General features: G+C 38.8%; 2 protein-coding genes across 3 annotated transcripts in view; both read right to left on the bottom strand.

Annotated features, from left to right (window-relative positions):
* Positions 1 to 3,307, bottom strand: part of LOC101481852 (LIM/homeobox protein Lhx1-like) — a 5,330-nt gene extending 2,023 nt beyond the window's left edge. The window contains exons 1-5 of the mRNA XM_004557360.3: positions 2,630 to 3,307; positions 1,860 to 2,080; positions 1,391 to 1,665; positions 636 to 792; positions 1 to 366 (exon numbers count right to left, since the gene is read on the bottom strand). The exon at positions 1 to 366 is cut by the window's left edge and continues 2,023 nt beyond it. Coding sequence (XP_004557417.1) covers positions 1 to 366; positions 636 to 792; positions 1,391 to 1,665; positions 1,860 to 2,080; positions 2,630 to 2,799 — 1,189 coding nt within the window. The 5' untranslated portion in view covers positions 2,800 to 3,307. The remainder of the gene's footprint in view (positions 367 to 635; positions 793 to 1,390; positions 1,666 to 1,859; positions 2,081 to 2,629) is intronic.
* A 28,231-nt stretch (positions 3,308 to 31,538) lies between these two features.
* Positions 31,539 to 124,387, bottom strand: LOC101482153 (seizure protein 6 homolog). 2 transcript variants are annotated; one of them, XM_004557362.3, is made up of 17 exons: positions 124,037 to 124,387; positions 74,559 to 75,317; positions 74,028 to 74,149; positions 58,081 to 58,273; positions 49,469 to 49,654; positions 48,361 to 48,529; positions 47,718 to 47,884; positions 47,433 to 47,627; positions 46,500 to 46,638; positions 37,503 to 37,699; positions 36,497 to 36,691; positions 35,821 to 36,012; positions 35,439 to 35,633; positions 35,207 to 35,245; positions 34,994 to 35,102; positions 34,813 to 34,909; positions 31,539 to 33,675 (listed from the first exon to the last, which is right to left on the bottom strand). In XM_004557362.3, the coding sequence occupies exons 1-17, from the start codon at positions 124,119 to 124,121 to the stop codon at positions 33,649 to 33,651; spliced, it is 3,066 nt and encodes a 1,021-aa protein (XP_004557419.1). In that variant the 5' UTR covers positions 124,122 to 124,387; the 3' UTR covers positions 31,539 to 33,648. The 2 variants fall into 2 exon arrangements, with proteins under 2 accessions (XP_004557419.1, XP_004557418.1); XM_004557361.3 differs by having other exon boundaries at positions 31,539 to 34,909.
* Positions 124,388 to 144,179: the final 19,792 nt, after the last annotated feature.

Here is a 144,179-nt window from a genome sequence, read left to right as displayed (position 1 = left end):
TGCCTTCACTCATTTCTGAAGAGGGCTGTGACAGCTGGTTGGTGTATCCGTTGTCACTGAGAGAAACAGTGGTGAAGGGCGTGCTGGGGCCACACATTTCACTGGAGATGCTGTGAATTGAACTTGGTCCATTGGGCTCCGGACTTGGTGAGTCCACGGGATGATGAGATAATGTATCAGAGAAACACTGAACCTCTCCGGGACAGTGGTGCCCAGGATGATGGTGGTCTATGGCTCCTAGTGGAGTGCCAGCCGGGACTGTGGAGGGCACAAAGCCCAGGTCTGCTGGAGTCTGTGCTTGCGATAATGGTGGGCCTTGAAAGTACTCATAATTCCCTCCTGAGCCATAGTATTCACCAGGATATTCTGCACTCATATGAACATAAGGATTAGTGCATTGTGTCAGAATTTAAAGAAAGAATAGTAGTGGCTTTTTTATGTATCTTGAATTTTTACAATTTGGTCAAAAACAGCATTGATTATAAGATTGTATAAGGTTCATTTTATTGATTACAGCTAATGCATCAACCTGAAGAAGCATAGATACTTTGTACCATATTTGCTTATTTATCTGTTTGTTTATGATGTGACAGTCTTAAAACACTAAATCTTAATCATTATTTTATATAGCTCACCTCCATAATAAGAAAAGTGTCCAAGCTCTCCTGGTTCCACTCTCTCTCCCAGGCCTCTCATTCTCCTCGGGTTGCGGAAAAACACGTGTCTCCGAGCGCTTAGAGCGCTCAGCTGTTTCATACGTCTCTCTTTGGACCTCCGATTTTGGAACCAAACCTTTAAGACAGCAGTTCAAAAACAAAGAGCATGAATTATGAAGTGTGGCCAACAGCTTTTTGAAATAAGGGCGACAAATTGCAGTTGGATGATTTGGAAGACGATGATTAGAAATAAATCAACCCAAAATAATGACGAGGTCTTTGTAAATTGGGGTAAGGTTTTAGTTGATGAGAAAAGACACAAAAATTTACTTTTTAGGTCACTAAAAATATAATTTATAGCATTTTTAAATTAGCATTCAAGATGTATCCGTGCGACACGATTTTTTTTATTATTATTAGGGGGCCTTTTAAAATGCCCATGGGCATCATGAGTTCTCTGTGATGTTAGGGACGCACTGGGCGCACAGATTAAGGAAAACCCCAAATGAGAGGCGGGGGGAAAAAATGAAAATCAGCAGAGCATATATTGTACGTGGGTGCTTGCAAGCGCCACCAGCCACATTGCTTTGTTGAGTTGCCTACATCAAAGGCTTTATTCTCTGTAACACTAGTGCCTTGGTGATTGTGTTACTGTCACTTTGTGTGAGTCTGTGTATGAATAAAAAAACAGTAAACTTATAGTTATCTGGGTTTTCTATATTTGTTGCTTTTACCTGGATGACTCTCATGTTAAGACCCGTCTCCCTTGACAGCTGCTCTCTGATGTGCCTGGTGGGCTTCGGTGTGGCCGCAAAAGCCGCTTTCAGGGTCTCCAGCTGCTTGGCTTTTATAGTGGTCCGAGGCCCGCGTCGTTTTCCGACGGCGCTCTGCTCGTCGTTCTCGTTGCTGCACGTGTCTTTATCCGATAAATGCCCGTTTTCTGACTCCTTCCCGTCGTCCTGCGGGTCCTGAGAGTCCGGAGACAGACTTGGATCGCTGCACGTCGTTACTGTAATCAGAATAAGACAATCAGAAAATGCCACTACTCTAGGCTAAATATTTATGAAAGGTGCACCTCAGGAATCTTTTTAAAAAAATAAATAAAATAGCCTACACTAAATAATAATAATAATAATAATAATAATAATAATAATAATAATAATAATAATAATAATAATAATAATAATAATAATAATAAATCACCTGAAAGGAGGATTGTGTCTTTCCCAGAGTTGTTTTCATAGTCCTCTTTGCAAACGAACTTGAATTCGTCCAGGATATACAGTTCCTCTCCGGTGGACAGCTGTTTGTTACACATCACACAGGTGAAACAGTTCAGGTGAAACACTTTGCTCTTGGCTCTGCGGACTAGATCACTGGGTAAAATCCCCTGCGCGCATCCAGCGCACTTGGTTCCAAATTTCCTGTTCAAGAGGGAGAACCAAAGTCAGGGAAAAGTTTCGGCACAGACGTGATATGTTGGTCTTAATCTAGGAGAACACCTTTACACCTGCTATGACTTTAGGCCCAGTTTTGACAAGTTTGTGTTGTTTTTACAAAACAACCCCCCATTCAAACTACCGGAAACTTAGTGTGTTGTAGTCAGTGAAATTACCACAGTCAGTTTTTCACAACTGTAAGATTTGAGCAGAAAGTAAAAATGCAGTTGTCTAACTAAACAGGCTAAACACAAATATTAGGTACAATTGTAAGATACTTTCCATCATAATAATCACACGAGCAGTTAGGGTTAGCTTCACTTTCAAAGAAGACAGAAAACTGAGAATTAAACGAAAAGAGAGAAGAGAAAGATAAGACGAGGAAATAAAATAACAGCAGACAGGCGTGTCCATTGTATAAAAACAGATGGTTAGTTGCAACCACTGGAATGCATTTTTAACCTGTTTTTAGCTGACTAAAAAAACCCAAACCTTTACTATAAATACTAAACCACAAACACTGTCAATTCTTACCTAAAGAAATCATTCTTGCAATACAGTTTCCCTTCTCGAGAAAAACACTTCTCTGTCAAACTACATTTGCAGTCGCAGCACTGGACGCATTTGATGTGCCACGGTCTGTCCAAAACTTTGAGCAAGAACCTATCGAGAATAGGTTTTTCACAGCTGGCACACTGAAGCATTGTCTAGACTTATTCCCGCTCCAGTGTGCGAGTGCGAAATCAACTCTTCCTCTTCTCTTCCGTCCCGCTCACCTAGATATGGATTCGCTTTAGTGCATATAATCCAAAAGATCCAGCTCATCCGAATTATTCGCATCGATTAGGTCGCCATCAGTGAGAGTAAAAGTAGTTGTTTTTGTTTGATTTTTTTGTTCCACAGGGCAACAATCCAAATTCAGTCTTTTGCTCCAAATGAAAGATCAGCAGTTGAAGACAAACTGGTATTTAAAAAAAATATGTATATATAATAATCACTGACTGGAGATCATAGCGGGCCGTGAAGATGATCCGAGGTGTGCGATTTCAGGACATAAAAAAAAAGAAAGCTATTCATAAATATTAAAATCATTCACTGCGAAAAATCCGCAGTTGGCTAAAGTGGAGAAGAAGAACGAACAACAATAAAATGCTGTCTGTGCGCTTAGTGTGGTCATATGTGTCCCATTTTGCCTCTGACGAGCTCTCTCTGAGAGAGACGCTGTAATGAGCTCACCTAGCGGAGCTCAGCCTATTGCCTATTAACAAACCTGTGACGTCAGCTTCAGGGGTGGAGGATGAGGGGATTTCATTTCAGTCCGCCACAAATAACTATTTAAGTTACAGAGGTGAAGCATCATGGTTACAAAATAAAATAAAAGGAAATAGAAATGTGGCGGTAAAAACTACAGGAAACCTCAATATGTTTTAAAGCCTTTTTATTTCTTGGAAAATTGTTAAAAATAAATTTTCTAAAAGCAGATTTTAGTGACGGATGTCTAATGTTAACACCGCAAACTAAAAAGAAAAGCTCAAACTAATATTTAAAAGAAATTATAGTTACGAATAAATAATATAAAATAATAAGGAAAGTGGTTCACTTTACAATAATAGTCTTTTTTATGACTGATATACATTTCCTCTGTAGAATAGAGTGCTGAGAGGCCATGATAATGTCACGTGAATAAATGATTTCCTTTGGAAAAGGCCGGAGAATAAGTCTGACTGAAGCAGTGGCAGGTGACAAATGATCAGCAGGTCTATCCCAGCAGAAGGCTGTGGGGAGAGGACGTGCTCAACACAGTCTTTTCACACAGACCGACGCTGTGGCCCTGCATTATTCTTCATTGCATTGAAATGACTGGGAACACTAATGGTTATAATCTGTGGCGATAGGCTGCCTCTTATAGATGCTATCTCACCATGTTGGTACACTGGGGACGAAGATAGCGCATTTTCTCATACAAGCTTCGGGTTCTGCTGGGCCCTGATATCCGATGTCCCGATATGTAGGTATATATATATATATATATATATATATATATATATATATATATATATATATATATATATATATATATTGTTTGAAGATTAAAAAAACAACTTCTTCTTTTTAAAAAAAAACATTTCGTTTTTAAAGCCACACTTCGGATTTTCTCTTGACTTTTTTCTTCTTTTTGAGCAAGGTCACATCACGCCTGACGTTTTACAACTCGTAATTTTATCAGTCATTTTTATCAGAGTCCACTGTATTGATTTACAACGTTACCGTCTCCACATTTTCTTTGACACTTAAAGTCATTACTTTAAAATTCTGCTTTTAGAACAACTAATGTGGATCTCAGTTATTGACAACCAGTCAATCAAGCAGAATTGTGATGGGGAGTAGGGGGTTATTATTGATTCAGTGAACAAACTATGTACACATTTACTTAGTGTACGGAATTAAAATCAAGGGATTAAAGGGCCTATCTAATGCTAGAATTGTGTGCATAAAGCAGATTTGTAGCATATCGTGAATCGTTATCACTATTTTCAGGCTGTGGTCTTATTGATAAACTGTAAATGCTGATTAATTAAGAGGATGTGTTTTAAATTATGAATTTATCAGCTGATTCACTCATCAGGCCTTACACTTTACACAAAACCATATACGAAGATGGCCTCAAAACATTGCAAGTAAGACGTAGTCACAGTGCAGAAAGGACAGTCTCTCAGTGGCACTGTAAGTATGTGATTTATTATTATTACTTTTATTATTATTTTAAAAGCAAAAATAAGCACCCACTCAACAATAAATTAGTTTTCACAAGTTTTGAACTGTTAAACTAAATAAAGATTTCTCATAAGTTTATTCTGTTAGTAAGTTTGCTCCCAGAAGCTTTGGTGTAATAGTGGCTGACAACAAAAAGACCAGAGGGAAGCTGGAAGCTGGATACATGTTTCCTTAGTGAGTTTGGTTTCTCCAGGGAAGGTGTTGATTAGAGGCCTGGCCCATCATTTGGCCCCAGCACCACTTATACACACAAGAGGTCTCTGTGCAGTGTTGGAATCTGCCAGGGTGTGCACTGTTTGTTTTGGAATGAAAAAAGCAAGTCATTAGTGGTTGTTAATTGCAGCTAATTGGCCCTAACGAGATGAACAAGGCCACCCACTGGGACCACTCATACAAATAATTTGTAGAAAACAAAATTAATTACTAGATGCTAATTAAAGTCAATTAAAACTGACTAGGCAGTGGCAGAATGGGAAGTGACAGACATAAAGAAAATACTATGCAGCACACAATAAGGCATGACAAGCATATCTGCAGATTAAAGAGATTCCTAATGTGAAGCGGGATAACTTTACCATTTTGGTACCTATGGTGAATGGTGCTTAATGGTCTGCTTTGTTCAGTCAGAACAGCTCATAAGTGACATCATGATAACTGCCTGGCCTTAGCACTAGAACAGGGATTATATGTAGAGTTCAGTTAAGAAGAGATGGACTCTAGCCAACCGTCCATCTGTCAATGAATTCAATAAATCACAGCAAGAAGGTCCTGAGTTCCACTCCACCACCTTTGCAGGACCTATCTGTGTGGAGCGGGCATGTTCTCTTCGTGTCTGTGTGAGTTCTATGGGGGATATCGTCTCCTCCCACAGTCCAAAGACATGCAGTCAGTGGGATTAGGTTATTTGGTGGTTCTAAATTGCCCGTAGGTGTGAATGTGAGTGCGATTGTGCATCTGTCTATGTTAGCCATGCGTCAGGCTGGCGATCTGGACAGGCTATACCCTGCCACTTGCCCTATGGTAGCTGGGATAGGCTTCAGCCCCACCCCTGTGACCCTGACAAGGATAAGCAGAAGAGAATATGGATGGACAGGCTTAGTTTAAAAGAACAATTCCAAAGTTGTGAAACTTAGCTCAACAGCCTAACTGAACATTTACACTACTCAGCTGACATTTATTAGAACAACAAAGAGAAGCTGTCTCAGTCTACATAATTGTCAGTGTCAATGTCAGTTCTATTTTATATAGAACATTTCATTACATGTAGAGTCAATATACTTAATATAATAGATAGAAACATAAAAACCTATATAGGTCTGCAACGCTTTAAGGTAATAAAAACTACAAGCACACCACACACACACACACACACACACACACACACACACACACACACACACACACACACACACACACACACACACACACTAGTAGCAGATGAAATCCCTCTCCTAATGCCCTTCTTGTCTTCTGTGGACAATTTAAGTTTAATCCAATCACGATACTGCAGTCTGTTACTAAAAAGGCATCTCTATTTGTTAGTTCACCTTGATAGGTTAGGGTACTGCAGCAAAACACTTGGACTTAGAAAAAGTAAATAAGACATGTACAACACATTGCAAGCACTATATAAGAACTTTTCCATCAGCCATGCATGTATATTAGTAAACCACGTAAGAAATCCCGATCTGAGCCAACACTTCTTTGAATCATTTGCACCCAAACTGAACATTGTGTAGGAGGAGGTATTATTAGGTTTTTGTATCAGGCTCTATCCCTAACATGCCTAACAAGCCAGGTTTCATGAAGCACTGATCTTTAAACAGTTTAAAAAATGTTTATTATCAGTTTCTGTTAAAGTACCTTCTCTAGTTTTAACCAACTAACCTCAAATACTTAAAAGAAAAACAAAAACCCCCAAAACAAACCCAGAGAAGTGTGTTTTACCCTGGCACTGTCTTGATATATCATTTTCCACCATGGGGGTAATTTCACAAGCCAAATCTTGAAGCCTTATAGAAAAAATAGTCTATATATATATTAATGTAATGTAAATATTCTCTTTTGTTTTGTTTTTTTTGGAAAAAGAGAAATTTGATAGATTTTTTTAAAGTAAAAACCAGTGAAAACTAACCAATGAAATCTCATGCTCAAGCCAGTGTCATTTGTATTTAGATTTTTTCCTCTCATGCACAACACTGGAGTATCAAAGGCTGGTCAAAATTTGAGTGATGTCGAGTGGAGCAAATGTTAGGGTTCAAACAGCATCACATTGTTTGCATGATTGTGAGGTAGTGCAAGCAATCGCACAGATTGGGAAACCTAGCCTGTATGAGGGAAGACAGAGTGATCTGCCTTGGGGGCCGTTCAGTGAGAGGGCCCAAGGGACGGAGTGCCTACGGCCCTGGTGATGATGGTGATTGATGCTGGCACAATTCAGACACCCCAGACGCTGCAGCAAATTAAAAGGCTATTTTGTAAAGTTGTAAAGGAGCACAATGGTGGAGGGGAAGCGATGAGCACGCCCTCCCCAGCTCTTCTGTCATACCATCAGCTTCTGTTTGGTTTCCTTGGTGTCATCAGTCCCCTAGGGAGGTGAGCTATTACAAGCCTTTCATGCTCACTCGTACTGGATACACTGCTGATGCTCCTTGTGCGCATATGGAAGTATGTATGAGTATATGGCAAGAAGTGTACATAACAACTCCTTGAAACTATGGTTTTATTCTTTTTTATTCAAAATCTTTGTTTATTTTCTCAATGCTTCACCAGTTATGCAACTTTTGGTATTATATTTTATGTTCACCTGTGAAGCACAGTGTGACTTGGTTTTTCAAAGGCAGTAATGAAATAAAGATTGCTTGAGAATTACTTCCTTACTATGGGTCATTGGAAGAAACACCTACGGATGCTTGCTGTGAGTACTTTTTTACGTGAAAATGAAAGCAGCCCTGCTGCTAACTCTATTGTCCATTAATTCCTTATCTGTACATGATTTACAAATCATTTATCCTTGGTTTGAATTTAATTGACCCAGCTAACCTCAGGATGCACCCGTTTCTGGGTGTGTGTCGTGCTTCTGTCTGTGTGAGTGTGGGTAAAGGAGATAGACAGACTGTGTCAGGCTATAGGAAGAGCATCTTTCGGGGAGGAAGACTCACATGCCAGAGGTCAAACCAGTGTCAAGTGGGGAGTGAGGCCAGCTGAGCTGCCTTGGCCCGTGCATTGTGCTCATCAATGCAGCTGCTGTCAGTTATCAAGAGCGTGCGCCGGGGGTGGGGGTGCAGCCTGCTTTGATAGAGAGAAGCATGCTTGTGTGTAAGTCTAAGGGGGAAGCGGACGGAGGATTGTTGGAGCTTGAGGGCATATGGACCTACAGGACCAAAAGCTTTCTTTTCCATGCAACACATGGCAAGTCTCTCACAAGCAGGTCACCTGCCCCACATCTCCAGGCTGCTCGGGAAAAATGGTTTGTGTGTGTGTTTTCCATTAATATTTTGCTCTTCTGTTTGTAAAGGTGGAAGGTTATCAAAAACTCTCTGTGCACTCATCATGTGAAATTGTACAATTATAAATAAAATAGTTAAATTAGCTTAAAAATAGGCCAAAGAAGCCGATTAAAGCTATGTTTAATCTAAAGTTTACAGAAACATTTCTAAATGTGACAGGAGTCTGGCTTAGCCATGAAGATGCAGGAATGTACAGTTTTAAATATAACTCATCAAAAGCACATTTTAAAGGATGAACAGAATTTTGAAAACAACGCTGTTGCCATTCCCACTGTTTGCTCACTGGCTATTATTATCTCGAACATGGCTGCTGTGATCTCAGTCTGGGGTGATATGTTTCAGGCTGTAGTGTAGGCTCGATTGCCAGACCTAGCAGCCCTGGGAAAGATATAATCAGTCCTGCTGAAGTAGGGTCACAACTCTTGCTGGAATGGTTTCACTGGCCTATAGCAGCTTATCACCTGCTCCCACCCTGCTCAGCCAAACTGCTGAATACTAACAACAAGGATGGGGGAGCCCACTGTATGAATCGATCTACTCTCACACACATACATGTCCTGCTAAGAGGTCACCAAGGCAGGGTAATATGTACACTGTCAAGTCAATAGGCAAATATTAGCTAAACAGCTTAACAGAGAGTGAGAGAACACAGACACCGCATGCATGAAAGGATGGACGCATGCATGCATCAGACATCCCAGTCTGCTTCCCATGGTGCATCTGTCAGTCTCTGATCTCTGAGTTGTATGCAAGCAGGGGACTCGTATACGCTGCATTAGAATAAGACAGAACTGCAGGAGTGCCTTAGACAGACTGTGCCCTGATGCAGCCGCCCACCCTTGTCTTTTCAGCTGGGCTTTCTCATACTCACCCCTTTCATTTCAGCAGCTCTGTGGGACTGGGCTTGTCCCAATACACTAAGCAGATGGGCATCTCACAAAGGCCCGTGCTTCTCAGCAAACTGGTGTCCTACATGGCTGATTACACCTAAATACCAAACCCAGAATTGATACAGTGGTTCATGGTCACATTATGCAATGGGTTTAGAGGGCAGCCAAAAAAAAAAAAAAAATGGGTTGAAACCTGTGTCTGTTATTCAGATTTCATAAATACTGCTACTGGTACAAAAGAAGATGTAGAAGTGAAGAAATGAAAAGCTGGGGGATGCTAAGAGGCATAAAAGATGTTATGGGAAAAAATGAAAATAAAATAATAATAATGATGTTGGTTCAATTCAACAATTTAACAAACATTTTTCCTTTTATAACTGGACAGAATTTGAGAATTTGGGGATTTCACGATTCAGATTTCATCATGTTTCTATTTGGATGACAATTCTAAATCAGTATCAGTTGGACTGAGGCTCACTTGAAGTTGACAGTGAAGCTAAAACTCTACCAAGCTGCATTCTCTTGTCCCAAACTCATACAAGATGGATAGAGAAGTGATAACTGTATAAATGTAATAGTATGTATAAATAATAATATCTAAAATAAAATGATCAATACACAGCTGACAAGCATCTGTGGTAGTATGAATGGAAATGCATGACTAATTTTATCAGTAAAGGAGCCATTACTACCATTTTTCAATACATATAGATTTGAGCGATGATATCATTTTCACAGAAGACCTTACATATTTTAGCAAGACCATTATAAACCATATTCTGCACATATGAAAACAACAAGTCTTCATGAGAAATGATAGTGGCATGTTTGTTTGCATAAAAAATACAGGTTAAACAACAACAAACATGCCCCTGTTTAAAGTTTTTGAACCATGCTGCTGGCATAAACTGTAAGCTGGATTTATAAAACTATAAACCGAAGTGCAAAATAGACACACTGTAAGTGTCTGAGAGCATTTGTTTCCCAGATATCCAGCATTTCCACTTCTTTATTTTACCAGCATTCGCTATGATAGGTGCATTGTCAGTCTGTGAGTGCTTGTGTACATCCAACTGTTCAGATTTTCATCTGATGTTGTATATGCGTATATATGATAGAGAGAAACACAAAGGGGAGAATGAGTCACTGCCTGTAGCCAGACCATCAACATAGAAAAAAGAAATCTGGGCTTCTTATCAGCAGCTGTGTCCTTTCCTTCCTCTCAGACTGCCCTCCCATCCATGTCTGGCCTCCCAGATATGCTAATCGCTACGCAAGAATATCCTGTTGGATAATTACCATACATTACCCTGTGCTCATCTCGGGATTAATTCTTCACGTGCATAATCGCATTTGGGCTTCTTTTGCAGCCCAGTGTTAAAGGTGAACTGTGGGTAAATACAATTTACACTTGTCGGACAGTATTGTTTGGAATGTGTTAGCAGTTCTTACCTTCAGGATAGTGTCTGCAGACCGAGATGGCTGAATGAAGAGGATTATCTCTTCAGTCATAAAATGTCTAGGCTGGTGCATCTTAGAGAGTCATAATACCACCACCCAAGGCTGTCTTCAGCGGTGGATTTCCCTGCATTATCTTTTGTGTTTTGATGGTTTTATATTCATTTGTATATTAATATCTTTGTATTGATCTCTTCTACCGCGACGGCACAAAATCTCCTAATTACAGCCCGACTTAAGCTTTCTTCGATAATTTCTGTTTCGGGAGTCGTCATTCAACTTCACAAGGTAGAGTTACAAAAAGCAGAAAGATCACAGACTACATGACTTACATAAAAATAGAGTTATAGGTTAAGACTAACAGATATTTCAGGAAACCTTTTACAGATGGTATGTTATGCCAGTAAGTAAGTATTTTCATGGTATTGCCATTGAAAAGTTTTAATGACACACAAATGAAAACTTTTCAATTCTTTAAACTGTTATTGTTGAATAATATTTATATTTATATTTAAAAAAAAAAAAGAACATGGTAATATAACAACTTACATCGCACTGATCAAGGTGAGTATCAGTGCATTCAGGGTAGAAATAAATGAGTAGCTCATAGTAAAATACTGTTTCTCGTGACTGGAATGGGATTGTGATGTTATGTACACTGTATACATACATCATGACATCAGTGTAATTGGAGAAATGCATTTGTTTATTATCATTAATGTTAAATTTTAATAATGTGTCAAGTCAATTGATTATCTCTCAGATTTGCTTTTCTCTGCTGTCTGCACTATTGGTTAACTTGTGTCAGTTTCACTCCTTTTAATCTGATAAACACCCCCATGAGGAGTCATGAGACATTAGTAAATCAAATTGGTAGGACAATGATGAAAACATTACATGTTTGACGACAAGTGTGTCTGTCATGTTGCCATAGCAATACTTTGCCTCTCCTCTACAGTGTAATAGAGGACAAAACTGAGTATTTTTACTGTTGTTACCCTATAGCTAATCCCAAAAACAAAGGAGATGAATGGAAAGTATTGGATTTAGTTCAGACATTAAATTGAAACAGACAGGGGATTTACAACTTCAATAACAAATATATTATCCATTATGTTGGTGTACATTTATGTTGTAACAGTTTACCGTTTTCTTATTAATGCATTACACTTTTATATCAAATAAAAATCCTGTTTATAGAGATATCTTAGTGTTGAGATTTTTATTTAGTAATTTCTGTTTGTTTAAAATACTTTTGATGACATCATTACAAACGTTTTTATGATCTTTAAGGGCACTTATCAAATCATATAAACATTTGAATTATAGCAGTGAAAACGTGTCTGCTTGGTAGGCTAATCAATGTATTCCAGTCACCCCCTCCCTGATTTTTATATCTCATTTAAATATATTGAGTGGGCCATCTGTACGCCATTTATCTACATCAAAAAGCCGTTAGAATTGCTTTTCCCTCCTCCTGGTCCTGCCTCTAGTTGAGTTGACACTTACAAATCAATTCAGACGTACATATGTTGTAGCATGCATACATCCAAAATTAGACAGATAGATGGATGGATGGATGGATAGATAGATAGATAGATAGATAGATAGATAGATAGATAGATAGATAGATAGATAGATAGATAGATAGATAGATAGATAGATAGATAGATAGATAGATAGATAGATAGATAGATAGATAGATAGATAGATAGATAGATCTTTCAGTTCTGCAACAGGCTGTTTAGATGTCTGCTTTATAGTCATGGTGCTTCATACGTGGACACAGGAAGCTATTTTAATTTGAGCTTCTTGAGAAATGATGCCTTCGTCTCTGTCTGCAGACCTTACAGCAAAGCTCTGCTGAGGCGGTTGTGCACATGGCCCATGTGAACAAACCATAAAAGCACTATTACAAGAGTAATGACCAAATTTAACAGTTTGCCTGAGCACACCTGGGTTCCAGCCAAGGACTGTATATTTCCTCTGACAGACCCAACATCGGCGCAGAATGCAGCCAACCAGAACGTAACTGGCAAGGTCAATATCCCTAGAGAGAGAGAGGAGTAGTTTAAAGATTTTGTGCGTTTGTGGGTTCATGTTTGTGGCTGCATAAAGGCCACACGGCAGAGAAGGACAATTAACAGAGATTCTTACAAAATTGGAATGAGAGTACACAGCAGTGTGAGCGCATGTCTGATAAGGGACTTTTTATCAATTGATCACGCGTGGCGTGTGGTGCTTCTCTTTAGTACACTTGCACATTATCATGCAAATAAATCTGAGGAGAAAGAAGTAGAAGAGCTTACAAATCAAATCAATTGAGTGACGTATACCTTCAAGCGCTGCAATGTTAGTGTGCTGCTTTGATTTCCCCCAGCTCTTGGGTTTTCACTTAGCATCAAGGTCACAAAAAAGACCTCTCTTCATATTAGTTAACTAGTCACACATCATGAGGCGATAAGGAATATTCACTATAATACCAAACACCAGTGGTAGCACTAGTATAATATAATAGCTTAGATATATTACATATATATTATCTATATATTACGCAACTTATATCAGAGTTGTTCATGCTCTGGCCTGCCCGAGTGCCGGAGTGACAGTGGGCGGTTAGATTCGGGACAATGCATGGAGAAAAGTGTTAATGGACTGACCAAGTGGAACAGCTGATCACAGCTCAGAGTTCACAGCCCAGTGCATCATGCCGCTTGACTAATGCTGATAATAAAATACAGTACAGCTGAATGCAGGACTTGGATCTATTGCTCCCTCCCTGCCCGACCAGCCTGAAATAACACAGAGTTGGCATCTAATTTTGTCAATTCAAATTGCTGAGTGCCGGGCCTGACAGAAGACTGCCAATCCCCTTTTACACATAATTTAATCCTTTTGCAGACTGAATAATGTGTAATATGTATAAAATTTGCATTATTAAAAATGTATTAATAAAACTGGAGAAGCTGTTAGCGTGTGTATTTAATAATTTCCTCACTGTTTTGGTCAATTTTTGAAACATTGTCCCAATCTACTCATTTGCTTAAGGTTCCACAGTTATTCATTAATATTTTACTACAGATTAGAGCTGAGTCTGAGACTACTTCACTTGCTTGAGTGTTATGTGACCATGCCAACTGTTTGTCCAAACAGCCTCATCAATGCAGATGTTACATATGCTGTGTCAATAAAGCTATTTGCAGGTGATTGATCAGTCAAAACCTTTCAGTTCCCGTGAGGAATGAGTGAGAATTAAAGAGAGTGACAGGAAGAAGGTGTGAGAATCACTGATTCTTCACATCTGACCTCAGTTAATAACACAGGACCTGTGGTGATCGGTGCCTTGGCGCAGTACGCCTATTGGTTCTACTCTCTGGAGAGAATGAGAGATAAAAGAAGCATGACACTGTACCCCAACCACAATCAGGAATTGTCAGAGATCACCATCAAATTCACCGCAAAGAAAAGGAAGGGGCACAGTAGGGAAACCTCTTTCTGAATTTTACAGACCTGATATGGTAGATTTAGTCTTTGGCATTTTTCCAAAGAGCAGCAGTACTTTGTGTTCCTGCTGAAACACTGAATGTAATCAAGCAGCCCACTGATTTCCTGCACCATAAAGCTTTGGGGTATCCTGACCATGAGAGAAAAGACAGATGTCAGCTAAACAAAGCGTTTTTTCTTTCTTTTTTAATTTAAAAAAAAAAAGAATAAGATCAATGACCATCTCCATGTTGTGGAGATACAATCAATTCTGTGTGGCTCTTAGCCCCTCAGTGAAGATGAAGCAACAATAACAGAACATGGTCATTTCAGGGTCAGGGGAAATTTTGAAAGAAAACCTTTAGTTAAGGTGTTAGTGTTGGATTCTGAGTGTTGTGTAGTGTATCGATTATTTTTCTTCCTTCATGTCTCCAAGAACTCTTTCACACAGAAATGAGGCATACGGACTAAGAAAGCCCCCCCTTTTTAAACATTGTTCTGATTGGTGTTCAAGAATAAACCCCATTAATTTAGGAACACTGTGTGGATGAAGCTCTACATCAAATTGATTGATGCTGCATAAAGAACTAAAGAGGAAAATACCTTAATACAAATGAGGCATAAGAAAAGAAAAGTAAGAAAAAGAAACAGTGCGTTTCATGGTTATCTAAATTCGGTGGCTTTTATATGTTAGAAGATTTCCATTTTTATTAATCTCCTAAAATAATTATTAATTCTATTTCTCACCTAAAGGATTAGACTGCTTTATTCCACTACATCTGTTGTTTACCTCCTCCTTGATACACTTCTTCATGCATGCAACCAAAAACTAAGAAGCCTCTCTTTTTGAACCCTATAATCCGTGATTGGCATGAAATGATTCTCTAAAGTGTTAATGTAATCTGAACAGAGCTTCAAAAGTTTTTCTTGCAGTGTTCTTACAGATTCCAGCTTCCCCCCCATGCATACAGTAATACAAATTATGTGGCTGATTTTTGCTATACAGTCAGGTTTTGCTTTGTGATGTAAATATGACAGGCAGTGTAGATCATACAGGTTCTGTCTTTAACCTTTACCTCCAAATCAGAGCCCATGGACTTGTCCGGTCCAGTATCGGATACGACAAATGTGTGAACAGATGAAATGTTGTTGGAAGGAAAAATCAATTTTCCATCTGTGGCCGACACCCTGGAAAGTGCTAGCCGATATCATCCAGTAACTGCTTTTTTGTACCCCAGAAATAAAGATGTTTGACAGCATAGCATGCTGTGGTCAAACACGCAGACAAGCCTTTTACACCAAAGAGTGTTACAAAGTCAAACACCCTGCCTGCACCTCGTAGCCTTCACCATTACTTCCTGGAAGGTTTTTCCACCTATAATGTGCCTCTGTGCCAGCAACAGGTGGGTCAGGAAGCATTAGCATTTTCGGATGTCATTCTGTCCCATTCACAGGATACAGTATATAAAGGGTGGGGGGAGGGTATTGTTTTTTTTTCTGAAATATTCACATGGAAGTCTGCTGGATGTCTAGAGGTCACTGTGATCACATAAAACATGTCTTTGAACATAACTCAATTTTTTTTAAAAATTACAGAGATATGATGGGATAAAATAAGTAAAAACCATTTTATATCAAAAAGGTTAAGTTGTTTTCTTTCCCTTCTGCCTAAGAGGAAATGTTCTGGGCACAAAATGTTCCATCTGAGGCAGAAGGCAAAGAAAAGGAACACAGACATGCAAAGAAAGCTCTTAAAACATGTGGTTATCCAAACCAGGCCTTCATGAAATCAGCAAAGATACACAGGAAAGAACGTCGGGCAACAACTAGGGAGAAACAGAATGACAAACTGAAAACCATTTCACATTTTAAGGGGAAATAAACAGGCTTTGCCATTGTGTAAGAATCTATTGCCAAGAACGATTGTTACAACAAAGAAATAATCACCTAAATACAAATTTCCCTCGTTTTTGTGCTGAGTTCATAAAATAAATCTGGACAGAGTTCGATATAAATTACAATTGGATGGTTTGCTCCAGTTCCCTTTAAATGACCCGGCGGGGCGGAAAATGAAGACTTGTGTTCTACAAATATTGATTGTTTGCATTATGTAGTATAGCACTCTAATTCCAGCTGCATTTTAAAACCGCTCCGACACCTTTAAATGCACAGGTTGTTTTCTCAAGTGGTGGTAAGCACTGCATTCAAGTAGAGAATAAATCAACCTGTGGAGGATGTAGAACATTAATGAGCTGAGGGACTTGGAACAGAAAGATGGAAAATGAGAACTGGGACCATCTGTCAGTACTTGTGATGAATGGAAATGGACCTCTCTTCTCCATCCACAGTGCTCTAGTGTTCACCACTACCTCGGATGACATTTTTCTCATCAGTCGTGTTTTGTACATTTGTTGCAAATTACTCCATCAGACATCGCTAGCAGCTGTCTGTCAGACAAAGGCATTGCTTGATGTCTTACAGACAGGTGAGTGACAAGGAAGAGAAAACCAACTGAAGGCAGCAGAGAGAAAGAAAGGAGAAGAGAAAAAAGTAAAGGATGAGAGCATGAACTCTCTGGGGAGGAGCCGTATCGGTTAGTCTGAGGCTAATTCTTGTCAGAATGTATACGCTATCTCCACGAAAGAGGCCAGCAGAAGGCTGATAAAATTCAAGTGGAACTGAAGTTGTACAAATGAACAGATATAACTCCAGGGAAGGAAGAAGGTAGGCTGATACTGTGACTTTCTTTAAAGGATGAAACAGATTCTGGCCATTTTTCACTTACACTTGTAGAAAGAAACATGTAGCAAGGCTGGATGTACACTGCGTTATTAAACAGTGGAAAAACGAAGCAGGTGTTTGCAATTTTCAAATAAGATCCCTTCTAGTTTTACCAACATATGCAATCAAAGAAAATGTATCAGTTAAGTGGATCTGTGGAGTTTTTAAATTAGCTAAGGGATAACATAGTGTCTGCGGTTTTGTAAAAGATGTTGAAGAAGCTCAGCAATATTTAATAAACAATATGTTTTTAAGTTAATCTTTTAATTTAACAGAACCGCAAGAGAAATATTCACTGAGAGTAAAAACATAAATAATGTGTTCAAGTGTTCATCAGATCAAGTGTGCCACATATTCTCATATCCTTTGAACATACTTGTAAACCTTTTTCTAAGATGGTTTAAATCCTTTGCCAGAGCCAGTGACAAAGTCATTTTCTCTTTTGATATATCAAAAGAAATTCAACTTTTCACAAAAGTTTTTGATTAACTGGTAGGAGCAATCCGCAGAATCAAATATTTGTATAATTACGTCCTGATCATCAATCATGTCTCCACATTATCTAGTTTCCATTACTTATCAGAGTGTTACTGAAAAGAACTAAATCTAAAGGATTAAAGTCAGATGGAGGAAAAAGGCAAGAAGTTGAGTGGAGGAGCACTCGGTTGTCACTCAGTGGCAGGTGACAGAGTAGAGCAGATGGTGATACTGGGGGTCTGTGTCGAGTGAATAATGTGCTCTTGAGCCTGGGGAAGTAATGTCTAAATTAATATGATTTGTCCACCTTTGATATTTAAGAGGATTATACCTTATGTTCAAACACACAGTTGTGAAAGACCTCATATGAAAAGTGACACAGGGCAGAATAGAATTAGAGGCTCCTGAAAGACTTCTTCATTCATTGTTAACTTCTAGCCTAATCCTTATTAGGATGTACAGGTCTGAGGGAGCTGGCCGTGGCTGTGGGGGACATGTGCCCCTATTGTGTGTCTGATGGTTAATTGTGCCGTCATGGCAGGAGGAAGGGAGAGCAAATGGGAAGAGAATAAGGGATCAAGAAATGTATAAAGGCCCCCTGCCTGTTATGGGTGTTACTCAGGCTTACTGAGCTCTGATTCTCTGTGGCTTGCTGTATGAAGTGCAGAGCGCAGTCAGCGTGTCTCCCAGCAGGCTCACATATAAGGTATATCACATATATATATATATATATATATATATATATATATATATATATATATATATATATATATATATATATATATATATATATATAAAACTATATATACATATATAGTATTTTTTTTAAATTGTAGTCTGTTTTAATGTTGAAATTGGGCTTGTAGTTTATTGTATGTATCCCTACATTTGCAAATGTAGTAAATTGTGTGTATGTGGGAAACTTATTGAGAAAGTACTTTTCAGAGTTTTTGGTTATTTTATATGAACTGTTCAACAACTGGACTCATCCACAAAACGTTTTTAGCTGCTGAAAAGGTGAACCACTGTGATGAATTTCTCTCTCACTGTTCAATGCACGCATTTATCTTTTGGTCTAATATAATGCTGTCCAGACAAGAGCACTGCCTTTGTTCAGCACTCTCAGATAAAAAGTTTGGGTAACATGAATGTTTAATGTTATTTTGTATTCATCAGCTTTCCTCTACTAGCCCCACTCCCCCAAAACACCATCATCACCACCATGTCCCTCTGTCTCATGCCACAGTGTGCTGGTTTCACTTTGGTATTCTCACAGAAACATTCAGACAATACTATCATGCAAATAAGGCGGGCTCATTTCAAGTGCCTTTGGGAGAGCAGTGGCTGATGAAAGATGTTCAGTAATCAGTTGTGAAGGCAATGTGGTTTCCATTCACATTGAAGCGTGTGGGAGTCATGTTTAGAACTCAAAGGTCAACATCAGCAATAATGCTACAATCACAGTGACAGTGGATGGACACTGTGGCACAAGAGAAATTATTGCAACTGTGTGCAATGAACTTGCAATCTTGTTGCCTTTGAAATGCTTCTTTGGTGTGTCAAGACAGCAATAAAATGTCAACAAGACAGAGAAAGTCAACTATCAGTCTGTAATTAGATGAGATCAAGTTGAGGTTGTTATAGGATCACAATTTTAGTGCAGAATGACATAGGTGCTTTTATATTGGAATATAAACAGTATACAACCAGTTGGATTAAGGAGTCCCCTACTGCAAAGAGGGCACCTGTGCTGTCTTCTTGCAATCAGAAATTGTTGCCCAGAAGTTGAGGATTTTGAGCAGTCAACCTCTGAATGACCAGTTTCATCCCGCAACTACTTCCATTTGATCCCAAATGTTTCCCTGCAAAATAAGTCCATGCATTTTACTCCTTAGACTTCCACATACACACAATATGTTTAATTTTGTTAATGTAATAGGGGGTTAAAACGGTAACAATTGTTGCCAGTGGGATTAAATGGGTTAAAATCATTCTTTAGTACCAAAAGAATTAAACACAACCACCTATTTTTCTAAGACAGAATGAGGGTGCTGTCATAGTTTTATTTATTTTTTAACAGATAGAGCCATGAGTCATCTACCAATCAAAAGGTCAGTAGTTTTCTGGTTCCCCTGCTTTACATGTCAAAGCGTCCTTTGCCAAGATGCTGAAACCTGAGTTACTACTCATGCATTCATTGGAGTGTGAATGTTAGGCAAGATGCTTCGGCATAGAAAAAGCACTAATGGGGTGACCGTGGCTCAGGGGGTTGGGAAGCGTATCTGTACCCGGAAGGTCGCCAGTTCGATCCCTGGGCTCTCTGTCCTGGTCGTTGTGTCCCTGGGCAAGACACTTTACCCTACTTGCCTACTGGTGTTGGCCAGAGGGGCCGATGGCGCGATATGGCAGCCTCGCTTCTGTCAGTCTGCCCCAGGGCAGCTGTGGCTACAACTGCAGCTTGCCTCCACCAGTGTGTGAATGTGAGAGTGAATGAATAGTGGTATTGTAAAGCGCTTTGGGTGCCTTGAAAAGTGCTATATAAATCCAATCCATTATTATTATTATGCGAATGGGTGAATGAGCCTTGTAGTAAGAAAGTACTTTAAGTGTTCAAATAGAGTAGAAAAGTGCTATATAAGTACCAGTCCATTTACCATTTACTCTAGTGTGTTGTGAGAACTGTGAGTTATACGCAGAGCTGTTGTAGAAGACCCACCCTGAAGGCTAATTTCATGTGTTAATGATTACCAGAGCACATCATATTTTATGAAATATTTTATATACTTTTTTCTGGTTAAAGGAACAATCATAAATTTTGTCTTAATACTCTTTTGCTCTTTTTTTTTGTCTTTAACAAGAGCAAAAAAATTTAGTGTTGATGGAAGACAATAGTTTATATGGGTAATGATACACAATCAGAATGATTTGGGAAAGAGTCTACAAATCCTATCCATCCATCCATCCATTCATCCATCCATCCATTTTCACTGAATACACCCTCTTGGTTATTTTTACAGTCAAACTATATTTATGAACTGATATATTTCATGCTTGTTGTCATCATGTTTATTTTTCCACTAAATGAAGCAAAGCCAGGATGGCTGACTAAGTGCTCTATAAGCCACACAAGAGGAGAAGAAATAATTTGCAAACTTGCTGTCTGAATTTTAACACCCAAATAATTGGAAAGGTGTGTAGTTTGCAGAGAGTACCTTATGTATCAGCCAGCCTGAGAATATGTGTACAAACATTAACACATCGTCCTTTAAGTGAAACAAAGGTTGATGATATAACTCTGATTTTCTTTCTTGGAAAATTAAAGAATCAAGACTATTTCCTCAAGGTAAATTAGATTAAAATAGCAACGTCTGACCTTTTTCAAAGAGCATTCAAGTGAGTCTTTAACCCTTAAATTGCTTTAAAAATGACCTTTTGTAAGACTGTAGACAACACACTTACAATGTTGCAGCTTTTGTTCCCTTGATTGTCTACAGCTTTTGTCAGAAGTGAAATATTTGTCCTTGTTTTCGTTTACACTCGCAAAATTGGAGGCATCTTATACTTTGAGGGTGAAATTTACTGTAGTTGAGCAACAATTCAAACACAGCTATTGTGCAACAACCATTACAAGTTATAATTAGAGATACTGTTGTTGTTGTTTGTTATGTCTAAAAAAAAATAAATGGCATAATTATGGTGGTTAGAGCAAATTATGACACTTTTGGTTGTGGGCAAACATTCTGTAAACTGCCATTAGAGGTGAGGAGGCTTTCTGTGCACTATAAAAAAAAGCACAGAGAGCAGGTGGAGAGGCAACAAGGCTTAGGCCCCACAATCTGCCATAATAACCCTTCCATTTACTGCTCCAACACCTCCTGCCTCCAATTCCTTTGTGTGATTGAAGTACTTTGACAGTTACAGCATTTAGTTGGTCTTCTTATCTTCTTCTCAACACATTATTGTTATTTGAACTTTCCTGTATATTAATGCTTTTATAACTATTTACCCTAACTTGAGACATAAAATATAAATGCCAGCACCAGCTTTTAAAAATTTGTTCCCCTTTTATTCAGTAAAAGACAAAAAGTCCATAACATTTACAATGTAAAAGGAAGCATAAGTAAGAAAGTGAAAAAGGCAACTTGTTCAAAGTCTAAAGATGAATTGATTCTTAATTAATAAGAGCTTCAATTAAGAGCTTTTCAAAAAGTCTCATGGTTATTTTTTTGTGGTCACTCTGTTTAGGTATGTTCTAATTAAAAGACAATCAAAATGGTCGTGTTATCAGCCGATTAGCATTTTCACTAAACACTGTAGTCATTATGAGACTGCAGTACGGGGCTTGTTGAGGTTGTGAACTGTTGCTGGACCTCTGATGTAGTGCCCTTCATTACTCTGTTGATGTTTCTCTGGTTTGATAATGATCCACTTATGTCTGCCACAGAAGCCCTTCTTCTTAATCATCATATGAATAAATGAATGTACATGTAGTGCATTGACTAGTTCAAATGTAATAAAGATGTTTTAGTACTATAAGAGGAATAATCAGTCAATATATCAATCAATCATAATATATGTATACAGTATCTATCTATCTATCTATCTATCTATCTATCTATCTATCTATCTATCTATCTATCTATCTATCGATAGATAGATAGATAGATAATTTTAGTATATGACAATTTTCATATATATTTTCATATATATTTTCATATACTAAAACATTATATACTAAAATTATATACAGTTATATATAGAAATTCTCTGTGATATCATTTGCAGTAAAATGCATCATATTTTTATTTATTTTGCTGAATGGATTGATTCAGCTATAATCCTGACTGAATAGCTTAATGTTAGTGTTCTCTGTCTAATGACTTGTGAACAGGTGAAAAACGCCCCCCCAGGTCTCAAAAACAAGACTGCACAATCAAAAAGAAAGAAAGAAAGAAAGAAAGAAAGAAAGAAAGAAAGAAAGAAAGAAAAATATCTCCCTTTTTTGTTGTTGTTTTTTGTTGCTTTTTCCACAGTAGATACAGTAGTCATGATGACTTTCTGTAGCACGGGAATAGTGCCACAGCGGGGTTTTTCAAAAGATTTGGATGCACTACCCCGTTACCATAATATTCATTGGAAGATATGTAATAACTATTAGTAGGCTAATTATCAAAAGAGTGAATTTTCTTCTTAATTAGGTTATCTTGGAAAGAGCTGTGACAGAGAAGCATGGAAATCTGGGATGCAAAAACCAAAAGCTTTGGAGCTCATGCTTTATCATTAGTTCAATACAGTCCATTACCCAAAGGCACAGAACAATGCAATTAACCCTGCAATCATTTATGTAGGCGCTATATGTATGGGCCTCATACTTAATCCCCTCTTAGACAGTTAAGCTCAGGCATCATCAAATGATCCAGCCAAGAATCTATTCTGGCTCATCTACACTCCCATTTCTCTAGTCTTTCTAGTTGAAGTTAATCACCACCTCACTAGCTACTGATATATTTTTAAACAAACTGCCTTAATAAATGCATCATTGTTAATGCTGTTTAAATTCACAATTTCAAATCATATGTTTGAGGTGTAAAATGGACACAAGACAAATCTGACTACACAAATATAAAAATTATTTATTTTATTTTAGAATTTATAGTGCTTTATATTCCAGTATATTTTGTATATGCTGCATTTGTATATATTAGACAAAGATAACCTGAGTAAATACAAGGGTTATTAATGTTGAAGATAGTTTTTAAAGGTGGATATCATTTATTAAGAGAAAAAGTTAGCCAACCCTTTTTGGCCCTGTGTGAAACGTGTGAGAATATGATAGAAGTTATATAATTTTCTATACAGTGCAAGCTAGAGAAAAGTGTGAGACAGCTACACTCAACTGCTACTATGTCACATACACTTGTTCAAATGTTTGTTCATGTAAATATCTAATCAGCCAATCACATGACACCAATTCAGTGCATTTAGAAATGCAGACCTGGTCAGGTAACTACTTGATACAACCAAAATATGCAGAAAAGCATCTCTAAATTCACAACATCAAACCTTGAAGCAGATGGGCTGTAGCAGCAGAAAACCCCACTCCTGTCAACTAAGAACGGGAAACTGGAGAGGGGAAGACCAGAAAATCATTGCCTGGTCTGATACGTCTTAGTTTCTGCAACATTTAGATGATGGAGTCAGAATTTGTTAAAAAAAAGAAGGAAAAAAAAGATGAAAGCATGGATCTATCCTGCCTTGCGTCAATGGTTCAGGCCGCAGCTGGTGGTGTAATGCTATGGGGGATCATTTTGTGGCACACTTTGGGCTTTTTATTACCAACTGCACATCATTTTAAGGTATTGTTGCTAACCGTGTTCATTCCTTTAGAACCACAGTGTACCCATCTTCCGATCACTGCTTCCAGCAGGATAATGCAAAATTCCACAAAGTTCAGTTTCAAACTGGTTTCCTAAACATGACAACAAGTTCACTGTGTCCAAGTGCCCCTCACAGTCACCAGATCCAGCAGAGCATCTCTGGGAGGTAATGGAACTGAAAATTCACATCATGGATGTGCAGGTGACAAATTTGCAGCAACAGCATGATGCTGTCATGTCAGCATGACCAAAATGTTCTTAATAACAAAGTGGCCAATGAGTGTTTATTAAAAGGGGTAAAAAAGTGAATAGCTTGGAAATTACTTTACCTACTAAGTCAGAAATAACACAGTTCATAAAGAAGTAAAGGAAAATCAATACCTAAAGTTAATTAATATTTAAACATTGCCTCCAAAATAGGCGCTTCAGCCTAACATGCTGGCACACTTTACTCTCTTACATGACTGGTCTTCAAATGACTCTGGATTGGCATACAAGGCGTGAAACTGCTGGAGGGTACGAATGAGTATTCACAAATCAAGCCTCTGTTAAGTTCTGCAGGCATTCTGAATGTTCTATTAACCAGATGTCTTGTAACACACATCAAGCATGAGATAACAGCACTTGGCTGATTCGATAGCACAGAGAGTCAATGTCTGTATAACAGAAACAAAGGAGCTCCGTCATCCTTTGTGAGTTATGTGCAGTATTTTTAATTAAAGACTTTTTGTTAATAAAATCACATTCCTTGAGTGGAAATTTCTTTCCACTCTTATTCATATATTTTCAGCTACAACTGAAACAAAATGACTAAATGATTAATTATAGTATAATTTGAAAATACATTTGCCCCTAAGTGATTAATCACCACTTGTAAAATATAGTCTTGTAGTCCCTCCTGGTTAACATATTAAAGAATGTATTAAATTTTAATGTTTAATTATAAAAACGATCTCAAATGAAATATTTATGACTTTTAATGATTTAAGTGCTGATTTTGATTCAGAGCTACCATTGAAAAACAAAGAGTATACTTCCTCCCTGCTAATATAAGCATCCCGAAATACTGAGTTAAAATGCAGCTCTGTCAAACAACTATATCTCTTAATACATGGACAGGTAATGGATATTAGCAAAGAAAAGGATAGCTGTACAAGTTTTCCAAACTAAGCACTGTTTACTCCCCTTAGTACCTCATTCATCCAAATTAGGTCATATACTGTAAAAGTAAACTTTACCTACCAAAACAAATGGCTGATAATGGATATGCATCATTATTGTGAGCTGATGTGTGGGAAGAAGGAGAAACAGAGGCTAAAATCGATGGGAACTGCACATTCTTCCCCACATGGCAGAAAGGAGACCTATTATGGAAAAATCATGATTTATGTCAACGGCAGGAGGGATATCAGGTTGGGCAAGGGATGGAGGTGTGAGCCAATAATGATAAATGCCTCAAAGCACACCCAACCCCCATACACTCTTCTCAAGTAGAAGGCTCCATACGCTATGACCAGTGGTGATGATCTTCAGCGGCTCTCGTTTTCCTCTTCTCTCCATTCCATCACTGCTCTAGCGCTTCTCAGTATTTGCAGCACAAAACTCTCCTGCAGTCTTCCATGCTTCCCCTTTATCTTCCTGTTTCTTGCCAACAAATTCTAGCCCCCCACCCCCTCCCCCCTGCCTTTTTTGTTGTTGTCTCTTTCATGTGCTCTGTCTATATAGAGACCAGAGCTGCTGCCCATGATGGATTCAAATGATCCATCGCTTTTGGGAACACAGAGCAAGGCAGTCACCTTTAAGCTGTGACTGAGTAATCTGTCTCTGTCAGACATCTCCTGTACATGCAACACGGCCAGACAGTGAGCAAGTAGAAGACAGGCAATGAATAAGAGGAATGTCCAGGATGGTGTATGGTAAGAGATCAAATATAAAGAAAGAAAGAAAGATTCAGTGGAGTTAGCTGAATTATTACTTGGTTTGGCATCAGCTACCAAAGACAGACTTGTTCATAACAGAAACACACTGAGCTGGTTATCAGTGAGAATTAGCAACAAACGAAAAAGTTGTTAACACACACCATTAATTATGATTGCGCATTGCATTGTAAATCTTTTACAGGAGTTATTTAACATTTATTAAGAAAATACTGCTCAGTTATTACCCAGCTCAGTTGACCCGTGTTTGCCTATTCTTTATGTTTGTGCTTCCTCCAACAGTCCAAAGCTGGTCAGGAAAGCCAATAACTTGTTTGACTGACTGACTATAGTGTGAGTGAGCGATTGTCAATCTGTGTTTGCAGTGTGAGTGACCCAAACCCACACATACACATATACCATCCACCACCACCCACTAGAACCACTTCTATCAAAGTCAGCTCCACCTCCCTGCCCTTCTGCTCCCAGATCGTCATTACTAGAGGCACTCTATAGGAATAAGCAGGTAAAGTCAAATCAGCAAGAGTCTCTTGTAGCATTGTACGGCCTCTTTCACAGCACTGAAGCAGAAGAGCTTGAGGCGCCTAGTATGTAATTGATGGAGACAGATAGCAGTCAGATGTGATTAGTTCAGGGTTGGTCAGCAGTCTAAGAAGACAAGAAAACTGAGAAGTGCAAGTGCAGCAGCGAAAAGAGTCCAGCAGTTTGGACATGAGGCACACAGTCTATTACATACAGGATAGTCTACCTACAGCACCAATCCAACTTTGCTATACACTCTACCTGACATTTATGCAATTCAGTAATTCAGACATAATGGAATATTGCTTCCAAATAGCTGTGACATTTGCTGTGCTTTACTTTACATTACTCAGCAACTGCAATGTGTTCTGAAAAAATGTCATCGCTATACTTTATATTGACTTTGGTAATATGACCTTTTGTACACTCCACTGGATACACAAAAAGCCAAATTACTATATACATGTTTTTTTCCTTTTCTCTGTGATGCAACGATATGTAAAGATGCCCCAGCTGACTGTCAAATAGATCAAATAAAATCTATTTTACATGTTGACGTACATAAATAAATGCTGCAAATTTACATGTAGGCTGGAAAAGCTATGATATGACAATGCACAGACATGCTGCTTTGAAAACATTCAAAGAAGTACATATGTGGTTAATAATTACATTTCTGATGGGTGAATGACAAGGCTAAAGAATGAAAGAAATAGAATTCCTGGTTCCGTATTCAGCAACATGTTTAATAGTTTTAATAGAAACTACTGAATTTATCTCTCCAAAAATCTCACTCTGAAAGCAAAAACATCCAAGACCATGTGAATAAAGAATAAAAAAAGATTTTCTTAAACAACAAACATCTATTCAAACCATGCTACATATCACTGAATCAAAAGGGATCACTAATAGTAACTACAAAACTGGAGGTACTTGTGCACAAACAGCTGACAAAATGCTTCTGCTGAACAGGAACATGATCTAAATACTAATCAAATATCATTTAGAGCTGGCTTTATTTGAGGCTCCTGAGAGACTGTCCCATCTTTTCTTCTTCTTCTTTTTTTTTTTTTGCCATGGTAACCAGGGATTCATTTCAGAGGTGTCATGCTGCATTATCATCTCACCGGCTCATCCACTCGCCTCCGCCCTCTGGCTCTCTCGCTTTTGTACCTTCTCTGTTCAGACCCCTCAATCTCAAGCCTGCCCAGCATCCTGGAAGACATGTCCTATCTTGCTCTACCTCAGATAATACATTGATGTGATTTCTCTGCCTTACACACATACACCTACACATTAACACTTTAAGGCTATCTGCTTGCACAAAAGTAACACACTTGGGAAGCTGCACACATAGTCAGCGATTGAAACTGACCAGCATGTACCATTGCTTGAATATACCGAGAAGGTGCTGACCCAATGGTTTCATAGTCTTTGGGAAATCAAATATCACTTCCTACGTTTACACCACAGTATCATTAAAAACTCTAATCATAAATTATTTTTCTCAGCTTGTATAAATACATTTTGATTTTACAAAATACGAAACATTTGCACCTCTAAAGGTAGCAGAGCTTACAAAGCTCACATTAACTAAAGTTAGCCACTCTTTGTTGTTTGCCTCAGCTTCTCAGCGTATCCCCACCATTGTTATCATCATCATCTATCCTTTTTACATAGTCTTCAAAACATCCACTCAACCATGCATCTTCTTATTCCTTTCAACATTAATTTCCATGCATAACTCTGCCTTGTCACCTTCATGGTTCGGGTACACCATATGGATTCACAAGACAACTAGTTTCAAAGGAGGCTCCCAGCATCCTTATATTCATTTTAGAAAATAATTAAAGTTCTCATTAAAACACCATATATATGTTTCATGTATATATATATATGTATATATATGTATGTATGTATTTCACAAGATCATAATATGTGAAAGGTCAAGATATTTGGTTACAAGTGCTACAGAACTAGAAGTGCTAAAGGAAGAGGTGAAGACAAACTCTATAAGCAGCATGTAAGGCTACATCCTTGTACTGTACTGAAACGATGCAACAATAAAGCTGTGTGTTTTCTAATACTCAACATACAGAGTACAATCTTTTCTAAAGAGTACCGGTGAATCCCACTTGCAAATAAGGTTTTAATTAAAGAACCGTCCTGTTACTTGGTTGTAATCATCTGGTTCTATGATAAGAAGTATAAAAATACTGCATACTATTAAGCTCTTCCTTATAAGTCAAAATAAATCAAGATAATCACAGAAGAAGGTGTTTTTCCTGCACATTTTCACCTTTGACTTTACATTAGTTTATAGTTTCTGCTAGGAAAATCATTTGTGGCTCTGGAGATTGAAGATGATATCTAATTCAGGCAGTTCTTTGTTTACACGACTCTCAGTGATCAACGTGTGCTAGGGAAGCCCAGACCCCCTGCATATGCTGGAGAGTGAGATTTGGCATCTTGCCACATCAAGCAATACCAGAGGCTTGGAGGGTTTTACCCTTTGTTTTGCGCAAAATGGCTTCCTGAGGCTGCAGTTTGTAATAACAACCGTGAGTCCTGTCTGAGCGATATGACATGGCTGCCTGCCTCATCAGCTACTGGTCCCCAGGGACTGTAACAAATGCAGCACTGTAGCAGATTAAAGATAGTTTTACATGAAAACTAGAACTGAGGGGATAAAGAAAAAAGAGGAAGCCTCTTTGAGTATTCATTTTCATATTCCCTCCCTTTACGCTTAATGTCAGTGAAGTAAAACTGTACTTATGTTACTTAAGTCTGGTGGTTGCATTTGTTTCAAGTCGGATGCTTTCATTCAGAGAAAGAAAAAAAGATTTTAGTATTGTCACTGATAAACAAAGTGCTTCCCTACTTATTGTTTTGCTTAAAGGCTACATAAGATTAAGTAAGGTTTGTGAGGAGAAAAGCAAGAGATGTGAGACAGTGTGTAGTAGTTTTATTGCTTATTTGCTGTTTCTTCTCCACTGCAGTCACAAACATCAGATTAAAAGGGAGAGCTGCCTGTCTATCTCAGCTAAAACAGGTGGGGAAAGAAGTCTCAGAGACAAATGTCAAAGCTTTAAATACTCAATTAAATTTCAAATATTATGCAGTAGCTAATATAATTTGTTTTCCTAAGATAATATTACTGAAATACTAATCTCTTATAGTGTACATCTCCATATGATAGTGTTTGTACATCTGGAAACCTAATTATTTTAATTTGAATACATACAATTTAGGTAAAAGTGAAATTTGTCTTGAAATGCATTTCTACTGCGTAAATAACCAGCTGCAGCTTAACAAAGATGAGTGCACACTGTACCCTAGACTCTCAAACGGGTCATTACATTAAACTATCTTTTGTCATTTATACCCAGTCTGTTAGTAAGTGTACTGTATGCACTGGGACTGCTGACACAGAGAGGGAGGTCTAATGGTCTGCAGTATTAGTGGGTTAATTGCCATGTCCAGGTCTCCATTGGATTGTAGGCAGGGCATTTCAGTTTAATTGTGAGCCCACCACGAGTGCACTGTAGAAGTAGTGAGTGTTGGTGACGGTCTTCATCATGTCGACCTTCTTTTCACAGCAGACTCAGTAGTAGATTGCCATCTGCTGGAGTTTTAGCAAAATAACTCCTCATTGATGATAACCAAGTCCAAACAAAGGACAGTCATGCTGCTGACTGATGCAAAAAAAAAAGTATACAAAAGCACTTATACGTTTTACCACCACAATTGGTATTGGCTCATCGGATGCTAGAATATAAAATCCTCTGTACATTGAATGTATTCTGTGCGCAGTGAGGCTGACTGCTGTATACACTAGACGTGCCTGCAATGCTGACAACACACAGTCCCCCCCTTCCTTTATGGACTCTTCCTTTTGGATGCTAATAAGGCTTAAAGTTAGTTAGCTACTTAGACTGACAGCTGTGCTGACACAAGCAGCTGTAGCTGAAGCTGCCTTGTTGACCTCCCATGCTCTGGACCTCTCCACTGTGCAGGTTGTGGTGGCATCCCTTTGGCCATTTTAAATGGAAATATCTAATATGTTTATGTCTCTATTTTGTGTATGTGCTGCATGCAGCTTGCTAAAAGAACACCTTAGCATTAGCTAATATATTAGCATTCCTCTAAGATCTCCAAATATTGACTGCTTGTGGCGCCAAAAAATGCCAACATGGTGGCAAAAACATGCCAAGGTGGCCACCTCCATCGTATGTGCAATCTATGTGTTTTACTTCATTAGGAGAAGTTTACTATTTTGTCACTCCTTTTCTAAAATGAATACATGCAAAGCATTAAAACCCCAGCACTGCCATGTTTGCATATGTGCATTTTTATACTTTTCTCAGTACCTTCCTTCTTCTTTTTCTTCTTTTTCTTGTCCCTGACAGCAGACACTGCGTTGTTCTGTCAATGATTAACGTGTAAAGTAAAGACAACAACATAATGCATGAGTAGATCCCTGTTCTGGCCCTCTTCCTCAGACTGCACAGGCAATTTACATTTTAATGGCTCAAGCTGCTCCATGTCCCCAGCATCAGAGTGAAAGCTCAGCTGAAATCATGGGTGACTGCTTCCAAATGATTTACTGAGAACAGGAAAAAAAGAAAGAAAGAACAAAAAAACAACAGGTTCTTATGCACATAAGCACAAAAACACAAAATCTTGACATGGTTATAAATCTTCTGGATTGAAGCACATGTTTATTTTATTAGATACATTTAACCATCATTCAATCAAAATAGAGGATCATAGTCTAAGAATAATCTGACATGATAGAAAAACCACCAGGAATTGCGCAGATAAGATAAGATAAAAAAAAAGGTCAAACGTAGATTATATTGAGCAGAAATACTTTATGTCTTTACTGTGTGAGTGATCAAATATACACAGGGAATTGACGTTTTTAGCAGGCATTTCATTTGTTTAACTAGTATATCAAAAAGCCCCAAATATCAGGTAACCCCCTCATGTATTTTAAAAGAAATATAGTCTCATTCCCTCTGATAGTTTAGAATAAACAAAATGCTTGTATTTTAGATATAACTGCATTATATTGTTTACTCATTACTATTGTTGCTACTTATTTAAAGTGGGCTCTTCCTATTTTTTTGTTAAACAACATAACCGACATATAATGTTACGTGTCTGCCCTGTTATTATATCAGGTAAGGACTTCTTTATGAGTTTAAAACACAAGTTTAGTCATTAATGAGTCAGTGACAATACTTATGTAACAATTTAATTTATTTTTTTGAGAGGGTTATAGATAGTTAAAGATGAAGCAGTTTCCTGTATGTGGTCACAGCAGTTGTGATACTGAAAGAAAGATTTGTTAGAACAGAAAGGATTTGCACAAAGGAGATGAGATCTATCTACAAAATTGAACACAGGCAGATGCACCACAACATGACCCCAAGTAAACAACCATCTGTTGCACAGGGATTTATTTTGCACACTGCAGGATTTCAATTGTTTTGTAAAGCAGTGACTCAGTGACATGGATCAGGATGTGAGCTGATTACTGTATGCACTCACTAGATTTTGAGGATTGTTGTCCTAGGATGCTAATGATGTGGTGCAACTACACTTTGTAACATACACAAATTAGCTAGCTGATGTTTATCCTTTAAGGCAGACTTTACAGTGTGATAGGAGAAGAGCGGTATGCATAGCTAATGGTTCCTGAATGAAAACATGTATTTGAGAAATCCTCTGAGGCCGTATGCAGTCAGAACTACACAAATGCTCATAGTAATATATCCAGGATCATTTCTTAAATCCCTTAATCATGAACATTAAGATAGAAATGAATCATAAGTGAAAGTAAATGAATCTTGAATGAATCTTTCATGTACCTGTTATTTTCACATGTGATGACTCAGGTTATAGTCAGTCGTGAGGCACTCATATTGGACAGGCAGTCTATTTACAGATAGCAGACTCATACAAAGTGAAGCAAGTAATAATGGCAATTATTTTTTTCAAAGTCTGTTGGGTGGATGGGGCCTTTGTATCCAACAGAGCTGAACAATCAAAGCCAGATTTCCTCCAATCTCTAATTGCCACTGACTCGAGGCGATAAAAAGGACTCGAAAACATTCAATCACTGACAGTCATCAACAATTTACTTTAGAAAAATATCACCATGATGTCCCACAGATTAACCGATTTGACTGTGGAGAGAAAGACATATTTACAGTAATACACAAAATAGGTAAAATGGGGAGGAAAAAAGAAAAAAAAAGAATATTGGAGTAAAAGATGACTAGTGCAGAGATGGTCCAAAGAAATTGAGTAATTCTTACTTGTGCTCTAAATGGAACACTCTTAACCTTTTTCATTCATCCTGTACAGATCAGACAAGGCAATCTGCTTAAAAATAATAATAATAATTTTAAAAAAACCCAGGAAATTATTGAGGGTGGTACAGCTTGTGAAGTGCATATATGCTCCTCCTTATAATACAGCTGTTAATTATTACAGCAAATCTCTTTTCTAATAGATGTTATTACCATTCTGATTCAATGTTGTCAAAATGAGCAGTGCGAGCTTAGATGAAAGCAAGTAGTTAGATGATGTATAAAGTGTTGGTGATCAGTCCTGGACATTTTATTAAACTGAACATAAGAAAATACAGGCTGCAATGGCAATGATACAGTAAAAAAAAAAAAAGCCTATGAAATGTTTGTTAGGTGGGCAGCTATGGATTGCCACTACATGTTTTTTTTTTTCAAATACCACTGCTAAAGCTTTTACCAAAAAAAAAAAAAAGTCTATCATCAGCTTATGGTCATTTTAACTTTTCTTCTGATGAAAGTGAGTAAACAATTGTCACTTATAAACAGTAAAGCAGGGTGCTGATAAAGACAATACTAAAAAGAAGTTTGACAAGTCTGCATATGACATACATAGATGTTATAGCCACACATAAAATTGTTGTTCAATAACAGCACAACATTGTGAACTTCACTGAAATGCAGTGATAGACAAAGCATCTTCAAGGGGATATTTCTTTTTTATTAAGTAGCCTATCTGTTATCCATTATTTAGGTATAGACAAACATGATTTAGCATTTCATTCTCAATATGTTACATATTTCATGACAGACCGACAATGTCTTTCCAAATTCTCACCAACCAGTGGTTCTTAAGAGAAAAAAAAATCTTCAGACAAAAAGTGAGTAAGTGGCAGGATCGAGATAAAGTCAAAAACAGATCGTTGAACGGTCGGGGTACTGGAGTAAGATGAGATCTCAGAATCAGAAGGAGACCTCACCTCATAGTTGTTCTGCAGTACAGCCAAACTGGACATAATGACAGGATTTAGTATCTAGAATGAGTCTGCCAGTGCTGAAGGAGCAAAGAAGAGAGAATAGAGTCATAGAATTACTATTGTCACAACAGCCTATGCATATATTATGTACCTTGTGTACCTTTTGACTTATGAATCAGCTGGTAACTATACCCTCAAGAAGACTGAGAATATGTATAAAAACTAAATATCTATTTTAAATAAAAATAGCCATTTATGTAATTCTAGGTTCTTCTCACTACAAAGGTTAAAGTACACTTTATAGGTATATGCTAGTTTAAGGCTAATTAACGTCACAGCACAAGTTCATTTGCTAGATTTCATTTGCTAGATTTTACAGCAAACTGTACCTTTATACACACACGGGGACTGCAGCATATAGCATGATAAACATACAACTATATCATTTCCAAAAGAAATTGTGATGCTGTGTAAAATGTAAATCAAAACAAAACAGAGTGATTTCCAAATAATTTTAAAAGCCATATTTAAATGAAACCTGTACAGAGGCAACATGTAAAGTGTTGAAAATTAAAGGCCTCCTTTGTACTGTGGTGTTAGATTTGTAGATGCAGTAACAATAATGGCTTTTGAAAGTGTTCCTGAACGTGTGAATGGATTTCTGCTACAGAACCATTTTAAAGCAATGCTTTCTGGGTGGTTGACAATAGCATGATGTTATTATGCAGTATTGGAAATACATGTTGGTAAATTACATTTAAATGTTCTTTATCTATACTGTCTCTCACATTGAAGCATTTCTTAATCTCGCTAAAACACTCTTTTAAAAAAAGAATTTAATTTGTTTTTGTATTTAGTCTACTGTTGCCCCCAAATCAGCGTTACACAGCACCACAACTTTTAGGGAAAAGTTGGGTAAAAGTTACCACTATGAGCTCTAACATAGCACTCTCACTTCTCTGAGAGGATAGAATGGAAATCCAGGATGCAAATGAGATGTGACATCAGAGTAAAGTGAGGAAAAATGTTCCTATCTCACAGCTCAGACCACTAGCTCTCAGTGATGAGTGACATGATGACGAAAGGTGTGAGGGCGCCCTCTGCTGGTGAGACATGAGATGACGATGGGATGACATCCGGATGGGAAAAGATCAGGACAGCACGCTGGTGTTCTGTGAATCCACGTCTTGCATGCTCATGACATCTGTACTTACTCCACTCTCATATATGGGGTTGTCGAAAGCAGACTCTTCTGTCATGTTGTCATACGGTGGCGAGGACATTGGCATTCTGATAGACTTTCCCTGGAGTCTGAGCAAAGAGTACAGAAACAGGAAACATCATGTAAAGCCTTTATTACAAGGGAAACGCATAAAATTTTGAGTCATTACTTACTTTGCAAAGTAGATGTAAATCCCAAGGACAATCACCAAGATGACTGCAGTTGGAATAAATACTGCAAGGGCAATGTTGGTTCCTTCTGTGCCATAATTTGTATTAACAACTTGAAGAAGAAAAAAAAAAGGACATAACATGTAATTACCCCTGTGAATGATTGTCAACAAATAAATATCAATCAATTCTGCAAGGTACTGAAATATGACTTACCATCTAGTCTGCGTTCATTTACATAATGTGTCGAGGACGCTACCAAGAAATAATTGCAGTTTAATGAGTATGTAGACCATATTTATGCAATGTGAATCACAGTGCATGCTTTATTTTTATGGCCAAAAGAATCAAAAGAACCTGCATTTGTAAACAGCACTTAAAACTGTTGAGATTCTGCTTTACTTTTTGTATATTTTGACTGTATTTAAAAGCTTGTTACGTGGTTTACCTCTGCAGGCAGGAGGAGTGCTATTCCACTGTGACGGGTGTCCAGGAACACAGTATATGGTGGCATAACCCTGCAGCTCATAGCCGGGGTGGCAGGAGAAAGTCAGCATCTCTCCTGCTTGATAAAAAGCCTTTTCAGAGCTCTGCATGCTGGTGGAAGCTGCACCGGGATTCCTGCATGGCTCATACTTTTCAGCTGAGGAGCAGTACAATATATTTGATTAGGACTATTATTATTTTCATGCACCTTTGTACAGTAAAAACAGTGACACATTGTAATTTTTGCCTTTTACTCATAATTGCTTAGCTGCACATCGCTGACAGTGTGGGCGTGCATAATTGCATGTCTGCGAATCTATGCTATTCTGACTGAGGGAACTTACGGACACATTTGGGCAGTCTCTCGTTCCACTTGGGCATAGCTGAATCACGGTTGTAGCAGGTTAGAAGGCTGGAGCCTGACAGGATGTAGCCTTTGTTACAGATGAACTGTACAGTCGATCCAACAGCAAAGCGACTGCCTGTGATCACTTTACGACTGTGCTGCACATTCCCGGGGTCCTGGCATGTCATCACTGGTGCAACACCAAAAACAAGTGATGATAATTAGTTATTACTGCCACCGGTGCTGGTACAGGAGTGATAAAAAGTATAATTAACAAGGAAAAATATTCAATTTGATATTGTTTTGATTTTTTTTTTCTTGGGTAACTGGAAAAACCTTATGAGGGGCAATTACATATATGCACATTACATTGAATTTGTTGTGCAAAGGAAGTGCACCGGCTGCACTAAATATTGTTCCCTAAATGTCATATTGTTAACTATTTGCCACATGACAATGCATCCTCATGTTATGTATTAAAGTTGAACAGTCACAGAATAACACAGTTACATCAAACTAACTAATTAACCAGGTATTATGGTAACAAGACTATAATTAGCCATGTTATCATAATATTTAAGCAAAAAGGTCTGAGACTTGGACCAATGATGGCGTATTCTAACTCCCAAGGTGGACTAAAGAGAAACTACAAAGTTTTATATGCTTCCTCTCACCTTCCTCGCATTTTGGCACATCACCGCTCCAACTGAGATCCCACTGACACATGAGGATCTCAGAGCCAACCAGTGTGTATCCTGGGTAGCACTGGTAGGTGACCACAGTGCCGTGTATGAGATCAGGATGCGACATGCTCTTCCAGCCGTTGGTGATCTCCGGCAGCTCTGAGCAGGTGTCATTCCTTGGCACCTCTGTTGGCGTTGGCGCCATTGGTGTCATGCAGCGCAGATATGGGAGGGAAGAGACAGGTTGTTAAAAAAGGATTTGCAAAGATTGTGAGGACAATGTGTTACTGAGGATATATAAATATTCTCCTAATAATCCATTTTCTTGTATAACAAACATTTTTTTTATTGTTTAGAGCAGATCTAGATCTAAAAGGAATAATGAGGATCCTCAAGGAAAACGCCGAGCATTAATATGCAACCCCCACTGCAGGGAATAAATACGACTGCAGATTTTTTGCTTTCTTTGTGCTCTAAACAGAAACTGTTTGGGAAGAAAATGTAAATAGAGGCTTGTGATGTTTCCTAGGAGGAGCGCAGCATGTGGTTTGGCACCAGTCAATCTGTGCCTCCCTAACTGCAGCATACATGGCGGGGAACACAAAGAGTTAGGTAAAACCAGCTGATGTTGAAGTGAACACTTTTATTATGTTTCGTGTTTGTTGTTATTTAATCCTGTGCACCTGGGATAAGCCAGAAGACAGATAGACAAAGGCACAGCAAGAGTGGGGAACAAAGAGACAGGGGAACAAATACACCTTTCTTTTTTTTTCCTGTTCCCTAAATGATGATGTGTTAGGTTCCAGATATGAGTAACATTTTACATTCCACATTTGTTTCCATTTGTGGTCCCTTGCTTGTGGTACTTTTACAGTAAAAAGTATACAATATATGTAATCCCAAGAAAATTAGAAGAATGTATGCCTTATATTAAAAGCATGTAATATTAGTGTTTTGGTTTTTTTTAAGAGGGAATGAAACTAAACCACCGTCTTACCAAAGAAGTGAACTACAAAGCCATTGTTGTAGCCGTAGATGTTAGTGGCAGGATCAGACTGAAACTGAATAGTGACATCAGCCATGGAGGTATAGAGCTTGAAATGTGGTCGCGTGCCACTGTATTGGCCCAGGATGTTGGCAGTCAGGTCATCACCATCATAGAAGGTCAGCAGGTCATTCTTCCCCAAATGGAGACTAGGATTGACATCACAAAAAAAAGGAGTTACTTTTTGTTTGTTTTCCCCTTAGTAACTTTGCAGATTCAGACAGAGTTCCCTGGCTCTGAGGTGTATTTGCTGAGTGATAGGTTTGTAGCATAAACCTATTCGCTGGAACGTTCAAGACAATTTACTACACAGCAAAAGCAAGACACAAGTAGGCAAAGTTCTTTGTGTTACTCATGCATGCGTGAGGCCTGCCTGGAGCCAAGTGTCGTTCCACCCACTTGACCTCTGTCAGACTCTCAGCCAGGTTCCCTGTAACACTCCTTTTATTGTGGTTATATGAATATGCATAGGTTCATACACACAAAGAGTACCTTGCCTGTGCGTTGTGTAAGTATGTGTGTGTGTGTGGGGGGGGGGTCAGAGTGTGACCCCATAAACAACTTCCCTAAACCTGCTGGCCTGGAAGTCCAGCAGTTCATCTAAACAAAAGGCACTTAGACTAAAACTGACATAGCTATGTTTATCCTACCATAAAACAATAAAACAAGGTACGACCTCTCCCATGCTCCCAGGGTGTGGGTGTGAATGCCAGAGCACTCTGGAATGCACAGGAAGTCTTTGCAGACTCCTAAGGATCACACATCCTATCACTACACAATCGATTATACACCTCTAAGCATATATGGTTAAATATTTCTAAGCATAAATGACAATCAACAATATAAACCTGACACTGAGTGTTGTGCACAGAGCTTCAGTTGGTAAATGTGTTCTGTCTCCCTTTACGCTGATGAAAGCACAAGCTGATGATACTAGACAGTGTCAGCAGTCCTTGGAAAATTGCAATTTTGTTTATATTAGATGCATCTGATGCAATGTAAACATTAAATTATTCATGATTCATGTCTGTCTGACGCCCCCCAACACCCCACCCCGCATCCCATGAATATATACTGATGTGCATATATGGGTATTTGAGCATATCATCAAAATAATCCAAAGGAATTACTTTTTGAATAGTCCTACCGGCCTTTTACAAAAACCTGCCATACAAGCAAAAACGGAATTATAGAAGAACTACAGAAACAGGTAGAAAAAATAACAGATAATAAATAATGAATAAATACGTATGAATTCAGTTGTACATGTTTTGTGTTGTGTTTGTGATGTTAATGTGTGATAGAGTATACGGTAGTCAAGTTACAGTTTGGCGGATTTTTCGCTGTTACTGATTAACATAAAAATGCATTAACCTTTTTCCATTTGGAAAATTCATATGTCTTTGTAATCACATCAGCATCAATCAGACACAGAGTATGAAGAATACTGGGGGGAAGAAATGTAGTCATATAAGCTGTAGAGGACAAGAAAATGGTTGCTCTTACCCGTGACTAAATTTGGTGTCGAAATAGCAGTGCAGCTAGTTTTTACGACTTAACTTGATTGTGTTAATAATCACTGAACTGTACCATTTAAAAAATTAAGAATAAAAATAGCACAATGCCTTCAATCACATGCTTCATGGGAGCCCAGCAGTGGTGTCTTTACAGCCGTCTCCAATGCAAACTGCACATCACTGTTTACTGTGCCAGATCAAGTGACAAAACAAGGGCACAAAGTGTGGTGAGAAAACAGTGCTCAGAGTACAAGTTTCAAATTACTATGCCTCAAAAATGTGCAGTTTCTGTAGCTGCTGTATGTAATTTCGGCTTGTTCTTAAATGGTGTGTCTTTGTCTTTTCTACATGTATTTGTCTGAGCAATAGATTTACAGTAACACTGTAGAGATATCCATATTGTTAAGATATCCAATTCTGAGTCAAGCTCATCTATAAGAAAAGCGACTGTTGTGTAACAACTGTCCGAACACAAATGAGTAAGAATATGTTACAAATAAATAATAATAATAAGCTCTGAGATAATATGCTATTCTCAAATGTTTAAAAAAAATCTCATTAATGAGCTGATTATTAATACTGACAAAAAAACTTTCAAGCAAACATATGCCAACACTCTAAAAAAATAAATAAAAAATATCTCAGCAGCACAATGCTGCGTATAAAGAGCACAGATGTGTAATAAATATTTAATGTTAAAAGATGAATGAAAACTAAAGTAATAAATTACAGCTTTTATAGCATTTTTGTGCTACTTTATGTTTGTGAATGTTTCAAGTATCTCATGCTCAACCAGATTTGATATATGTGACTGACGCACACATGAGCCATTGAAACGACATGACAGGATTTTTTTAAATCGCATGCTGAGGACAGACAAAATGCAACTACCAGCTGACTTGCTGTTATGATCCCCAAATTTGCTTACTGTATCTTTTAGCTTCTGGATTATGTTCTTGATTGAGTTTTTGGCTCCAGTTTTGCATTATTTTATATGATGACCTCAGTTTTATGATATTACTGAGTCATAGTTTTGTGGTCACTATAGTGGTCCTTAAGATTTGAAGCAAAAACATATACTGTGATTGTGCTCACCTTTGTTCAAATTCAAATTATATCACCCAAATTAAATACTGTTTTATCCAATAAATTACTTGAAATTGTCAAACATGCCAACACTGTCACTAAAACCTGCTGTAAATATTGCCACTGCCTGCTATTAGCCTGATATCAGTCTGTAACTGAATGCTATCTGTTTCTGATAATAAAGCAATTAAATGATGAATTGTCAAAAATCGCATACCTGTTGCTGTTTACATAAACAGAAATCCACATTTGCACCTATTCAACCATGTGTTGTTCTATAGGAATATAAACCAAATGTAACCGGCTGGCAGGCAGTTGAGTCGAGTCCTATCTTGTTGGTAACCAGTTTGCATTTATAAATTAGTTGCGAACTAATTTATAGTTGCAAACTGTTGACAATCTCTCTGAGAGTGATTGAAGTTAGTCCAAGTCAGACTATGATGTTTGCAGAAAGGTTGCCTCCTATCTGTGCAACTGCCTTGTGATCTTAAGTTGTCATGATGTGCAACACTCAAGTTCTGGGCAGACATTCAGTCACCACAAGCTGCAGTAGGTTGGAGAATGTTTAAAAAATTCAATGCAATCACCAAGGAGCCGAGGATTTTATGTAGATGGAATAAGGTTGGTGTTTAATTTTCATTCGTCTGACTGAGCTATTAGCTTTCTTACCTTGCTCTGTATTAGGAGCAAACTTTGTCAAGTATGTCCAGTGTTTGATGGTAATTTGGCTGAGCCGATTTAATGTAAGTTTGCTCAGCTAATGTTATCTCAAGATGGTGGTGCATTTGATGAGCCATCTTGTTCATAGTATCCCCAGAGGTTTTTTTTAAATCAATATTTAATAAAATACCAATATTTGGTGTCCCTGTATAGATATAATTTTGCCACACAAAATACTGCAATTTTATGTTGTATCAATTTTTTCCCCCAGCCCTATTATATTCTTTATATACAGTCCTTATGCATAGTCCTGTCTCCACTTTGGTTTGTCAGAGCATCTGTTGTTCCTTTTCGATGTTCAGACCCAGTTTATACTCTTATTACCATCGTCGTGGTGATTGTTTTTGGATATATGTTTTGTTCCCTTTTGGAATATGTTTGGCCATTTTCAAAACAGCCAAATAAAAAGGGTTGATCTTTGCTTATTTTTGGCTTGCCCGAGTTAACATTGGGGTCCTGTCCACATCCTCACTGACAATTTCAGCTTTTTTGGGACAAACACTGTAATAGGAGATAAGGCCATGTTATCTGTGATTGACGGCGTTTCATAATAAAGGGAAACAAATGACCTCTCTTCTACTCTGTCTTTTACCCAGAACCTCCCCACAGAATTCCTCTGAGAGCAAACAAACTGCTGTTAAAATCAGACTAGGAATAAATCTTGAATATTTTATGTTGACTAACAGTATAAACAAAAAGCAGATCTAATTAGCCCCACGAGGTTTGCTTCTGTGAAAAATAATGCAAAATAAAATTTTAACACAATATGGCCAGAATGATGGGTAGATCTTTTTTTTTTTTTTTTGAAGAAATCTGGACAGGGTTTTCCTCCTGGACACAAATAATGAATGTGGGCTGCATGAATTTGGGTGGCAATGTACTCCCTCTGGTTAGCTGGAACACTATGAGGGCAATTTACACCTCCGTGTTCTCTGACAATCGACCACTGTGGATTGAAGTGACAGGAATGACAAAGCCAATTTTCACTTCCAAATCTCCATGATAATACTCTATGGAAATACAGACCTGGTGCCTTCTATGAGGGCATCTACAGGATAGGCAAATAACTTTTTTGACCTTAAACTTTCTTCTTTCTCATAAATCTATTTGAGGAATACCATGAATTCTGCATACACTGCATGGAATCTTCATTTCTGTTTGAGCTCTTCTTCACCTTTGGGTCATAAAAGCTATCAGTCTTCTCTGCTCTCATGGATTTCCTCCCAGAGTGATGTAGATCTGTCATTTGGTATTAATACTGTGTGATTACATCCAGTTTCTGCATTCTCATCACAAATATATACCAACACCCACTGATCCCTTTTGCCACATACTATAAAATGTTGCCAATGTACTGGCTGTTCTTTGTCTCTTGTTTTTTTTTTAATGAAGCTAGTTTCTAATTTTACTACTTTCACTGTGATTGATTTTCCTGTTTTTTCCTACTACGGTGGTTTATCAGCACCACAGCCCATATTCTTTGACACTAATGATGTATAGTGAGCTCCATCTCAGCCGTGTTGATCTTTGCCCCCTTTGTGCAAACCAGTGCATCTGAGAAATCTTTCCTCACAGTTTTGGCAGTGATTTGGTCTTTAAAGTGTTTTAATCAAAATATATTTATCAGTGCCATAGCTGACGTTCTGATAAACAATTAGGTGCACAACTTTGCCTTTCAGCGTCATTAGGTCCCCTCGAGATCTTAGATATCATGTTCAACACTGTTGTAATATCCAAAAACAATCAGTATTGTAGTGGGCACCATCAGCGGATAACTTTTCCACTTGATGCACTGAAACCACTCACGTCTGGCTTCCTAAATAGCCCCCTCAGTCACGCTAGCTCGTCAAGAACCTTGCGGTCAACCTTGGTTTTAAATTGCCCTACTGACCTCATCTGTTCTCTAACCTTTCTACCTGAAGTTTATTAAAAAATCCCAGTGACACCACAGAAGACTGCCAAACGCAAGATGCCTCCAGTCCAAACATCCACAGCACAGTAAGTCACTGCAGGCTACTCGGCCACACACCGCACCAATCTGGCAGTCACTGCACCCAAATGTCATCCCACATGGCTCCTTTCTTAAAAGATGGCCCCCAAGTCATGAAAAGCCAGTCCTGTCCTGGTTTGAAAACTGGTAACTAATCTTAGAAATATGTTGTCCCTGAGTCATTTGCTCTGTATCCATGATTTCATAATTCTTTTCAATTTTCGAAAGATATTGTGTTTCTGGGAATACAGCAACAACATCTGAGATCTTTGTTGGTAAACAACAGTCACGAACTACTACTGGCCACAAACAAAGACGGGTGAGAATGCAAGACAGACTTAAAAAAAGATTATTTATTTGACTAAATTTAGTCAGATCTTACTTGACTGAACATTTCCCTCACCAGCTTGGCACAGGCATTTGCAAAGTTCCAAGGTCTGCTTGAAAAACAATTTCTGAAAACTCCTCTGCATACCAATGCCACCGGCTCAGTTCTGCAGATGAGGGAATGACAGTTGTTTTCTACAAGCCTGTAGGCATTCTGTCACCTTCACTGACCAGTCAAGTTTAAAGAACACAGCAAATCTCTATTAACTCTAACAGAATGGAAATAGCTCACGGTACCATACTTTCAAAAGCAACCTTCTAACATCTTTTTCATACATATTTGACATTTAAATTGTTCTGCTCAGTTCAAATAACATAAAAAATAGGCACCTACATAATCACAGCATAAGCTGACGTCCAGGTTGCATGTCATGTATAGAGTCACCACAAGAGGACTCTAAAAACCAGTAAGTTCAAGCTGCAAAGTCTCCAGTCCTGCTCACTAAACTGAAACATTAGCACTGTTAAAGAGACTTTGTGATCATTTTGTCTGGTGAAACACACTTCCAGATACAATATGCTCAATGCTAAAGCACACGCGGACCACTTACCTAGCTATATTCCACAGGTGGGGATATCAGCTGTAACCCCTTGTGTCTGGCTCTTGCTGGAGCCATGCTCCATGCTAATTAGCAAGGAGTCGGCCCTCCTGTTTGGCCTAAATTAATTAATCAGTCCTCATTATGCACATTGCTCCTCTGTAATTGCCAGCACTGGCACAGTGATGAATGATAACACAGAAAACATTCTCATTACTGCAGAAAAGTGTGTGCCCACCCTTATAATGAGACGACTCTTATCCACAAGAGCCTTTTGTCACTTTAACATGCTAAACGCATGCACACAAACACACGTTGATGCAAATTACATGTTGGCCGAGCCTAAAGGAATGCTTTTTCTCAAGCAGAGTGGACCAGACTTGAAGGTAATGGTGGGGTCCGCAGGGATCAGACAAGCTGTGGGTTTCAAGTGCCAGGAAAGCTACACATGACCAACCCTGAGATAAACTAAAGCCGGCCACACCACCATTAATTTACAGTGAACAGTCTCATGTGGCCAGGATTAAAAGAAATTTGAGCATGGTGCAATTTAAAAAGAGGGCACTGAATGAAAATCAGTTTACCTCTAATCAAACTTGTTTACTTCTGCGTGATAAAAAAAATAAAAAATCCTCTCTGATCTTTATTTTATTACCCTAGGTGCACTGGTTGACTTTTAATAACAGAGATTAATCACTGGGTCTTAATCTCTATCTAAAGATCACAGTGGCATGCAGGGTCACATAAAGCTCAGTGCTGTGTTCAGACATTGTTTTGTATTGGTCTCCTCTAATGCTTTTATTCCCTTTTGATCTGCGGCTCATATTTGAGTGACGGCTCATATCTCAGTGCCGGACAGATATAGTTTGGGAAATGATGCGTATTTAGACCACGCAGCAGCATACAAAACTGGGCATGAGCAGAAATAATCCCCGCCCACACAAATGTTCAGTACGACACAGCTGGGCGATATTAATCTGTATCTTTATGCTTAGTTCAGCAACTTTTAAAAGATGAATGAGCATTGCAGTGGAACACAGTATTTGTTACTATATCTACTGTTGTTCTAGTGTACATTAAATATGAACAGGTTAGTTTATTTTTATCAGTATATTTTACACTCTCTAGTTTAGTCAAGTCCCAGTTTATAGCAACAGAACCACTCCTGAGTACAGTACTGGTTGTAGATTGTGACCACCTCACTCTGATAACAAAGTAGCACAATTCAGATACACAGATATAAGAATGCCATATGATGACTATGCCTAGACTTAATCATTTTCAGTGGTGGAGCTTTCTTCACCAGGAACTCAGAGCCACATTCTTGGCTTTATTATGTTTCACATTGTGTTACTGCCTGATTAAAAACATATGTAAAACAAATTCCACATAAGAAAAAATCTAAATTTAAATAGCTCAAATAATAAAATGCTGAGCAACTGACCAAACGTCAGTTATACCGCTACCGACTTAATGCACGGGATGTACAATAATGAATTGAAGATGGTGCATTAGTGCTGAATGTTAAACTAGCGAGCACTGTTCCCTATGCATCCACAAAAGTGACCATGAATGTCTTAACTGAAATGATGGAGTGATTTAAATCAGTGAAAAAGCTTCATGATTGCCGCCTCTGGCTGCTGTTCACTATGGTAGATTTGTAGTAATGATGGTGATTTGATTTGTTCTGGAGGTTGTCTATTAAGGACAGCTTGCAATCTGTCTGTACAGCCTCAGACTTCATTTCATAATTATGTCCTAATTTTATTACACTGTTCAGAAAGAATTATGAATATGGGAAATATGAAAAGTGAAGGGAACAAATTCATGCACGCATGCACAATTGACCACTCTGACCAACAGCTAGCAATTGCCACTGGTTGAGATTTGTCAGCGACTTTTTTTTTTTTACAACCTCAGGCAGTATTCCCATTGGTTTATTTTTAACCTCTCTGTGCCCTCTTGTTTGCAAGTGCTTCAGGCAACAACAGGAATCACTTATGATGTAGTTTTGGTGCTTACGATAGGCTGCATGTGCAAGGCAATATTGTGGAAATCATTCAACCAAAGCAAAGGGATAAATCCATAAAAGATAACAAGACAGTGGCACAAGATATATAATTTTGCGGAGTTTTTTGTTTTTGAGAAAGGCTCCACGTACCATAAAGAAAAGGTTGTGCGATTATTTTCACTTCAGTTAAGATCAATTACTAGTGTAGACTGAAACAAAATGTGTGTGCATTCAGGGGACATTTGTGCATGAGTGATTGGTGAAGGTGAAACAGTGTGCCTGGATTTTGTGTGCGCATCTGTCTGTTTTGACATCTCTGTGCATTTGTGCTGAATTACAGTTGGGTAGGCTGAATAAGTGGCTCAGAGTAGTTGACTGCCAGAGCAGATTCATTTCAAAGCCAACTCTGAGGCAGACACCAGGGAAGTGAGAACAGGAAGGCTTACTGGCTAATCTGGTCAGAGAGCGAGCTGGAAGCAACACAGAATTCTTAATGTAGGGGATGTTGAAAAAAAAATCTAATTAGTGACTGCAACCACAGAAACACTTTCCTGTTCGCATTTTGTAGTGTGTCTGCGTAGATGAGACAAAGGGTGGGAAAATAACCAAGAGGGGTGTGTGTGTTTATATCTGGAGCCTGACATCCTCTCTGACCTCCCTGAGTGATTTCTAGTCTTACACCTGGGTGCAGTCTCTTACACTTGGATGTCAAGCATGATCCGCTTGTCCTCTTCCACATGGATACCCCAGATGCAGTCCTGCCCCTTGTCGTAAGCCTCGGGCCAATTAGGAGACAACACAACACCAGCAGAGTCTGTGATCTCCCCGCTGCACACAGCTGCAACACACAAACAGTACAGGCTGAAAAAACCAATTGTAAAAGATTTGAAGATACAGGAAAGTAAGATGCAAATTAGAAATCAATTCACTCAAAATATATGTTGGTACATAGATAATTTTGTCTAGCTAGATTATGCCCGTGATCTTAGTGCTTAATAAAATACAGCTGAAATCAGGTGCTGTGCAAGCATCTTGGTGTGATCCTCGCAAAACTGCAAACTGACACTGAACCACTTGGTGACCATGACCCATACGAGCAGAAATTAAATTTTCTTATAGCTAGCTTTACTGGAGAGCTTTTCAATTTCACTCTGTTGCAGAATAACCATGACGGCTTTAAAGACCAAGACTAAGGTCAGCATGTCATGTTTGTGTGTATGTGCATGTGGGAGGAGTGAAACAGAGAGGGGAAGGGAAGGGCTCAGGGTTGGGCCGCTATTAAATGTGATGCGTCGCCTGTGAACTGTGGCAGTTCTCATCTTAGGCCAGCTATTGTGCGCCTTTAATCTCGAGCACTTCGAAAATCTGCCCTGCGAGCGCACATTTCAAAGTAAATCGTTGTTACAGTTTTGAGAGAAAATTTATCACGGATCAGAGGAAAGCAGCTTAGGAAGATATAGTTAACTGTCACTGGTATTTAATATTAGAAAAACTAACTCCTGCAGTGATCAAGCAGACAATGAAAGCTTCGGGTCCTCGGGTCAATCTGATATTGCTCCAAGTTCTTCTCCAGTGGAAGCACTTTTATTTTATTTTTTTTATGCCCTGCAATCATGACATCTGTTAACTCACCCCTACAAGCTGGCTCGGTCTCATTCCACTGAGGGTTTTGTGCATCCACACACTCAATCACCACAGAGCCTTGCTCCAGTGTGTAGCCAGGGTCACATGAGAATTCGACCACTGCGCCCACACTGTAGGTGGAATCGCTGCTGCTGAAGTTCCCGTACTTCACAAAGGGCTCGTAGCACATCCCTTTCGCAAAAGCTGCAGACAGAGTGTATGACATTGAACATAAGTGACAAGGATGGTGCAAGATATTATTAGCAAACTCTGCATTCTGCCTCATCAGCTTGCCTTCGTATCTTATGGCTGCGCCGGTGGAGGTCATCGTCCCGTCTGTGGTGAACTCCACAAACAGATAACGTCCGGTACTGAGCACTCCCTCATTTGGCAAGTATTCAACTTCATAGGAGTCATACACAGGGGGAGAGTCTATGTTGTTGCCATTTTTTATTAGCAACCTAAAAAAAGAAAACAGGGAGAGAGCGCTGATGGGATTAAAATAGATGTTAAAGAAAGAAATTACAAGGTACCCGAGACCTGCTCATTGTTCCAGCTGCAGCTGTAATAACTTTGTGATAACATTCTACACCTTGTAATGAGGTGAATGGGCATGCATGACAATTGCCATATGGATCAGTGGTTACAGAAGGATACATAATGCAATTGCAGTCTCCTACCTCTCACTACCTTCTGGTCCCCTCAATTCATTTGCCTGACAGAGCACACTTAAAGGATTATCATGATAAAAGGTCCTTTCAAATTCATCTGTCACTCCCTAAAGATTTTGGTCATTTATAGCCCTCGAGAATTTTAATCCTCCATCTGCAGGAATACTGTTATTCAGAGTTCAAAGCTCGACGCAACTCACATTTCCACACTATGCTCACATTTATTCTCAATGTGTGTTTTGATTTTAACAGCATACATAAACTACCTGTCATCATCTTCTGCCAAAGCCACCTTTTCAAAGTGAACGTGAAGCCGGTGGGCTTCAGGTGCCTCCAGAACCCAGTGGCAGGTCAGATTGTTGCTGTAGTTGCCAGGAAAACCAGGAGAGACGATGCGCCCATATGTGGCATTTTTTATCATTCCCCCACAGGATGCTGTATGAAAAGAAAAAGAAAAGAAAAGAAAAGAAAAAAGGACAAAGAGTAGGAAGTAAAAACTTGATGAAAAAAAAGTAATGATTCGAACTGTGGTAGGGGGATTTTGGAGAAAAGTCCCTGTCTGAGCACAGATTGCATCGATATGCAGTGGACTGTGGCTGAGCTACACCAGGCGGCTCTCCTGGGTCTAAGAGTGCCTGATTGTTTGTGAAGGTAAAAGCAAAACAGCGGCAGTAACACTATCAGTTTAGAACAGCTGCAGGCAGGCGCGGTGAAAGGCTGGAACTAGCAGATGAGTTTTTACCAGCAGGAGAAGGAGAGTCATGTGGCCCAGTTCTAATTAAGGCAGCCAGGTCCAATGGCCTTATTTTGCCCCGTCTCCAAAGAACAGCTCCCTGTGTTGCTAATCACATGCAAACACGCTCATTTGCCCTCCGAGTGTGACTCAGTAGGAGACAACACGGTGAAAGGCTCTGTTAATCAAAATCACCTGTTCTCTCAGAGAAAGCTGAAGAGAAACAGGCTTGTGTCTTTAAAATTGCGAGTTTCACTTTGCAAATTATTTTCCTTAACTCTTTTTTCTTTTAACTCTCAAATATAAGAATAATTAAGTAATTATTAAAATTAATAGCAATACTTAGATGTTTGCTTTGAAAGCCTGGCAGTCAATGTTAACTACTTGAACATATTCACACTCACTGTCAGGCAACGAGCCTGAAGGTAATTTAGTTTACAAAGCAAAATTAAATATCAAACCAAATCACCCAACATTCCAATTAAGCTGAAGGGATAAGCCCATAACCCACTGTTATAGCGTTTAGATTTCATTTAGTTTAATTACATTCTTTGCAGTTTTATTGTTAGAGTATCAGTTGGGTGGGTGGGGGGATCTTGTTGCCCTGAAACTTGCCTATCCAGAAAACGAATTTGCCTTACCGACACATCGGGGTTCTTTTCCACTCCAGTAAGGCGTGGTTGCATTACGACAGGTGAGCATTTTTGGACCCTGCAACTTGTATCCAGTGAAACAATTGAAATAGGCTTCTCCGCCGGGATGCAGGTGCGTCACTGAAACCTCTCCACCAGCAGGCTCTTTGGGGAATGCACAACTCAGCACAAAGGCTGCAGAGGAAGGAGTCAAAAATAGAGGGAAAGGGAAATGAAAGTGCTCTTATGAATACATTATAATTTGATAATTTTTGTTGCAATGTATCGATTTATAAAGTTCAGTATGTTATACAGTAGTGATAGGAAAGAGAGACAGAGAGACAAAGCATGTTTATACTATAACACCAGTAATTGCATTTTAATGTAACTGATTTCACCATTAGCAGCTGTGAAATCACAGCACAAATAACTAAATGCATCATTTTGGGAAAGGACATGCTTGGTCTAAGTTATTTTTATTTATTTATTTTAATTTAGCATTTAGAAAAATCATTTTCCAGGGTTTTTCAGCCTTTTATTTGTCTGAGCACAATCCAGTCCTGGACCAAACTGCCAACAATGTTAACTGGCTGCACAACATAATCCTCTATGTTCTGCATTGTGTATTCATTGTTGACCAAGTTGTCTCTCCTCCAAACCACTGCTGAAGACCCATAAATATTTAAATCCAAAATGATTGTGAATTTGTGCAAATGAATCTGTCTCTGTCTTCCTGTTTCTCTTCAACATGCAATTAAAGAAGTTATTAGAACCAGCCTTCAGATTTGTTTATATACACTACATCTTTTAATTGTAGTTTACCAGTACAAACAGTATGCAAATGTACAGAGACATGTTCTTGGCACTAGAGTAATTATCATCACTGTGTGGTTTGGTGTATAGTTGCTGCAGATACTTTGACAAATGGATGCATGGTTGGTTGGATGAACATCATAGTGGGTCTGTAACGTTAGGCTGAGGAATAGCCTCTATAGTGGTTGTCAAAGAGTTGCGATTGCAGCGGGGTAAGATCAATGTTCCCAGACTTGCTATGCATTGTTGTCCTGTTCCCTTTTTAAATAAATGGTGTAGGACGGCATGGAGTTCACTTTGATAATGAAGTAAGCTAACCAAGTCTTTAATGGAAGCTATTAAACAACCTTCTCTTCCTGTCTAATAACCACACTGTTCTACCTCATTAGTGTAGGCACTTTAATGGCCAGACTAAAACTTTTAAACTTCTGGAAATGTGTGAACAACAGAATATAATTGGACGCACTATGGCTTGTGCTACAATAACAGTGTGATTGTGAGACTGCAGAAGTACAGAAAGCTAGAAGCCTTGTATAACATGCTTTAGCTTAATGGAGCGGATGCAAAAGCTAAACAAATGCTAACAGGCAACGATAACAAAGCAAAGGGCAGCTGGTAGTCATGTGTTTGTTAAAACTGTCTTGCTGAAATCATATTTGCAGCCTTAAAGTCTTAAATTACAGCACAATGGCCAAAATTAATAATAATGATAATATATGGTAAAGGTAGCTTGCTCACAGTTAAGTGAATTGTATAACACTCATAATTTTAATATATATTTGCATGATTTCACAAATGGCTACGTAACATCAAAAAAGTACGTTTACATCAAGAAATGGGTTTATCTTCAATATATCGAGTCTAATTTGGTTCAAATACAAAAAAGCACAGATACAGGATCCTCAATAAAAGAGCTACAAGACTGGCATCTTAACATGGTGTGTTTAGTACTAGAGCAGTAGCCACATGTATAAAGCAATAGCACACACTTCATAGACAGGGTTGTTGGCCCACCTCCACAAAAGCAGGGCAAGTGGAGGTTAAACAGTGCAAACAGATTAGACAATATGCAGCAGGTTGGATTTGAAGCGCTTTCATTTCAACCAAGTCATTTGGACATGAAAAAACATCACTTTAGTGATGTTTTCTACCATTACCTTGAAGCTAAATTGTCTATTCAAAAAAAAAAAGTCATTCTATCAATCTTTGAACTTGAACTCGAGGGAAAACAGCCCTAAATGCATAACGGCCATAAAGGTTTGTGAAACTACTGACTTATGTGTTTCTTTTACACAAGCCACTGGTTTCTACCATAATGAAACCGGCCTTTGCGTTGCAGTAAATCAGTGAGCCACAGGGACGAGGTACACTGCCCCTGGGTCATCCATTCCATTCATAGTTTATCACTAGCTCCAATGAACCTAGTTATTGCCATTATCATAGCAGCATTTACATCCCTATTGAGCATGCAGTGGGAGAGCCAGAGGCAAAAATTGTGGAGCCAATTCCTGAAGTATTAAATTACGTGCTGCCTCCATTCCAGTAGATGTGGTGCTGGGCCATAAAGTCTGATTGTTTCACCATTAGAAATAATAGATCCACAGTGCAGACAGCCAGGAAGATTAGCTGATGGTGCTGTAGAGCCACAGGAAACAGATGTGAAGCGTATGTCTTTAGTTATTGTTTTCTTGTAGTGGGGAGGAAATAGTCATAGTCATAGTAATACTCATGTAAACCCACAGTAGTACAGTACATGCATAAGCTAGTTGCAAAAGTATCATTAGAATATTCAAATTCTCTCATTAAAATATTGTTTATTACCTTTTAAATACCACAGATTTACTGTACGATTGTGGTAAAAAATAATGCAGACTCTCACCCAGGGAAAACTCAAACTCTGATGAACAAAAAGACATAAATATTACACTGGCTCAGTATTTTTTTTTTAACAAAAGTGATGCCAAAATGCAGAGGCAGTGTAGGTGACAAACTGAGTACACCCAACAACTGAATAGCTTGTAGAGTCATCTTTATCACCAACTACTTGATGTAACCATTTTCTGAATGACTTTATCAGTCTCTCACTTTGTTGTGGAGGAATTGGCCCACTGTCTTTTACAACATTGCTTCAGTACATCGAGGTTTGTGGGCATTTGTTGCGTTGCGTAGGATCATTGTCCTGTTACGTCACAGGATTTAAGCCAAGTTTTAAATGCTAGATAGATGACTCTAGAATATGTTGGTTTATAGCCAAACATCTCCACTTTGGTCTCGTTTGCCTGAAGGACATTATTCCAGAAATTTTGTGATTGTTCAGATGCAGCTTTGCAGTCCTATGCCATGTTACCATGGTCTTTTAGAGAAAAGAGGCTTTCTGCTGGCAAGCCTTCCAAACAAGTCATGTTCAGTCTTTTGTAATTATGCTTTCATGACCTTTGGCATTTAACTCCTGCTAACAGAGGCCTATTGAGTCTGAGATGTAGCTGAGCAGATCCTTAAAGTTGCGAGGTGGACCCTCTTGTTTGTCCAGCAAATCCCACAGGTGCGTAACTTGATTGAGAACTAGGGAATTTGGCGGTCAAAATCTCAGACTCATTGCTGTGCTGAACCATTTTTTGTTCTTGGCAGGGCACAATATCCTGCTGAAAGAGGCCACACCCATCAAGGAGTACCTTTTCCATGATAGGGTGTACATGGTCTACAACAGTGGGTAGGCAGGTGGCACGTGTTAAAGTAACATCCATGTGGATGACCCAAGGTTTACTAGGTTTACTAGCAGAACGTTACTCAGAGCATCACACTGCCTCCACTGACTTCTTCCCATAGTGCATCCAGGTGTCAGGGGTTCCCAAGGTAATGTGATTCATCAGACTAGGCCACCTTCTTCCATTGCTCCATAGTCAAGCTCTGATGGTAAATGGTAAATGGCCTGTATTTGTATAGTGCTTTACTAGTCCCTAAGGACCCCAAAGCGCTTTACACATCCAGTCACCCACCCATTCACACACTGGTGATGGCAAGCTACTAAGCTTGTAGCCACAACCACCCTGGGGCGCACTGACAGAGGCGAGGCTGCCGGACACTGGCGCCACCGGGCCCTCTGACCACCACCAGTAGGCAACGGGTCAAGTGTCTTGCCCAAGGGCACAACGGTCGAGACTGTCGGAGCCGGGGCTCGAACCGGCAACCTTCCGATTACAAGGCGAACTCCCAACTCTCGAGCCACGATCGCCCCATGATGATCAAGTTCCCATTTGTTGACACTGTCAACAGCGGACTGGGATCAGCGTTGACTGGTTTGCAGCTATTCAGCCCCGTACACAACAAATTGGGATGCACTTCTGTCAGTATTCTGACACCTTTCTATCAGAACTAGCATTAAGTTTTTCAGCAGTTTCAACTACTACTTATGTTAGATCGGATCATGTTGTATTCCATGACCCTATCAGTACCCAGGACCTGGTTCACCACTGTTCCTTCTTTGGACCACTTTTGAGTTCGTCTAGCCCTCACAATTTAGCCCTTTTCAGACTTAAATACTTACACTCACCCATTTTTCCTGTTCCTAACACATTAACCTTGAGGACAAAATATTCACTTGCTCCCTAATATATCCCACTCACTAACAGGTGACATGATGAAGCGATAATCAGTGTTACTTTTGTCAGTGCTCATAATGCTATGCCTGATCGGCAGATATTACAATGGATGATGTCAAAATGAAGCGTTCCTGAAAAAAATGCCACACTATATGGAATAAAATGTCACTTTAGTAAATATTAAAAATAGAAGAGGAAAAGTAGCTCAAAACACTTCTGGATTTTTACACTGTACCTTGTCGCAAGCAATATATAACCATAAGGAACATGGGCACATGCCAATTGTCTTTTTTTTTTTTTTTTGTCTTTTATTTTATTTTTATTTTTGTCAGTATTACAAAAAAACATTCTTGCCATTCTTTCCTCACTCACTCTCTCTTTTATTCTCTTTCTCTGTGCACAAGCTGTGGATTTGTACTGTCTTTATTGAATATAAAGTATGCTTTTTATTTTGCTTCCTGCCCTTTCACACCTACATGTTGGCACAAAAAACAAACTTGAATTTCAAATGTGGAACTCTAAATGTGTATTTGGGATCCAATAATGAGTTCCCCGTTCTGCCGTCCTCTATCGACATTTACTTAAGATCAACCTTCGAAAACATTTAAAGAAAGTAAACATTTCCCAAAAGAACGCCTGATGCGACACCTGCATGCACTCACACATTCCTTCCATTAATGAGCCTCATTCAGCTGTATGCACATTTTTCATCTGCCTGAGTACTTCAAATTGAGAATGCTGCTCTTCAACCAATGATGGACAAATGTTGTTGACTAGGGCACAATAGATGAGCTGAGGAAGCTAGTAATAGTCAGTTACCCACAGTGTATTTGGCCAAACAAATAAAATGCATTTCAATTTAGCTCTAATAAACGCTTACACTCCTGTATGCGTTGCCTGAATCCCTTCAGGTGGAGAGCTGGAATAGGATCAAAAATGGCAGCAGATAATGAAATGAGGTGACAGAAAACACAACACAGATAATGAATGTAGTGTAGATTGTTATTATATATAATGGCACGATATTTGGAAAATATTATCCATTGTGTGTTACACTGACATTTAGAGTAAAATGTGCAAGAAGCGAAGATTCCATGGCAATGATTAGTCATCTTTATAGTCAGTTATTGGTTTAATATACAGATATAACATCAGTCGCTCGGCTTGTAGGCGACATGTGGGAGAGTGTGGCTGTCAATATATATCTAAGCCACATGACCTGGCTGTGCATCAAAGCATTACCTTTTATAGAAACATCAATAGTGTTGTCTCTGGTAAAGTGCCTCACTTGTACAAAGCCAGACGATAGTTCCGCAGTGATATAGCCTATTGATATTTATGTGGTTTGGTTAAAGCCTCAATCGAAATGGCCATTTACTCAATAAAGGCTATTAAAAAGCAATAACTTTGAACTAGAGACAAGAATCTTATCAATGCTACTTAGAACAGGTGGCATGTGCTGGATTGCTACCAGCGGCAGGGGTCCTCTGACCACATCTCTTGTCGTTGCAGGTTTTAAGTTAAAAACAATGAATAATTACTGTGAAACACCGCTGCCATCAGCAGCATGGATTACTTCATACAGCTAAAAACTCCTAGCTCACCATACAATTATTATATCATCATCATCTCAATGCTAAGAGGTTGTAAATAATTTCAATCAAACATTTTGGAATCAAATAAGGCTTTGACAGTATTACATTTAATATTACAGACATTACATCGGTATTATATTTAATTCAGACAAAATTCTTTATGTATGTTATAGATATAAAATAGCCGAAAGGTGGGCTTTACTTTTACTCATCAGCAGTAAGTTTTCAGAAAGCAGGGATGGGTTTGGGATAAAATAAGTCATAATCCTTACTTGCACTGTAGTATGCAATTTCATTTTTAAAACTTAAATTTAAACCGATTCTTCTCATTGAAAGAGCAAGATCATAAATTTTTCACATTGTTATTTTATATTAAACAGCAATGCCTTACTGAAAAATTAAATTGTTTTCAGTTTAATCCTACAGAGACTAGATGCCTGAATTTGAAAAAAAAATTGTATTGGTGGGTGCTTATTTCGTTGTGTGCATTTTTTTTTTTAATTGACCCAACTCCTTTATTATTAATACCAAAACTGTACACTAATCAGCCCCAGCATTAAAACCTCTAACGTCATATAGCGTTCCCTGTTGTGCCTCCAAAGCAGCTCTAACTCACTGCAGCATGGTAATGAAACCTACGCTGGCATCATGCAGAGTCTGGCACACAGCACTGGCAGAAGCTCTTTTGCGTTCTGTGGGTTTGTGGGCCGGAATCTCCATGGATTTGGGCTTGATCCACAGCATGTCGTTGATGCTCATTCAGATTGCTCAATCACATCAGATCATATTCACTTCATCTGTCACCGGGTTTCATGTAATGGCTAATCTGTGCATTAGAAAAAGTAAAAGAAAAATCCCTAACTGTAAGTATTTTTTCGGATTTTTCCTTTTTTAACAAAATCAGTTTTTAAGGAGAATATTTGAACAATCGAGACATACATTCTCTTAAGATGATATTATTAACTATACTTTCAATTCTAGATAAGATCACAAACATATGTGGGGGTATTGAGAAAAAGACGCTGATAAGAACATATGAGGAGAGTGGTAAGCCCCTCTTCATTCCCACACTTTATGTTCTCTTAACATAAACAGTAAAAAACACTTTAAGTTATTTTCCAAGTGTCAAACTGCTCTTGTTATAGACAGATACATCAGTCTGCCATCACAAGCTCGTGCTGTAGCAAATATTAATTACAGACGAGCTGAGATGCGTCTCTCCACAGTTCTATCTGCTTCTCCACGCTTGTCCAATTACATTTCTCACAGTCCATTGTAAAGGACAAGAAGATACCCCACTTGCAAAGCAGAAGAACACAAATTGAAATATCTTCCGTGACTCCGATATGTCTAATCTTCATGAAATCTGCTCCTGCTATTTTTCTCATTAATGTAGCTGAATTTGTTCCATCAACTTTCAAACCAAACAGGTTTTTAGACGGACAAGGCTGCATGTGTGATCATTTTTTTGATACATTGTTGGCAAAGAAGTATAACACGGAAGCCTATTATGTTAAATTGTTTTCATAGTGGGCAGGAATTTTGGGAAAAAATGCCCTGCTAATGTTAAAACTGAGAAGCACAGCAAAATGTTGACTTATTTTGGTGCAATATAGGATAATATAGAAATTAATTGTTTGTTTTTTACAGCAAATACAGCATGCATAATTTCAATGCCAAGGTGGAGGTATGCTATTCACTTAAGGATGTCCTGTATATTATAGAGTACATTATGTATTCAATGTTATTTTTTGTACTTTTGCATTTGCATTGCATTACTTCAATTGAGTTTGAGGTGTTTAAACAATGCAAAATCCAAATGGGACAGGTAAAGGTGAAAAGTGTACCAACTGATATAAAATAATACTCATATATATTTCAACTGTTTATCACCATGTGTTCCCAGCTATACATCACCCTGTATGTTCTGTGGTGACCCTTCACTGTCATCATTCGGCCTGACCTCACAGTGATATTCAAACATCCAACAGCGATGGGCTGATTTATCTCACATCAGCCGCACAGTTCTGATGGCCCCTTTCATTTTCTAGCTGATGAAAGTACCACAGTAATGTGGTAGAATGAATTGTCCACCAGCGACCACCGTCAGCTCAAATCGATGGGGCATGTAATTGGCGGCCACTTTGTGTGATTGCTAAGATAAACAGACATTGTTACAGACATAGAAGATCAATGTCACACACAAAATAAGCGAGGGAGAGGTTGGAAATTATAGGCCATTATATTCACCAACAACACAGTAACTATTTCTACTGACAGGATTTGCGGCTGACACACCAGATACTACTTTATTACACTTAATGATTCTTTACAAATGTGATCCGTGAAATGGCAAATGAAAAAATTTAAATGGAAAAGGCACATACACATCATTGCCCAGCTGAAGGTCAACAGATAGTGTTTTGAAATAGAGCAATTTTAAATGCAATTAGTCAACCATTTTGCAGCCTCTCACCAGCTCTGCACCATCTTTGCTTGAGGATAAGCATTACCTGATAGAAAGCTGCTGCTTAACAATAAGCTGTTGTCATGTTTAATGTAACGTGTTTGAATGATGTGGCACCAAAGCTAGTAATGTATAGCTTCTGCTCACCTTGGTAATGGAGTAGGAGATATGCTGAATTGCGGCGTTTCTCACTACGGAGACTGATAGAGATCTGGTTGCTCCAGCTGCGTAGCACTAAGCCAGTCATCAAGACCGACTCATTGGCAAGGATGAAGGGTTCTTGACCTCCTGTATCCTCCACGGTCACCTGCTCTCCTTCCAACACGCTCACATTTAGCACCTAAAAAAACACACCCATGCAATAAGATTAAACAACAGCTCTCACTGGTGCAATTTCACAAAACAAAAAAAACAATTTTCCAACAGAACTGCAAAGGCTCTTATTAGACCAACACATTATCAAATGTTACATTGCATACATATTATTTTCAGTACTAGTTTGAGCATATGTATTCACCCTTAATATTCCCCCTCAGAAAACATGTTTGCTTTCATTTCTTTGATAACCTGCAGCTGGGATGAAAACATATTTTTGACTAATAGTAGAATCTATCTGAGTCATTCCACTAATGGTTTGTTGCACAATTCCTCTTCTTCTATGTTTTCTGCCTGCCTGCAGAATAGTCTGTTAGCAACGCCTTATGTCTTGGGTTCAGAATCTGCAGCTAAATTTGGCAAAGGAATCAGGACTACTGTATGTAGTAAAACGGTCTGTGTAAAGACATTTGGAGCATCATTTATTTAATTATTGGCAGAAGTCAAAAAGGAAAATAAAAATCCAACAACAGATCCTAATCATCATTCTATATGATAATAAAAGATGGTACATTCATCACTGGGTTTTGCTAGAACATTCTGATTATGTCATTGTAGGTTGATGGGATTTTATAATTCATTGTTCTTCTCATCTGACACACATATTGTTTAGTCTGTCATGGTCCCTGGGTCTTGATGCCAGGGTTTGAGTTTTGCATAGTTTATGGTTCTTTGAGTTTTGCATTATTCATGCTGAAGTTTGGTTCTTGCTAGCTTACCTTAGAGTCCTAGTAATTATTTAGTTCCTTGCTTGTTATTTTCTTCCCCTCCCCTGTGTCCTGTATATATATATTCTTCTATCATCATTTGACTTTTTTCTACTTTTTTAAATTGGCTTTTTATTTTTAGTCAGCTCTTGGTTTTCCAGATAAGAGTTGTTGCCTTTTGCTTTCTCTCGTGTTGTATTTAGTTTTACTTTCTCGCCTATCTCGTTGCGTTGATTGTCATCCCCTGTTCTTGTTCCAGAGCTGTTTCCACTCCCATTATTAGTTCTCAGTTTGCCCTTGTATAAATTCCTGCGTCTTCTATTTGTTGTTTATCATGTTGTGCACATCAGTTATAGCCGGGTTTCTTTTTCTGACCACTTGGAAAATGCAAGTCTAATCTTGCCTTTCAGCACTATTTTTGGTCTCGACCAGTCTCTCTGTGAATGTCTGATAAATGGTTCACTATGTTCTAAAGCTAATTGCTGTTTTCTTTAGGTTGTAGAGTACGCTGAGACATTGCTCTGAAAACCGCTGCCATAGAAAACTGAAGCGCAACAGGATGTTGGTGGCCAAGCAGCTAAATAATCTTAAGTAATTCTATACAGTAATCTGTAAAATTAAACCACTCCTCGTGTCTTTCTTGTTTTTGAAGTGGTCTTGAACAATAGTTCTTCAGGCTTTCTAAAGATCTTTTAAAGTTATTCTTCGAACATTGGCTGCTTTTTCCTTCATATTCAGTCAAGTCTTTGCACCCAACCATTTTCAGAGGAAATGTGTTTGTTTGTTTGTATCATGATCCTGGGTCCTTTTGACCCAGCGTTTTGTGTTTTCTCTTCGCGATTTTGGTTCTGTTCTCTAATTGGTGTTTACCCTGTTCCCCCCGTGTGTTCCTGTTTTATTGTGAAGGTCTGCGTCTTATGTGAGTGTTTTCAGTTTGCCTCCCTGGTCTCGTCATGTTAATCACTCCCAGCTGTGTCTCCCACCTGTGTGTAATCTCCCTGTGTTCTGAGTGTATTTAAGTTGTATTTTCTGTCTTAGTAATCGCTGGTTCATCTGTGTTGTTTCCCCTCGGTCTCCCTGTATGTATTTCCCCGGACCTCCCTGCACCGTCATTCCTGGTTTGTGTTGTTAGTTTACCCAGTTTAGGTTTCGGTTTCATGTTCACACCCCGTTGCTGTTTGTACCCACTGCTGTAAATAAACAGACAGTTTGTTTGATTGTTAAGCCATTTAATACTGAACTATGAATTATTCAAGCATGAAGGAGGCACCTAAAATCAGTAGATGAACCTGTTTTGTGTCTACACATAATAGACAACCTAGCAAAGCGACACTCACTGGTTATATCTTTTGGACCTTTGTTATTAGTAGCATGTCGCAAAAACATATATTTTTTTTCCATGTCTTTAGTTGAATCTACAAAAAATAAAGATGACACAGTTTGTGTCATTGTATTTTTGCACCAACAAGGTGATTGCCAAAAGATATGGCATTGGTGTCCAGTGTATCCTTAAAAATTCGAAGGAAACTGTACAAGTGGAGGATAAAAGGAGTGTCAGGCTGAAAAACTATTGGGAGCGCATGAACTGTATCTGAAAGTCACATCTTTAAGCAACAAACAATTAAGCAATGATCTGACACTAGTTCTTTGGTTTATCAGTCTACTGTTCGTCAAAGCATCATTAGAAATAGTCTTACTGGAAAGGTGGCTGTCAAGAAACTATGAAAAACTATGAGAAAAGACTAAGTTCTGCCAAGAACACAAGAAGAAGAACAACACGAGATGTTCACAAACTTAAGCTTGGTAAAACTTTGTGAACTGTTGCTGTAACTCTAAACTTTTGCCTCATATACTTTCATTTATGTTTGCATATGTTTAAATAAATGTCTTCTGAAATATCTTCCCATTTTCCGAGCCATGTATAAAACTCAAGAGGTCGGCACAGTATGTGAAACTGAATGCTGTCACAGGTAGTGGGCTTAGGTTTCAGGTATGTCACGAGGCAAAAAAAAGGTTGCCCTAGGCTATGTTGCAGGATTGTTAGTGCAGCAGCTTGGAAAAGCTGAGACAGTGGGCAAGATGAGTACTAGTCACACGATGGTAGCAAAATGAATTTGGTCACGTAGACAAACTGTCACTCAGTCGAGGAGGTGCTGACAATGACTGCAGAGAGGCTGATGGACGCTGCAAGCCTGAGCTTAGAGGTGACTTCTTCCGGAATTATCCATGAGATCAGCCACTTTGATTTGATTTTTTTTAATCAATGCCAGATTTAAACCCAATCTCTGAAGGTTTTCTGGGATACAAGGTGCACAACAAGCAGTCAGTCATCAGGTCAAAGATGCCAAGATGCTTTTTTTTTTGGAGTTGCATAGTTGCATGTGCCTTAAATAGGAGTGTCACAGTGAGTAATAAAAGAATGAAACGTGACTTTAGAATCAGATTCTCAATTCCTCAAGGGTAATGAGAATGACAAGGCTGTGGGCACAGTGTTTTTGGAAATCAGATTATTTAGGTTATTTGACTGTTTTATAACCTAATAATTCTCCCTACAGGCTCACAGGAGAGCACAGTAATTCTCCTTGATTTTAACAGTCACACTGATATATTCAAAGAATGAGACTGAAACGTAGTCAATGTGGAATTGCAATTTAGCCTGTCAAATTTAGCAAATGAGAGCCGTAGAAAACAGATGTGAATGATGTCATCTTAACTGCATTGTGTTATTATGTACATTTAATTGTGCAGTTACAGTTATTGAGGAAACTATAATTAATTTGTAGTTACTAATCAGATAGTGGCGATTCCCAGATGCACAGTTGTTCCAGGTAAAAGCACATGCAAAATGTAAAGTTCACTCTGTGAGATAAGAAGTCTTTCTGTGCTATAAATACAATAATTTCCTTCTGAAATGAGAAAAAAAACCCTCTAGTATATACTGTACAGTGTAAAACATTACATAATCCCACTGGTTTACTTTAGTGCATCATTTTTTTGTCACCAATGTGTTTTGTCCTGGCTTTCAGACGTTTGATGTTGATGCCTTAAAAAAAGATTAACACTTGCTGTGACACCTTTATTGCAACTCACAATAAAAGTGTCTTAACAGAGGAGACATCCATATAGTGGCTTCCAGAGCACAATGAAACAAACACTTTCGTAGCATACTTACTCTCACTATCATGGGCTTGTGGTGGACCTGCTAGAAAAGCTCTGATTTATAAATGTTGCTTTGTCTATGGTGCAGAACATTAAATATTAAAAAATTTTATTTTTGTCATTTTTAATATTCACTTAAGAGCTTTTTGTGGCTTTGTTTAAAAACAGCATTTGAATTCACTGAAACACAGAAGATAATTTGATTGTAAATTGGATTCTTAATTATTTGATGTCCACCTTGGATACGGTATCGACAGTAGTCTTTGATACTGCAACAACTTATCATATTCAGTGAGCAGAACAAGATTGCGGATCTGTGACTACTTGGTTTACATATATCAGGGAGGCTTATGAAGGATAGGTGAGCAGATAGTGGACAGAGAACATTTGGACTGATAGATAGCTCAGCCCCAGAGGGCCCTATCATCTGTCATCCACCCTGGGACCTGTCAGTGCACCCAGCAACAGCTGTCCTGCCTCAATTATGAATCATTGACCATGTCAGGAGACATCAGACTACCTTATCTTCTCCAGTGCTACAGCCAAATGCCCACAGGGACTCACTGTCTCACTCACACTCACACTCACACACACATTCACCACACACACACATACAAGTGTATGTGTGTGTGTGGAAGAGCACACACACATGCGTGTTCCTCTGGACTGTAATGAGAGCAGTATTATGGTAAGTCCTAGCTGGAATCCCTGCCTCAGCAGACACATTTGTGTGGCCAGGGATTTGGCTGACCAAGCACACTTCTGCACCAACCACATCATTATCACAGGATGCCATCTATACAGTATGGTGTTCCATTTTCAGAATTATGTTGAGAGAGGACAGAATATCTTTCTTTTTCTTTTTTTCTTTCTTTTTTTCATGAAATAAGCTCAGGGCAATAAAAGAAATGCAACACCGACCTTGGATAAGGTGCACTTTCTCTAGTAGCATTATCTTTCTCCCAACCCTTGGTCCAATATTTTTCCAGAGACAAATCAAAATGAGAGGACTAGAGAAGAGAAGGTCACCCCTCTCCTCTACCCTGTGTCCTTTCAATCAAACCACTGTAATGAACACACTATCCTGCAAGGCTACAGTACAATTGTGAGGCCTAGAATTGCACTTGGAATACTAACTATGAAAGAAAATGTCCATTATAACGTTCAAAAAGACAATGATATTTGTAGGACTGAACACCTTGATCTTGCTGTGTAGCCCTGTAGGACAAGGAGCTTTCTTTGAACTGTACTATTGTGTGCGTCAACAGTGTGTAGGGGTGTTATCACATTTGAACAGAAAACAGCCAAACACAGAGTTCATGCAGTGATTGCGTCATACTGTACAGTTAATCTAATACTAAATATAAACTAAATAATCCATATTATAAAGCCAGGAGTTATTTCAAACTTTGATATTTATGTTTAAAAATGTAAAGTACAAATGCAGTTTGGACAAAACCCAAATGTTTCTCCTGGTGTCCTAAAATAGACACTATATCAAACCAATCTGACTTCATACACGTGAGATATGGGCATTGTTCACTAATTTATTCATTTATCTGCAAAATGAGTTAACTGTCCACAGAGGCTTGCTCTCACTGATATTTTATTGTTGAAAACATCTGGTGGCAAAAAGTAATGAACATTTACACTGACTCACAGGAGCTATTGCTTATGCAGAAATGAGCTGTATGTAATCAAAATGATACCGCCATACATGGAAATTAAATGACCCTGCCGCTGGGGGCAATAAATCAACAGCCACTGGACTCACCAGCTGCAGTATCATAATTACTATGATAAAATCCCCTGGCTTATAAACTGGAACATACCAGAAATGTGTCTACCTTGCTTCCTTGCTTGTGCCTCCCCCACCACAACCACCATCACAACCACTGCCATTTGAATAATTTTTGGCTCATCCAGTTGGCAGTTTTCGTGTATCTCTGGATAGATTTGTGCAAGCAAAAAAAAAAAAAAAAAAAAGGAGTTGTAGTGCTCATTATATAAAAACGTTATCTTAATTGAACATTCACCTCTACATAAAACAGTCAAGGCCATGTCCTGTTTGCCCTGCTGTCTAAAACAATGGATTCTTACCAATAAGCAAATGCTGAATGTTAATGAGAATGTGCAGGAGCCAGAAGCTGCATACAATAACTCACTCATTGTCCCTTGTGTTTAATTTGAGCTGGCTCTTGAGTTTACCAAATGCAACCACCTTAGTGATAAGTTAAACAGTGGATGCTGGGGTTTTGTTTTTTGTTCTATTTGCTCAGTTACTCAGACATTAGAAGCCATTTCATTAGATGAGATTCTTTCTTTTTGATAAATCAGCTTCATTTTCTCTCAGGCCTTGACACCTCGGTTTATTTGCTACACTGCATTTTTTGCATAGATTTAAATTCATGCATTACTGATTACTCTTCATATTTTCAAGCATGCATCTCTACCCCCCCACTCTCATCATGGCACTAAAAGAGTTGTGTGGGGGGGGGAGACGACTTCACCTTCTGCCAGACAGACTTCTTCTTCTTCCTTTATGACAGCTAGCTGGGTGGAGGAGCAATTAGTGTCACCTGAAAGCATTCCTCTCAGGATTGCAAGGCGCCATGAAAACTCATCTCGCCAAAGCCCTGAAAAGCTCATCAAGATCAAACTGGCCTTCTTTATGACCTGACTTACTCACCCACAGCAAAGGCTGATGAAGGTTTCCTTTTGCCTCATCTCAAGTTGATTAAAGGCAGCAAGCCTCCGCTGGCTTCCATTCCTCAGTCAGACTCGTTTCCCTGTGACACATCTGCGGTGTCCTTTGTCGTTTGTGCTGCCTGGGACCCGATCCAAAGAATGGCCTAAACATTACCTTGTTAAAACACCGCGTGATTACGTTCTTCAAAGAATTTTACGAGTGGAACTTTTGTTTTTACAAAAGTGCCGAGACTCGCTTTTGTTGAAAATCTTTCCATCTTTGTTGTGGCACTTCCATCTGAAACGAGCACCAGCGGTCACTGAACGCCAACAAAACAAATTTAATTCCCTCCCTCATCAGCCACCCTCAGCCAGGGTCAATGCCTTGTGCAGTTTGCTTCTTTTGTAAGAAATGCTAGAATTAAAATCGGAGTGCAAGGATCAATACAGCAATTCAACCAGCACTGAGAGGGGCCTGTGTGTCAAGTATTTGTGCCGCTTATTAACATGACTATTGATTGGAGTCAGAGGAGCATGGTCACAGAAGCAGCATCAAATACCAATCATTAACCCTCAAGTCAGTTTTAGCTATAAACTCTTGGCATGCTCTGTAACATCTTAATCCTTAAAGGGGCATTTCATTGATGGTCATCCTTGGCGACCCTACCTTCAGTGTCATTCATTAGCATATACAGCCATGAGCTAATTAGGTTTGTTATTTTTTGTCTTGTTGTTTTTTGTTTTGTTTTTTTTTTGTTTTTTTGTTTTTTTTTTGGGGGGGGGGGGGTTGCTGTTGTTGTTTTACTTTGGAAGTGTCTGAAGCAATATTTACTCCTCTCAGGATTAAAAATAAAAACTTGGAAGTTTTAAATTTCTCCACTAAGACTGAAAGCCTTTGATATTCATAAGGTTTAATTAAGGAAACAAGCAAAGGGCAAGTTTTCTTTTCTTTTACTGTAAGATGTGGGTTTTTTTTTTTTTTAAGTATCTCAGGTTCTTGTACATGAGTTAGGGAGAAAGGAGCCAGAGGTGAATGGACAGATTCAGTTGCATTGATGCAAACGCTGTACCAGTACGTTGTGGTGAAGAGAGAGCTAAAAAGCGTAAAAGCAAAGCTTTCAATTTACCGGTTGATCTAAGTCCCTACCCTCACCTATTGTCATGAGCTCTGGGTAGTGACCAAAAGAACGAGATCGTGGATACAAGCGGCAGAAATAAGCTTTCTCCGAAGGGTGGCTGGTGTCCCTTACAGATAGGTATAGGAGTTTGGCCATCATTTAGGAGCTCAGAGGAGAGCCGCTGTTCCTCCACATCAAAAAAGGAGCCAGCTGAGGTAGTTTGGGCATCTTACAAGGATGCATCCTGGGCGCCTCCTGTGTGAGGTATTTCTGACCCGGAGGAGATAGACCCAGGACACATTGGAGAGATTATATCTCTTGGCTGGCCTGAGAATACTTGGGTGTTCCCCTGGACAAGCTGGAGGAGTTGGCCAGGGAGAGGGAGGTCTGGGCCTCTTCTGGTTAGGCTGCTGTCCCCATGATCAGTCATGATTAGCGGAAGAAAATGAATGGAACATCAAATCAACTGGAGTCATGCTAATTGGTTGCCATATTCTATTAATTTACTCCCCTTTGCTCAAATACTATGAAGTGGATTAGACAAACCAGAAGAGAGAAGGAATTGGAAAAAAAATAGATGAGAGCAAGGTGGAAAAATAACTGGGTAAAGTAAATAAAAGTTGATGGTGAAAGACTAAAAAAAATATAGAGTACTGACTGCATAGTAACTCCTGAACATTACCGTGAATTATAGTAGTATAAGCTTGTCAGTAAATGGGAACACTAATATAATCAGACTTCAACACAGTTGGAGAGATTTGCAATTGGTTTATAATTCTAGTAATGCATTAACCAATGGTACTCACACATTACAACTGCTTTGAGCCAGAATGTAGAATCGGGTATGAAACAGAACTGAGACAACCAGTGCATCGCCTCAAATGGTTTCTGCTTGAGACCCAGGCAGGTAGTTCAGCAAGCAGAGGAAACAGAGAAATCAGAGCAGGACAGATGGCCTGGAAAGCATTGATATCTAGCTAACCCACTGGATTTATTTGATCAAATAAATAAAAAAAAGCACCATAACAGATTCTAAGCACTTTAATGCCACAGTCCAGTTCTGGAAAACCTCCATCTGTCCTCCCCTAAAACCTTATTGCAAAAGTGTCAGTGGAGTACAAGGGGAGATTGATATAGAGATAAGATCTGCTTTAGATATCACTAATTCACAGCTGAAAAAAAATCACCTCCATGTGTATTTAAACAGTGGGAAAAGGGACAAACATGTTCCTTCCTGTTGATTTGGTAGCATTTGTACTCCATAGGACTGTCTAATGGCATCTGTAAGCCCATGAGTCTTTATCTTTATTCAATATTAAATTAAGTTTGATTCTAATTCTTCCTATTTTCACAATTTGAATCTACAATCAGTTTCAGAGCCGAGGTTGGAATTAAACCCATAAAAAAACTTCTCCCTAGTCCCTAGTGTTGTGGCTTTAAAGGAATTCATCACAGCTATCCTCATAAAATAGGAGTGAGTGTCAGATGGAAATCAGTATTTTACATCTCATATCCAGCTCATAGTTTGCACAGGCTATCATCCTGTACATATTTTCTGTATTTAACTATTGAATACAAGGCCAGGAGATAACAATTAAAACCTGCACCTAATGTCAAAGTAGCCTGCCCTTTTCAAAACTACTTTTAGGTTTGGTTTTTTGGTTTTTGGTCTTTTTTGTTTATTTTTTGTTTTGTTTTGGGGGGGTTTGGGGCAGGGGTAGTGACTAATAGTTTAGGTTAGTGCTAAAAGGCATGTTAGAGCAGCTTCTTAATATTTGCAGTTATTTTGCACGAAAAAAATCATTATATGTTCAGAATCACCAGATGGGGCAATGCATTCTGTTAGCCGTGGCAGAGGGGTTGAACAGTCAGGCTGGGGGCAGTAAACTCTCGTGATGCATTTTTCATCCTCCCTCTCTCACAAGAAGCCAGACTGCTGAAAGGAATATTGACTAAATACAGAAAAGGTTTGATTCTGCTTATTTATTCCCCACCAATTTCTGTGGGATTTTTTTTTTTCAATGCAGGTAGAATTCAGTGGGGGTTTCTGAATGCTGTTTAGATTTATATTTTTTCTCTGAGCCATAGGTACATAACAGCAACATATAAATATTTATCACAGTCTCCATATTTGCCCTTCAGATTATTTCCTTCATCTAATTTTCCTCCCCTGCCTTCTGTACTGATGGCTACCTTCCAGAATAGAGGCCCCTTCATGATAATGTCTCTACTACAGCTCCTCTGGTACAAAGTGCGGTGCATTCAATCTGTGTTAATGGTTGGTAATGTAAATTGTATCAGTACACAGCTTGAAAAGTGGGCACTAAGAGCTTTTAACCCAGGTTGGAGTTATTTTGTATGTTTCTAGCAAACCAACAAATCCATAACCTAACTGGAGAAATTGAAGGGAAGGTGTGATCCCTTCACAGATCAATATGTAATTATTGCAAATAGGCTCATCAGACAAGTGAAAGCAATCAATTGTTTTTTTTTACAACAACTGGTAATTTAATCTAATTCATCCCTGCCAACATGGGTATGTTTTTGTCTGTTTATCTCAAAATTACTAAAAAAAAAGGAAGGATTTTAAACTTTAGTAGAGACCAACTTTATACCTTTCCACTTAAACAAGCAACTGTTGATTTACAATGATATCTTAGTGAAAAATCTCCCAAAAACCTCCACACAAAGGGCTGCCTACAAAGAAGACACCTGCTGTTACAGAACGTGAAAGTGCTTGAAAATCTTAATAGGCATTTTATTTGATTATACTCCTGTTTTTAATGTTGGGCCAAATGGTGGCTTTTGTGAAACCCTTTGATTTCCAAGTGTTTTTCCAGTTTATTATTATAAATGGTTAATCTTGTGTCAAAAATAAGAATGTAGGATTTGAAGAGGAGAGTGATTAGATGAAGTAACTTTATCTTGAGCAGTTTCACTTCAGTTTTATTTATATAACCCCAAATCACAACAACAGTCATCTCAATGCATTTTAATATTGTTACGTAAATATCATACAATAATAAGTGAGGTGGGAAATGGTCTAATGGTCCACAGTAGTCCACAGAAAATTTCTGAGGAATTTTAGATCTTTTACCTTTATTGCACAAAAGGACGAGAGCCGAGTGCTAAAGTGCAAACTGCAATCAGGAAAGAAACAACTGAAGTATACTACCAACACAACATCAGCTTTTTGTATCTCCACAGACAGCATGCTAACACAAAGCTAGAAAAGCAGCCAGAGTGATGTTAAAGCTCAATGTATACTGATACCAGCCCAGTAGCCAGAGCCTGATCTTCAAGTCAGGCTTGTACCATTTTAGCCTCCATTTCTACCAGTACTTTTTGGGCTTCAACTCTGCTTTGCATTCAGCTTAGGGTTCAGCACTTCAGCTTTGGCTTAACCACTTAAAGAAAGGCTGTATTTGTGTTCCAACTAGGATTGGGAACTGTTTTGGGAAGCCGGACTGTAACGTGTTATTTATACCTTCAGCAGGTTTAATACTCACCAGAGAAAAGTAATTTGTGACTTACTTGTTACATTTCTTTCTTGTTACTCTGTAAAATGACCTGAAATGCAATGTCTCACAATTACCAGTTAACAACACAAACCTTATGGTACAGTTCCACACACCAACACAAATCACTATCCTAATGTGGATCTTTTTTTAGTAGTTGTACGCGAACACAAAGCTGACACCATAAAGCAAAGCTCAAAGAGACTTTAAAGTATCATCATGATGATCCTATTTTAGAAACATGAACAGGTAGAAAGGGAGGCTGTAACTTGATTGCTCATCACTGCCTTTTTTTCCCACATGATTCAACAGTTTTTATTCATTATCAGCACAAACACAAAAACAAAACAGAACAAACCACAAAAACAAAGGGAATCATATACATTTAAAGTCATTACGTACATTAACAATTATACATGTGGAAAAGAGAAAAAAGACAGAAAAAAAAGAGGGGGAAAAAGGTATTTACCATCTATTTACCCACAGATTTAAAAAAAGAAACAACAAGAGTGAATTCCCATCCTTTGTGCTCACTTCCTAATACCCTAAAAACAACTGGGCCCTCTCAACAGTTGGGACAGAAGCAAAGGAGACCAAACATTGAGGAACACTACTGTGTTCATCACTGCCTTTGTTACCTGATAAAGTTCAGCGTCAGGCTGTTAGACTGGGGTTGGGATGCGCTGAGCTTTAGTGCCGCTCTGACTTCTAGGCTAGCTTTGTGTTAGCATGCTATAGACTATGTGCACGTTAGCATATGCTACTTCCGGTGCGGAAACTCTTGTGGGGAGCATTGTTTCCGGTGTCCTATTCGCGCCCTGTTTACGGTCCAAAACAAGTTAAGCAAATGAATGAATCAAGCAGCGATTTACATTTCTATAGATGTCTTGGGCATTTACCCAATATATCTGTAAATGCTGTTCATCGACTTGTCGATGTTACCCCCCCGCCTCACAGCAAAAGAGAAAAGGGATTCAAATGTTATATTTCTCAGTATCTGTAAACAGCTGCCCCTCGTTTATCACAGGTGTTATGTTCTAAAAATAAGAGTCACACTGCTAGCGATCGATGCAGCGATTCTGTACTGTACAGGAGAGACGTCACGGAGGAGATCGTCTGCAGCGATCAGGACGCAGGACACAATGTGACATAAAATAAAACATGCAAACTTGCACTAAAAATCTGCGAAACATCGGGGTTGAAAGGTGAACCGTGTTATAGCGAGGGACCACTGTAATTTTGAAGGTAAGTCACAACATACCCTTCGTAAATACTAATGTATAGAAACCCTTACCAGCAATCATTCATTTTTTGTGTGGCTTTTTTTTCACGGTTTGTTAACATGCTGTGTAGGTGTGTACTTGACTAGCTGATATCAACATAACGGGGGAAACATCTGGTTTGACTATTCTTCACCTATAGTTTGAATGCTGAACATTTTCCTGTTTAAATCATAATAACTGTCACTATACAGAGATGTGCTTCTGAATGTGGACGATGTGTCTTCTGATTCTGTAATGCAGTTCTGCTTGTGTTGAGTGATGTAAACAACTGATCGATCTAAACTCTTTAAACGTCAAAACTAATCATTAGATTTTTTATGACACAACAGTGGTGAGTGTTCCCACCTTCTCCTCTTTGTAACTTAACGCGATCTTTCCGTTTTCGAGTTTCGCTACCTGATCCGCAGTAGCGATTGACCGCAAAGTAAAGCTACCGGAAATATACAACCCCACATCCGGTCTCAAACCAGGAAGTTAGCATTTTCTCGTGCACAGGGTCTATTTAGCAGTTATTTAGTTAGTTAGCAGTATAATACACTTGTCTCTCGTCTTTTTGGTTAATAAAGATAAATGTAATGACCACGCCACTATTTTCCTCTTCCACAGATGAGCTGAAATTAGATGACTGTAGTGTAAGAGCACAGGTAGACAAAAAGCATGTTTGTTTGATGTTTTTCTCCTCTATCCTTCCAACATGCAGATAATTGAAGAACCTTTGTGTAATGTATTAGCTGAATTTAATAGTGAAAAGTGTAATCTGGTTACTGGTCACATGTTATGGAGTAGTGCAAAAGAATGTAACAAATTAATATTAATGTTAAATATTCATATTTAATTTTAAATTACTATTAAGTAGGAATAAATACATTCAAGTTTTTCTGCTTGCTTGCACAAATTACTCACAAGTGAAAAAACAAAATAGTTCCAATTTAAGGTTATATTTTATGGTTTAAGGTTGTTCTCCTTGCATATGGTTGTATGAGGACATTGCTATGCCACATTGCTACTCTGTGATAATCTTTTTTTCCTTTTATAACCTTCCAAATCTTGGATAGGCTCCCTGAAGAAGAGCTTCACACAGTGCTGATGAAAAGGCATGGCATGACACATGCTTGATTTCAATCTCTATCTCTCCACCTTCAGTCACTTCATGCATTCCCAAGGAACAGGGGCCTTGTTTCCTCAATCTCTTCAGTCGTGCCAAGCAATTGTCTGTAAGTTTGCCATCAGATCACTATCAGCTTGTCTGCATGAGGGAGGGGGAAAGTGGCCCCCGTCTGCTTGCATGGTGGTTTGAAATGCATGGCTTCATCTTATTTCTTTATCAAGCCCAACTGATGTGTGAATATAAAATGTCTATATATTTTCGCTTTATAGCCCTTCAGTTCAAGAATCTTCTGCCAAAAGCACTGGAGAAGCTGTGAAAGCAAAAAGCTGATACATCAAATGCCTACGTGGGTATGCATGCACATGTGCGGGTGAGTGTGCATGTGCTTATAAGTGCTTCAAGATTTACTTAAGTTACCCAGAGGAAGCTTTCAGAAAAAAAAGGCACACTCTCAAACATATACTCTGTCAAGACTTATCTTCGCCCCCCAGAGGCAGCAAGACAAAGCTCACACATTTTATAAAGTCTCCAATGGTAAATGAGGCGTTTGAAGAATTGCAAATGCCAGGGAGCGCATACACTGACAGTTAATTTTTATAACCTTTTGTGAAAAGACTTACCAGGCAAACATTCAACCTGAGACAGACCCCATCACTTGTGTCCCCATCCACCCACTCAACCCAGTAATTCATTGCATTTCTATCTCTATCAACCCACACAAGACCAGAAATTACTGTTACTGCTTAAACTAAACCAAAATATGTCACTGCTCTTTACTGGTTTAATAAGCATTTTATAAAGCATCAGAAAGCACAGTTCAGGTTGAAATGGCTATAATCAGTATTTTCAGATTAACAATGGAACATGTTTTTTGGGTCGCTCTGACAAACCCACAAACAATTATGCATTTCCTCCCAGCTCCCATGAGCTTTATAGCCTTTTTAGGCTAATTGTTTTGTCAGACTGCAGAGTTAGTATTTTGGTTCACTGTCTCCATACACTGACAGCTGTTTTCACTATTTAAAAAAGTTTAGTGTGTTTTGGTTTGTTTTTGTTTTTTTTAAGATTTATGACATTTTGATCTCTGTGTGTATATGTTAAAAACTGGGATTTCCTTTTTACATGATTCTATTGGTATCCCATTCTGAACCTTGGTTCTTGTGATTTTCAGTCTACAGTTTCTGATATTACTTTATTTTTGACCTTGTAATGAAGTTCAGCTTTGGTAATCCAGTGTTTTGGTTCACATCTTAATTATTATTACATTTTTTGTCTTCCTTCTCTTATCCCTCCCTAAGCCTTATTCTGCCAGAGGTTTCTTCCTGTTGAAAGGGAGTTTTTCCTTCTCACTGTCGCCAAAGTACTTGCTGATAGGGGGTCATATGATTGTTGGTTTTTTCTCTGCATGCATCATTGTAGGGTCTACCTTACAATATAAAGCATTTTGAGGCGACTGTTGTTGTGATTTGGCGTACAAATAGAATTGAAATGAAATTGAATTATTCTTCATTGTAGTTTATTTCCTTTGTCTCTTTCTTCATGTGTAGTGTGAGTCTCCTTATGTCCACATTCAGTATCTTTCTCTTAGGTTGGCATCTTGTTAAGTGTTAGCATTCATTATATTAGTCTCCTTTGGCTATTTCCTGCTTTACTTTGAAAGTTTATTTTCTTAGTTTTACTTCCTATCTGTCTCTACCTGATTGTCCTGATTGCCTTCACCACTCTCCTATCTGTCATTCCCCAATCAGCCCTCTGTTATAAATAGTCCTGTCTTCCCTTTAGCAGACTGCAGAGTTAGCATTTGTCATAGCATTTGTTATTTTTCCCTTGTCTATTCCTCACGCACTGTCTTGTCTTGTCTTGTCTTTTTTCCATCACTTTTTGTGGTTTTTCAACCTTCAGCTTCCTGCAGTTGGGCCCTAACCTTTACGCTCCACACAACCTGACAATATCATTAGATTCCACCTTTTCAGACCTCAAATTTTATCCCAAAGTTCTTGCAGTGCTTTGGCTAGAGCTGGTTTTAGCCTGTTCTCAGGTGGCTACTTAATGGAGTTTTGAAACTTACCAAACAGCCACTTCATCAAACGTTCATCAAATTACTAACATTATAATTATTGTGAGCTTTTAGCACTGACCTGAACTTCGATGCCATATCCCAGGTAGACAGTAATCAAGTAGTTGCACTCCACTCCCGAGTCAAGTTGCTGCAGGATTTCAATGTTACCCTCAGGGTCAGTGAAATTCAGACTACACGGCTCTGTGGAAGAAAGTAAAATGACAAGTGATTCCCTTTTTCCCGGATCACTGATCTTTCTGACAGCCCACCTGTGTCTCCCTGGCCCTGTAACCCTCTAACTATCTCTGCAGAGATCCTCTCTGACACTACTCATCTGGGCCTTCAGCCCTCTGTGGCCAGTGGGAAGGGCGGGCAGGACACATCAGGAAAAATCAGATTGTTTTTGACATATGAGCAACTCCGTTATCCCTGACGGAAAGATGAATAGCTGTGTGCAGAATGCAAAATGAACAGGAGTAATGCTGAGGATTTGATGCTTAATTTTCTTTTCCTCTGGGATACATGTGTTATATTTAAGGGTAAATGTCCAGCTCAGTACAGTACATCCTTGAAAGTCAGAGAAAAAGAAAAAGAATATTACTCTGCCTACCTGATGTTTGCATGGTGGTGATGGTGGTAGTTGTGGTAACAGTCGTGGACATTGTTGTGGTGTCTTTCTCTGAAGAAGCCGGAGTGAGCTTGTGGAGCTGATGACCAGGGCTGGTTTTGTTTTTTAGTGCCATTTCACTAGCTTCCCCCTTTTCCATCTTCCCCGAGGTGGCCTCTTCCGGAGAAGCACCCAAACTCTGAGGCTGACTTCCTAGTGAAGATGAGGGAGGTACTCCGCTGTTTTCACCACCTGAACCTCTGTTATTTGGTGTCACCTGGGTGGTAAGTGAGTGTGTTGTTGGATCGACCTTGTCTGTCCCCCTGGTCCTCTCCTTTGATTTCTTTTGAGGCATAGACATGGGCAGTGCTGGTGTTGTGGGGGAAAATGTAGTCAGCGGTGATGTGGCAGCCACAGTAGCAGTAGAGGCAACATCTGAAAAAGCTGGAGCATCCTCATGGGGCACAAGTTGAGTGACAAGGTCTGCTGCATTTGGAGCAGACACAGAGCCTGGCATGGTGGGATATGCAGCCACATAGCCATCCTTCCGAAAAAAATGCTGGTCCCCCCGGAAGTCCCTTGTAAGTAAATGCTCATGAAGCAGCAGGCCCTTGAAGACTGGCTGGTGGTTGGGGATGTTCATTGGTGAGACGGTAGTGATGGAATGGACTTCACTTTCTGTGTCCTGCGTTGATGAGTGTGTGAAGAGGTCCCTGTCTAGGTCCAGTGTCCTCTTACTGATGCTGTTACTATCTTTTGCAACTGAAAATTAAAAGAAAAAAGGAGAAAAAAAAGTAATATAGTTATATTAAGCAAAATATTACAGTCCAGTGATCTATAGAAGCAACATGCAGTATACGAGAGTAGTATGTCTTTTTGACAGTTTCATTATAGAATCATCAACTCTGCCAGCCTATAATCTTGCAAAATTATGCCTAATGAGGTGAGAGGCTCTCCTCTTGTATAATTCTTCCACACTTTCTTTTTTGAGTTTTGCTATTTTTAATCAGTTCATTATGCATGTGTGTGTATATGTGTGTGTGCGTGCATCTGCGTGCAGTGAGGCTGGAGAAACTATGACCATAATAAAGTCCTTTATAAATTTATTCACTAGCAAGTCAGTCTAATAGGTTAACATAAATATAATATATAGTATGAATATTACTGTACAGAGGGAGTATTTAAACACATGGAGTGTATCCATCTTCTATGTTAATGTAAAAAACTTTTAGTACTTAACATATTGGGGTATTTTTAAGACCATGAACACAATTAATAAGGTAGTATCAAAAACAGATTCCATAATTACACTCTGCATTCAATGAAAGCTTGGCGTGAGACTGAGAGGATGTAGTCTAGCTTTTAACAAGAAAAAAAAGTAAAAACACCACCAAATGAAAACAAGCTCTCTATTAGTCAATCATGGGTAAAATCAGTTATCATTAACCATCTAAATCATAGGTGTCAAACTCTGGCCCGCGAAGCCATACCAAATTACTATTAGAGCTGGCCTACTGGTATTATACAGTTAATATATATATTGTTTAGTATTAAGCTTTGCTTGTTCCATATTCAGTTTTTCAGCAAAACTTGTTTGAGTCCATAAGAAAAGATTCATTCTTATATCTAGAGGAAGATTTTTTTTTTTTCAATAAATATTAGCGTTAGCCCGCGACTTTGTTCCAGTTTTCGAATTTTGGCCCACTGTGTATTTGAGTTTGACACCCCTGATCTAAATCATCCCAAACTAAGCAGTCATTTTGCCATTCTGATACTGGCACTTCTAACATTTTAAAAAATATATCTAACTTTCAGTATTTGACACATCAGCCTGGTACTATTTCAATAATATGTAGGGTTTGTTAAGGTTTGCAAGTTCATATTATCTTCTTTTATACACATATGTCAACAAGAAACAATGCTGTCAGCTTTGGCACTTTAATTAGCTTGCATTTGGGGTGACAGTTTGCCTTAATGAGGCAAAATAGCTGCCGGCACACTTTTCACACTTAAAGATGAAAGGATGTTGTTGACACCGTGGCAGCAAATCAATGAGATATCCCTATGTGAGTGCTTCTATTACAGCACTCCAAGAGCATGACAGAATCTAAGTTTGAAATCAAAACCAATGGAAGACTCCGTTATATATTTAGGGCTTCAGTCAGAGAAGCCTAAAGGCTTGTCAGCAACCATCTGGCAACCACCGGAATTGAGAAAAAAAAGTGTATTCCCCAACTAGTTGTGAGTGGCTGCTGGAGGTAGCTCATATTTGCTGTGAAATCAATTGCTAAAGCCTCCTTCACACAGGTCAAAAGACTGGTCAGTGACTCTAGGTAGTCATGAGTCGCTAGGAAGAATATGTATTCTGTGAGAGGCTGATAGATGGCAATCATTAGTGTGAAACTGGTTATAAAGAACTATACAGTGATGCACCTTGAAACTGCTTTGATTGCTAGCAGGTTGAAAGTCACTATTGGTATGCATGGAAGACACTGCCTTTTTCACAAACATAAAAAAGTTTACCAGCTTTACTTCAGTTTATGTGCACTGCTACAGCATTAAACCGCATGCTCATTGACTAACAACTTGTGATTAACAAGCTTGTGGTTGAGCATGAGCATGTGGTGTCATATAGATAATTCTTCGTTTCTGGAAGATGGTATAACAACGATTTACAAAATGGACTTTTTTTTTTTTTATATATGACCAAAAGTGAATGACCGAGCCCATAAACTTAGCAGGAAAGTGTTTACAGAGCTCAAGTCTTCTTCTATTGGGAGCCTTTGTGCAACCACATCTCTTGCCATCTGGTCACTTTCAGTTACAGTGCATGTTGAAGCTACTTCTGTGATGGCTTCATTTTTCCAACCTGGAAGCTGCATCTGTGTTTTAAATTGTCGGGAGAATATTTAACTATAGGGACCAGAGGGTGCTAGGTGATCATCCACTGGTCTCTAGGCCTTTGTGATTCCCTTAGAGGTCATTTGCACAAAAAATGTTGAGTACATAGATACACAGCACACGCACTGTTTGTGCCTTGAAATTCTAGATAAGCCTGTTTCTTTAATCGTACATGAATTTATACCATGATCCTCAGCGTGAACTCTTACAGAACTCTGTTTCATCCTCTTTCCTCACATCTGATTCAATTATAAAGCTTGCATATTCTTCAATCGACCGACACTTTTCAATGTGTTGATTATAAGAACCCGTCACTTTCTTGCCTATGAAATATAGCATATATTTCAGGCTCAAATCAGCCTGCCAGTTGGTAAACATTCACCCTGCAAAGTCAAATTTGAAGTTATTGATTTCCTAAGGATTCCACAACAGGAAACATACATTTGGGTTTTTAAAAAAGAAATAGTATCTGAATAAATCTGAAAAATTGCTGTGCCGAAGGAGACGCTCTGCTTTGCTCATAAACTTGGAAAGAAGTTGTAAGGTTCTGTAACATTTTGCTGACGCAGAGTACTTTTTACCACCACCGGGCACATTGATAAAACTTTGATTGGGCTATTCAAGAGGAAGAGTAAACAGCTTTATTACAAAGCCTCTCCTAGGCGGACAGAATTGACACATGGTTTTACATTTTACTGACAAACACGACAACACCACATTCATCTTTTGTGGTGACAGAAGCAATTCAAAGACCTTTTGATGTTCTAAGATGGAGGAGAAACATTTCCTTGTAGCCTTATTCTGTCACAACAAGGGGAGCAAGAATGGTGCTATAAAGGCAAACTAAGCATATTTGACATGTCATTCTAGCAGAGAGAATAAAGAGACTAAAGGGGGGGTCTTCATAAATGATTGAAGTATATAAGACTGGCCTTCAACAATCTCAAAGACACACATACACACATATTGCATAATAAATTGAGAGTTTTTATTTATTCATTTATTTATTTTTATCATAATTACTGTAATTGCTCCTTGTGGCTGTTAAGCCCTGCCTCCTACTGTCTTATCTTCCTCTCCCTCTGTCTCTGTCTTTGTAGCACAGATTTCGACCATCTATTTTCTGCCCTCCAGTCAGAATATTGAGTGAATGTGGAGAGTGAGGATGGAAGGCTGGGTTGAACCAGAGTTTCTCATACACAGATCAATAGAGGATCAATGTGTACAGGTTGAAGACCTCACTGTGGTGATTACAGAGAGGCACTGCTACCATATTGTTCTAATCTCCAAACTTTAATTGGCTGTTTACAGCTGAGGTTTGGAGCAACAGGGAGAAACTGAATTTTAAGTACCATTTCTATTAGTATTTATGCATTTTAACATGTATTTTTATTATCTCAACAAATTGGACAGTTAATCAATAAAATAATTTTGAAGAAATCTAATCAGGAAAGTAATTTATTTATTAGTTTCAACCTGAAAAAAAAAACATGTTAAAATTAGTTATGCTTCATCCAGGTACATCACTAAAATACTGACTGCATATAATTAATTGTCTAATGCTATAATTCAAGCCAAAAAATTGGCTTGAAGTTCCCTTTTTAAATTTAAATTCCTTTATTTCAAACTGGTTCAGCCGTCGTGATGTCAAGGATCATCACTTTTAATGAGCACTGGTTTTCTTGGAAGAACCATCTTGTTCAAGTCCTAAGTGGTCAGGTTGAGAGCATGGCCAGGCTCATCATCATTTTGGGGTTTTTTGTTTGTTTGTTTTTACTTCACCATTTGTGGGGTTCATTTGCCAGGAATTTTTCAACAGTAGTCTAAACGAAAATAATATTCTGCTTAAGTAGCCTGAACTGTAATTTTAGTCCTCTCTCATACACGTTCTCAAATAATGCAAAAAAAAAAAAAAAAAGCAAGACCAGAAGCAAAGCTTTCAAAATGTCATGCAAATGTTTAAATTGTGATGCTATTCATGGTAATGTTACATTATGAAAAATAACTGGCGTTTTTCTCAGGCGGCATTCCTCATAATACAGACACACCTTGTTGCTGAAGTTGTGAAAAAAAGAAAGTAAGACTATGTAGTTGGGAAAAACTAAGTATGCCTTGTGATTTAGTAGCTTCCCATATGGAAAAGAAATAGTAAAAACTTATATGATTTACTCATTAAAGTGGCCACTTTCTCATTACTTTCATATATTCTTTTAGGAAGTATCCAAAACATACAAGTTTCATTATATAATTTTTCAAGGGATCTTATATCTGTTTTCACTTTTGTATGCTTTTCATACAAGTTTCACACAAGACAGATACAAACTTTATAAGATTTATATATATCTTTTCCATATGGGTTGAACCACTTCTAGAAGCAATAACGGGAAGTGATGTGACCTTTATCAGTCTCTCAAATCATTGCAGAAGGATTTTGGTCCATTCTGCAGCGTTGCTTCAGTTCCTTTAGGTTTACAGGAATTCTTTTATGCATAGCTCTCGTAATGTCCCACCTCAACATTTCAAGGGTTATGGGTTGAGGTTTGACTGGGCCATTGCATCATGTCTCTTAATTCTCAGCCAATCTGCTTTAGATTTGCTGGCATTCAACAGTGTCCTGTTGCATGACATAATTTTGACCGAGCTTTAGCTGTCGGACAGATGGCTTCACATTTAACTCTAGAATACTTTTGTATACAGAGAAGTTCATGGTCAATTCAGTGACTGCAAGGCTCCAAAAAAGGCCCAAATTATCGTCTCCAATCATCATGATCAAATGTGGTGCTGTGCATTTGGTCTTGTCTGCCCAAAAGAAATTGTACCAGAAGTCTTGTGGTTTGTCCTGATACAACATTGTAAACTTAAGCTGCGTTGCCATGTTCTTTTTAGAAAAAAGAGGCTTTCTCCTGGTAATGTGCTTGGATTTCTACTGCTGGGGAGATGGAGTGTACATCCCAGTTTAAAACTTTACTTTTTGATAAGCCTTATAGTTAGAGCAGCATCAGGTTATTGTTGCGTCATCTTAGTCATGCTACAATAGGTCTAGGCTGCTGAGGGCTTCCCGTGATGCATGAATCTTTCTTCTTCACTCTTCCCGCTGTCACCAAGTGCTTGATCACGATGTGTGTTCTGATTATATATATGATACAGTTTTCTCTGTATTAATGTCGGTTCTTTACCTTACAATATAAAGCAATATAAAGCACCATGAAGTGAATGTTATTGTGACTTAATGCTACATAAAAATGCCAAAACATCTGCTGTTATAGAGGCGCTCGAACTTTTTGATGATCAGTTCATCAAGTGCATTTGATGAGCAGCACCTGGCTGCTGCTTACCCTCTTAATTCCTATGGAACCACTAAGGGTTTACTTAGTTTCTATTTCACATGACTGTGAAGTATATAGTTATAATATCTCCCAACACTGCCCACCAGTTAAACATTATTGTCTAACCATGTGTCTATGTACTCTAATATACTGCCGTACACAGTGTACTTTAAAAAAAAATGTGACCTTTATGTGCTTTGGTAGGTTTGTGTCATACTGTTGCAAACAGTGACAGGCAAGTTCTTTCAAGTCACAAGACTTGTGACAAGATTAGTTTTAAATCACAAAGCCATAGCAGCTGTTATCATTCGTGGAAGCTGTTGCTTCTCTGCACCCCAGGTAAACATCATTTATTGACGTGCAACAGCTAAAAGTAGCAACCATGCTGCACGCTAAAGAGGTTACGTGTATAAATGAATCACATCACACTACACTGCAGCTGGTTAATTAGAGCTAATTCATAAATTAAAGGTGGTAATTGCAGTGACAGAATGACGTTACTGTGATATTATTCAGTGCATTAGAACAAGTACAATAAAATACTATTTATTGTCCCGGGGGAAATTTAGTTAGTGACATGTTTCCTTTGTGAGCACATTCAGTACACGTTTATGAGACCACTTATCTGAGAGGAAGGAAACCATTTAAAGAGTGCGGAATATATTCATTTGCCCCTAAAGAAATCTGCTATGCTCTCTTGCCCCGTTACATCAAAAAGTACCAGCTCTGCTGTCAAAACTGAGAAACAGGAATATTAGACTTAGTGATATAAAATAACCTTAACAAACCGAGACAACCCTGATACCATAACAAATGTTAAATGGTGCAAAATGTTATAAATTTCAACTAGGCTGTGATTTGGTTTTTATCTAGTGAAATCCTTAGAGAAGTCTAACATTAGAATGTAGAAAACCAAGAATATATTTACAATCCTATGGCCTGCAGGGCCAATTATAATAAAGATTTTCCAGCAATCCTGATTATGTGCATCATTTACATTGGGAGGCACACGATCATGCTTTGTCCATGGATCCATGACAATCTCTCAGTCTACACTGACTAAGATGACAGAGTGAGCAATCATTGGGGAATGCTCCTCAAGATGGCAACAGACAGCCTCATCTCTTCAGTTGCATACAAATGGAGTCATCAGTGAACACTCAGTGCATGGAGAGAGCACTAATAAGATGGGGCAAGCCACACTTGAGGCAGGCTTCTGATTGACATCAATCTCGTAATATCCAGGGGCTTTATTTCCTTATTATTACAGAGAGCCACTAGACAAGCAAATCAATAAGCCACTTCCGCTGGGCTCAGATACAAGGGCTTCAGGTCTCTCTACGTAACTCCTTCTAGGATTCTCTGTGGAGGTTTGCACTCATGAATTCATTGTAAAGCTAAGGCAAAAATTTCCTGTTGCTGACTTTGACTCCATTTCCCCGAGTATGTGCAGATTCTACACTTGTTTGCATAAAACGACTAGGAGAGACCAGAGGAAATAATGGGGTGAAACTGATAAATGATTCCATTAGTCAACTTAATGAATTGATCTTTTAATTTTCCTTGTGGGTGTGACAGGTGCACGGAAGGGGAAATAAATAAACAAACAAAAGGTAGAAGGAAGGAAATGAGGAAAATTAAATTGATTACTGGATAAAACCGGCAAGAAAAAAGGGGGGTGAAAAAAGTCACGATTTATTTCTCAGGCAGTAATTATGTCTAAAAACAGAAGTGACATTCCTATTTCATAGCATCACATTTTCCTTGTACTGTCTGTCTGGCTTTTGAGTCATGGGGATAACAGCATATGGAGATGAGACACGCTCTTATCCTTCATGTGACCTTTGACTTCATTGAGCGGAACCATAACTTTTCCCTTTCATTTATTCTAGCCTCTCTGAGTTCCGGTTCATTGAACATCGTCCTTCAGACAGCCTTTAAACAAACTGTGTCTTAATGGTGCCATGAAGCTCGTAAGGCCTGACCTTTAAGCTGGAGTAGAACAAAAACAGAGTTACACGTCACCACTATTTGCATTAAAACCTACTGTAAAGTATTTAAGTTGCAGGTGGTAGCAGGTCGTTCTTAACCAAATCGGAACTTTAAAAGTGTTTTAATTGGTAATAAACTGTTGCCAGCTGAATGTTATTTGAAAAACAAAATCTGCTATTTTTTTATTTAGTTTTTTTTCCAGCTTTTCTTTGGCCCAAGAACAAATAATAAATGAATACGTGTCTTGTTTTACAAATGCCTGGCATTAAAATTACATCTTCTTCCGTAATCGTGATAGAATCTGTCTTATGTAGAAGCCAAAGCCTTGTTGCATTTCAATTTACTATTGCTCTGCATCCTAGAAAAATACTGGGAGGAATGTCTATTTTCACACTTCATTTCCTTCCATTAGTGTAATTTATCTTTTCATTTTCTTCTCATTTACTCCATGGTGGAGTCAATTAAGGAGAGAGCTGTTGGTGAAACAAGAACTACAACTTTAAAATCCTTAGCCAGTTACAGTACAGTGAGAAAATTACTCCACCGTGTGTTAACAACAGTTGTAAAGGAAAAAAGGGGGGGAAAAGTTGGAAGACTGAGTAAAAAAAAAACCTTTTTAATTCATTTGCTCGTGTCTGTCAAATGCATCCAGGTATTCAGCATGAAGACGCAAACACATGATGAAATGCATAAATAGGCAGCATCATTATCTTGTAAATATAGTTATCTGAGAGAGAGCGCGGTGTACATCTGTGGCTCTTCTGGTGACAGCGCAGACATTACTTTGAATTTAAAAGCTACTTGATTGATGTCACACCCTTTGCCCACGTTCAAATGATTTCCCAAACCTACAGGAAATCCATCAGCTCAAGGAAAACACTACTAAAGAGCCACCCCAGCAATTTTCAATCTCATCCGTGTACTTGTTATAGATCGACGTGCCAATGTGGACCATTACACCTGTCAATACTCTCTATTTCATGGGGAGGCTTATGTTATAACTCTGAATTAGACCAGACACAAAAACAAGATTCATTTTAGCCTCAAGAACTTCTTCTTCATCAGATAGTAGAGACCATCTGAAAATTGAAGCCAGGCAAAAGAGAAGGAAAAAAATCACTTTCTTATTTATTTATTTTTTTTGGTTTGTGTTGTGAGATATGTGAGAGCTCATATATAGAGAGAACAAGTATTCTTAGGAACCACAAAGACAAAAGATTGAGAGGAAACTGAGAGGAAAGCACGTGCACGCTGACCTGTGTAATATTTATCAGGGTGAAATCGGTGTCCTCTCCAAACAGACTGATGCCATTCAGCTTGAGAGTCAGGAGCTGAAATTGTATTACAATGCTTTAATCTCGGCTGAGTGGCCAAGAGGTCATGCTCCTGGAAATTGAAGACCTGAAAAATGAGCTGCAGAGTCAAGAAGGCTTAAAAAATCATGAGATGAGTGAGGAGAGGGTAGCCTGCTCCTTCACAGTGGAGGAATTTCTCCAGGAACTTGAGGAGGTAAAAAGGAAGCATCTAGCTGAAAAGCAGATCCTTTCTCATGAGCTGACCACTCTCAGAGTCCAGAAAGAAAAATGATCGAGGGTCCAGACTGAGTTCAAAAAATTGGAAACTGCGGATATCGCAGGCAAATTGGAGGACATGCAGGTCTCAGATCAGTATTTGGCTCAATGCATAATGAAAAAACTAAACAAATTTATTAAGAGGATTCAGGCAGAGACTAACTATCTAAACACTTTAAAGCAGAAGAGCTATACCAAAATGAAAGAAGCCACTTAGATGAGTGACGAAACATTTAAGTAATTTGATTAGATGTAATTTCGTTACTTAAGTACATGATATATAATAAGAGTTCATATCTAACACATTTTCCTTAATGATTAGTTATTTCAATAAATAAACCTGTGCTCTTAAATATTTCAGTTGCATTTTACTCAAAATGACGGTTATTCTTGAACAAAAGGTGCACGTTTACGAGGGCAAAGAATCATTTTTAGTGTTTTCTACATGTAGGCAAAGCTCAGACTGAAAGATTGTTCTTTCTTTTTACAGTAGGTGTTTTCATTGCTGCAGAAATTATGGGAAAAAGAAGAGCAAACATCAAAATGAACCTCTATTTTTTTGAAAAGTCCTTTAACAATAGTCTATATTGACATATTTTGTTTTGTGTAGAACAGATCCAGCACTTCTTGCTTCAAAAGTACCCAATTTTTTTAAATGCACTTGCTTGAATGCATTGAAAACTAAAAATGTTTTCCCCGAGTGTTACACTCTGTAGAAACCTCCTCCTGCAGAATCAGCTTCCAGTTAAATAAGCTTCCTGGTATTTAGAGAAAGTGAGATACAGGCTCCATTTAGTCCCGTCTTAAATTCCAACACAGTTCACCTTGTTTCCAACACAGAAAAAGCACTGTGTGAAATATTCAAGAAATGATTATTATTATTAACCTTTTATAAATTGTATTTATTAGTTATTGTTCACAGACATTAAGAAACTCATTAGTCAAAAAAAGTACTTTTATTTGCTTTCTGTTCCCTTCCTGTTTTCTTTGGATTGAGCATCAGTCTACTTCAAGTTTAGAAAAAGATCAAGGTTTGGGTTAAAATAGTTATAAAATAATAAGAAATATTAAATAATATTATATGTTGCAAAGTTTACCACTTGTTCCAAAGCTCCATTTTCCATGTTGCCCCCATGACAAGTACTGCGAGAGATGTCTTTAAAAACAGGTGCAGAAACAACACTTACTTTCAACACATTCAAACAGATGTATATTAAACCCACACCCAACACTGTTTTGACACTGAGCTTCGTCACAATGCTTATGTTATGATACATAAGTGCACAAGTAGTTTGCTTTAACTGCAAAAGTAGTTAAGGCAAATGATTAAAAAACGTTGTACTAGATCATGTTTCAGGACGGTATTAATGAAAGTGCTTTGTGGGTGCTTGTTTTTGAAAATCCATTTGGTGTTATAGCTCAAATTGTGGTCTTGGTACTCTGATCTCTTGCTTCAGGCTAGTGCTGCTCATTTCCACATGCTGCTGTGAGTAGCTTGTTAGGTGACTTGAATGCTATATTTCGTTGGTGATCTTAGATGTGACTACTAGGTGAATATATTTGGATTACCTGAATTTTAATACGCAAAAGAAATATTTGTTTTTATATACTTTGTTACCGGTTTTTATTAATAAAAACACATACACACACACACAGTTTGAATCATTGTAGTGCATGGGTTAGCACCGCCAAATCTCTCCGGCTTGCTCTAACAGTCCAAAGATTGTTTCATTTTTAAATCTAAATTGGCCATAGGTGTGAACGTGAGTGTGTGGTTCCCTATTTGTTAGCCCTGTGATGGAGTGGTGACTGTACCCCGAGTCTCACTGTGCAATAACTAATGTCTCAGCACCCCCTCCCCAAAGAAGTGGAGAATTGTAGAAATGGATGCATGGGTGGAATGACCATGGATAAGGAGGAAAAATTACAGTATATTTTATGATCCCATGGAGTACTAACTGATCAAAGGATTAAACATGTTTGTGAATCTTAACCTTTTGCATATTGACTGGATTAGGTGGATACAGGTAGAGAGCAGACCTTTGGACAAAAACAGTTTTGTTTTTTGTTTCTCTTTTTACTCTTAGATCTGACAAAATCAGAGCATTTTGGATACTTTCTATGTGCACTCTGACTTAGCAAGCAAGTAAAATAACTGATCAGGGGAATTTTTTGAACAGAAGAGAAAAGAATACAAGCAGCATACACACAATGTGGCAAAACCGATATATGTTTTTAGATGCGAAGGATGAATCTCTTTCAAGGAAGGGCAGAGACTAAGAAATATCCACAATTAGGTAACTATTCTTCACGCGGGGTGACAAGCTTACTGGAAAACTGCATCCAAGAGTAGAGACAGTATTGATACAAACAAAGAAGAGGCTAGACAGCATTGTTATTGTTTTGGCTTTGAATAATTTTTTGCCCTGAAGCTTTCTATTTTAGTGTGTTCAGCATGCTTTGTGATAGTTTAGTCAGCGTAGACATTGGGCCATTACATTCGGACAGCTCTAACTGTTGTAGCATCTTATCAACCCTCTTAAAAATGAAAGGCATTTTCAAATGTTTGAAAAAAATGAGCAATTAAAATATGCATTTATCCACTAACTGGATTAAGTCTGAGTGACTGCGATATTTTAAAACTATCTCGAAACGAGATAAGAACGAGTATTTAAAAAACAATAAGATAAGATAAGATAAGATAACCTTTATTAGTCCCACACGTGGGAAATTTGTTTTGTCACAGCAGGAAGTGGACAGTGCAAAAGTTATGAGGCAAAAATTTGAATACAATAAGAATAAATACAGTATAATAATCAGTAAAGGAGAGGATAAGAGAGTTCAAAAGAGAGAGACAAACATATTTTTGACCAGAAGCGTTTTAATATCCCAGCTGCATGTAAAGTTTAAATTATTTTTATTCATTTTGGCAGGTGGATGCCAAAGAGCAAAGTCAGGTGAGGGCCTGTGAGTACACAAGTCTCAAAACATAAGCGCTGTAAACCAAAACACAAGCTGCCTATTGGGAGGTGAGGGGAAACAATATTAACACCGACAGTGATGGATGGTGTTGCTTCCTGTAGAGGTCTGATGGATGGAGGACTCTTTACAGGTATGAAGCACTGTTTTCTAGACTAAAAGGGGCCTTTTGTGTGTTGTGCATACACAAGTAAAATGTGCGTTATAAAAAATAGGTGTGCAACATTAATGTATTTCTTTTGCATAGATATAGACAGTGTTTTCTGCCATCCGTGGGTCCATTATTACATATATGCTTGAATATTACCAACAAATAAAGGTGAGATATTCCTAAAAGCTCTTTCCTAATGTGCAGCAGTGCTTGCTTTGTCTCTAAAAGCAAATCTTTGCCTGCTCATCTTCGCTTTTTGAAATTGCACCACTCTTTAGGTAAAGTAAATAGCTAGATTACTCAAAGTTAGTGATCTGCAATGTTTCTAAAAACAGTCAAATTTATGAAAAAAAATATAGCAACAACAAAATGCACCAAACACTAAAGACCAGTATGTATTATGGCACAGTCATAATAAGCTGCTGTGTCAGGTTTATGTGCATTAGTATTAACTTCCCTTTCCTCAATAGTGTCACACCTAAAAACAGATCAGTTTACTGGCCTCAGACAAGAAAAAGAGCAGCTAAAGGTCAAAAACCTCCTCTCCAAAAACAATGTTATATTATCTGCGTCTGCTGCACTCAGCAGATAAAATTGATGTTGTTCTTCCCACTGCGATGGTTATATTTGAAATCAACAGCGAGACACTTGCTGTAGTTTATGTTTGGACTTTTCATATTCTCTCTCTACATATGGCACTGCCGGGCTTTTTACAGCTCGGAAGGCAAAAGGGTCCTGAAAGGTAAAGGAAACAAAATGAAAATTACATTAATTAAAAAGAACAAAGCACTTATTCATCATATCACGTTAACAGTCACCCACTTTACAGTAGCAGGTTGTTTAAGCTAAGAATAGCTCTTTTGAGCGGCTCCGCTGCCAATCACAGCTGCTTGTAGCTTATTGCTTTCATAAACTGTTGCTGCACAGTGCACTCGCTCATGACTGAGAGACACCTGATATTCAGCTTTTATTTTATTTAACACAAGAGGATGTGCAAGAGCCTGCTAGGTTACCATCCCAGGTAACCAGAGAACATCGACAGACCAGATAGTTGGAGAGGTATCCTGGCAAACTTCACATTAGCACTGGTGACAAAAACCAACAACCTATCCCTGCACTGAATTTGAAAAGTTGCTCTCTTTAGGCTTCTGAGTAATGAAAGGAATCATTAGAGTTCGTAAACTTTTTATTTAATTTATTTTCTTTTCTGTGCTTTATAGCTTTACTAAAATTGGATTTCAGGCCTGGCTACCCTAAGAGGCTCTACAAACACACGTGGTGCAAGAGCAAATGTGTGTGAAAAAGCACAGAGTGGAAAAAAATAAGGGTTGAAATTAAAGTTGTTTAGCTTGAATGGATTTAAGGGCATGAAAAGTAAATTTTAGTGCTGGTAATTAATCTTTTTTCTCACTGTTGAAATACATTTTTAATGGTTTGTATCTGTTTCAACAAAACAAAGCAGGAGGGTCAGTGTGTGCTCCTCTCTCACACTCTGTTTTATGCAGCTAAACTGGTGTGTGAGTCATTGCATCATTAATCCAGTCTTTAAACTATAGGTCCAAACAACCAACAGACGTCATGAGTTTCTACTATATACTGTAAGCAAATTACCAAAACATTGGTGAGCACTGATGCTTTAACTTAACCACCATGACTCAACACAGTGCAACATTCTCAGTATTTGATGTTTAAATAATTTATTTGTAATCCCATGGATTATGTTTCTTATAACAAAAATTGTTTTGTATTGAGTTAAGCAACAATATAGGACTCTATGGTCGTCTACTTTTTTTCTATATAATAACTAACTAATAATTAATAATAATATGATGAGGCTTTTAGGCTTACGTTACTAGATCAACTGCAGATACTTTCTCAGAGGAGAAGCAACCTGAGCAGTCTTTTATACAACAACACTGGGACACTAAAAACACTAAGAATGCATGAAGTTGTAAATTCCCAGCCCTTACCAGTGTGCACTATTACATTCTGCGATCCTTGTGATGTACATGGTACACATTTTAAGATTTCCCATAAAAAGCCGCAAAACTCAGTGGCAGGTAACAGCTGAAATAGTTGCAGTAACGCTAATATATAATATGTACACCATTCAGGCATAATTTTATGAGCAGTGACAGGTGAAGTGAATAACACTGATTATCTCTTCACCGTGACGCCTGTTAGTAGGTGGGATATATTAGGGAGCAAGTGAACATTTTGTCCTCAGAGTTGGAAGCAGGAAAAACTTGGTGAGGATTTCAGCGAGTCTGAAAAGGACTAAATTGTGAAGGCTAGACAAATGGGTCAAAACTGCAGCTCTTGTGGGGTGTTCCCAGTTTACAATCAAAAGTGGTCCGAGGTAGTAACAGTGGTAATCCAGCGACAGGGTCATGGGCCATGGATGCCCCACCTCCTCACAGGATTTAAAAGAAAGATGTGTTGCTAGGACCTATGTTGTGTTTACACCCTTTTTGTGAATTGGAGCTGATTGTTTTTCATAGTTCTTACCGCTGTGTTGATGATACAGGATATGTAAGCAGTTTTATCACCAAATTAAACATCCATCTTTTTTCTGCTTATCCAAATCACAATACTAAACTGAACCTTTTGCAGAAAGGCTACCTGCAAACCAAACTGGACAATATGAACAATTATCCTGTCTCGTTCTGGAAGAGAAAAAAAAGGGAAAGCATCAAGTTCATATCGAAATAGGGCTTTCAGTGCAAATCTGTTTCTTTTGTTAGCATAATGAGCTCTGTGTCTGGATCCCATCTAGATTAAACTGAACTAAAGGACACTAGAGGAGCATTAATTGGTAGGTGACTGGCAACACAACTGACAATGTTCGATCAATGATGGAACTCTTCTTCTCTCATCTGCCTCTTTCATGTCTCTGTTGTATGCTCCTCTTTGAACCCTCTTGAGAATCTAGCACAGCTCCTCAAGGTCTTAAAAGACAGCAGGTGTTCACCACACCCACGCCAGCACTAACCCTTGTGCTATCACACTTGCAAGAGACATACATTAAAGCTAATGCTCACATCTGCAGCTTTTTTGTTTATTCTGTAGCTCTGCAGCAAGGAGATGAAGAGCTCTTGATTTTAGCATCCTATTTAGCATAAATACACACACATACAAGTCCTGCACCATGATCATCCATGTTGTGCTAGCACTGTGCTGCGACATCAAACTTGCCAGCTGCAAAAAAAAAAAAAAAAGTACATAACAATGGGATCTTTGTTGCCCCCTGAAAAGGAAACATAGTTCATTGCCATGTAATCTGTTTTTGTCAGCTGGGTGGTTTTTCATGAATTTCTAAAATCCCAGCGTACACAGCTCACATATTCTTTTGAGATCTTGATTCTGTCCACCAGGAGCAGAGACGGATAACAGCATTCAACCTAGTGTTTATGATGTTAGCTGCTCAAGATGTAGGCTACATACATTTGACCTGTTTTGATATATTCTTTCCTCTTTTTTTACTGTGGCGTCACCAGGCTGAAGCACTCCTTTAAAACTGTAAACTCTACTCAGTTTAAACTGTGATACGTTTGAGTTGAGGCCAGTATCTCCTAGAATTTTAAACAGTTATGCTCATATTTTAAAGAAATATTCAGACTCTAGCAGGAACTAAAATCTTGATATGACTTCACACAACCATATTCGCATGACGAAAAAAAAAAGTCCACCATAAGCCATCATCACTAATCAATATCCTCTGGAAGCTCTCACAAACATGATCCAACAGCATTTCTCTTCAAAGTGAAGTAGACTGACAGCAGCAATATCATGCATGATCAGGGTGAATAATTCAATGTATTTTTTTAACGGGACAAAAGACAATTGGAGGATGACAACTTGTCAGCAGAAGATAAACTGGGCAAATGAATAAGACATGAAGAAAATAAAAGGGAGCTAAGAGATGTAAGTAACTCACTGCCATCCAGTTTTCTGCAGTGTTCTTTAATATATGTTTACGCTTCTTTTTTTGTTGTTGTTGTTTGTGTATGTTGTGAAAAGATTTCCAAATTTATTCCTCTGAATTTTTTAGTGGAGACCAAGGCATTGTTCTACAGTTTAAAAGCAGACTTGTCGAAAGAGGTGAAGAGATGTTTAATGGTGACTAACGTTAGCTGCCAAATGCCTTTGGCGACTCTGTGACTCACCATCAAAGTGAACTCTGACCAAGTGTTTCCAACGTGGCAGCCATGCAGGGCTGAAGGGGAGAAACACGGACAAGACAGGAGGGGAAGGGTACAGAGTGTAACTAAGGGAGCGGCCGGGAGGCAGGTTCTGCTATGATTTGTCAGTTTATGGTCAGTGCATTTATCACAAATGTCATCCTTCATCACAGCTGAGATCTACCACGTAGCCTGCATTTACTAAATAAATGGTAAAGGTCTAGATAAAGCCACGAGTGTAATGGAAAATGCTGGCAGTAAAGGTATCTCTTAAGATTTTTGATGCATACACAGTCACAAACTTCAGGCTGAAAGCAGTTTGAATTGCCAGGGATACCAGAAACCCAGAGTATTATATGACAATCGGTGAGGGCTGCGGAAGAAGAATGCTGCATAGGCTCTACTTGTTTGGAATTTTATTGATTTGACTTTTAAATAGATGTGTATGTGAGGCTGTATTTCTATAGCAATCAAAACCTATCAAACCCGAAACGGCAGATTCTTTTTTTCTTTTACCATGCAGTACAATAAAGCTGCATCATTTCGATCTAAAGGCTTCAATTTAAAACTTGAGTCTATCTAAACAAGAATACTCAACAAAGCCCATAGTACTGGTTCGGCGTGATACCATATGTGATCCTCTACTGTTGAGATAGAGCTCAGAGAAAGTATCTCGTCACAGTAATTTTTTTAATCATCAATACATAGGCTCTGCATTCAGCAGCACAAAGGATTTTCAATGCATGCCCATGTACTGCATGTCCAGCCATATGTTAGTACTTGATCTTTAGGGCAAAATAAATCATGCATTTCCATATTCAGTTTTCCTGTTCCTGTATTCATGCTTAAGCAGATAAAATCAGATATTCAATGTCACCGCCTTGATGTAGTGAGTTGCAAGCTGATTTAAAGCTCTGCCTCAGCTACTCAGCAGTGCTTTCACAAAGAGAAACATTGCACCGCAACCCAGCAAGCAACAATTCATTATATGTTATTAACAGCTAAATGCCAGGAGTAGAAATGAAACATTAGAAATGAAAAGCACCTACTGTTACAAAATGATCTCTGGCATGAAATGAAGCACATTAGTTCATGAAGTAGTAATTAGGGAGCCATCTCAAGAGCTAGCATTATGAAACAGCTATTATCTTGAGGAAAAAATTTTTTCAAAACCCTTCAATTAGCCGTGATACCACTTGTTTCATCTTTTGTAAGTACAAGGCAATTAGACCTAGGTTTGTCCTGCACTTCCTGTGCTTATTTTAAATTACTCATACGTATGTAAAGAATTTGCTTAACTCAACGCACTTAATCACACCTTATTTTTGGAATATATAAAGTGCATATTTACACTGTATGGGTATACATTTACTAAGGAAAGCAGTACTAAGCTTGCTGTCCCACAGTAAGATGGTTAATCTGAGTGGAAAGCTGTTGTCACAGCAGTGCAGGGTTAAGTGGTCTGTAGCACCATGGAAAATGCAACCCTTCTCTAATCCCTTAAATTCTGGCAGAACTACCAGCTTATGGGAAGCCAGCATTTTTGGAAACACATACTACGTGTTAGACATTGTCACATTGTTAAATGTTTGATTAGCTGGGTCTCGTGTGAAAAGAGCTTTGGTTACCTGCTGTTTGTTGACATATTTAAATAAATGAAATGGACAGATTTCCAATTGTGCAGCAGACATAATAGCATAAATAATACTTTTTAATAAATTATGTATTTTTATATTTATTGTAGTGCTATTTTCAAAATTTGGTGTTCAAAGTTGACATTTGTTGACTTTGCAGTAAAATGTCATGCTGGTGTTAAAAAAAAAAAAAAAAATCCACCTGAAATCTTAGTGGAATCGTCAGCCGAGTGTTATTATGTTTATATAATATAAAGTGTTGTTTAAGGCTTTTTACAGAATCAAATGGCATCGCTACAATGTCAGCCAGCCACCCTCACACAGTTTAAGCTACCTGTCTGCTCTGTCCTGTGGGAAGGTGAATAAGCAAGCAGTCCAGCACATCAGAGTGTCAGTGCTGCGAGCTGTGCCTGCCACAAGGTTAAAAGGACAGCAACCTATATGTATGACTGTCCACAGAGAGGTTAGGTAATTCTGATCTTAACTGAGATCGTGAGACTTGTTTTCTTTGCTTTTTTTCCCCATCTCCCAGCGATATCTCGTATATTTGCATGCTTCTCCCGAGAAAACAAAATAAAAGTAAAAGCAAATCAGATATTTCATCTGATTCGGAGCCTGAGAGCATCAGGCATTGTTACCCTCATTTTAATATTCTAGACCCAAAACACAAATACAAATTCCTCAACCCTTTTGGCCGTGCTTTGAGATGTTATAAAAAAATAATAATAAAACAAAGGAAAATAATAAAAATTAGCATGCAAATAACTGAAAGAATGATGAATGTAAATTAAATATTTACAAGCAAAGGTCTATAAGTTAAATGACCCTGAGGTCTTCTATGCTCATTTATTTGTTAATCAGCATGCTGCATTGTTTAGCTCTTATTATGAAATAAAACCTTAAATGGTTCATTAACAATTTTCCCCACCCTTCCATATTTTTAAAATAAACTCTCTCCTGTCTTACTCATATTGGTATGCACTTGCTTTAGAATGTAGCATATTTTCTGTGGTAAAATCCTTAATCCAGACAACCCAGCTGCTCACTCCACTCCACTGTAGGTTCTTCATTTGATCTACCATGCCTTATCTATCAAGCTCAGCATCAATAGCACTGACGGCTGATTCGCTGGGGTCTTAGGTCTGAGAATGAGAGACGTGCCGCACAGTGCCAGAGGGATAATCAACTCACTTAATACTTGTGAGAAGGTTTATCCAGAGAGCAGAAACAATAATTATTATTTTTTTGGCAGGTATTGTTGTTGTTACTGCTGCATTGCTCTTCACCACATATAACTGTTCAAAAGTACTTTATAATTACAGCAAAAATTAAAAAGTTATAATAGCAGATTTCTGTTAAATACATGCTTCAGCAGGTTAAAAACAGCTGATTTGCTACCAAATACAATCTTAATGCAATTGTATTTACAAAACTAGGCGCCCCATGTGTTCTTTTCCTTTTCCTTTTCGCTTCATGGTAGGATGCAACCACGACCAGCCATCTGGCCAGTAAAGTGCTGCTCTTATCATCTGGGAATTTATGTCAGCACGTGTAGTGCAATAGCTACATTTACAGATAAAAAGCCATCTATCTCTCACTGTCTGATGGCTGAGGACAGGGGGGAGTCTAGGTCATGTTCCCACTATAGCAGAAAGATAACTGATGAAGCGATGACCCTATGATATTACAAAGAGTGGCACAGGCAGATTTTAATGGAACAGAAAAGGTCACCAAAGCTGTAAACAAAATCAGGTTCCCAATAAGCGGGCAAGGTTGTTGATTAAAACTTAGAAATCTTGCACATAATTTTTGGAGAACTTACAAATGGGACACAGACTCATCAATCAAGTGTAAAAGGCAGAGACAAAGGGTAGTTCGATAAGGTGATAGAGCCGATAAACAGATGACATTTGAGGCAATAAGAGGCAAAGATGGGGCACGAATAAATTTAAACTGACAGGAACGATGGCGCCATATCATATAGTCTGAAAAATGGTCTGTCGCACAGCTTACGAAACAGGGCAGATTACTGTCATCAAAGATCTTTCAAAGAGCATACTGCTGAGCTTCACTGAGTTGGCACCATTGCCTTGTGACAGATTTAGATAAGAAACTGATTGCTTTACAGTATTTTTATATCTGTCACTTCTTTGACTGCTGTCATTCTAACAAGACACGAAGAAACAGGTCTTTAGCAAAACACTGTCACTTAGTTAAGTGTGTAACTAAAAGGAATGAAACCTGTTTTTCTGTCTGCATAGCTCCTGTTCTTCACCCAGAGATTTTAGGCAGGAAATTAGTTTGATATAGCAAACAGAGAGGTGTGAATAGTGGAAGAAACACTTTTATCTCCCAGAGCTCTCTCCTTCAGCTGTTTACACAAGATTTATGTTTCTAATATGGCATGACTTGAAGTAACTGTATAATCTTTATGGAGCAGATACTATTATGACAGCAGTGAGCAAATGATAAATAATTTCCTTACAGATGCTTTATTGTATTGTATCTTTAAGAATCGGTGGAAAACGGTATCAATTTATCTCTTTGTTAATTTTCCTATTTCAATATAATCAACACATTTATTCAAAATGAAGACAATAGTTTAACTATTGTGACAGTCTGTATATATTATATAATACATACAGAGTGTATCAAACAGAATCATCTGATTTCAATGTGCTTTTATTCCACAGCCATTCACCCGTAACGATCGAAACATGTACTGTTTGAAAAAGTGGATTCGTAAATTTCATACGATAGCTAGCAGGTAGCACAGCAACAGCAGTGGCTAGAGTAACTCCAGACATGCTGGGCAAAGTACGGGACCAGTTTGATATATGCTGTAAGTTTTGTATGTAAAACTTTATCTTCAGCCATCTATTATAAGACAAATAAAATAGCTTTTCATGGTTTTGTCCTTTTTACGCTCCTTAATCCTTAATGACCAAAAATATTTATCACGATATACAAATTTGCGATAACGATATAACTGACGATATAATTGACACTAGACAAAATACTTTACAACTCCACAACTTTATTAGTGCAAAAAAAACCATCAATGTATTTTCACTTAAACAAGCAGCTGTTTTTTGCATTAAAGTTGTATAAAAACGTAACAGTGCAAATGCAAATTCCTTGCTGACAGTTTCATCAAAAGGCATTTCCAGTGGAAACTGGCCGACATATCCTCAGCATAACCATGTATAATATCCACAAAACTTAAAAAGAGGTTATACACACACAATACGGTAATATTATGTTGAAGCACAGTACGTATCACTCTGCGAGGCGCCTACATACGATAGCCGTAATGCTCCGACAATCCATCAAGCGGTGCGGCTTCGTAGCTTAGCAAAGTCATACTGAAACATTGACAGATTTTCGAGCGCCGTGTACGACATAACATTGTTTCGAGGTCAGTAAACGCAACCAGAATTCATACATAAGGCACACAGGATTATAAAGGGGCACTGTCGATTTTCAGAAAAATCAAAGGATTGATTTTAAGTGTGCCGTGTTTTTGGGAAAATACAGTAATAACGACAGCCAGCTAGCATGCTCTACCAAAAATAGTGCTTTGTTGTGTATCTGACAGACGAAAGCTAAACCAGTTCCACACCACTGAAGTTGCAGCATTTTTACAAACAAATTCTGGTTCATCCATTTCATTCAACGATACGCTTTCGCCCTTCTCATTCTCTGTCGCCGCCATGTGCGTATGTAAACAAAGGCACTGCGCATGCACATTTTACCCATATTCTATCGCGATATTTCATTTTCTTATTGTTGCCCAACATTATACCGGTAATACCGTGAACGATATGGCCCAGCCCTAGTGTGCAGCTAATAGTGATTTAGTGTGTGACACCACAGATACCAAAAAGGCTAGAAACTAAAGTTTTACTATATATGCTTTCTTGTATCGTAGACTGTCAGAGAACTGCTGTAGTATCAGCTTCTGAAGATTATTCATACCATTTCATTAGGTTAGCTTAACAGCTAATAAGCTTAATCAAACAGCTAACTAGCTACTTTGTGCTATTACTAACAAGCTTCTTCTTCTAAGTAAAAAAAAATCTGATTTAACCTGGAAAGAAGATTTATAGGGAACCAAGTTAAACACTACTCGTGCCATTTTCAAGGGCTATTAAGAAGAAAAAACACCATAGATTTCATGATAAATATGTCAAAAGGGGGGGAGGGACCACACTGTGGCTGTAAACATCGTTTATATACAGTATGTGTCTTTAACACTGTAAGGATAGAGAGGGACATAGCCCATGCAAAGGTGTCTGTTACTTCATTTGAGTGAACTACAAATGGAAGGCATGAAGTTTGGCTGTGAAAATTATAAATTACTGGGCTGTTAGACATTGTCAACAGAATTTACTGATTTTGCATAATGCTGATGCTGCAGAGAGATGCACAATGCCTTTCCCTTCTGTCTGTGAGTGAATATATGTGTGAAGCTGTGAGCCGTAGTGTCATAAAGAAAATACATCTTTATTGAGCAAGACAGGCAGTCTTGGATAACAGGAGTTTCTTCAGCAGTAGTTCATTTCTGGACAGCATCACTATAAGGCCGCAAAACTCTTTAAGGAAAAATAAAATAAATTTAAAAATGCTGGGTTTATTGGGAAATTAGCAAATCCAGATGCTGCACCCCACACGCAACACATGCTATCAAACTTGGCGAACTCTAATTCATTAGAATTGCTAAAGAAACTAAATCTTTCATTTCTAGATAATACTGTATATAACCATGATCCCAGTGATAAGAACTAAAGCCGTTAAAGTCGATGGCTGGCATTGGCAATCTCTGGCTTTATTTCTTGAAAATGCCCTTTGTTCTTTCTGCTTATCATCTCCTTAAAGACAAAGAATGACGGCATTAGGCCTGAAATGTATTGTAAGAGACTAAAACTGCTGTGAGGGACAAAAGGACAAAGACAGTAAGAAAGACAGTGAATGATGCTTGGAAGCAATGATGGCAGGAGAAACCCTGGCCATCCAGCAGAATTTTAATTAGTGCAGGCAGCAGCACTGCTCATAGATTAATCTTTTCTGCGGTAGGATTTACTATAGGAATTACTGATGCTGACAATGTGATCGCTCAGGTAAAAATATAACACTGTAAAAAGAAAAGCAGGAAAATGGTGATAAAGAACACTGCCTCCACGAGGCAAGGTTGCTTTAATGTTTGTTTCTCTAAACGGAACCGCATATTAACAGAATGTTATGAATTGTTATTATTTTGCAAAGACAAATATATGCTTCGTTTTGTGTGCCTGTGTGCGAGCGTAATGAAGAACAATTGATTACATTTTCATTGAGGGGAAACTATTGCACTGACCTCTCATTATCAAGCAGTTTTGTTCCAAATCATTTGAATAAAAAAGTCTCACCTAGATAACAAGTGTGAACTTTCTCAGCAGCAAAGGTTAATGCCATTTTAAAGTCATTGTGAGTGGGTAGTGATAATGATGAATTCTACACTGGCTGTGATTTCTAAGACATTCCCCTCAAACCCTTCTCCCCTCTTCCCCGTTCCCCTTCCTGACATTTGTATTATTGAGAAACAGCAACTCCAGGATAGCTGCTGCACTATATCCACTTCGACTTAATCCTCCTGGCATTTCACTAGCCTCCTCTCCTTCCTCACACATGCCAAACTAAGCAATATAAAATCCACTTTGGAAGGGATTGCCAAGCTGTGGGTTAGTTGAAAATTTTGGCAGGGTGCAACCTTATCGATGATTATGATGCATGGCAATTTTTCTCGTATTTCCCTTTGGCTATGAAAGGAGATGTCAGTTGATTGTTCTTGTCGAGTGTGAACAGGGATTGATGAGAGGTATGTGTCTGCAGAGAGAGCTCCTAATGAATAAATAAATCAAGCATCTCTCTCTGCAATTGAGTCGGCTTCTCTGTGCCTGGATCTCAAAGTCACACCACATCAGACTTGCTAAAGAAGACGATCAAGGACACTAATTGAATTGCAGTATATGTGGACATACAGTGCAGTATGACTCCCCTCTGAACAACTAGAGCTATCACCTCGGTGGGTTTTTTTCTGTTTTTCTTTAATTTCACAGCCTGAAGTCAATTTCACAGCCCACAATCTCCATATGTTTATCTACAAAAATGTAATTTCTGTTATTAGTGACAGTCCCTCGGCCACATGTTCGACTGTTCACGCATGATTCAAACACGGCACACGCACACACACATTTTCCAGATACAGACATGGTGAGAATGAACACACAAACGCCCACGAGGTTTAAATGCGGGAGCTAAACATCTTGCAGATATTCAGAAAATCTCTATTTTGTTTTCAATGTTTTCATTAAAGCTGATGAAGGACATTGTCTCCAAAAAGACACAGACAACTTTGAGTTAACTAATAACTAATGGTTGTCTGTCTCTCTGTGTTAGCACTATGACAGACTGACTACCTGTCCAGGGTGTACCCCACCTATCGCTCCAGCCCTCTTGCAACCCTGAATTGAATAATCAAAAGATAACGGATGGATGGATCAGTGTTGTGGAGGTATTTCCCTTCATTTTTGTAGGTAGATGTTTGTCTATAGGAAGGCCTGCTGTTAGTCCGACAGATGGTGAGGAAGCGCATGATCACTGGAAAAATCAGGATATAGTCTTGTGTGATCCAAGTAAAAGCAAAGGCCCCTCTGGGGACTGCCTAAGAATAGAAGCAAAGCATAAGCTTACAAATCATGTGAGCTAAATGCACTGATAGAAACTGAAACTGAAGAGAACTGGTTTCAAAGCATTCTACAGTTAAATATCTCAGTGTGATAAAACTTAAAACTTTCCAGTAATAGAGGTAATACTGTCTTAACAAAAGCGCACTACATTTGGCTTTTTGAAATATGTATTTCATTGACATCACGGGTCTGTGCAGATTTGCTTCTGTCAAAGCACATCTCGCAAAACCAAGTGGAATGAAAAAAAGAAACAAAATACAAAAATTCACACTAATAACTAGAGGTACAATGGAAGTATGGTCCTGTTGAGGTTTATGTTCTGTGCTTCATATTCCCAAAAATGGTTAATTTAAGCTGAAGCTGAAGCTATTCTCCTGCATGCTTTAGCATTTTTTTTGTTAAGATACCAGACTTCACTCCATCCTGTAATCTTACATCTTACAGTGTAAGTTGAGTCAGTGGGAGCTGACTAGTGGCTGCAGTAATGTGCAACATCAGGCGTTGCACATGGAATTGGGAACCTGTAGGAGAGGGATTTAGATTTGTTGCCAACCAGCCTATGCGATTATTGAGAAACTGTATGAAAGCTCAGCAAACCACCATGAAGAATGAGATTTGTAATGTAGAGATGCGGACTCAGTACAACAACACAAAGTGGGAAAACCCACTGGCCTGAGCTTACTTGTGATAAGCTGCAGCTATCTTGTCTCGAGCTGCCAAGTTGGTGTGTAACTCAGCGTCATCTGGCCCGAGCAGTGGGCTATGACATTTCACCCCTCCTGCCAGGAGGATCCTCCTATCTTTTTTTGTTTTTTGGCTGAAACCCCCGTGGTCTCTGAGAGTACCATCAGCGCTCAGTAGTCAGCTGATGGTGATCGAATTAACTGACACGAAGTAGACTCTGCTTGTTCAACCTGCTGCACAGATAAATGCATCAGTGACAGACTTTGAATTCAGGCAGTTAAAGTGTGTCTGATACAAGCTTTCACCAGGATATAGTGGCTTAGACAGACATTAATTGTGTAATAATCATAATCTTTATTTATGGAGCACTTTTCAAAATCCACTTTACTAAGTGCTTTACAAGGGCAGCAAAATAAAACAGACGAGCAATAAAATAGTCAGTTTTTGGAAAAAGAAAAAAAAAAAGCTACTTTCAACTGTTTCCTTATTCATATGGGGTCACCACAGCATATTTGATTTGGCAGATTTTTATGCCAGATGTCCTTCCTGACCCAACCCCAAAGAGATTTGTGTCTCTTCCCAGGATCCAACCAGGGACCTTTCGCTTGTTAGGCAAAAGTGTAAACCACTACAATGATTACAAGAAAATGTGCATAAAAATATCAGTATGGGAAAATAAAGGGAGATTTCTTAAATAAATAAATAGCATTCAAGCTAAATTAAAAAAAAACTTGAGTAAAACTCACAGACTCTCTCCCAAGTATTTTTAAAGAAGAGCCCAAAGGAGGTCACTGACTCAGCTGATGTGATTTCCTTGGGCAGATCGGGGCCCTGACTGCAATGTCCCCTTTAGCTTTCAGCTGGGCCCCTAGATCAGGCCAAAGACCTCTGCTCTCTCTGTTCTCAAAGAATATCTGGTGCTAAGAGGTCAGAATATAACTAGAGATTCAACACCACGCTTCACTAATATAAGCAGTAAAATCTGAAAATCTTTTTTAAAACATACTGAAAGCCAGGGGAAAGGGACTATCAGACTGTCAGACAACAAGATTGTCCCATGGAGTCCTGTGCTCTAGCAAGCCGAAAGCCATGTACCCTGTACAGTGACAGACCACATGCTATCATCAGCAGCCATTAAGAGATTGTTGCTGCTTCTTGAACCCTTATGGCACTTCTCAGAAATGTTGCTTCTCTTGGCTGTGAGGTTTTCCTTGGCCGCTATTTTATCTCTAATATTTTTTTAGTAAATTAGAAATGGGTTTAGAAATGTGTGAGGCAGACAGGAATCTCATCCTGTTTCTTTCATGTTCAAGAAAGCAGTTTTTAAATAACCAAAGACAGAAACATTTGACAAGCAAATTGAATTGCCTACAACTTACAGAAATTTAAAGTCAATAGTAGAAACTGAAAATGCTGCATTCAGGGGGATGGAAGATGTTTTCTAAAAAGTTTCTTATTAAAAGTTCAAATTGTAATGCTGGTTCAATTCAAATTATCTTGATGTGGACAGAGGACATCAGAGAGGATCTTATTAATTCACTCTATCAATAAAATAGGATAAACAAGGCAAAAGTAGAGCATGGATTTACCACTGGATGGGCGATCAGAAATAAAAATACGGGACTATGCTGATGAGTAAAAGCTATGAAAAAGAAAAAAAAAAAAGTGTGTTCTTGTATTCTTGATATATATGGAAAGAATGCTACAATAATGGCTCTTTTGTAGTTTTTTGTACTTGTAGACATTTTCCATTTGTTTTCTACCTTCCATCGTTCTCTTGTACAGCTGCAAATGTTGTTGTTTACCCAAGGCTACATTCTTTCCAAGGGTTAACCTCAAAATATTTGGTGAGGAAAAGCAAGCAGAATTTAAATGGTTTTGGAACATTTCGTGCACGTGGGCTTTGGCTTAAAAAGTAAAACTGCACAGCTTTTGACAGATCTTGCTCTTTTAAGATGCAGCTGTATGAAAAGCGGGGTGCTACACTATTAATGCGAGGTGATTTACAGTTCACAAAAGCTATGCATTTGAAATCTGATCTACTGTTGCATCCCGTAATTCAAAAGGGGTTATTCTTTTTTTACGCCCAGTGAAAAGACACGGCCATTATGTGTCAGACTGCACGTATACCAATTACACCACAACAGCTTACCCTGGGTTGCATGAAGGAATTATAGCGTGGTGGACGGACTTTCATTAATAGTTTGTAACCAAGATTCAGTCAAATATAAATAAATGCATCATAAATAAATCATTACAACTGAAAGCCTTCCTGGATTGAGATCACACACTGTAGAGCCATTTTAAGTGCATTGGTGCTGGGAGCTGAAATTGATTCGTCCAGATCTTTAATAGATTATTAATAATTCTCTGTGGGGTGTGTATCATGCTATAAAACTGGAATGACTGTAAAAGAAATCAGCTCTTACCTCTGGCATGATCTTCAGGGGCTCTGAGTAAAGTTTCTTGGTTCTGCACCGCATCAAAGGCAGAGCTGATTGTTTGACGTATATGTGTATTTGTTTCCTAGCAATGGCCAGTGGTATCCTAAGTTTAAACAAGCAAGCTTGTTGTCTGGAGGTTACCTGAGGAGTCTAGGTTATAGAAATTAATGAGAAGAATTTTTCTGTGGTTGCAGCAGGCAGCCCTCAAGCATGAGTTAATGCAATTCTAAGAACTGCATATAATCCTCCCTTCCCCACATAGCTTTTTGCCCCTGGGATGCAAATGAATGGGAGCTATAAGTCTGCATTACTGCTAAAATAAATGCAAACATTGTGTAAATTCCACAAGAACAACAGAAAAGAAATATGGTGCTGGGGTGCCACAAGGAAACCATTGCTCTGATCAAAATATTAAAGAGCATGAATAGATCATTAGAGCAACCGGGAAATCAAGTCAGAGGAGTTGTAAAAATGGACTGATAAAGTGTTTCAGGGTTGCTTTCAGCAGTTTCCTGGGTGTATTGTGGTATTCTAAGTGTTTTTGTTTTAGATGCCATGTATCCCAATCCACAGTTGCAGTGACAGATTCAATTTTCTGTGAAATCTTCACACAAGACTCAAATACCACAGCTTATTTGAGATTTACTGACCCAGATGCCATGGCTGTATGATACTGTACGATACTAAACACACTAATCTGCCTCCTCTCTTAATTAATGTTGCTGCGCAGTGTACTGCAGAAACCCATATTTGGAACAACACTGTAAGATGAAACATAGGTGTGGTTTGAGCCTCGGGGACTGACTCATTGATTCCCTTTAGCCCTTGAGGCTGGCTTTGAGAGCAGGTTTCAAGGGCTCTCATTACCGACACGTACATGTAAAGCTGTTCAATGCCGCTCGGAGCTGTCTGCACAGAACCCCTAAATTGAGCACCGCAGTGAGGATGATGGATAGTCTTGTCCAGGATACAGATGGCTCCTGCAGGGGGTTTGCTTCCCCTTTGGGACAAGTCAGCTGAGCTGAAGACCACATGTTGACAGGCAGACCCTCTTTGCAGTGCAAAATGCAGCACCACAGAGTCATCCATAACAGCTGTGAGACCATGCATGTCCCTCTGATGTTCCGCTACTACCACACAATCAATAAAGCAGCCAAGTGTAACACTAACAACTCCCACATGCATCCATTCTTGACTGTACATGGTGTGTGATGTTTCCCTTCTGAAAACTAATACCCCCGTAAATCATCGCAACGTAGCGTCATACTTATACTATTGTCATATAAGGATCAAACAGGTTTTTGTTTTTTAAAACAAGATTTCAGATCTAAATATAAATAGCAGCATATCTAAAATCGCCTGCAAAGACAATTGTTACCAGTGACTAATTAACTAGGATTATCATTATTATTTTTATTATTAACAGTAGTAGTAGCAGTAGTGATATTAAGAATTTCAAAGGCTTTTTTATAAATGCAACAATTTGGGATCCACACAGCAAAGTCACACAGCTTGTGGGAATAGGTTAATTGGAAAGTCCAAATTGCCATTAGGTGTGAATGTGCGAGTGAATGCGAGCGCGAATGTTTGTCTGTCCCTGTGTGTTGGCCCTGCGACAGACTGGCGACCTGTCCAGGGTGTACCCCGCCTCTCACCCTATGACAGCTGGGATAGGCTCCAGCGACCCTGAAAAGGAGAAGCGGAAGCGAATGGATGGATGGATGGACAGCAAAGTCATTGTCACCAAAAACCCAAAGAAAAAGAGTCACGCAAATAATGTAAACACTCACTATTAATTGATCCCGGTAGACAAACTGTTTTCCGCTGCTTCCTAAGAGCTAATTTATTCTTATGAGTGTTCAACTTCACAGTGCATAGCAGCAGCCACATAAATAAAACTAAGCGAGCGCAGGTTCTAAAGAACAGGAGGACTGTACTGTATGTCACTTTGACTGAGAGCAGGAAGGTAGTGGGTGATGAAGTGCATCTGTGTGAGAGCGGGCTCCAGGGTCACATGTCTTTGTGTCCTGCTCTTTGAATGGGTTTTGCCCTCCTGGTCCTTCTGGCCCCAGCTTTCCTGTTGGTACAGGTAGAGCTAATCACAGACCGCAGTACTGGGTGCATGCAGTCGGCGCTGAATAAAACATGGAGTGAAAAATTTAATCAAGAGAGGGCATCTGTGGCTGTCTCTGTCTGCTGGTACCAACACTCGAGCCATTCACCACATGTGTCCTCATACTAATGACAAGCCTAAAAGGAGGCAGAGGGCAACCTCTTTTCATAATCAAAGTGTTTTTATTCATGACATGTCTATTAATTAGTTTGGAATAGTCTGTACCGTGTGCTCAGGAGAATTTAAATTGGCTGAAGAGGATTTGCCCTTTCTCTGTTGAGCCAATGATTTCTTGGCGTGTCTTTATAACTAGGGAGGGATAAAGAGGGGGAGAAAAGGAGACAAAGAGATAGAATGGGTGTGTGTCTATATCCTTCTGTTCCTCTATCTTTTTTTCCTCTCTCTCTCTAACTCATGGAGCCTATAAATCACTGGGGGCACCAAAATTGAAACTGTCAGCTGTGTTTGCCTTGTTTCACTGTATCTAAGCTAGGTGTGTGTATTATAAAGAAGGATACCTTAACACATTCCAATTTCTCCTTCTGCTTGATTTGATATGTTATCAAAAAATGAGCTGTGAAAGTTAGAAATGTGTTACAAAAGTATTAAACAACCTCAAGAAGGCTGCTTTCAGCTGACAGATTGTGTTATATTTTTGCAAGAGAAAGGTGGAAGAAAATGTGTGTAAAAAGTCAGTAAAATCCAAAAACAATGTCATGAAATTTTCTCTCATAAATGTATTATGTGGAACAACACTAGGGTCTTGAGAGAAAAACTCATTATAAACCTTACTGCCTTGTAGGATTGTGTGCTATCTTAGAACCCTTCACCCATGTTTTATTCAGCTGTAACAATTGGCACGACTTAGATAATTAAATGCCTTCTCTGTTGGCTTAATCTCTATCATCATCTGTGTCTTCCCTCAACAGAAAAGATGCTATTAACGACCATTTATGTCTGCTGCCATTAAAACATTGCCTCAACTTATGCGACTGTACAATCTGGCTCGGTGGTATTTGTCTGCCTTCATTCCAACTGTGAATCAGCGGCAGGATCCGATTGAGACGCACAACAATGGAGCCGTGTAAACAACCTGTGTCTGGTACAGTTAACAAACAGGCGTGCCGTATTGACACTTGTCAAGACATAATCAGCAGTGATGTTTTAGTCATGGTGAAGGATGAAACAGGAGGCAAATTGTTTGCTAATTCTCATTTCACACTCCCAATGTGAAATCAGCCCGGCACACAGAGCACCGGTTCCTCTACACGCACAATGGCCTGGCTCACTGCATAACACCAAATTATCTTTCCCCCGGCTTAATTATTCATTAGGCAAACATAATTAATTTAAGAAGCTTCTCTCACAGGAAGTGTTTCAAATAAAGGCCAGAAGGACAGCTTTCTGCTTAATCATTAACTGAATGCCAAGCATAGCCAAGAACCTGCGAGGGTCTAAACGCTTTATAAAATATAAACTTAATGTGAGATAATATTTTCTTTTCTTCAACGCTCTCCAAAATGTGCTGCAGCTATTGATTTGGCTGATGAAGCCAGAAAAATCTCCAAAGTTGAAATTCTCAAACTTTAATGTAAGTGAGTCAAATGTGGCTGTCGTACTCATATTAGCAACGGGTGAAATCGTTACACAATTTTTATTTTTTTCTTTCTTGACTTAAGAAGCAGATGCATCATTTTCAAGTTCTAATTTGCGCACATCATTTAGCAGACCTCATGTTGTCTCGCAGCGTCTGACAGGGGGCCGTGAAGCCTGTGTGACTGAGGGGATGCGAGACCCACATAGGGGGATTTACTTCTGCTGCTTTTCTGAGCAGATCTCTCTCCAACCCTACGCATTTACCAGAAAAAAAACACCCTAATTACACACACTGCATACACAGGCGCGCGCGCGCACACACACACACACTCACAAACTTTGCCCTCTGTTCTCCTCCTCCTTTATCTCTCCTTCCTTCCCTCAATCTTCCTGACTCTAACGGAAGCGTCTCAGAGAGAAGGAGCGGGCTTTGATGTATCTTCTCCATGATTCTGAGCTTTCAGATCAAGGGGCTGTTTGTCTTCAAGCTCACCAAATCCTCAGACGGCCTGAGACAAAGAGCAAACATACTGAAGTGCCTTTCCAGATCCATTTGCGTAATGGCAGAGCTGTCTGCTGTGTGCACGCACTGACCCTTTTTTTTGTTTTGTTACAACCTTTTATGCCACTCTGCTCCAGCAATCGTTCCATACTTTTTGTATGCCGTGTTATTATGTTTTTTACTCTGCCTACTTCTTTTTCGGCTTTGATGAGATGTTTTAATTAAAGGATGAGGGCTCCTTAATGTTTTTACTATTGTTTGCATCCGCTTTATTTCAACTAAAGTTTCTTCCAGCAATTACTTTCTGCAAGCTAACAATCCACACTCATATCACCATGGAAACAGCCAGATTGGTGTTTTGGATTAGGTTTTTTTTTTTCTCCCCCCACCCCCGAGGATCTATTAAAACACTTCTTTTCTGAGAATCCATTCATGAGTCAATGAAAGGGTTGAATATGACACCTGCTTTGTCTGCCAGTGTGTGGCTTGGTCAATAAGTTTTGTTTTAGCTTCTTCAAAGCAAACCGTAAAGACACACAGATCGTTTTGCTCATAATAGATTTTTGCGAGGGAAAGGAAAATTGACTATTTCAAAATGTGTTTGTTTATTTAGAAGGTAAAAGGGTGTTTTCTCTTTTTTTGTCCACAGAAACATTTCGTGTTTTGAAATAGTTTGTCTATGCGTTGCCGTTTTAGCTGTTAAACACACAATGTTACGTTACGCGTAACGTAATGGTGTTTCTTTGTTTTATTTGTTGTTTTGTTTCCTGTAGTATTTTGAAAGCTCAAATGTCAGTACTTCCTGTCTTCCCTCCTTTGTTTGGTGTATTTATAGTCCATGCGGCGCCCTCGGTTCGTCTGTGTTTATCTCAGCGTGTGATGTGTTAACCACAGGATTTGTTGTTGCCTTTTGTTGTACTTGTTCATTTGGACTCTGCTCCCACCACTTCCCTACTTTTATCGGGCTTATTTTTGTAACCTTTATTGAAAAACTTGTAAAGGGTGCCTTTGGTTTTGTGCACACTGCCTGCAGTGTCCTGCGTCTGGTTCCTCACTCCTCACTGAACTGTTTATGCAGCATGTTTTAAAAGGAGTGAAATGTCAACCAAAGATAAATTTAACACATCTTAACCTCAACATTCCAACAAGCCATTATAGAACATTTTTTTAAGTCAGTGAAACAACATCCAATATGTGTTAACTACCCAAAGTACCCAATAAATAATATTTGGTACCATTTGTCTTTATTTCCTTTATGATAAAGGAAAGAAAATCAGCATTACATTTAATTATTAGTTAATTATTGGTTATTATTCATCTCTGGCTCTGTTCCACAGTGAGTCTTTATTCTGTCTCCCTCCCCTCAACCCCACCCACAAACTGGTCACGGTAGATGACTGCCCTTCCCTGTTTCTGGTTCTGCTGGAGGTTTAAAAGGGAGTTTTCCTTCCCACCATTGCCAAATTCTTGCTCAGAGCAGGTTGTCTGATTGTTGGGGTTCTCTCTAAAGTCTTTACTTTACAATATAAAGTGACATTAATTTTGTGTCTATTAACCATCTAATCCCTGAAATCCCTATGTTTTAACTCGAATTTGACTCTCAATTAGTCTGTATATTTCTTTTTATTAGAATTTGAACTGACTGTAGTAGGAAATGCTCATTCATCAGTCCCAGTGGTTTAAGGGGTAACCTTTCTCTTTCTTTTAAAGTTGAGTGCATTCAAGTCAAGCCTGTGGTTAACTTTGTTAAGAGTTTCGAAGGTTAAAACAACAGGGTGGTAGGTTGCACAGAGCACACTCAGAAATGGCAAGGGATGCTGAGACATAGCTCACATACAGACAATGAAAGGAAAAGAAGCAGAATAAAATGACTCCAAAATCACAGCAGACGTTTAATCCAATTTTTCTGGCAGTCAAAGCTGTGCAGAAACCACTGTTTGTCCCCTATAAAGGCCACAGGGATGGCTATATGCCATCCAAATACCATCAGGCAATCCCAAATCACCAAAAGCAGAATAAATCAATAATCTAACAAGAAAGACCGATTTAAAAGGAATCCGCTGCACACGAAAAGAAGTAAAAATCGATGTGACCAAGTAAAAACAGGCATGGACTGAAAGGAATGAAGCAATCTCGCTTTTGTTCCAGGGTTGATATTCCAGTTACATTGTGGATTATTATTCAAAAGCAGACCTTTCTAGAGTTGTTCCCAAAACCTAAAAATACAAACACACACAAAGAAAACCCAGATCTCAAACCATTAGATCATTATTCCACATTCGTCGTGCTAGTAAGGCATCACATCGTCTCTAGACTAACGTGTAATACTTAAAGAGAGAGAGAGCTCCTGAGGCTGTGTGTATGAACATCCTGCACAGAAACTGTGGCAGATATAAACTGATATTTGTGAAGGGAGAAAGCTCAGTACAAATGTACATATCTCACACAAAATTCAGACCATTCTTACACAAATATTTTTAAGCAAGGCAAGCCTGTTAAAGTGGAATTGGAAAAGCAAAGCAAGACAGAATTTAACTTGAAACAGGCAATTTCACAGATCTTGCATTTAATATATATTTTGTTTGCTTGTTTTCACACATATAGTCACACGCACTCACAATCCCATATTAATATCTGCAATTTTTCATTCAGAATCTGTATTTTAAATAATTGGGCTGAACTTTTTTTATTTCAAAGCTTTGCCCTTAACTTCCAAAGCTAAAGCCTTTTATTTCCTGTCCTGAGTTTTTGTTCTGCTTGTGATTTCAAAACCACCAGATAAAACACCACCACCACTTCACAAGTGTCTCCAATTTGCTGAAATCACACTTCTTCTTTTTTGCTGTTGTTTTCAGCACCATGTCTAATAGCATGTGGTGCAAATGGCATTTATTACATACAAATGACTAATTCAAGGAGCATCCACATCTATCTATTGTGGGAATGGAAACCAGGCTAGTGCACGTGCGTACTATTTCCAGATTACTGAGATTTATAAGAGGACCAAACACACGCACGGCTTAATAAATCACACGAATAGAATACTTTTGCCCATTTCTGCCTCTATGCGTACACACGGTTTTCATCTGGAATCTACACAGAGTTTTAGGTATCAGGTCCCTGGACCAGAGCCAGGGAGCGTCCCTACAGCCTCTCAGCAGAAACAGCTTTGTCAAACTCAGTTAGCCGCCTCTGAGGGGAAACACCTCTTTCCACAGTAATATACCAACTATTCACATCATGTCCCTGCCTCTGCCTGAGCTACCTCATCAATCCACACAGCAACAAAGGTAAACAGCCTCACACCTTCCAAACAGAGGCCTGTGCTACTTTGTTGACACAATGTATGTGCAAACCGCCTGCACAGAGGGTAAGCTTCTCACAGGACAGACTGAGCTTCATTTACAGAGGGTAATTGCACTGGAGCCAAGTGGTGCACTTTTGTGATGAGATTTTTTTTTTTTTCCAGCTTTACTAAAACCTTCTAGAACCTCTGGGTTTGTCTACTCGCCAAGCGAAACTATGACAGGGGTAAACAACAAATTCAGCTCAATGCAAACATGTCACCTACGAGCTGGAATGGCCGCTGACATTGAAAGGCTATTTACCAACTGCCCTGCTGCTGTGTACATGCACGAAATGACATTTTCAGCTTTTAGTTATGTTGCCCGTTGCTAATTCAACACGGTCTTTGTTATTGCTTACCCCAACCCTATTGCCAAATAATAGCTGGGATATCCGAAATTTGATATAAGAAAATAGATGTTGGGGATCTCCCATTACTCTGCCTTATTTTTCCTCCATGTCTTTGTAACTCTGCTCCCAGTTTTGCGCCCTCCTTGTCAAATTGTTTATTACCAGCTATACCTCAGGGGAGCTAAGGCCCGATCCTTAGTGTGAAAGCAAAGGATACGCTGTAACAGCTTTGTTCTTTGAAGATGTTCTAGTCTTCACATTGAAATATATGACTTTTATGCTACACTATATATGAGTTCAATGTCAGCAAAAAAAAAAAAAGCAGAGCTACCTATGCAAAAAGAGAAAAAAGAAAAGAACAAAAACAGAGAATGAGAAAGACAGTATGCACTGGAGAGTCTAAACCAGTGATTACTTCAAGAGTTGCACTCGCGTGTTGCAAATTCCCTTTTTGCTCCTTTTGTCATGGTGAAAAATATGTGGCTATGGAAGCACATTCCATGTAAAATAGAGCTATAGAAACGGCGAGCTATGCGAGAGTGGCTGGTAGCAGCGTGGATAGTTACTCAAAAAACTACCCCGTGTGAGGATTTTCTTTCCCTTCTTCGAGGCTGCATGCAGATAAGCATCTTGGTATTTTTGTTTCTGCAAAACAGGCTTCACTGAATTCTATGCTGCTGATGTTGATATTCAAGAGAGAAGGTCAGCCAAGAGCTCGTCTACTTAAATGGGGGCAGGCACAATGTATGTGTATTAATCATTTCGGAAGGTTGTTTGACAGCTATGGAAGTGTTGTCAGTGGTGGAGTGGCTAATACAGAACTTTGACAAGTGAAAGGTTGCTGGTTCAATTCCAGTCAGGCATGGTAATTTTTTTTCAAACATGTGGAGCTACTTGCTGTGGCATCCCCTTGTAGCAAGGGAAAAACCCAAAGTAGCTTCATATCAGAGATTTGGACTAGATCTTTGAGAGTGACCACAAACATTCCTCTAGGTACTAATCTGGAGCATTTCATTTACTTGCTATTATTTCATATTTAGAGAACATTCATCCTTTGTCTTTCTGGCATTTTCTCCATTGCATTAAAAGCTGTTAAGTGTCTCCTAAGGCTTCCTGCCAACTCCTAATTCCAATAGTCTCACCTTTGGAGTTCTCTACAGGACTAAGATGCTTTGTGATTAACTTTTATCTTTAAGACGACCTCAACCTTAAGGGGAATTCTTCGAAAAGGTCAAAATTCTAAGAATATTCTCACCAGAGGCAACTCTTTGTACTAGAAGGATTTTTAAAATATGAACCCTGCTTTGTTTCCCTTTCCAGATTCTGCCCAAGAGTATTTATTCAGAGAATCTGAGATATGTAACAGCTCATTATGTGCTTGCCCCGGTGCAGCAAAAAGATTCACCCATAGGGTGCTTTTCATTATGCAAACTTATGCTTCCTCTCTCCTCCCATGATTCCCTGTATGCCATCATGGAGGATCTTTCAATCCTTTAATTGCACTTTGGGAAGATGCTGAGCAAGAAGGAAGTCAAGAAGTTCAAAGTCGTTCTCCCCTGTAGAGAAATGTTGTATGTAGTCATATAGACACGTAGACATATAAATGTAGACCCTCCACATATTCATAATTAACTGGTATGACTTTAGACTGATGCAGTGGAACTAACATTTGACTCATTCAGCAGGCATTTCAGCTAAAGTTTTCAACCATGTTACATTTTCTTCATTGTATCAACCATGATGAATGATCAGAGGTTTGACATGTTGCAAACTGCTTTAGCTAGCACAACTGCAGTCAAAGGCTAACCTGTCAGCATAGTAGACAAATAAGTGCATCGTGTGGCACATGAAAGAGTATTCAGCGCATCAAAACATCAGAAAAGATCAGCATAAAAAAAGGCACAGAGGTAATTTTTTTCAATCAGCGTCATTTAAAATTGGATAAAAGGAGTCATCATTTGTTTAAAAACTGATTACAGGTATTAGTTTTATGCCTGAGTTAGATTTTATTAGGGTATAAATTATGTTTAAGGGATTTAAATAATTTAAGATTCACATCGCATGAAAGCACAGGCCTTATAGGGCATCAGGGAATCCACATTTAGAAGGCAAACGGCTTAACTTAACAATGACAATATGTACATAGACATATCCCTCTAAATACACTTCTATTTCAATGCAAACACAATGGATTCACTAAATCAACATGCCAAAAAAACGAAAACAGAACCGCGAGCAGTTGAATGGAGGGAAATGACATCTTAATGCCATTTGAGCCGAGAAATCTCCAACAAATCAAATGCGGTGAATTCTACTTCCCATTCTTTTACAAAAACAAATGTAACAGGTACTTCAGAGAAGTCATGTAGCCTGGACATTATCTGAGGCTTAATACTTAATGAGTGTCCCATGTTATGTCTTTATTTCATGTCTTTGGAGAAAAAATCTGATTAACAAAAAAGAAATGAGATGTGAAAATAGTCACTCAGTGTGCATTTAGCATGGTAACATTGCCACTGTGGTAATTCTAACATGCAGGTACAATTTGTTTTTATTGTATTTATCTATTTATTTAATGCTAACATGTTAAATGTAATGGACACTATTGCTCCCATTAAGGTGAAGGTTATCTCTGGAAGGAAAAAGTCTCCATGGAGAAACTCCACACTGGTGAAAAATGAAAAAAGAGAGTGTAGGAAAGCTGAGCGCAGATGGAGAAAAACAAACCTCCAGGTTCATTATGACATTTATAAAGAGAAACTTCACAATTATAATTTACAACTGAGGAGTGCAAGGAGGTCCTACTTCTCTGACATCATCACTAAAAACAGCCATAATGCTCGGGTCTTATTTTCTACAGTTGACAGGCTAACAAACCCCCCTGTGTCAGTGGCAGCTGAACTTCATTCGACCATGGCCTGCAATGACTTTGCCAAATTCTTCACTGAAAAAATCCAAAAAATTAGACAAGCAATTGGTACATCAACAGCAGATCCAGGATATGTACTGTGTCCACCAAAAAACTGTTTAAACACCATGAAACAGTTTCAACCTATTAACAGCAAAGACCTGGAGGACATCTTAGGTCAACTGAACTCCTCCTCCTGCTGTTTAGATGTCCTGCCAACAAGTTTTTTCAAAAAGGTCTCAAAGACTTTAGAGTCAGACCTGTTACAGATCGTCAACTTTTCTTTAATGTCAGGTGTGTTTCCAGAATCACTAAAAACTGCTGTAATCAAACCTATACTGAAAAAGGACAATCTTGACAAGACACAAATGAACAACTACAGGCCGATCTCAAATCTCCCGTTTTTAAGTAAGATCATTGAAAAAGCAGTTTCTCAACAGCTCAGTTACTTCTTAAAACAGAATAACTGCTACGATGCCTTCCAGTCAGGTTTTAGACAGAACCACAGCACTGAAACCGCTCTGACCAAAGTATTTAATGACATATGTCTGAATACAGACAGTGGAAAAATGTCAGTCCTAGTTTTACTGGATCTCAGTGCAGCATTTGATACAGTTGACCACAACATATTACTCAAACGACTGGAGAACTGGACAGGTCTTTCAGGAACTGTACTAAACTGGTTCAAAACATACGTAGAAAACAGGAAATACTTTGTATCAATAGGTAACTTCACATCTGAGCAGACAAGTATCACATGTGGAGTTCCCCAAGGTTCCATCTTGGGACCCCTTCTGTTTAACATCTACATGCTCCCACTGGCACAGATTATAAAGAACAACAAAATAAACTACCACAGCTATGCAGATGACACACAAATATATATCACAATGTCACCAGGAGACCGAGGCCCTGTACAGGCTCTTGGTAAATGCATTGAGGAAATCAATGACTGGTTGTGCCACAATTTTCTCCAGCTAAACAAAAACAAAACTGAGGTAATAGTCTTTGGCGCCAAAGAAAAACGATTACAGGTCACCAGAGAACTTCAATCTATACATCTAAAAACCACAAACCAGGCGAGAAATTTGGGTGTAGTGATGGATGCAGACCTAAACTTAGAAAAACACATTAAGACAATAACAAAGTCAGCTTACTATCACCTCAAGAATATATCAAGGATAAAAGATCTGATGTCTCAACAGGACCTGGAAAAACTAGTCCATGCATTCATCTTTAGTAGGCTTGATTACTGTAACAGCATCTTTACAGGTCTACCTAAAAAATCAGTCAGACAACTACAGCTCATTCAGAACTCTGCTGCTCGAGTCCTCACTAAGACCAAAAAAGTGGACCACATCAGTCCAGCTCTGAGGTCCTTACACTGGCTGCCTGTCCGTCAGAGGATAGACTTTAAAGTTCTGATGCTGGCCTATAAAGCTCTGAATGGTTTAGGACCAAAATACATCAATGACCTCCTGACCCAGTATGAACCATCCAGATCCCTCAGGTCATCTGGATCCGGTCTTTTATCAGTTCCCAGAGTCAGAACCAGACACGGAGAAGCTGCATTCAGCTTTTATGCTCCTTATATCTGGAACAAACTCCCAGAAAGCCTCAGATCAGCTGAAACACTCAGTTTATTTAAATCCAGGTTGAAGACTCACCTGTTCTCAGCTGCATTTGAATAAAGCACCAAATCCACACTTTAAGCTTAAATTTCAAAACTTACATTTAACTACTGATTTTATCTACTGTTCTGATTTTATCTGTTTTGATTTTATATACTGTTGTTTGTTTGTTTGTTTGTTTGTTTGTTAATTAGTTAGTTAGTTTATTTGCTTGTTTTAATCAATTTTAAATCATGCTTTTTATTTGTTCTTGTTTCTAATGTCTCTGTAAAGCACTTTGAATCACCTTGTTGTTGAATTGTGCTATACAAATAAACTTGCCTTGCCTTGCCTTGCCTTTATTTTGTTTTTGGATCCCTGAACTAAACAAGCTGAAGGATTTACTGTTTCATGAGCTTGCAAATTTAATTTGTAGGTCACAATTTCTAAAAATAAAACATGTATCTTCTATTGTTGTGTTGACTATAAGTTGAAGTTTATACAGAAACACTGATGTATATGATTGGTAAATGACTAGCCAGTGCAGTGCCATGTAGAACTGGGCTCCTGTGGTAAGTGAAGCAGTAGTATGAAAGTCTCCATTCCCATGTTCAACAAATTTCTGAACTAACAACCTGTCCTACAGTCCATGCTAATACAAACAGAGGCGTTAGCAGGATTGCACTGTGCACACACCTCTGTAAATACATCAGCAATCAACAGTTACACAATGGCTGTTGGAAAATTTTACTATATTGCCCAAAGCTATTATTCTGGGATTCACTAAGCATTTGTCCCAAATTCCATGCCAATGCAGCTGAAGCACAAATATGCATGATAAGCAACATAATGCAGAATGCACTGTAAAGGGGATTGTTGAGTCTGCAAAGCTTTTCTTTTTCCACTAGGAAGCTACTAACCTTCTATTTCACACACCATCTAATGTCAGAAATGCACAAACCTGCTTTTGCAGCTAAGGGCTACAGTATAGTCCAGCAATCAATGACATGGTCTAACAGAGCACCGGCTGTTCCCTGCTAAGTAATCCATTTTTAAGGGTGAGTATTCTTTTTAAAGACTGCCTTACTGCTCTGACAGATGAGAGCGACCACAATCACCAAGAGAGAACCAGCCTTATAACTGACAGCCAATTGCCTGACCACCAAGCAGCAGCTTGGACCGAAAATGTTCGATATCTTGAAGATGCCGGTCGATGTTAGAACCTGTAAATTATACACAAGGTCCTCTGGGACACGACTTCAATATATCTCAAAAGGCTTACAGTCAAAACGTGGCCCTTTCCTCCGTGTTGTCTGTATTGGAGATGTCACCACGCATATAACATTTTTAAAATGTATGCATGGCTGCGATACTTTATAGCACTCAGCGATTCAAACTGACGGATTTAATTTCCACTGGAAAACTGCTTGGGTGAGCTTATAATGGCAGTTGAGAGTATTTGTGCTTAAAATGACAGAGAGGTAAAAATGCAATCAAAATCATTCCCTACCGTAAATGCAGTAACTTTTCCCAACGTCCTGCACACTTTCTTTGCTTGTGTTTGTCTTTGACTATTTTCAATTACTTGGTGAGCAACTATCCTCTTCCTGGATCTATCCACAACATTGTTATCTTTCTCCGCTCCTTCTAATATGTTTACTCATCCTGATGAATTCAATTACATCTTTTCATAGGAAATTACTGTGGGGGTGGCTCAGCCTGCCAGAGGTCAGCACTAACTGTGAATACTAAAACTACTCCCCCAAACACATTACACAGCCTATTAGCTGCTGCTTTCCACACAGCACTCTCCGACCCTACATAAGCCTTTCCACTGCCACAGATGAAATGCTTTCTAGATGGGATCTGGCGTGGAGAAGAGGGGAAGAGAGCTGGAGCTGTCCCCAGGCCTAATCGTTTCGGAGAGCCATCCCCACTGCAGCCGCAAAACACGCCAGTCCTGATTAGGGAGGTGTGTACACAGCCAGGCAGAGCGTAAAAAGGTGCAGAAAGGAGGCTTGGCCTGGTGGTTGCTATTGCTATTGCGCCCACCGATCCACCCCACCCCCCACCCCCACCCCCCAGTGTACAACTGGCGAAATCGATAAGGCACAAGGCCAAAGGCAAAACAGGTACAAAGTAAGCCTTCGATGTAGTGCCTTGACAAAGTGGTCGACATCTCTTCATTTAGAGTTTTGCTACAGGGGCACTATTATTCACTTGATATAAATTAGACATGGATCCCCCTTCCCCAAATTAGCTCCGTACGGTTTCCTGCAGGGTCCTGCCCAAATCATCTACTACTTTGCTGAGGGTACGTGTTGACAATTTCACTGTAAAAATGTTACCTGAAATCTCTTAAGAGGTGATTGTGTTAAGAAAAAAAAAACCTCTCACATAATTATCTAGATGCAGGAACCCATTTCAAGTCTATCCAAACTGTCAGGCTGATTAAACAAACAGACTGTGAAACGCTATCAGCAAAAAAGCCAGTCTTCTCTCTAAAATATAGACATATAGATAGATTGCATCTGATTGGGGCTGAAATGAAATCAGCTGCTGTTAGCTGTAATGCTGTATGCGTGAAAAATAGTGGGTTAGTAATGTACAATTAGTAGATAAATAACTAGATAGATAGATAGATAGATAGATAGATAGATAGATAGATAGATAGATAGATAGATAGATAGATAGATAGATAGATAGATAGATAGATAGATAGATAGATAGATAGATAGATAGATAGATAGATAGATAGATAGATAGATAGATAGAATGGAAACTGTAATATAATGTGTTTGGTATTAACTGAATTTATACCAATCCTGTGCATTTCATTTGACCAGATGCAATTAAATTAATCATTTTAATATATTCATTGTACTTATGTAACAAAATCACATGGAACATTTACATGTAACTAAATTTGGGCTAATTCTTTTGTGTAATGTAGATAGATAAATCAAATTGCATTGCATAAATAATAATTGGTAAATACTGTGCCTGTATTCTTTTAGCATGCTAGTGTGTAAATGCTAATTTCCTTGTACAGGACTAAAGAGCGGCTTTGCTCAGTGCTTAAACTGCACTGGTTCTGTTGCTAAATTGTTTAATGGCCAAGTGACAACTGGTGTATGTGAGTGCTGATGAATATTAAAGCAAAACACACACACACACACACACACACACGTGAGTGTGAATGTATGGCAGACAACATTTGTTTTCTTAGCTAACACATTAGTGCCACCGTATTGCTTTACACAGGTTAAGATTTAGAACAGATTAGTCCAATCCAATCTTTTTAGTATTAATAGAACCTGGCCTAAGGTGTGTTAACCACACAGTAACAAGAAGCTGGGCCGTTAAAAACACGTCCAGTCATTTACACAGTTTTCATCTAGATTTGAAGTGTTAGTCATGGTATATGAAAGGCCTCATTTATTAAACAATCTAACAATCAGTTTTGATCTTAAGGACAAATTAAACAGATGAACTTCTCTCTCATCCCTTTCATTGAAGTCAAGACTTCATGTAAGCGATTGTGTATCTGTCCTTCATTCTCATACAGACATCAGTCACGGTTTTGTGTTTCTACCCATTCACTACACCAAAGACAGACTCTCAAGCCGTGTGTTATGCTTTGTTTGTCACCCCACGACTTAATCCACTGAATAATATGTGTTACCTAGCGTTACCTCTGCCATTGCTGTAATCTCATCTTCCGTGAAGTTCGCTTTTCTGTTTTGGTTTATGGCTGTTTCACACTAAACCCTTATTCGTGCAGGTATTACATCAGGAAAAATCGCAAGACAGCTGTTGTCACTTTAAGTTGATTGAGATTTATCGATTCATAAACCTGCTTAACCAATGTTTTTTGGTTTGGTGTTTTTTTATGCTCAGCATCTTTCATGAATCAAACATGAGCACGCTACCAGGAATGATCTTAAGACAAGTATAAATCTGAGTGCATTTTTATAAATGAGTCTCCAGCTGTTGGAGAAGAAGCCCAGCAATACGGTGATGAAATCCCCAAAAAAAATAAAAATCCTTCCAAAAATAGCCATTTGCCTTTCACAAATAAAGCTCCACACTTTTTGAGGAAGAAAATATATGAGGCAATGAGTCAAATTAGGATGCATAGAACATTCTCACAGAGCGAGAAAGGCATTTGCACATGAAGAGTTGAAAATGAGTCGCATTCAGCCAAGCTGTGAGCTCCACCTAGGAGGCAGTGAAAGAGACTGAGACAGGCACAGAGAGGGACTGAGGCAGGCAAGCAGGCGCCAAGCCTTGAAGAGGGGCATTCTGGCATAATGACTCTCATTTACCATTGACAGGCCTTGGGAAAGTTAAACTAATTATGACAGCACACAGATGCTGAATAGCCCTTGATGAAGTTAATAACTGGCAATCCAACAAACAGGTGTTGAATGATTTCTGTTACCTCCCCTGGAATTATAGGATGTTCTGATTTTTTCCCGCTCGTAGCAGCAATCTACCCAAAGGCAGAATTATGCCTCCTTATAACCGTGATCTTGGCAAACTGTGTGAATATGTGAATGAGAACAACACATACAACAATGGAAGACAGAAAGCTTGTTCTGTAACCTGTACCATTAGTATGACAAACAGGAAGAATTGCCACCGAGTTGAATGTGCATACAAAAAAAAACTGCTTGAAATGAAAGGCGCTTCATTGTGCTGTAGTGGTAACAGGTGTCAGCACAAAAGCATAAGCACGGAAACGTGTTTCATCCTTCCTGTGAGTCCAACATTTTGGTATCTGGCGGTGGTTTTAATATGCATCTCATCCATTATTAAGACCAAATAAAGACATTTTCATTTATAACACACATCAGTTTTAGGGACTACAGCAGGGTAAATGTTAGTGGTGTTGCTTTACATTATCTAATCTCCCATAAAGTGAATAATATTATTATCAGCCTACAACTGTTTTACCAACAGGATTCGTGACACTTAATATTACGTTTTCAAACAACAAAGATTTACAGAATTCAACACACATTCTTAAAATCAACAGCGGTGTGTCAATGAGAGTTCTGTCTGCCAGGAGGAGATCGCCACTGATTTAATGAACTTCAGAATACATAAAACACATCTCCTGCAACTCCCAGATCACTACAGATCATTATTAACAGGCGGGGATAATGTGCATGCATAAAGATAATAGGCTCAGCTGAATGTCATTAAATTGTGTAACACTTTAAGTTTCACACCAGGGCCAACAGAAACTTTGCACACTAAATGACTGCACAATGAGCTATTTAACATCTGCTGGCATCTTATTAGGCATACTTGTTTGAATACTCCCGGAAAAAAATTCAGTTATTGCTTTGTTTTTGTTGGTAATGACTTTGTAACAAGTCGAAATATAATATGCTTTTTTAGTATATTTTGATTTAGCAGACCGGCTTTTTTTAATGTAGATAAAGGAGGTTGTCACATGTGGGCTTCTTTCTCTGGCTGCTTAGACTTTGTATGCAGTGCACTCCTCTAGCATTTCTTGCATGGCCTACAATGAGATTTGACCCAGCGCTAGAACGCGTTGTCGATCGGAGGGTAAATTTGATTTGTCACTGAATAAAAGTTCAAGCTGTTACCTTCTTGTTGTCTATCCAAGTCAGACCAGCAGACTTGTGTATTAAGGCAATCAAAATCCTGCAGAGAGTGTAAGTGAGCACTGCATAGGGCTTGTTACCCTTTGACAACAAATATGATGAAAAATGCTGCTTCTTGTATTGTTCTCACGGGACATATGCAGTAGTTTATAAAGTATGTTTAAATTGCAACCCATAAATGGCATTTTAATTATATTCAATATGATTCACAGATTTTTTTCTGCTTGTCTATTTATGAAGTGAGACTTTTTCGTAACACAGTGTCGGCTTGTCTGTGTTTAAGATGAAGAAAATGTAAGCATGGGTTTCTAAGTCTATATGTAAGTGTAAGGAAACCATGCAGAGTACACACAGAACTCCTGCAGATGTTTGAGGACAAACTAAAAGTAAGTGCCTAATTAACAGCATAAGATATACAGGGGCTGTACGGGAAGTCTTTCCTCGTTGTTTTTGCAGGTAATGGTGCTTTTATTAGCTGGGAGGTTCTGAATTTTAGCCTTCCTCCCTCTGTCTCTCTCTGCAAATCACCCCTTATTAATGTGACGAAATAAAGGGCTGAGTAATTCTTTTGCAAAGTAACATATGTAGGTGGATGATTTGAGTGCTGTTCGAAGGCCAGCACAAATATCTTTGGACTGATACTGTAATTATTATTAAGAGTTTTTTATACATCTTTACAATCTTTACGTCTACTGACTGAAACATTAGAGTCAAGCAAAAATCATAAATTAAATGAAAGTGTTTCATTAATAAATACCTGAGACTGATTTTTCTCTTGGAAAAAAAAAAAGAAATCCAGTTCAGGTGAGAAAATAATGGCACGGTTCCAAAAAACTTGACAACAAAATGAATGGTTGTTTTTGTGTTCCCCCTGCAAGGTAAATTAATCAAGTTCACAATAACAAGTCATAGCACAAATGAGAGATTGGGACCTCTTCAAAACTACAAGTTAATCATTCCTGTAACTGAGTACGCATTCAAAACTCCTGATAATGGCAACTTTCAAGAATTAAAAATTGATATGCCCCACCTTGGAGAGTTTACTACAGTGTGAACATTTGCTGGGTAAGCAACAGCAGCTAATGGAAGCTGTTAAATTTTATTTTGCTCTAAAAATAATGCACCCTGCATTTCTCACTCTCCCTAGAGTTTCGAGCAGCGGGCGAATAGAGCAGGTGTGTGCCTGGGATCTGTGCGATCGTGAATCCGAAAACAGTCAAAAATTCACACATCTTTCAAAGCGGCATTGTTCTGTGCGCCACCACTGAGTGTGTATTTATTCACATGCTAATCAAGATTTAAACGCTCTAAATGTATTTCAGGTGTATCGAAAAGATCCGGATTTGAACTCTTATTATATAAAAATCAAAAAAGGTCTGTGCTGTCCCGTACAGCACACCTTTCTCCCACTAGATATTCAATCAGTTGATGTTTTGTTGATGGTGTAAAATATTGCTTCAGGCACTGGTGTGGAATTGCAGCTCAGTTTTCAAAGGGCTGAGATGTAATGACTGAACCAGCCCAGGCAGTATGAATTCACTCTCGCAGTTATTGCATTGTTTAGTAATCACTATTTGCTCGTGAATGTGTTCATTTTCAGCACCAAACAGGCACCTTTCATAAAAGGCTTCGTCACAAGAGGATGGACAGGGGCATTTGATTTGCCGGCATCTGTTTGAACTTTAGATGTTGCTCGCATTAGATAAAAATGGCAAAATAACATCCAGAAATCCTACTTTTATAATAAACTCATATGCATTTGTTTTCGTCTTGTGTTTTTTGTGAGTTGCAAACTTAACATTCACTATTTCTGTGGTGGCTCTTGTCCATATCCAGTTACTTGAACAATAATAGATATACATCATTTCCACAAAAGAGGGGTGTGTGAGAGAGAGAGAGGGGGGGGGGGGGGGGGGGGGGGGTGACAGTAAAGCTGTGCAGACAAGCAGAAACACAGATAGTGTCCAGCAGAAAGCATAGATGATGAGAGGGCAGGCCCACACTAGAGAAATAATTAGGACAAGGCCACTGTGCATGAATCCGTTGCAGCTTCCCACAAGCACTCATCTGTGTCAAACAGCTTGGTCAATAATCTTCAGCAATTCCCAAGGATTAGAGTCTTATTACCGAGCACCGTCTGTCACACAGACCTCAGCGCCCAAACAAGTCGCTTCCTGACTGCTTACTCCCACCGAATAAACATCCCGCTGGAAAATTGATCAATTGGTTCAGGTTCATATTTATTGGTGTTTAGTTTCTGATTGTCTTATTTAGTTTTCCTCTTGCCTGGTGGTGGTAGTGGTGGTTGGTTGAGCTGGGGAGAGAGGCTGTTTCCATGCTATTTATGTGGCCACGTGGATGTGTGTGTCTCTCTTTAGAACAAATTAAAGCCATTTTGTGTAAGTTGTGCTGGACAGCCTATTGTTATGTAACTGACTGTTAAACGCATTTCTCCAGTGATGCGCCATAACTTCTAATTCACCACGCTTTGTTTGCAACTGTTGGGTTTCATTAATTTGCCTCTCGCTTTAAATTCAGATTCCATTTCCTTCTTTCGGTAGTTTACAGTGTATAATAGAGAAAACAAACAGGACTATCCTCTTGCAACTTTTAGCCCCAGCAGTGCTGTAGTACAGTACGTCATAAACTTAACAATGATAACGAGTCACTGGAAACATTAACACTTGTATCACACTTGTAGATCTGAGAATCGTGAGCCCGGTGTCATTAAACTCTGCCTTCGCTTTTTAGCCGACAGAGGAAAGGAGGGGTGAAAAAAACTAAAATTCCAGAAAAGTACAAAAGCACCAAGACGCAAGTTCTTACCTTGCCCGTGGATTTCGGCCACGGCGGCGGCGAGAAGCAAAACCGTGCAGAGGGTCTGAAATTGGCAGCCTTGTTTCACGCACATGTCTACTAAAGTCGAGGTCGCTCTTCGCGTATCTACGGAGCACGTCCTTGTGTTAAGAAGAAGAATACTTCCAGGGGAGGAAAAACAAAAAAAGAATAAAAACAAGCAAGGCGAGGACTTTAAACAAAGGCTCGCGGGATGCTCTCGCACTTCCTCAATAATTCGCCGACTGAAGACCGTCGAGAATAATCAAGTGAAATGCGGAGGTCCCTCTTTAATTTGGACGCTCAGTAAGCGGATTGCTGGCTGTGTGAGCTATCGGCACATGGAGAGGAAGGGGGGGGGAGAGAAAAAGGAAGCCGAGGATTCAGCACCGCGGACAGCTCCTAGCGTCTGCTGATGGAACAGCCTCAAAGTTAGCTGGAGGAAGAGGAATAACTGAGCTCTGTGCGTTCTTTCGGTCTTTGGAGCTTCTTGTGATGATGTTTTTCTTTTTAACAGCCTTCCTTTTAATCATCACAATAGCCACGTTCAGGTTCAACAAGAATATATAAAGATGGCATTTTTAGGATAGCCTATACCAGACATAATACTTGACTTATTCTCAGACTTCTGCTGTTGTTTTTGTTGTTTTTTTCCTTCTATAAATTCACTAACTTGTGTATAAAAAGCAGATAACGTGCACGTCTAAACTCATATTTTAAAGCTATTTGCAACTCATTCTATTTGGTTTTGGACACCCAGAACCTCTGTAAATGTCCTGCCTCCAAAGACACTGTGGTGAGTCAAGAATGAAGATAGAGTGCAGATTACTGCAGGCTTTAAGGGCGAGTGAGAGGTACATGTACACTATCTTTAAAAAAAAAAAAAAGAAGAAGCTTTCTGTGTGAATCTTGAGCTTCAATTCGCTGGTCAGTTTACACTTGTATTCCACCCTGCACTTGCTGAAATACATTGCTTTTCTTTTTCTTACCCTAATTTCAGCATACGCTTCCCTGGCTAGTTTTTGTGCCCACAGGAGTCAAGACTGGAGCTGAGTGGATTTTTTTTTCCAGTCCAATTCCCTGTAAGGCTTAGACCCTGCTGTGCATGACAAGCCCTGAGGTGAGACGTTCCTCAGGTGCTGGAAATAACTATGCCATGCTCTGAGTCCCTTAGGTCACTTTTTTCCCCCCTCTCTTATCCAGCTATAGTTTATGTCTCGGGGCTGTAAGTATTTGCCAATGATGTCAGCCTACCTACTTCTGGCAAGAGACTTTAACTTTTTAATGGATAAAGTGGGGTGCTAAATTGGTTATCAGGGTTACTTAACTTGTCATTGTGTTGGGAAAAACCCAGAGCAAGAATGTAATGAACAATTCTTTGGGAAAACTTAACTTTAGTCTGTGTGCAGGTAAGAAGATGCTAAACTGGAGCAAGATGCCAAAGTCATAGGAGCATTAAGAGCTGCTTTTATGTGACTTCTGACCTCTGATTCTGAACATGGGACAAGACCACATGACTTTGAATGAGTGCAGAGTAAGGCCAGCCATCACAGATTCTTATTTAGCAAAGTAATTACCATAAACTATGGTTTCATTCATCAGTAATCTAATTTACAGTCCAAGTGTGACAAAGAGGATTATTCTAAAATGACTAGTTAGATAAGCTTGTTGAAATATGCTTTCTTCTTATGACAGCTAACCTTTCAAAAAGCATTTGTAGATAGTATCTACTATGCTTATCATTACACCCCCTTTAGTTATCTAGGCCATTTTATTATTATAATTTACGCCTGCTATATCAAAGGGCTTAATTTAGCCAGTAAAATAATTGCTGTGTGCCCACATTCTGTTCATCCAGTCAGTAACTTCTGACTTGACGAACAGAACGTGGGCATGTGAGTCATGCATGAACAGGAATGGCTAAAATTCACGAATGGTTCAGAAGTCTACGCAGTCAAAATAAACAACATGCACATGCTCGTCCTCAGGACGGTTTTCTGCGTAGTTCTATTGTCACCTCAACGGAGGAAGGCACGGGAGGGTGACATGCATTCACGGCTGTCTGCTGTGCAAGAACGCAGTAAAACGGCATCAAAATAAATGCAGTTTTAAGGCATGAATAGAGATGGGGTTGAGGGTGGGATCATAAAGGTACTGGGGGAGAACCAAGGTCAGTTTTATTGGAGATGCTAAAATAATATAAATAATGGGCAGTTGTTTGTTTGTTTGTTTTTAAAAACAAGACCATTTCTTCTAAAAATAAATTTTGTTTTCTTTTTTCTTTTTTTTGCAGTGGAGGCAATAAAAGGTACAGCAGTCCTTTGAGCTGTACACATGCAGCATCTTAAATTAACCAGAGTGTGTTATCATTAGTCGTCTCACTTTTCTGTCACACCGCTCTGACTCGACTGCTGGGAATAAACAGACAATTTATTTCACAAATGTCATGCATGTCATCGTCATTACACGCCGGCTCATTTTGGACTGTCCTTTTCTTCTTTTTTTCCCCGTCTTTGGTCGGCTTTTCTTCCAGGTTTTATATGACTTTGCCTCCGTTTGCCTCTCACTTCCTCCTCTATTTAAGCACCGACATCTCTCTCATTTTCTTCTAAATTTATCTCTGCTTCCCCTCTATATCCCCCAAGCATGGGACACTGTCCTTGCATCTCTCCCGTCCTCCCGCTGGCCTGCTGCAGAATAGGCTCTAATAGTGCAACTTTCCCTTTAGTGAAGCTCAATGGAGCCATAAAGCAGCCCTGAGGTCTAGTTGGCAGCCAGATGGTCGCAGCCGAGCTTTCATTCTGCTAATGGGTAGGGGGGCAGAGCAGTTAATGAAAATCAGACCCTTGAAATGAAATGACCAATGTCCCAAGGTAATGAGGCACAAATCGTCAGCGAGCTTTTACAAGCACTAAGGTAATCTTAGATGGCAGGATTATGTAAAAACATCTTATGATGACTGTTCATTAGATGGCTAAAGACTGACTGATTATTATACCTCATGTTCAGCTGACAAACACACTCCTATTGACTCAGAGCACTGGCTGTGATATTTAGATTGACTGGCTTGGCTAAGTGCTTCATCCAAGCAAGGCTGTGTGCCAAATGCTATCAATGAGTATCTACCCACGCAGCATTACAACCTACAAATTACAGCCCATGTTACAGTCATAGGCAGCAACAACATCACAGTAACAGGACTCACAAATGCATGCGGGGCTAATCTCAATGCATTACATTCACAGTTCAGCATTCTGACCCCTTTCAGCCAACAATTGCAATTATAGTGCTGTCCTGAAATCTGCTCACTGTTATTTACTGCTATTTGTATTGAATCGGGCAATGCCAATCAGATGTCAGCTGCTGGAAATGGGAGAGATTTCGGCTCTGTAACTGAGGGATAATGTCAGACTTTGAATGGAAAATAATATTTATACCTGAATCAGCACAGTTAGCAGCACATTGCTGACGCAAGTCGGGCCTTGGATGATTGTGTTTGTTGTTCGACCGCGTTTCTCCGAAGTCGTTATGGGTTTGAGCATTTCTAGGAGTTTCAGAGGAAAAAAATATGTAGCATTACAACAGAAGAACCGTTAATTATTTAGCCACAGAAACATTCAAAGAGGTTTGAACAGCCCGTAGTGTTGTGCGTTTTGTCTGCTCAAGATTTTCAGGGACAAGTATTGATTTTCTCTATGAGCATTTTTTTTATTTTAATGATTGCTGAAACATGTATTTTGGATTTTTTTGGTGAGGAGGGGGAAGTCGATACAGTTCAATCACAGCAGAATATTTTATTTATTTATTTATTTTTAAGGGTTTTTTTTACGGGGGATTTTGCACTAACTTTTGGAATAAACAAGACAAAGTAGAAATTAATTAAATCCCCTAATTTTACTTAGAATGCTGCTGCTGACAAATATAAATGTGCTGCATATTCTTTATATAATAGCTCGATGTTACGTCTAAACTGCTGTCTGTAAATACAATTTAATGACAGTTTAATGACACACCCTTTCGTGACAATCTGTGAAAATTTCACCTCACTGTGTAAACAAACAGCAGCAGCAGAGCAGCATAAACAGGCTGAGAGTTTGAAGCATATAATCCATATCCCCGATGCTGAGAGGCAAACTAATACGAAACAGAATCGACTCATTCTGTTCCCGTCTTACCTCCAATGGACCTCTGACCTCTTTCTGGATTAAACCATTTTTCTTCCTAGCTTCTACATACAGTATTTAATAGACTATTTTTTTCTAGGAATGATGATGCTGTCCAGTGAGGAAAGTAGCCAATTTCATTATGTTGTGATGTGAAATGCTACGTCTAGTTTATTAGAGAATTGTCGATAATTGCTATGTTGAGTTGGCACAAATTGCTACCATACTCAGTTCTGACACCCATTCATCAAGACCAAGAGCGTATTTGCATGTTAAATAACACCCACTTAAGAAAGAAAAAAAAAGAAGACATAAACAATTCAGTTTTGTGTTTAATTTATTGCTTAACTTGCACTCAGTTTACATCCTGGTCTACCTGAAACAGTGATCAGTTTCCCCACAAATATCGGGTTTCTTCTTAACAAGCTCATGCATGTATATGGCGTAAATTACTTCACTGCAGTTTGGAGTATTCTGCAGCTTATGACCCCCACATCCCCATTCCCTTTTTGTTGTGCACTTCCTCCTTGAATAGCTCAGATAATTGCACACTCCACTATGTACTGGCTCTTTCTGAGAAAGTCAGCTGTGCAAGAAAAATATCTTTTTGTACATATTTATTTTATTTATTTATTTAATTTTTTACATTTTTTTATAGGAGCAAGGGGGAAGGGAGTTATATCAAGGTGCATCTGACCCTTGACAAGAAAGTCTGAAATTCAAAAATCTTCTTGTGCATTTGTAACTTGTAACTTTTTATAGGTGGACACATTTCTCTTAGCTGTTTATTTTCTTGTTTCCTCACCAAAGTCCACGGAACCAGCGTGAACCGTCGCTGTGCATACTCTGCTCGGACTGAGTCCCGACAGTGGAAATAGATTGGATGTGACCCCCAAAGACGGAGCGACATCTGTTAACCCCTCGATCATTGCTTCTGCCTGACGACTGGGCCGGAGCAGCGTCTGCCCAGTCATGCAGGGCCCTGTCAATAGATTCAGCAGACTATGGTAATGAGCCTGAAAGGATTCCCAAGCTCAGCGCTGTCACTTTGATGACTCCAAAATTAACCATGCACTAGAAATTCTCCTCACCTGCTGTAATAACATTCAAGATAGAAGGAATGTGTCTCATGCAATACAGGTACAAGAAAATTAATGTAACCCCTCTTGTCAAATGTAATTAGAACCATAGTGGCACAGATATGGTGCAGTGAGTGATTTGAAAAGGGTCCAGAAAGGAACTATTTTACCCCGATAACGATATTCTGTTTGCATTTGCCGACTCACGCGTTAAGGTGTAGTTTTTCCTTACGTGCTGGGCTTGAAGACCACTAAGTACCCAATTGTTCATCTGGAGGGAAGCACACAAGGATGCTAAGGCAGGAGCACACACATGAGGACTCATTCAACGCTAGAAAATTACCGTTCCGACTCTCTCACGCACAACCCTTTTATGAAGAGTGTGACATGTTGTTCAATACCGTTTACACTCACATCTCTCTTGACCATTCCTCCTCTTCCTCTTGCCGTACACCCCTCCCTCTCCTTGACCTTCTCTTTTCATTAGTCAGAGTGTGTCTCATGCCTCTGAGCATGCTGATAGTGCACTGCTCCAAGGCTGCATTTATCAAGATGATAAAGCACTCTCAGACAACAGCCAAGTATCTCAAGGCTAGTGGCCACGGTATCTGACAAGTGACAACAAGTCACACAAACAACTCCACCTCCATCCTTCCGGTACACCCCCACCCGCTACCCCCACCCTGCTAGTATCCGCCATATACCATGCCTAGTTGGTCACAGGTTCTCGCCATATGTCACATGAGCCCCTAATGAGAAGTTAAGTGCAGATGAAGGCGGGTGACTGCACATGACGACAGATATACTTTACTTCTCCTCCACACAGAAACTGCTAACAGCACACACACACACGGGTTCAACAACATCCTGTTAAATCATACAGGCTCCAAGCTACAGAAATGCAAGTCGTGCCACTTTAGCTGCAGCTTTCATCTTTGCCCACTGTTCACCTCACTTTCTTCAATTCAGTGGCTTTTTTTCACTCTCAGCCATAAAGTTTCTGTCTGCCTCCAGAGAGCTTCAGCCAGCAATCTCCATTCAGACCTCAGACTCAAACTGACAACTTGAGATGGCGGTGAACTTGTGTTGTACTCTTCAAAAGATATTAGCAATTGCTTTAATGGGAGGCAGTGGGTGAATCTGACTTTTATTTTCCCACCACTTCTTTTCTAGTCACCATTAAACTGCTTTTGAACGTCATTATTATATTCAAACACGCATTCGGCTACAACGGTTACAATTAAAAAGTATATTGTTCATGGGAAGTCATTTCTATGAAAAGGCTCAAAAAAGCAATTTTAACTTTATGGACAGTTTGATTTCTTTTGTTATTTCCAACTAAAATATGCTTCCGTTGCTCCTTTTCTCCCTCTTGAATTTGCCTGCGCACAGACATTTATCTGTGAAGTGCCAGCCTAACTGAACCGTCAGATACGTAAAATACATTTTTCTACTCTGAGCTGTTCTCAGCTTATCAACATTGTTGTACATTACACTGAAATACACACACACACACACACACACACACACACACACATATACATATATATATATACACATGTAAAGCATGTATTTAAAAAGTTAAAATATGGAAACCAGAATACAATTAAAGCTGCTACCAAGCATTGTCTTTAAAATATGTGTTCAAAAGGGGGGAAATAACATAAATGTAATAGTTGTATTAAATTTACATAGCTGTAGCATAATTTCTAAAACATAAAAAAGGACCACAACCAGTTGGCATGCTATAATAATACCCATCTTCAGCAATTGCTGTGAAAGGCAACTACTTGAGATTGTACTGCTTGATGGAAATGGCAAGAGTTTTGAGAACTTAAGTCTCCTTGTAAAAGCACATACTGCACATGATAACAGGTAGACAGAGGTAATAGGGTACCTTGAAGTGTTTCATAAATAACAAATGTCAAATAGAATGGATGGTCATTCTGTTATTATTTTTTTATCTTCTCCAGGAGCTGCTAGTTTAACAAACCATTTCCAAAAGTACTGCTGTTTGGATGATGGCTGTAGAGAGATTACTTTATATTTTATTTTTGATTATTTTTAAAGCATGATTGTAAATTGTGACACGGGGAACCATCATACAGTGTAGAGTGGTACTTGACATTTATGAAAGATAAAGATATTGCTTTTGCTTCAGCCAAGGACTGTTCAAGCTATCAAAGGTCATTGAACTGTAGAGATTGTCCACATTTGTGTACACACACACACACACACACACACACATACACACACACACACAGTGTGTGTGCCATATGGCCTTGACAGCATCTCCCCTATACTCTTTCTAACCTTGCTTTTTATTTGCTTGATTTTCTTGCAAGGTTGTTTCTGTATTCAAGCTCACGTCTCATTATAGATCCTTAACCCTCACTTTTGTCATTCCCTCTTCATGCGCAATGTCCACAAATACTTTAAAGCCTGTATACGACAGCCATATCTCATGGTTGGTGACCATTGCAACGTGTCCTTTATATTTTCTCTTTTATTGTTTGCAACTCTGTGTTCTCCACAATCTGGACTTCTCTTGAAATTCTGTGACATGTCAGGAGAAACATATCTCATTCCTTGTGGTGGAGTTGTGTACTTGGTATTGCCAGCTGCATTCATTTGTTTCATGCTTCACTATTTCCTTTAATGTTCCATGACTGTGTGAGTACTTGGATTCTTAATGGTCGCCTTGTGTTAGCCTAAATGTAACAGTCAACACAAGCATGATCTTAACCCGTGTGTGTGTGTGTGTGTGTGTGTGTGTGTGTGTGTGTGTGTGTGTGTGTGTGTGTGTGTGTGTGTGTGTGTGTGTGTGTGTGTGTGTGTGTGTGTGACTCCTGTGGGCACCTCTTCTTATTCAAAACATAAAATAATATTTAGTCAGCTCAGATGGTGCTGTTGGGCTCTTACTTGGACAGTATTCGTGACATGCTAATATCACCCACACCACTAAATGAGGATTGTTAGAGAAAGCCTTTCTTTCAATAGCAGCTAACATATTCAGAAGCTGGCAAATAAAAAAATAAAAAAAAAATAAAGAGATTTCCACTGAACAGCTTCCTATTTCACAGTGTAAGTGACCCCATAGGCCCAGAAAATGATTAATATTAACATAACAGCTAAAATGTCATAGTTCCTGTCAACACAGGAAATGACATTTCATATCCAGTGGTGAACAGTGAGTTGTATCTCAGTTTTTTGTTTGTGTTATTGTTTTTTCTTCATTCACCTTAAGCATATTTTTTCATAACTTGTTATGATAAACTATACTGCATGAAATAGCAATGTCACTGATTGATCTTAAAGGTGACGTAGCGTATATAATATCGGCATTACAACCTGGAGACATGACATTTGCAGCATTTGAGTTATTTTGTGTTTTGGCTTGTTGATTTTCTCAGAATGTTATGTGCATAATTCTCTGCATAAATGACATTACAGAGATCATGTGTAAGTGACTGTTGTCTGCAAATGGCATTTTACCTGTGTAGTGTTAGGAGACATATTGGTTAAAGTTTGAATTTCTCCCTCAGCCGCTGATATCTACGTCCCCTTGAGCCAACCACATTATGCCCAATTTCTCTAGAAGAACTGCAGAAAGAAAGAAGGTTAAAAAAAAGTTATTTTACTTTATGTTATGCTTGCGTCTAACTGATGCTGCCTGGCTGAGGCCGTCAGGTTGACTTTGACCCCGCTGAGTGGCCTCAGGTGTGGAGCAATGATGAGTATTATCTGGCGAGAAAAAGCTGCTTATATGAACAACTGCTCTATTCTTGCCTGGCCTCACTTATGCAGGTATAGCAGGAAATATGTAGCCCTGACCTTAAGGGGCTTTGGCCAGATTTATTCATTAGGAGTCTATCTATGTTTGCCTTCACCTGTTCTCAAAGAGGCCGAGACATTTCTTTGGTTGTTTTTCTTTTCTGATCTTTACTCTTGCTTCCCACTGTTTCCACTGCCAGCATCTGTTAATATAGGCTTCTTGGGCACATTAAAACCGATGTAGGCCCCAGCACTTGCAGTTAAGTATATAATATATCGTATGTGTCATAGCTGCAGAAAAAATAGATATTCATTAATTTTAGAGGTTTTAAGGAGCCAGCAACTTAAAAACTTGCCTGGACACCTGCTTTTTTGTTTTGCTGAGATATATTAGAAACATAATTCAGTTTGCTAGAAGCTTGAAACAAATGACTGCTATTCAAGATCGAATTGATCCAAAATCAAACAATTAAAATATTAACAGAACCAAAATAATAATTATTAAAATAACTAACTAGATATATATAGAGATATATATATCTAGATATATATATCTATATATATCTATATAGACCTATATATATCTAGAGATAGATAGATAGATAGATAGATAGATAGATAGATAGATAGATAGATAGATAGATAGATAGATAGATAGATAGATAGATAGATAGATAGATAGATAGATAGATAGATAGAGAGGTATAGATATATATAGATCGATATGAAATCATATATAATTATCATTATTATTATTAATAATAATAAGAAAAAAACAATAATGAAAAATGCTAACCCTTATGCACATAATTTATAATCCTGCCTCGAAACATGGACTTGACTACTAAAAACAAAGGATATCTATATCTACAGAAATGGAGGATTTTTCAGGAGGCTTGAAGTAAATAATGCACAAAAAAACAGTGTCAAAAAGTAATGATATTTGTTTGAATCGTGATTTTGATTTGCAACAAGCTAAATATTTTTGCATGCTGTCAGTTCAACAAGGCGGGATCACCTGAAACAATAGAACGAATTGAGATAGAGAGATTAATGCATTTGGCGATTACACTCCGATGACCCATAGACTCAAAGAAGATGGGCGAGAAGATGATTGGACTAGAGTAATGATGTCAATATTGAGACTGACAACATGGGAAAGCAGTAGACATGTAAACAGAAAAGCAACCGAACAGCCAGGAAAGCAGGTAGATGAGTGATTACAGATCTTCCTTATTGAACTTACTCATAAGCTTCATTTATGTTCTACTGGTGTCACAGATATTGTCACAGAAATAAACTTCTATTACACTAAACTGCATGATGCAAATAACAAACAAAACACATGATTACAACTGGGATATGTTCTATATATGTTAAGACTGTCATATTAGTAATATGTTCAATGACAATGACTATAAAAATTAATACAAATTATGAATAATGTTAACTATTTCTTATATTAAGTTGACTCTATCATTAACTTATTTAAAAATGAATTATTAGATAAAAATCTATATATAGCGTTCTGTATTATATCTGATAAGATATAATTACATTGTGGAGAGCCCACATTTACTTTGATTTTTAATTTAATTCTCTTTACGTAGCAACAAATCACTACAACAGTTGTCTCATTGAGCTTTATATTGCAAGGTATAGATCCTACAATTTTAAAGAGAAATCCCCACCAATCAGATAGCTGCAAATCTTGCTCAAAGCAACATTTTGCTGTCTTTTTAGGAAGAAACCTGTGGCGGTCTCATGGAGGGCCAGCCATCTGCCACAACTGGTTGGAGGTGAGGGTAAAGAGAAAAGAAAAAAGGAGAGCACAGGGAGACAAAGACAAAACATACAGTATGGGAGAGAGAATACAAATGTTAATGACATGCAGTAGTGGCATATAAACACACTGGGAGTGAAAAGAGTGAGAGAAGAAGAAACGCTCAGTGCATCACGAAGTTCCCCAGCAGCCACAGCCTGTAGCAGCATGACTAAGGGATGGTTCAGGGTCACCTAATTCAGCCCCAACTATAAAATTTATCAGAAAGAAAAGTTTCTGCCTAAGCTTCAAAGTAAAGAGGGTGTCTTTCTGTCTGCCTGGTTCCACAGGCGAGGGGTCTTGAGCTGAGGGCTCTGCCTCCCATTCTACTTTTAGTAACTCTAGCAACCACGAGTAAGCCTGAGGGAAAAGAAAGATAGTATTATGCCAAAAAGTCTTTAAGATATGATGGGGCATGATTATTTAAGACTTTGTATGAGAGGTGGAGGATTTCCAATTCAATTCAATTGTAGATTTAACAGGGAGCCAATGAAGAGAAGCCAATGTGGCAGAAATACGATCTCTCTCTCATCCCTGTTTGTACTCTCACTGTGGCATTTTAGATCAACTGAGGGCTTTTCAGGGAGCTTTTAGAACAGCCTGATAATAAGAATTACAGTACTCTAGCCTCCAAATAATAAATGCATGAACTCCTTTTTTTCAGCATCGCCGTGACAGGACTTTTCTAATTTTAGCAATACTGATCACATGAATGAAAGCACTGCTACATGTTTGTTTAATGTGTGCAGTGTACGTGTGTGTGTGTGTGTGTGTGTGTGTGTGTGTGTGTGTGTGTGTGTGTGTGTGTGTGTGTGTGTGTGTGTGTGTGTGTGTGAGAGAGAGAGAGAGAGAGAGAGAGAGAGAGAGAGAGAGAGAGAGAGAGAGATCCTGCACAAAAATGACTCCAAGATTTCTAACAGTGTTTCTGGAGGCCAAGGTGATGTCATCCAGAGTAAGTATCTGGTAAGGCAGCATTTTTATAAGATTTTTTTTAGGGTCAAATAAAATAACCTTAGTTTTATTAAAATTTAGAAGTATTCTGAATTTAGAGTACTATGTCATATGTTTATCAATAATTGCTGAATGTTATTGTTTTCTTCCCATACATTATCGTTTCTGCTCAGTGATTCCTGGTGCATCAGTTACCACCATTTAGTCAAAGTTGTTGGTGTCTCAGAGATACAAGGTTTCCACCTATGTGGTGGGAATTGAGAGACAAGTCACTCATGTAACTTGTGTTGTTTTAACCCAAACTACACTCTGACTGATTTGCATTGGTGCCTGAACCTACCAGCAAACAGCAAGTGAAAGTTTAGCTAAGCAGAGAGGGAAGCAATTATGACTAATTATCTTTTGTTAACAAAAGTGTTCACAGTGGTCACCTTTCGTTCCTGATCAGGGAGGTCTCTTCCAAAAAGACAGTGCTGCCATCCATGGTGCTCAAAGCTGCACTGATGAAGATGAAAATGACGAAAATGCAATTCATATGTTCTGCAAACACGTATCAGGAGTTTCAAAGACTGCCGCTAACCCTGTCAGAAATTCAACTAGAAAAAAAAAATCAATAAAGAGTGGGACAGTGGCATTTTGAGCTCAAGGCTTAACACTGGGTGGCTATGCATGGTGCAGCCAGAAGCTGAGAGGTGAGTGGGATGCAGCAAAAGGCAGGTGGAATAAAGTGACCTAGGTTGAGAGCAGAAGGGGGGGTGATAATAATCCATGTGAGTGACTCAGAGTGATGGGCTTACCTGGCTATGAATATTTCAGACAGCACCGAGGTGTGTTATTACGGCTCAGTGGGAGCACTCACAACATGGGGCAAGACATGTGCTGTCACAAGATAGGACCAGGCAGACAGGTGCACACAAACAATGTAATTTTTTCCCCCAGTATTCAGAAAGAACACAAAATTGCTCATCTATGTTGAATAGCTGAGTGGCAAAAAATGTTTTCATCAACAAGCTAACAACAGAATCTTCCACAGACATGCTCCTTCAAATCAATATACCAACCAATCAATAAACAGGGAAAGATTTACACCAATCGGAAGCCTAGCTCCGCAAGTGGAGAGAGTAATAAACCCACGTGCAGCATTTACTCGAGTTGGAACAGTCCCACTTGCCAAGAAGATGATTAAATAAATATTCTGTTTACATGAACTGGCTGCCCAGGGGTCTGTAAACTAGTCTAGCAAAGCAGCCTTACTCAGCTAGCTAACAATTCAGAGCCTCTGGCCATAGTTGCTCCATTATTTCACCAGCCTCTGCCTCTCAAGCCACCATCTCTTTTACAAAACAGTGTCTAGAGATGAAACTCTCAGAGCACTGTGATGGAGAGGCATGTGCTGGTGTGGAGACACTAGATATATCCATGATGGTGGGAGTATCATTTTATATGGACTAGGGTCCACATCAAATGCCTACAGCAAATACTGCACAGCACACGCACAGATGGAGCTTATAGGAAAAGAGACAGTAGCAGTACTACAGTTTTATCTTTTTAAATAGTGAACATATTTTTGCCCTGATTTTCCAAGTATGTGTACTATATCCACGAACAAAAGCATCAAAGCTGTTACTATATTAGCATCCTAAGCATCAACTGTAAAATCATGAATACCTTTTTCATAGTTCATGTCTTGTGTACTTGGGAATTATTTCTTTCAAGTCATTACACATATATTTATTAGCAACAGCTCCTGATAGCGACTTCTAGCATGCTTCCAGCATGGACACATGAGACAATAGCAAAGCCCCAAGCAGAGCACAGCTAGTCTGATGCATTATACATTACCCTTAGTCGTTCATCAGAGAAGGGTGGGGGTGCATTGACCTGTGTGCAAACTTGAGAGCAGCATTAATATGAGCGATGTTTAAGAATTCCATATCCAAAAATAAACGCTGCTGAAATTGTAATTAAGATGTGCCCCAGGGTTTTGTAGTTGCATTAGCTTGTTTATATTAGCTTATATTAGTTTCACATGCTCCTTGTTAGCCCGCTTGTCTTTGTCAGTTTCTGCCAGTATCCTGAATACTTCCTTGACCTGTCTCCCTTGTGCCTCCTCTAATTTCTCGTAGTTGCATTAGAATTTCTATTCTCTAGCTCTTCCTTTGCATCCTGCCCACTTGCCTCCATTGTGGCTACATTTGAACTACACTTTAAAAAACAAAAAGCAGAAAGAACCATAAAATTGACCTAGCTGACAGCAGACGTCTTCTGGAGGAGCATAAAGAGGTGTGCTTCAGTCTTGAGAGATTACTCTTGGATATCCAAGGCTCTGTGGATATTATCTGTATAATTTCTGACAGCGAAAACAGTTTGTTTGGGCCCAAGCCCAGACATTCCATTCATGGCTGAGAACTTCATAGCGATTGCTTTCCCCAGGAGAAGCTGGCAGCCTTTCCTGGATTCACCGCCTCTCAACTTAGGACAAGGAACTCCACACCCCTGTCACAGTTGGAACATGAATGACTTTTCCTTTTTCTGCAGCTCTCCTGCAAAACCAAGTAGGCTGATATTCGTCCCGCACCAGAATCTGAGTCAGCTGAAAAATTCCCTGTTATTAAAACGCAGTAAGCTTCTCCTGTTTCTCAGACTGTTCGTGAGCCAGCAGACCTTTCTCCCTTTTTCTAAGTATAAATTTAAGATAGAGACAAAGACTGTCAGTAAATTGTCAGTGTCTTCTCTAATCCCAGAGAAGGCACTGAGAAGAATTATCCCCATAATTCTCCCTGGTTCTATCCCGGCATGTGCCAGTGTCTGCTCTGTTTCTGGGTCTGAGTCGACTAATGGCTCCCCTGAATTGGATAGTGCACATATCAGTCGATGTGTCTTCAACCTCCGGTTTAGCAGTTCTTTTCTGAATTGGTCTTTTGCTCATTGGGTTGATTTTTCAGTTGACCACCAGCCTGTGGACAACCTTCTTTACTAGCCTCCTCCCATAGCCTAAGTTAGTCATTTCTGTGAGATCTCCTGCACAATAAGAGCATCTGTCGGCCCTATCTGTTGATACATGTCCAGTGTCCCACTAGTCTGGTTTTCGGTGTTCTGCATCCTGCCCTTCAATGTCCAGATTGCCCACTGCTGAGGGCTCACCTCCACCTCTGACTGCATGCCCGACTGATTCTGTCCACCAGCATGGGCTGCCAACCCGCTGGCCTGCATCCCAAAGAGTCCCAGCATCACCGGACACCTGTCACACACCAGTTGCCCCAAATATTGAAATCCTAACAACCATATGTTCTTCAAACAAAATATATTAACACAAAAATGTCGTATTTGGAAACAGCATTATTGCACATCGTTGCATTGAATGCATAATTGTGTTTGAAATATGATGATTGTGCTTTTAGTTTGTCATCAGTCTTCAATTCTGGGTTTTTTTAAGACTTCAGATTTAGCTGCACTCTTGTAGTTGTTGTTTTTGTTTATTAATATATTCAGAGCAGGCAAAAGCAACCAGAAGCAAATGTTCACGTGTTTGTAAATTATACACATCAATAACTGTGCCTTTTACAAGGTTCATACATTTTCAAGAAACCTGTGCTTTGCAGCATAGTTTATATTATGGCATGATTTTTTGTTGGATGGTGTAATTGAGATTTAGGTACTCTGTTTGATGATAGATAAAGGATAGAGAGAGTGTTTCTAGTAAGTCCAGGACTTGATATTATTTTTTGAAAAAACTTCTAGGCTTTGCCTCTACTTCACAAAACATTTGTGTGGTCAGGTGTGCATTGCATCAACATAAAATGATACTACTGAGATTCAGAAAAAAAAGACACTGAATAAGCAAATTGCTGTTGCAGCAGCAGCTGTTTGTGTTCTCATTGATGTTACAGAAATATTTATATCTCTGTGGAAAAGTACAAACTCAATATTTTACCCAACTGCTTTAATTATTCTCTTCATTTCAGGCAAGGCAAAATGATAGCTAGAACCTTGTCAGTGCAGCAAAACAGCAAGGAAGCAATGCAGTTCTATGGCTGATTCAGTTAGCATTTGGATTAGCATGATGAGGTTTCTGTCATGCTGGCAGGCGCAGGACTTATTGGCGTGAAACTGGGTGGGTGTGGGGGGGCCTCGGGAGGGAGCCGCAGTCTTCGCTAGCACGAACGGCACCTGTAAAATAGCCAAGCAGGTGTGCAATCAACCTGTGTGTAGTGCTCTCACAGGGCAATTTTTTACACCTGCCACAGAGTAATTTGGGGGCAGCAGCAGGTTGCCTTGTAGTTGATACACAAATCACAATGTCTTTTGTGTGTGTGTGTGTGTGTGTGTGTGTGTGTGTGTGTGTGTGTGTGTGTGTGAGACCATTCTCAAAAAAGCAAACATTCTATTTGTGCCAAATTAGAAGCCACAGTGTATTTTACATAAAATATACATACATATACATATTATTACATAAAATTTATAAAGTTTGCTATTCTAAATCCTTTTTTTTTTAAATATCCCTTATTTCAACTCTGGTCACCATCTGCCAAAAGAACTAAATAAGCAAGTTACAGACCCAGAAATTCACAGATCTGCACTGGCTTTCATTCCGCACACGTGTCTGCTGTTATTTTGGAGATTAGAAAGGGTTGGAAGGTGAAAGGCTCCCAACCTCCATCCATTCTCAAGTTTTAAATTATTCTCAGCTGATCTTGTGTGCACAACCCTTACACCAAGGGTTTCACTTGACAAAGTCAAAGCAAAACAATTCAACATCGTTATTACCAGCTATATCCTGTTAATACTTAAATAGTGCGTTTTATACTGGCTTTCCTTTGTTACTCAGAAAAGAAAATAGAGGTCACCTCTAAGTCAGGTTCCTTTGGTAAAAAGGAGACCTTTGGACACCAATGGAGACTGGAGGGAAGCTGTACACTGAATATTATGTTCATACAAAGAAAAATGTTATAGTTCACTTGAAAGAATTGAAAGTACTGATAGCATCCACATACAAAAGATCCACATTAATAGCATATAACATTTAAACTGCAATTTTAGAATTCATACAGCTGTTTTATTATTTCTTTATAATACACACCTGCATTTGGTGGATTGTATGTGCAAACCCTGATGAAAACACTGAGTCTGTTTTTTTCATGTTTTGAAAATGTCCTTGCAGAGCTACACAGCACATTACAAATATGCTTTTACAGATTAAGCACTATTCCTTTTTACCAAAGCTGACCTTCATGTTTAGTGAAGTGCTTTTAAAGAATTTAGCAGAAGTACTTATAATGACAGTTATTGGAATTATTTTACGAAAATGATGTCAGTTTATTTGGCCAGTAAGTGTGCTTGCAACTGTACTTATTGTCTGGTGTATCATATTTTGGTTAGCCAATGAGCTAAAAGGCTAAAAGAAGAAATTGAAGACAGATGCTAAAATGCTTCCAATGATAGATGAAAAATAGGACTACTCTAATCTCAGTGGCAGCATTAATGAATCATAGCACTGTCATTTTGCAAGAAAGAAGCACCTCAGCATTAAAAGCAGCATGTGTTGAACGGCGTGGTACTTTCCTTCACTGTTGCCAAGGGAGCTGAAGTGGACATACATGAATTAGCTGGAAGAGCCGTGGGCAGGACTTTATCCTCCAGCAGTGCTACCAGCTCTGGACAAAGTTGGGGGGTGTGCAGAAAATGCCGTGAAATGCACTTAAGCAGTAGGAGGAGAAAAGCAGTGCCTCATCTAGCATTAACTTATCTGAACAAAAAATTCAGCTTTAACACCAAAGAGCAATTTTTCCTGCTTTTTCATTGTTCAATCGGAGTGGCATCATAAAAAGTTTTTTTTATATATTTTGGCCTGAGTGGTGTGGTTAGAAAAAAAACACACAACACCTTTCAAGATGTTAATTCTCTAAGAAATTTGCACATTTTTCATGCCAATTTTTGTGTTTCTGTGAACCTCCAAAAATAATCACAAGTTCAAGATTTTAGCTGTAATTCTACACTTACATGTTTGTGATAACCGGATGAGATTTTGTCTTTAGTTCTCATTGTTGCCTTAAACGATCGGAAGAGGTTAAGGTAAATGGTCAAATTCGTGAAACGCCTCACATCAGCATTTGAGGTGAACTGTTTATTTTGAGCTGGGAAAAAAACAACACAGCAGTTGCAAAGTTGCAGATCCCCAGAGGGAGAGTTGAATGACCTGCCAAATCTAATTTCTCAGTGTGTGTATTTACCAGAGTAGCTTTAGCGGGGGGAAAATGTATTGTGTCAGCGCCTGGCAGTTCTCTCTGTTATGGAAGTTCAGTGACCCATTATGTGGTGGTGTGGTATGTGCTGCAGTGGTGTGGCAGGCACTGTAATGGCAAAATGTTTCAAATTACTTGTTGTCATGCTGAGATTTACATATTTGAGTCTGGCGCTGGTATGAGCAACAAGGGTTTAGACAAAAGCTTGAGTATGGTTTTTTGTTTTTAAGTTTAACGTCCTCATAGAAGAGACATGGTTAGGTCAAAAATGTTTTTATTATTCATGCAAAATGTACAAATATTTTATGAAACATAATGGTTGTAATTTATAATATGGCCTGCTTCTAAATGTGTAATTCCCCAGTAATTAAATTGAATTTTAAAGTATTTATATTTCCCTACACATACTTAAAGGTCATTTTAAGTAGTTTGTCATTTCATGTTAATTTGATGGAAAAACTAAAAAATAATTCCCCATCTTACAGTACATTATGAGCAGTGTTGGTCAAGTTACTTGAAAAAAGTAACTAATTACTGATTACTTCCCCAAAAAAGTAATCCCCTTACTTTACTGATTACTTATTTTCAAAAGTAATTAATTACTTAGTTACTTAGTTACTTTTTAAAAACACGATTTACAACCTGAATAGGTGATAAAGCGATAGATCTTTCAGCCCAATTCTACTTTTTCTGCATAATCCATCATACAAAATGTAATCAAATGGAAAAGTCTCTTTTTTTTTAACTTGTTTTATCCATTTTAATCTTTTAACTTCATGCATCAGACAAAAATTAAATTATATGCACCATTCTCTGACTTGAAGAAATTAGTTTAACATTTAAACCTATTTTCTGCACATTCCAGCACATAAAATAAAATAATTTTTTTGTGTTTACACTCACTCTTTCAAATAGATGCAAGTAAAACACAGCAGAAAATAAAGTCACAGACTAGCGGTCCTGTTGCTCTATTTTCACCTGTAAAGCAGGAGTGGGGTAGGCGGAGGTGTGCTCTGGTGCAGGTGTGGCGCAGCGGTCAGTGGAAGAATCCGCGAGTTTCTCTGTGAATTTCCCATTACATCGTAGCGCACTCGGAGCTTGTTTAGGGGGTTTTTTCAGTGTAAAAAGAAGTTTTCTTCCCACGCACGATGGACGCTAATGTTTTTGTCACTTTTTATGGAATCAAACTCAGAGTAAGGTCAGTAACTTCCACGCTTTAAACGCTGCATGCTCATACTCTCTCCTGCACTTGATATATGATCCATTGTTGATCTGCACACAGCTGTTGTCACCAACGTCGCACTCACTTACGTCACTGTCATGAGACATTCTCGCAAAAAAATCACGGTTTTAGTAACGCAGTAACGCAGTGTTCCTACGGGAAAGTAACGGTAATCTAATTACCGTTTTTGCAATAGTAATCCCTTACTTTACTCGTTACTTGAAGAAAGTAATCAGATTACAGTAGCGCTACTGCCCATCTCTGATTATGAGCGTGGGCCATATCATGGAGTGGAGTATACTGAGTCGTTGTTTATTTAAATCAAGCCGATTTTTAAAAAATACACTCATTTTGAAAGCTGCCTTTAAACATCCATCCATTCGCTTTCCGCTTATCCTTTTCAGGGTCGCGGGGGGGCACTGGAGCCTATACCAGCTGTCATGGGGCGAGAGGCGGGGTACACCCTCGCACATTCACACCTAGTGGCAATTTGGATTATCCAATTAACCTATCCCCACAAGCTGCATGTCTTTGGACGGTGGGAGGAAGCCGAAGTACCCGGAGAGAACCCACGCAAACATGGGGAGAACATGCAAACTCCACACAGAAAGAACCCGGCCTGATGGTGGAATTGAATTCAGGACCTTCTTGCTGTGCGGCAACAGTGCACCTTGCCACCGTGCTGCCCTTTAAACGGCGATCTAAAATATCAAAATATAAATAAACAGGCAACTGAATAATAGAACATCCATCATGCACATGACCATATGAACAATAAATAGAGATGTAAAGCCACGCCATAATAAGGACCTTTAGTTATTTCTTTAAAAACCCTCAATTGTTACTGCTCTATTCCAGTGTATCTATCTTTACGTATTTGT

This window comes from Maylandia zebra, linkage group LG10 (genome assembly GCF_041146795.1).
Source record: "Maylandia zebra isolate NMK-2024a linkage group LG10, Mzebra_GT3a, whole genome shotgun sequence".
Lineage (NCBI taxonomy): Eukaryota > Metazoa > Chordata > Actinopteri > Cichliformes > Cichlidae > Maylandia > Maylandia zebra.
Note: the sequence above shows the minus strand (reverse complement) of the source record. Positions and strands in the feature narration are given on the sequence as shown.

Coding starts and splice junctions, on each gene's coding strand:
- LOC101482153 (XM_004557361.3), bottom strand. CDS start 124,121: ATGTGCGTGAAACAAGGCTGCCAATTTCAGACCCTCTGCACGGTTTTG. Junction 58,274..74,027: donor GATATGGCATCGAAGTTCAG/GTCAGTGCTAAA, acceptor GTGTTTTTTTAG/GTGCTAAATGTGAGCGTGTT. Junction 36,692..37,502: donor CTTTGTAGTTCACTTCTTTG/GTAAGACGGTGG, acceptor CAACGCCAACAG/AGGTGCCAAGGAATGACACC.